The 144179-nt window shown below is 45.2% G+C and overlaps 3 protein-coding genes and 1 non-coding gene across 4 annotated transcripts; 1 reads left to right on the top strand and 3 right to left on the bottom strand.

Annotated features, from left to right (window-relative positions):
• The first annotated feature begins 9595 nt into the window (after nt 1-9595).
• On the top strand, nt 9596-9651 carry LOC135514449 (U7 small nuclear RNA). Its single transcript, XR_010451678.1, has one exon. It is a non-coding gene; the product is annotated as a U7 small nuclear RNA (small nuclear RNA).
• A 2708-nt stretch (nt 9652-12359) lies between these two features.
• LOC135513946 (proliferating cell nuclear antigen-like) lies at nt 12360-15444 on the bottom strand. The gene is made up of 6 exons (XM_064936981.1): nt 14496-15444; nt 13663-13760; nt 13379-13446; nt 13091-13285; nt 12722-12845; nt 12360-12614 (listed from the first exon to the last, which is right to left on the bottom strand). Exons 1-6 carry the CDS (start codon nt 14714-14716, stop codon nt 12538-12540), a joined length of 783 nt encoding a protein of 260 aa, XP_064793053.1. The 5' UTR covers nt 14717-15444; the 3' UTR covers nt 12360-12537.
• Nucleotides 15445-15532: 88 nt separating this feature from the next.
• zgc:152830 (uncharacterized protein LOC767682 homolog) lies at nt 15533-25927 on the bottom strand. Its single transcript, XM_064936980.1, has 16 exons — nt 25854-25927; nt 24216-24257; nt 24046-24136; nt 23790-23938; nt 23565-23673; nt 23180-23307; nt 22948-23047; nt 22538-22613; nt 22112-22197; nt 21895-21999; nt 21699-21774; nt 21384-21502; nt 20974-21057; nt 20808-20865; nt 16206-16387; nt 15533-16102 (listed from the first exon to the last, which is right to left on the bottom strand). Exons 1-16 carry the CDS (start codon nt 25862-25864, stop codon nt 15968-15970), a joined length of 1551 nt encoding a protein of 516 aa, XP_064793052.1. The 5' UTR covers nt 25865-25927; the 3' UTR covers nt 15533-15967.
• A 6881-nt stretch (nt 25928-32808) lies between these two features.
• On the bottom strand, nt 32809-99895 carry gpat2 (glycerol-3-phosphate acyltransferase 2, mitochondrial). The gene is made up of 22 exons (XM_064936979.1): nt 99792-99895; nt 93966-94076; nt 87564-87637; nt 87350-87460; nt 77935-78057; nt 68065-68164; nt 66988-67121; nt 66761-66860; nt 54323-54502; nt 51419-51520; nt 37918-38000; nt 37308-37426; nt 36874-36944; nt 36444-36607; nt 36170-36273; nt 35882-36066; nt 34751-34828; nt 34522-34629; nt 34332-34452; nt 34035-34103; nt 33809-33864; nt 32809-33721 (listed from the first exon to the last, which is right to left on the bottom strand). The coding sequence occupies exons 1-22, from the start codon at nt 99861-99863 to the stop codon at nt 33605-33607; spliced, it is 2382 nt and encodes a 793-aa protein (XP_064793051.1). The 5' UTR covers nt 99864-99895; the 3' UTR covers nt 32809-33604.
• Between the last annotated feature and the right edge of the window lie 44284 nt (nt 99896-144179).

The raw sequence follows: 144179 nt of genomic DNA, 5'->3' as shown, positions 1-144179 counted from the left end.
TGGACACAGTATCTGACGTATTCTAAATGGACACAGGTGTATCTGACGTATTCTAAATGGACACAGGTGTACGTATTCTAAATGGACAGGTGTATTGACGTATTCTAAATGGAGGTGTATCAGGTCTAAATGGACACAGGTGACGTATTCTAAATGGACACAGGTGTATCTGACGTATTCTAAATAAATGGATTCTAAATGGACACAGGTGTATCTGACGTATTCTAAATGGACACAGGTGTATCTGACGTGTTCTGACGTGTTCTAAATGGACACAGGTGTATCTGACGTATTCTAAATGGACACAGGTGTATCTGACGTATTCTAAATGGATGGACACAGGTGTAACTGACGTATTCTAAATGGATACAGGTGTATCTGACGTATTCTAAATGGACACAGGTGTATCTGACGTATTCTAAATGGACACAGGTGTATCTGACGTATTCTAAATGGACACAGGTGTATCTGACGTATTCTAAATGGACACAGGTGTGACGTAAATGGACACTGTATCAGACGTGTTCTAAATGGACACAGGTGTATCTGACGTATTCTAAATTCGTATTCTAAATGGATACAGGTGTAACTGACGTATTCTAAATGGATATTCTAAATGGATACAGGTGTATCTGACGTATTCTAAATGGATACAGGTGTATCTGACGTATTCTAAATGGATACAGGTGTATCTGACGTATTCTAAATGGACACAGGTGTAACTGACGTATTCTAAATGGACACAGGTGTATCTGTGTGTTCTAAATCTGACGTATTCTAAATGGACACAGGTGTATCTGACGTATTCTAAATGGACACAGGTGTATCTGACGTATTCTAAATGGACACAGGTGTATCTGACGTATTCTAAAAATGGTATTCTAAATGGACACAGGTGTATCTGACGTATTCTAAATGGATACAGGTGTATCTGACGTATTCTAAATGGATACAGGTGTATCTGACGTATTCTAAATGGACACAGGTGTTCTGACGTGTTCTAAATGGACACAGGTGTATCTGACGTATTCTAAATGGAGGTGTACAGGTGTTCTAAATGGACACTGATCGACGTATTCTAAATGGACACAGGTGTATCTGACGTATTCTAAATGGACACAGGTGTATCTGACGTGTTCTAAATATTCTAAATGGACACAGGTGTATCTGACGTATTCTAAATGGACACAGGTGTATCAGTATTCTAAATGGACACAGGTGTATCTGACGTATTCTAAATGGACACAGGTGTATCTGACGTATTCTAAATGGACACAGTGTGTAAATGGACACAGGTGTATCTGACGTATTCTAAATGGACACAGTGTGTATCTGACGTATTCTAAATGGACACAGGTGTATCTGACGTATTCTAAATGGATACAGGTGTATCTGACGTATTCTAAATGGATACAGGTGTATCTGACAGTATTCTAAATGGACACAGGTGTACAGTATTCTAAATGGATACAGGTGTATGACGTATTCTAAATGGATACTGTATCTGACGTATTCTAAATGGATAAATGGATTCTAAATGGATACAGGTGTATCTGACGTATTCTAAATGGATACAGGTGTATCTGACGTATTCTAAATGGATACTAAATGGATACAGGTGTATCTGACGTATTCTAAATGGATACAGGTGTATCTGACGTATTCTAAATGGATACAGGTGTATCTGACGTATTCTAAATGGATACAGGTGTATCTGACGTATTCTAAATGGATTCTAAATGGATACAGGTGTACAGGTGTAACTGACGTATTCTAAATGGATACAGGTGTATCTGACGTATTCTAAATGGACACAGGTGTATCTGACGTATTCTAAATGGACACAGGTGTATCTGACGTATTCTAAATGGACACAGGTGTATCTGACGTATTCTAAATGGACACAGGTGTATCTGACATATTCTAAATGGACACAGGTGTAACTGACGTATTCTAAATGGACACAGGTGTAACTGACGTATCTGAGGTGTATTCTAAATGGACACAGGTGTATCTGACGTATTCTAAATGGACACAGGTGTACGTATTCTAAATGGACACAGGTGTATCTGACGTATTCTAAATGGACACAGGTGTATCTGACGTATTCTAAATGGACACAATCTGGTATTCTAAATGGATACAGGTGTATCTGACGTATTCTAAATGGATACATGTGTATCTGACGTATTCTAAATAAATGGATACTAAATGGATACAGGTGTATCTGACGTATTCTACATGGATACAGGTGTATCTGGATTCTAAATGGATACAGGTGTATCTGACGTATTCTAAATGGATGGATCTGACGTATTCTAAATGGACACAGGTGTATCTGACGTATTCTAAATGGACACAATGGATGGACACAGGTATTCTAAATGGTAACTGACGTATTCTATTCTAAATGGATACAGGTGTGTATCTGACGTATTCTAAATGGATACAGGTGTATCTGACGTATTCTAAATGGATACAGGTGTATCTGACGTATTCTAAATGGATACAGGTGTATCTGACGTATTCTAAATGGATACAGGTGTGTATTCTAAATGGACAGGTGGATCTGACGTATTCTAAATGGATACAGGTGTAACTACGTATTCTAAATGGACACAGGTGTAACTGACGTATTCTAAATGGACACAGTTGTAACTGACGTATTCTAAATGGATACAGGTGTATCTGTATTCTAAATGGATACAGGTGTATTCTAAATGGATACAGGTGTATCTGACGTATTCTAAATGGATACAGGTGTATCTATTCTAAATGGATACAGGTGTATCTGACGTATTCTAAATGGATACAGGTGTGTCTAAATGGACACAGGTGTAACTGACGTATTCTAAATGGACACAGGTGTATCTGACGTATTCTAAATGGACACAGGGTATCTGACGTATTCTAAATGGACACAGGTGTATCTGACGTATTCTAAATGGACACAGGTGTATCTGACGTATTCTAAATGGACACAGGTGTATCTGAACTAAATGGACACAGGTGTATCTGACGTATTCTAAATGGACACAGGTGTATCTGACGTATTCTAAATGGATACAGGTGTATCTATTCTAAATGGACACAGGTGTATCTGTATTCTAAATGGACACAGGTGTATCTGACGTATTCTAAATGGATACAGGTGTATCTGACGTATTCTAAATGGACACAGGTGTAACTGACGTATTCTAAATGGACACAGGTGTATCTGACGTATTCTAAATGGACACAGGTGTATCTGACGTATTCTAAATGGACACAGGTGTATGTATTCTAAATGGACACAGGTGTATCTGACGTATTCTAAATGGAAATGGATTCTAAATGGATACAGGTGTAACTGACGTATTCTAAATGGACACAGGTGTATCTGACGTATTCTAAATGGACACAGGTGTATCTGACGTATTCTAAATGGATACAGGTGTATCTGACGTATTCTAAATGGACACAGGTGTAACTGACGTATTCTAAATGGACACAGGTGTATCTGACGTGTTCTAAATGGACACAGGTGTATCAGACGTGTTCTAAATGGACACAGGTGTATCTGACGTATTCTAAATGGACACAGGTGTATCTGTATTCTAAATGGATACTGTAACTGACGTATTCTAAATGGATACAGGTGTAACTGACGTATTCTAAATGGACACAGGTGTATCTGACGTATTCTAAATGGACAAGGTGTATGACGTATTCTAAATGGATACAGGTGTATCTGACGTATTCTAAATGGACACAGGTGTAACTGACGTATTCTAAATGGACACAGGTGTATCTGACGTGTTCTAAATGGACACAGGTGTATCAGACGTGTTCTAAATGGACACAGGTGGTATTCTAAATGGACACAGGTGTATCTGACGTATTCTAAATGGACACAGGTGTATCTGACGTATTCTAAATGGACACAGGTGTGTATTCTAAATGGACAGGTGTATCTGACGTATTCTAAATGGACACAGGTGTATCTGACGTATTCTAAATGGATACAGGTGTATCTGACGTATTCTAAATGGACAAATGGATGGACACAGGTGTATCTGACGTATTCTAAATAAATGGATGGACACAGGTGTATCTGACGTATTCTAAATGGACACAGGTGGATATTCTAAATGGACACAGGTGTATCTGACGTATTCTAAATGGATACAGGTGTATCTGATTCTAAATGGATACAGGTGTAACTGACGTATTCTAAATGGATACAGGTGTAACTGACGTATTCTAAATGGATACAGGTGTAACTGACGTATTCTAAATGGACACAGGTGTATCTGACGTATTCTAAATGGACACAGGTGTATCTGACGTATTCTAAATGGACACAGGTGTATCTGACGTATTCTAAATGGACACAGGTGTATCTGACGTATTCTAAATGGACACAGGTGTATCTGACGTATTCTAAATGGACACAGGTGTATCTGACGTATTCTAAATGGACACAGGTGTATCTGACGTATTCTAAATGGACACAGGTGTAACTGACGTATTCTAAATGGATACAGGTGTAACTGACGTATTCTAAATGGATACAGGTGTATCTGACGTATTCTAAATGGATACAATCTGACGTATTCTAAATGGATACAGGTGTATCTGACGTATTCTAAATGGATACAGGTGTATCTGACGTATTCTAAATGGACACAGGTGGATATTCTAAATGGACACAGGTGTACTGACGTATTCTAAATGGATACAGGTGTATTCTGGAAACAGGTGTATCTGACGTATTCTAAATGGATACAGGTGTATCTGACGTATTCTAAATGGATACAGGTGTTACTGACGTATTCTAAATGGATACAGGTGTATCTGACGTATTCTAAATGGATACAGGCGTATCTGACGTATTCTAAATGGATACAGGCGTAACTGACGTATTCTAAATGGATACAGGCGTAACTGACGTATTCTAAATGGACACAGGTGTATCTGACGTATTCTAAATGGACACAGGTGTATCTGACGTATTCTAAATGGACACAGGTGTATCTGACGTATTCTAAATGGACACAGGTGTATCTGACGTATTCTAAATGGACACAGGTGTATCTGACGTATTCTAATGGACACAGGTGTAACTGACGTATTCTAAATGGACACAGGTGTATCTGACGTATTCTAAATGGACACAGGTGTATCTGACGTATTCTAAATGGACACAGGTGTATCTGACGTATTCTAAATGGACACAGGTGTATCTGGTATTCTAAATGGACACAGGTGTATCTGACGTATTCTAAATGGACACAGGTGTATCTGACGTATTCTAAATGGATACAGGTGTATCTGACGTATTCTAAATGGATACATGTGTATCTGACGTATTCTAAATGGATACATGTGTATCTGACGTATTCTAAATGGATACAGGTGTATCTGACGTATTCTACATGGATACAGGTGTTACTGACGTATTCTAAATGGATACAGGTGTATCTGACGTATTCTAAATGGATACAGGCGTAACTGACGTATTCTAAATGGATACAGGTGTATCTGACGTATTCTAAATGGATATCTGACGTATTCTAAATGGACACAGGTGGATCTGACGTATTCTAAATGGATACAGGTGTAACTTACATATTCTAAATGGACACAGGTGTAACTGACGTATTCTAAATGGACACAGTTGTATCTGACGTATTCTAAATGGATACAGGTGTATCTGACGTATTCTAAATGGATACAGGTGTATCTGACGTATTCTAAATGGACACAGTGTGTATTCTAAATGGACACAGGTGTAACTGACGTATTCTAAATGGACACAGGTGTATCTGACGTATTCTAAATGGACACAGGTGTATCTGACGTATTCTAAATGGACACAGGTGTATCTGACGTATTCTAAATGGACACAGGTGTATCTGACGTATTCTAAATGGACACAGGTGTATCTGACGTATTCTAAATGGACACAGGTGTATCTGACGTATTCTAAATGGACACAGGTGTATCTGACGTATTCTAAATGGACACAGGTGTAACTGACGTATTCTAAATGGACACAGGTGTAACTGACGTATTCTAAATGGACACAGGTGTATCTGACGTATTCTAAATGGACACAGGTGTATCTGACGTATTCTAAATGGACACAGGTGTATCTGACGTATTCTAATGGACACAGGTGTAACTGACGTATTCTAAATGGACACAGGTGTAACTGATGTATTCTAAATGGATACATGTGTATCTGACGTATTCTAAATGGACACAGGTGTATCTGACGTATTCTACATGGATACAGGTGTGTATTCTAAATGGACACAGGTGTATCTGACGTATTCTAAATGGACACAGGTGTATCTGACGTATCCTAAATGGACACAGGTGTATCTAAATGGATACGTATCTATTCTAAATGGATACAGGTGTATCTGTATTCTAAATGGATACAGGTGTATCTGACGTATTCTACATGGATACAGGTATTCTAAATGGATACAGGCGTAACTGACGTATTCTAAATGGATACAGGCGTATCTGACGTATTCTAAATGGATACAGGCGTATCTGACGTATTCTAAATGGATACAGGTGTTACTGACGTATTCTAAATGGATACAGGTGTATTCTAAATGGATACAGGTGTATCTGACGTATTCTAAATGGATACATGTGTATCTGACGTATTCTAAATGGATACAGGTGTATCTGACGTATTCTACATGGATACAGGTGTTACTGACGTATTCTAAATGGATACAGGTGTATCTGACGTATTCTAAATGGATACAGTTGTAACTGACGTATTCTAAATGGATACAGGTGTAACTATTCTAAATGGATACAGGCGTATCTGACGTATTCTAAATGGATACAGGTGTATTCTACATGGATACAGGTGTTACTGACGTATTCTAAATGGATACAGGTGTATCTGACGTATTCTAAATGGATACAGGTGTAATTCTGGATACAGGCGTATCTATTCTAAATGGATACAGGCGTATCTGACGTATTCTAAATGGATACAGGCGTATCTGACGTATTCTAAATGGATACAGGGTATCTGTATTCTAAATGGATACTGATCGTATTCTAAATGGATACAGGGTGTATCTAAATGGATGACGTATTCTAAATGGATACAGGGTGTATCTGTATCGTATTCTAAATGGACACAGGTGTATCTGACGTATTCTAAATGGACACAGGTGTATCTGACGTATTCTAAATGGACACAGGTGTATCTGACGTATTCTAAATGGACACAGGTGTATCTGACATATTCTAAATGGACACAGGTGTAACTGACTTATTCTAAATGGATACAGGTGTATCTGACGTATTCTAAATGGATACAGGTGTAACTGGTGTGTCCTTGACTTGTGCGACCAGTCTTCCTTGCACACATCAATATATCTATAGGACTAGCTCTGGAGGGAGAACATTTGGCCATCAGAATTCTCTCGATTTGCCTCTTTCTTACTTCTCTTTTTATCTATCTCCCGCTCTCCTTTTCTCTCTCTTGATCTCCCGACTGGTCCCTCTCATTGAAGACACGAAGTTCAAGGCCGACCAGGGATTGTTTGCAGAAAATGGGATCCCCATTATAATGAAGGGGAAATGGCCATCTTTGTGGTCAATCTTCATGTAAATAAATACAAATTTGAAGGAAATCATGGTACCAATATTACTTCTATAACACCAGATGTATGTCCTTGAAGAGATTATTATTAAATCACACAGAAGAAATAAGGATAATTTAGTAGCTAATATCAGCCTGCAGTACCCCAGTCAGTCTTCAGTTTGAGGAGCAGCACTGAGCTACCCTCAAAGGTCACTTGAATGAGTAGCTCAAACTTTGCATGTGAGGTCTACATAAATCTCCCACGAGACGCCATTTGAACCAACTTCCTGGGCTGCATTCCAAACACTTAACAGACACACCCTCTCAAATTAAGTGGACACTTCTGATGACGTATCATGATATCTGACGAGTTTACACTTGCAGGGCAAGGGGCGAGGGAGGAAGGAAGGAATTTTAAATGGACCACACTTGCCCGGATATTCGTCCTCGTTCATCCCACGACGGTTGTGTTTTCAGCCACTGGTAGCTTGTGGGTGCTTTATATGCGCTACAGTCAATTATGATTGCATGTCTACTTATATTAAATATATAATTATTCATATACGCCTGCTGTGTGATAGCTAGCAAATTAATTAGCTAACTAACGTTAACCTGCCTAGCTGGAACTTCTGAAGTAGGAAAATGTTTTTTTTTTTTTTTTTTTACAATTTCCAAAAGTTAACCAAACAAAAACATAATTACTGAAAACGAGGGCTGAGGGGCTTACGTTGCAAACTTCCCTTGTCTTTTATGAATTTGAAACGCAGCCCCGGGCTTCACATGCGCTATTGAGTCTTCAGATAGGGATGAATGGTGTCACGTGATCGATGGCTTTGTCCATTCATAAATGTAGTCTTTGCTCTGTACCCACCTAGGTATACCTCGACCCACAGAGTAAGACCCAAGTGACTTGCTCTCCTCCCTCTCTCCATTAGCGATCCCCTGACTTTTACTATCTCCATGTATCTTCATCTCACTCTGTCGTTTCTCTGTCTCGGTCTGGGTGACCCACACTCATTGAGAAGAGTCTAACGCAGCTCTGTATTAACTCATTTCCCTCTGCCTCAGAGAAAACTATAAAACTTACTATAGAATTCTGTTGTACGCTGTAGTATGCTGTACAACACTAGACTCCACACTGTAGTATCCCTCGTTCATGTGTTGTACTACAGTATACTAGACCGCAAAAACACTACAGTAATTACTATAGTATATACTGCAGTATTTAATTTGCATATACCCTGGCCATTCCCCTCCCTAATATCCCAATTTGTGTCACCTATAAGTGACTGGAGGCTGCTATAACAGCCAGTCTCCAGTCTTCTGGGAAGGCTTTCCACTAGATGTTCGAACATTCCTGCGGGGACTTGCTTCCATTCAGCCATTAGAACATTAATGAGGTCGGGAACTAATGGATGATTAGGCCTGGCTCGCATTTGGCTTTCCAATTACTCCCAAAGGTGTTCGATGGGGTTGAGTTCAGGGCTCTGTGCAGGCCAGTCAAGTTCTTCCACACTGATCTCAACAAATAATTTCTGTATGGACCTCGCTTTGGCCACAGGGGCATTGTCATTCTGAACGATGGAAACACAAAAAACAACCACATCCCACCAGTATCCTGAAAAACAAGTTTCCATCCCCTACTTTCTATTTTTAATAAAGTTATTCACCCCCTCCCCAACCATACCCTAAACTGGGTTTGTATCATATTCCCAACCCTACCTATTAAACCTAACCCCATCTCTATACATTTTTTTATTCATGTTTTTTTAAATCAAATCAAGGAAGACAAAAGGTGAACACCACCCCTCCCCCTTGTAAATTGGCAAACCTGATCTTCAACCAGACAGCTACACTGAGAAGAGGGATAGAAGGCATGATACCCTGAGATGTCCCTACCAGTCCCAAAGTTTGTTATGTCTATCTCCAGGTTATAGAAGAGCAGCTCTTATCTGTACAGACTCCAGTCCTAAATACCTACAGGCTATGGAATATTTGCTCTTTTAGTATTTGTCCAGTAGGTTTCCTCAAGGAGAAAGATCACATGTATATTACAAACAGAACTAAACAAAAACAAGAGTAAATACTACAGTAAATCATGTCCGCAACACTACATTGAATACAGCAAAAACACTAGTGTATACTATCGTATTTATACCGTAATGTACTATAATATTTTTTTCATGTGAGGGGAGAGAGCGATAGAGATGATTGACACGCAAGCCTAAGTATTCTCAGTACTGGATAATCTCCTTTTGCATCTGAGGGGAGGGGGGCACAGAGAGAGGCGTCGTCTCACCCTGTCCCCTTCTCACCCCGTCTCTGGCGCAAATCCCAGTCCTCTCAAAAGCAGTTTACAGACCAGACAGAAAAAGCAGAGGGAACGAGAAAGGAATGGACTAGAGATAAGTGCAGTAGAGTAACAGCAGAAAAGGCTGAATAGACAGAAAGGGCACTCCAGGCCAGATAGAAAAGCTAACTGTATACTAAACATGTAAAGCAGAGAAGGCAAACTCTATAGGCTAAATTTACGATATGTCTGGCTCAAGAGATGTGAATGGGTGAATTGTTAGACTGCGCAGCAGTAATGCTTGTTAATGTATTTTTAAATTATTAGAATGCTTGGGCAGAAATAACCATATAAGACAAATGCAGGGGCTACGCAGACAGACCGGTCACCTGAGGAAGACTGATAAATGGAAGTGTCCAGTTAAACCGTCATAGCTGCCTCAATATTTCATTAACCACTCACATAAAGACAATTACTTTATAGAATTCATCAGAAGTCCACCTAGGTTTGTAACCAGAGAAGGGGGAAGGATGGAAGTATTGCTTGGAGCAACCTGAGACAGTAGTTATTTTTACCTTCAGTAGAAATTGGTCACAGAACCCGTGATGATTTAACTTGAAATGAAGGTTGAGGAAAAAAACAAACAAATTTCTCCCCTGGTTGCTGTGGATACTAACTCAATGCAGCTCAGCAGATTAGTTTTGAGAGAGCCTGTGGTAGCTGGGAAAGGGATAATGTAGAAATGCAATCTACAGTGAGATTATAATCCAGCCCTCCCCTTTGTTGCTTTTGGGCTAGTTGAACCCAGTGAAGTGCTAAAATTGAGTATACATCTGAAGCCAGATGTACCGATGGGATTAGGGTTTTAGAAAACCCAGACTGACAGAGCTGTGTTGGCTAGGCCCATAGAGAGGACATAGCCTATTCACTTATAGCATGAGTGCCAGTGGTTGTGCCATAATGCCAAACAGTTTGGTTTGACAATGATAGTTGTCAAGGGCAAACAGATCTGTGCCCAGGCTACTATTTACAGCAGTCAAAACGGTTTTGATTGTAAAAAAAAAACACTTGGATTTTGATTGCTATAAATAGCCTGGTCCCAGATCTGTGTGCCCTTGACAACTGTCATTGTCAAACCAAAGAAGCATTTTAAGACTAGGTAGAAACCACATATCTGTGATCAACTCATTACCCCAATCGGTATGGGGATTAGAGGATTGAAGAAATACCAGACCCTATATGGTTAGTGGGAACTAGCAGGATCAGTGGGTCCACCAGGGGATGGTTGAGCTAACCTAGGCTAATGTGATTAGCATGAGGTTGTAAGTAACAAGAACATTTCCCAGGACATATCTGATATGGGCAGAAAGCTTAAAATTCTTGTTACTCTAACTGCACTGTACAATTTACAGTAGCTATTACAGTGAAATAACACCATGCTATTGTTTTAGAGTGCACAATTTTGAACATGTTATTAATAAACAAAATTAGGCACATTTGGGCAGTCTTGATACATTTTGAACAGAAATCCAATGTTTCATCGGATCAGTTTAAAACTTGGCACACTTGCCATCTAGTGGCCAAAATCAAAATTGCACCTGGCCTGGAATAATGTTACGGCCTCTTGCATCAGACAATAAAAATTACAGTACTTTCTTTTATCAGATCTAACGCGTTATATTCTACATTAATATCACATTTTCACAAACGTAAGCGTTTCCTTTCAAATGGTATCAAGAATATGCATATTTTTACTTCAATGCCTGTGCTATAGGCAGTTAGATTTGGGTATGTCGTTTTAAGCAAAAAAATTGAAAAGGGCAGATCCTTATTAAAACATGCACCAATTGTCTAAATACATTGGTAAATTAATCTGGATAAAGTTTCCCTTAAAAACAAGAGTATGTTAAGAGGTATATATTATTTCTCAGGGACACAGATCAACCCCAATACTAGAATAAAAATGTGTTCAAACAAGATTCTCCATTGCAAGTAATTTGTCAAACTAGTCCATCTATACCCAGGAAAACTGCAAATTAAATGGCATTGAGAAAGTTGATTATTTTATAGTCATGGGCACCACCTTGTGGTAGCAGATAGAAAATACATATTGTAAATCAGAATCAAATTATTTATTTATTGGGGTTCAAGAATAAAAAGTTGGAGTGGTGAATATGACCACAGAACATATATACAGACATATCTACAAATTGGAATGAGCATTTGTTTTCCAAACAGAAGAGGGAACAAGGGGAGCATGGAGTTCTGTTGATCTTCCTCACAGACAGCTGGCCAGGTAAGTTTTGCAACTAAAAAGTACTTGAGCTAGAATAAGAACCCTAGTCCCAGAAAAGGACATTAGTAGATCCCTACCACCATTGGCTATCCAGTGTAAAAATATATATATAAATATATATATAATATATATATTATAATATATGTATATATAATATAATATATATATAATATATATATATATATAAAAATCAGACTGGTTCAGTCAAACTGCTGATAAACAAACATATCCAGATAAAACTAAAACACCATAGCGATGCCATGATGCAGACAAAGTCAGCCAGCCATCCCTTTCCCACCCACCAACAAGATCCCCCCCCCCATTGGAAGTTTGGACCAGGGAGGTTTAGGAAGCCTCCTCGTCAATCTTGGGCGCCAGGTAGTACTTGACATGGCCCATGTCAGCTATCTTGTACTCGACCACTGTCCAAGAAAAGATCAGTCAGACATCAGAAAACAACGTAGAGTACCTTATAGGCTATGTGTATGGGGTAGAGGTTAGGAATAGAGGGCAGGAGCAGGTTACCTACCTAGGGGGATGTCTGCAGACATGCTGAGGATGACTGTCTTGGAGAGGGGTGTGGCCTTGGTGAAGAAGTTGAGGTAGTTGAGAGCAAAGATCAGCTGGACTGGCTCGTTCATCTCAATACTCACCTAAGAGGAAGGAATGGGAGAGAAAATATTTAATTCAACATCGAAGCTTCCAGTGATCCCAGACAAAACTGCAAATCTGTTGTCCAAGAGAACAACCTTTACCGAGCTGATGGCCATTCTGGCCGACATGTTCACTGTCCATCTGATATGCAGTTTCTCACACTTCACCCCAGGGATCAAATTCTATAGGGCACTATATAGGGAATAATTTGGGATACAGACCCAGGTCTCCTCCCCATACGTACCGCTTCCTCCTCCTTGTCCACGTTGCTGGTTTGGGACAGCTTGACGTTGCCAGTGCCCAGCTCTCCCGTGGCCGAGAACTTAACGCCATCCTTGGCGCAAGAGATCATGACGGCGTCACCAATCTGAGACAGGTCACGGCAGATACGGGCAAACTCCCCCGATGGCATCTTGACCACACAGCTGTACTCCTGCTCCTAGAGAGTTAGAGAGGGGTGAGAACGTGACAACCAACATGGCATGGTCATGGTTCAAATAGCACACTCTAAAGAGAAGTTTAGAACACTTACTGGGATTCCCAACTGTTCTACATCGAGATCCATCAACTTCATCTCATAGTCCGACACCTTCTCCTGGTCTAAGAGAAGCACAGGTTAACACTGACATCTAATTAAACATTAAATACATGACCAAGCATATATGATAGCAGTGGTTTACCATGGGTCCTGGGAATTCAAGTTGTCCTACTACAGGTACAACTCTCGATAGATCTAGCAATCTATCATTCCAGCTGCAAAACGAAATATCCCTACTGTAAAAGTATAGATATGGTTTGATGGATAAAGGTACTCACTGAGTGTCTCGAAGACTAGGGCGAGTGTGTCTGCGTTGTCCTCTGCTCTGAGAGTGATGATATCCTCATTCCCAGCACACTTCAGGATCTTTGACATACTAGGAGGGAGAGTGGTAGACCAGTCATAATTTCACTCAAAACTTGCTGAAGCACAAAATATGAAAGTTGATTTGATATGCTTTGTTTAAAAAGGCAATATTTTTATTAGCATATTTAAACCTGCTCTTTCCATAGGCTGTGTATGTCAATCAAATGCAACTTTGGTTAGGCCGTCATGACATTGCACGGAGCACCATTGTCCTAGAAGCTCTGCTACAAGTTAGTGGTTAAATTATACATAAGCATTTATGAGATAATATACAAGGTGACTTCATATTGCTGGTAAACGTGATCGTATGCTCCATTTAGCAAACAGCCAACTTCAAACAATATTAACTGACGTCACCTGATCTTGGCGGGTTCGCAAAATTCCCGCCAACCAGCGATTTGGCGCTCAAGTGACGTCACTTTCAAAAGGCGGCTTTATTACATGCATGTTACGCTGCAACCGGTCGATATATCAGTTTTCCAGGAAAAACATTGTCTACAAACTTTTAACTTCTGAAAATAACACGAGGCGTTGCACGAGACATGAACGTCTAAAATGTCCTCACCACAGTAAAAAGTAGAATACTAAAGCCACGCCAACAAAATAACATGGTTAACTTAGCTTACTAGCGACAATGAAAAAACTAGTTAAACTAGTTACCTCCCTGCTAAACAACATTATTGTTCTTTAGACAAAGGAACTAACCTTGACAATCATGCTGTCATACTCAATCAGTTCCACTAACCTGCTAAGATTGACTCCCATTGCGAGGTTGCGGTCACAACGGTAGGAGTCGAATCCGTCGCTGCGGAGAGTGAGCTGAACTAGGGAGACGTGGGACGAGTCCATACTCTGAAGAGAGATACCCGACGAGCTCACGTCCCAACAGGCCTCCGTGATCAGGTCCTTCAGAGCCTCCAAAACCTTCTTCAGGATGGATCCCTGTACCAAGCGAGCCTCAAACATTGCCGAGTCTGTTTGTATGTAGTAGTAATACAAAATTAATTCCTGAGACCTTCTCCTTCGGTCCTGCAGTCTAAAAATGCAGGCTTGGATTTAAAAAAAATGTTTAAAAAAAAGAGCTCGCTTCTCAAAATGCGACAAGAGTTCTCTCTTCTCTAGTTGGAGGGGAAACGGTCTGTGGATCACGAACGCGCGCTAACGTGTCGTTTTAAGCGTCATTCGTCATTTCCGTTTAATAATGGGCGACTTCGGCTCCTCCCACTGAAGAAATTGAGGCACAATAATCTGTCTTTGATTTAGTTTTAGGCACTTGTTCATACGCATACGTTGATCCAAAATGGTATATGTTACAAACTATTTTCAAAATAAGGAAGTTCGATTGGCGCCAAATGTTCTCCAGCTTAATTTTCAAAACAGTAAAATGACTCCGATATTTCGACCTTAGCTATGCATACATGTTCTCTGGTTTTACTTTATTTGACTCATATTTATTACTTTAACTCATTTGTTTGAGTGATATGCAACTGTCTGCACTGCTGTATTAGGTTTGTCTGAGCTTTCCCAGCTTGCATTTGTTTTTGGACTTGGTCATAAATTCCTATGTTCTGTTGCAAACAGTCCATGCACCATGACAAATGTAATACATTTGAATCAAGAGAAACTATAGCTTCCATATTCAGCATACAATTGTTTAAAAATGGATTTCCCCAAATAGACAACCATATATATGATTGGTGGCCTACCTCTAACCTATATACCTGCGTTTCCACAATCCCTGGCCCTACAGATGTTAACATTGGTTATTGAAATAAGTAAACATTGAAAATCGATTATTTTATTGAAGCACACAACCATTTGACTTGCCACTCATCTCAAGTTTCACGTGTATAAAATGGATGGATGAACACAGAGCATGTCATTTCTCCCCTGAGAGTATTCAATACAGTGACTCATGTTAGACATGGGGGTAAAACATTTGGGACACTTAAGGTCGGATGGATATATATTAGCATGATCTTAGAAACAGAATCTATCGAACAACAACCTGAGCTCTTGGAATGTTTGAAATTAACTGCCAATATCACACCATTGATGGATGTCTGTGTTCTTATTCTTTGTGTAATATATCAAATTATACTGGCACTACCATATTAGGACGGTTATATGTGATATAACTCAGGACAGAGTAGGGTACATTCTACACATTCTTATATCACAAGGTTGCTAAGCACTGGGCAGGGTGTAGTTGGGTTGCTAGGCGCTGGGCAGGATGTAGTTGGTAGCCATGGCAAGGACTGGCGCTCCGGTGGGTACACCGGGGAAGGGGCCGCTGGAGCCAGCGATGTCAATGTGAGAGTATGGCAGAGGACTGCCAGAGTCCACACCATACTAATGGAGGGAAACAAACAAACGAACACATATTATGTTCAATCCAGGGCTGTGAAAAGAGCTGGAGCATTGTGTGTCTGTGTGGTGTGGGATGTGTGTGTACCTTGTCCAGCCCAGAGGCCATGATGAGGAAGGCAGCGGGGGTCTGATGTCCGCGGGGAGTAGCAGAGGATGGCAGGTTGTTGCTCTGCAGAATCTCCTCGTACTCAGACTTCCCCTTATGGAAGTCATAGTCCTCACGCCTGATACTGGACACCTCAAACAGATCACCCAGCACCTCCCCCGCTACACAGAGGGAGAAAGAAATAGGACGAACAGGTTAAACCATGTCCAACCCAGAAAACCCACATTCAGACCTGTAAACCCTGGTTTGAATGAATAGTATCCTGTATGTACAGTGGGGCAAAAAAGTATTTAGTCAGCCACCAATTGTGCAAGTTCTCCCACTTAAAAAGATGAGGCCTGTAATTTTCATCATAGGTACACTTCAACTATGACACACAAAATGAGAATCCAGAAAATCACATTGTAGGATTTTTAATGAATTTGCAAATTATGGTGGAAAATAAGTATTTGGTCACCTACAAACAAGCAAGATTTCTGGCTCTCACAGACTTGTGACTTCTTCTTTAAGAGGCTCCTCTGTCCTCCACTCGTTACCTGTTTGAACTTGTTGTTATCAGTATAAAAGACACCTGTCCACAACCTCAAACAGTCACACTCCAAACTCCACTATGGCCAAGACCGAAGAGCTGTCAAAGGACACCAGAAACAAAATTGTAGACCTGCACCAGGCTGGGAAGACTGAATCTGCAATAGGTAAGCAGCTTGGTTTGAAGAAATCAACTGTGGGAGCAATTATTAGGAAATGGAAGACATACAAGACCACTGATAATCGCCCTCGATCTGGGGCTCCACACAAGATCTCACCCCGTTGGGTCAAAAAGATCACAAGAACGATGAGCAAAAATTCCAGAACCACACGGGGGGACCTAGTGAATGACCTGCAGAGAGCTGGGACCAAAGTAACAAAGCCTACCATCAGTAACACACTACGCCGCCAGGGACTCAAATCCTGCAGTGCCAGACGTGTCCCCCTGCTTAAGCCAGTACATGTCCAGGCCCGTCTGAAGTTTGCTAGAGAGCATTTGGATGATCCAGAAGAAGATTGGGAGAATGTCATATGGTTATGGTCCCCTTACCCATCTATCTATCGCCTCCTTTGAATTCCATGCTGTCACAGTTACCAGCCCTTTCAAGCTTAACATTCTTATCATTTATCGCCCTCCAGGTTCCCTCGGAGAGTTCATCAATGAGCTTGATGCCTTGATAAGCTCCTTTCCTGAGGACGGCTCACCTCTCACAGTCCTGGGCGACTTTAACCTCCCCACGTCTACCTTTGACTCATTCCTCTCTGCCTCCTTCTTTCCACTCCTCTCCTCTTTTGACCTCACCCTCTCACCTTTCCCCCTACTCACAAGGCAGGCAATACGCCGACCTCATCTTTACTAGATGCTGTTCTTCCACTAACCTCACTGCAACTCCCCTCCAAGTCTCCGACCACTACCTTGTATCCTTTTCCCTCTCGCTCTCATCCAACACTTCCCACACTGCCCCTACTCGGATGGTATCGCGCCGTCCCAACCTTCGCTCTCTCTCCCCGCTACTCTTTCCTCTTCCATCCTTTCATCTCTTCCCTCTGCTCATACCTTCTCCAACCTTTCTCCTGACTCTGCCTCCTCAACCCTCCTCTCTTCCCTTTCTGCATCCTTTGACTCTCTATGTCCCCTATCCTCCAGGCCGGCTCGGTCCTCCCCTCCCGCTCCGTGGCTCGATGACTCATTGCGAGCTCACAGAACAGAGCTCCGGGCAGCCGAGCGGAAATGGAGGAAAACTCGCCTCCCTGCGGACCTGGCATCCTTTCACTCCCTCCTCTCTACATTTTCCTCCTCTGTCTCTGCTGCTAAAGCCACTTTCTACCACTCTAAATTCCAAGCATCTGCCTCTAACCCTAGGAAGCTCTTTGCCACCTTCTCCTCCCTTCTGAATCCTCCTCCCCCCCCCCCCCTCCTCCCTCTCTGCAGATGACTTCGTCAACCATTTTGAAAAGAAGGTCGACGACATCCGATCCTCGTTTGCTAAGTCAAACGACACCGCTGGTTCTGCTCACACTGCCCTACCCTGTGCTCTGACCTCTTTCTCCCCTCTCTCTCCAGATGAAATCTCGCTTCTTGTGACGGCCGGCCGCCCAACAACCTGCCCGCTCGACCCTATCCCCTCCTCTCTCCTCCAGACCATTTCCGGGGACCTTCTCCCTTACCTCACCTCGCTCATCAACTCATCCCTGACCGCCGGCTACGTCCCTTCCGTCTTCAAGAGAGCGAGAGTTGCACCCCTTCTGAAGAAACCTACACTCGATCCCTCCGATGTCAACAACTACAGACCAGTATCCCTTCTTTCTTTTCTCTCCAAAACTCTTGAACGTGCCGTCCTTGGCCAGCTCTCCCTCTATCTCTCTCAGAATGACCTTCTTGATCCAAATCAGTCAGGTTTCAAGACTAGTCATTCAACTGAGACTGCTCTTCTCTGCATCACGGAGGCGCTCCGCACTGCTAAAGCTAACTCTCTCTCCTCTGCTCTCATCCTTCTAGACCTATCGGCTGCCTTCGATACTGTGAACCATCAGATCCTCCTCTCCACCCTCTCCGAGTTGGGCATCTCCGCGCGGCCCACGCTTGGATTGCGTCCTACCTGACAGGTCGCTCCTACCAGGTGGCGTGGCGAGAATCTGTCTCCTCGCCACGCGCTCTCACCACTGGTGTCCCCCAGGGCTCTGTTCTAGGCCCTCTCCTATTCTCGCTATACACCAAGTCACTTGGCTCTGTCATAACCTCACATGGTCTCTCCTATCATTGCTATGCAGACGACACACAATTAATCTTCTCCTTTCCCCTTCTGATGACCAGGTGGCGAATCGCATCTCTGCATGTCTGGCAGACATATCAGTGTGGATGACGGATCACCACCTCAAGCTGAACCTCGGCAAGACGGAGCTGCTCTTCCTCCCGGGGAAGGACTGCCCGTTCCATGACCTCGCCATCACGGTTGACAACTCCATTGTGTCCTCCTCCCAGAGCGCTAAGAACCTTGGCGTGATCCTGGACAACACCCTGTCGTTCTCAACCAACATCATGGCGGTGGCCCGTTCCTGTAGGTTCATGCTCTACAACATCCGCAGAGTACGACCCTGCCTCACACAGGAAGCGGCGCAGGTCCTAATCCAGGCACTTGTCATCTCCCGTCTGGATTACTGCAACTCGCTGTTGGCTGGGCTCCCTGCCTGTGCCATTAAACCCCTACAACTCATCCAGAACGCCGCAGCCCGTCTGGTGTTCAACCTTCCCAAGTTCTCTCACGTCACCCCGCTCCTCCGCTCTCTCCACTGGCTTCCAGTTGAAGCTCGCATCCGCTACAAGACCATGGTGCTTGCCTACGGAGCTGTGAGGGGAACGGCACCGCAGTACCTCCAGGCTCTGATCAGGCCCTACACCCAAGCAAGGGCACTGCGTTCATCCACCTCTGGCCTGCTCGCCTCCCTACCATTGAGGAAGTACAGTTCCCGCTCAGCCCAGTCAAAACTGTTCGCTGCTCTGGCCCCCAATGGTGGAACAAACTCCCTCACGACGCCAGGACAGCGGAGTCAATCACCACCTTCCGGAGACACCTGAAACCCCACCTCTTCAAGGAATACCTAGGATAGGATAAGTAATCCTTCTCACCCCCCCCCTTAATGACTTAGATGCACTATTGTAAAGTGGCTGTTCCACTGGATGTCAGAAGGTGAATTCACCAATTTGTAAGTCGCTCTGGATAAGAGCGTCTGCTAAATGACTTAAATGTAAATGTAAATGTTAGATGAAACCAAAATAGAACTTTGGTAAAAACTCAACTCGTCATGTTTGGAGGACAAATAATGCTGAGTTGCACCCAAAGAACACCATACATACTGTGAAGCATGGGGGTGGAAACATCATGCTTTGGGGCTGTTTTTCTGCAAAGGGACCAGGACGACTGATCCGTGTAAAGGAAAGAATGAATAGGGCCATGTATCGTGACATTTTGAGTGAAAACCTCCATCCATCAGCAAGGGCATTGAAGATGAAACGTGGCTGGGTCTTTCAGCATGACAATGATCCCAAACACACCGCCCGGGCAACGAAGGAGTGACTTCGTAAGAAGCATTTCAAGGTCCTGGAGTGGCCTTGCCAGTCTCCAGATCTCAACCCCATAGAAAATCTTTGGAGGGAGTTGAAAGTCTGTGTTGCCCAGCAACAGCCCCAAAACATCACTGCTCTAGAGATCTGCATGGAGGAATGGGCCAAAATACCAGCAACAGTGTGTGAAAACCTTGTCAAATGTTTTCTGTAAGTCTTCACCTCTGTCATTGCCAACAAGGTATTGAGATAAGTATTTGGTCAATAACAAAGGTTTATTTTCCACCATAATTTGCAAATAAATTTATAAAAAATCCTGCAATGTGATTTTCTGGATTGTTTTCCATCATTTTGTCTGTCATAGTTGAAGTGTACCTATGATGAAAATTACAGGCCTCTCATCTTTTTAAGTGGGAGAACTTGCACAATTGGTGGCTGACTAAATACTTTCTTGCCCCACTGTATATGTATGCATGTGCGGAGCGTCTCACCCTTCTGCCACTGCCGGGCATTGCCAGAGCGTTGGGCAGCTCCGTTGTCCATGATGATCTAAAAGGGGACAAAGTTTAATCAAACAAAATTGTCACCATGGCCAGTGTGTTGTATTGTACTGTGTGTGTATGGTAGAGTACTGTATGTATATGGTCCAGTCCTCACAGAGTAGTTTGGTCCCATGGCTCTGATGGCATGTCCTGTCAGAGTGGCAATGGTAAACAGCTGAGGAGACACCTCACATACTGCCTGGAAAGAGAGGAGATAGAGGGTATTATTACACTTGACGAAACACCCTGCCAAGAAATGAAACTTTAAACCTAATTTTACATTGTCATCAACAGCTATCCCCTAGAATGTCGCATGCAAACATATCCAGTGACACCTGTTTTGGGACTTAAACAGATATACGCACACATTAAAGGTCTTGCCCCTTGACCTGGAAGGCGTATAAAGTCACTGACTGACAGTCAGTTTTTGACAGGAAGAGGTGAGATTAAGGTGACAGAATGGGTTGGACAGGAGAAACAGAGGGAGAGATGGAGAGAAGAGGGAATAGAGTTGTGTATTCTCACTTTCTCCTTCATTTCACAGAGCAGGTCGACCATCACCATGCGTCCCTCAGCGTCCGTGTTCCCCACACGAACTCTGCGACCCGCACGGGACACCACCAACTCATCAGCTACGTAGCAGTCTGAAAGAAGAGAACCACAACACACAACCCTTAAACCCTCATTCAGCCAGAGAGACAACACACAGAGAGAGACAGGAGAGAGGGAAGACGCCAACTGTACACTCATTAGGTGAAACTATAGAAATAGAATAATAAAAATAGATTTTCATATAAGATTCTATTTGTGAAACCCCTACCCCCATGTCATCACACTGACCTGAGCCCACGCTGTTCCTGACCATCGCCATGGCACCGACCACCTTCAGATGCTTGGGCTTGAGTTTGGCCAGGACCTGACAGGACAGAACAGAGCTACATGTTAGCAGGAGTAGCAGACTATTTGAGGGACTATGAAACATCTCTAACTACCATCTAGTAATAACTAAATAGTGTCAAAGTGCTAGTTGTTGAACCTGGAAGAACCCAGCCACGGCAGCAGCACCACACTTGTCTCTGTGCATGCCAGCCATGAAGCCACCAGCCTTGATGTCAGCTCCACCGGTGTCATAGGTGATGCCCTGAGAGAAACACACAAACATGTTACATCCAAAAACATGTTCATGACATGACAACACCCCACCCCCTTTATCGCCACCATCATCTTCCCCTCTTCCACACTCTCCCTCTCACCTTGCCGACCAGCATCAGTGTGTGTTGGACTGGTCCTTCTCCACAGTACTGCAGCTTGATCACTCTGGCCTGGTGACGAGGCACAGCTATAAGAGACAAACACACGGATGAAAAACACAGACACACCAGACCTAGGTTCAAATACATATGAATTTGAGTATCTGGTATTTAAAATACTATTCTCTGTGTATTTGAGTATTTTCAAATAAACAGCCCAAAACAAGTACTTTTATTTGAGTATTTGAATGGTTATTTGTAAAAAAAAAACAGATAGAATATCAAATTGAGAGCATTTTCAAATACATGGGACTGTATGAGTATTTTCAAATATTCAACTACTATTCAAATAAGACATCTGAATACTTACTGTGAATGTATGTAAAAGTAATTGAGATATTTGAACCCAGGTCTGACACACACACTTACCATTGGCACAGCGGTTGACAGCAGCGAGGCAAGGGTACTCCTTCTCCAGCACCTTCAGATCACTCACCACATCTACCTGAGAAAGACAGGGTGGTTCAGCTTCATCACATTAACATATTAGTGAAATACATGAGACAAGTAGAGTTTAGATATGCTGGCACTACTAAAGGCTGGTAAAGAATGGAGAGCTCATCTGGGTAAAGTCATATTTCCAAAAATTAAAGGTGATTGCATCTCCCAAAAAGACTGCAACAAAGCTTTGACAAAGACCGATTGAGGTCGAAACAGATCAGCTTTTTTTAACTAATAAAAAAAGCACTTGAATCACAAAATCACTTTGTTGTTGCTGTCTTTTTGGGAGATAGAAATCACCTTTTCCTTTTTGGATGTATGAGAAAATCATCTCTCACCTGCACTGGGCTGTCCTTAAAGAGGGCCTGGACGTACTCAGCTACACGAGGAGCAGCCATCCTCTCAGGATCGGACCCTCCTATGTCACGGCAAGCCAGCCTGGAGAAAGAGGGAGAGAGAGATGGGGTAGTCGGCGGAAAAAAAATATTGATTTTTCAGATCTAATACATTTAAAAACCTCTCCCCATAAGAGGGATCACTAAGTTGTGAAAATGTGTGTGTGTGACCCACCGTCCACTCTCCAGAGCAGAGGCCAGATCCACCAACTCCTTCCCCTGGGCCTCCTGGTCCACCCACAGCCCCAGGACACACACCTTATACTGGCTAGGCTTCACAGACGCCTCCCTCACTTCCAGAGGCTGACAGAGAGAAGGAGATGGAAAAAGAGAGGGAGAAAAATAGAGAATAAATGTCAGCACCATATTTGGTGCAAGATAATTGATTTTCTAGAGCTCCATATGTGTGCAAAGTTTATTTGAATATGGGTCAAGGGCTTTATGGGCACAGGAGCGCCTGACAATGTCCTTCGGGTCGAAACGTTGCACAATAAAAACAACTATGGGAGCATTAATCAGTGTACTGGTATCTATTCTGTTTTTCATAGGATAGTTCTCACCATGTAGAGGGCGTGCAGGGCACCTAGGGCAGCCACCAGGGTGCTCCTGTCATAGCTGCTATGGCGAGGACAGACCAAAAGGGGGCGCTGCATGCCTGCTTTCATGGCCCTGAAGAAACACCCATACAGTATATGGTAATGAATGTGAGAGCCACACGCACGCACGCGCGCGCACGCACGCACGCACGCCTCTTGATACCATTTGTGTGTGTGGTGTTGACTGACCTCTTGATGCCATTAACAGCTGCGTCACTGAAGCGTCTGACATCATCGTAGTCCCTGTTAACGGGCCCGGTGGACGCAAACACCAAGCGGTTACCAGGCAACCCCGGAACCTTCAACACCACCACCTCATCTCCCAGACCACAGTCCACCTAGAAGAGAAAGGGAGAAAGGAGACAGATGAAGGAGGAAAAATGAGAGGGAAGAAGAAAAAAAGTAGGGCTATATTCATCTATCTATATGCTGTTGTGTGACTCACAGAGCTGTAGTCCAGCAGAGATGCTTTCAGACATTCCAGCTCCTTGGGCAGCGTGTCATAACTCTGCGTCACCAAGACTATTCCATCATAACTGGAGAACACACACAGTTAGATATCTCTCTCTCCCTCTCTCACACACACACACACACACACACACACTTAATACTCACTTCTGGCTCTTACAGTCAGTGGTCCACTCGATTGGCTGGACACTATAGACAGTGGTGGAAAAAGTACCCAATTGTCATACTTGAGTAAAAGTAAACATAACTTAATAGAAAAATGACTCAAGTAATACTAATTGAGTAAAAGTATTGTTTTAAATATACTTAAGTATCAAATGTAAAAATGTAATTTGTAAAATATACTAAAGTACCAAAAGTAAAAATAATTTCACATTCCTTATATTAAGCAAACCAGAAGGCACAATGTTTTTGTTTTATTATTTTAGGGGTAGCCAGGGGACACCCAAACTCAGACATTTACAAACCAAGCATGCGTGTTTAGTGAGTCCACCAGACCAGAGACAGTAGGAATGACCTGGGATGTTCTCTTGATTAAGTCTGAACTGTCCTGCTAAGCATTCAAAATGTAACTAGTACTTTTGCGTTTCAGGGAAAATGTATGGAGTAAAATTACATTATTTTCATTAGGAATGTAGTGGAGTAAAAGTGGTCAAAAATATAAAGTAAAGATGCCCCCAAAAACTACTTAATTAAGTAGTACTTTAAAGTATTTTTTACCTTAGTCAGAAGTGTAAAGTACTATAGCGAGAAACATTAATTACAGCTTAATATTACTGGTCTTGAAGTTCCAACTCACAAACCTGGTCCCAGATTTCTATGTGACCTTGTCAACCCAATTGCTGTCATTGTCAAGCCAAACATTGTTAAGCATGATAATGAATGACAAGGAGTTGGAAATCATTATTGTACACACTGGATCTCTGGTTACCAACTCAGAATAATACAGTGAGCGGTTTTGACTGCAGAGAAAGGTGAGATAATGTATTGCTTTGCTTTCCTGTCTGGTATTCTCTGCTGCAGGGTTAGCGATTTCACTGAGACTGTGTCAAAGTCTGTCTTGCAGAGAAACCTTTGGCCTCTAGATAACCTGCAAGACTCGTATACACTCGGCCTGTTAAGACTCCCTGGTTATCTCTAAAGGCACACATAGTCAAGGGGACATCGCTTTTACCTGCCCAATTCATCCACAACGCACAAGGAACAGAGAGACCTTTGAGATCCACTTTATGTAGAGTTGCAGACCCATACGAGTCCGACTCAGTATTTACGTATTTCGCCATAGAACGAACCATGCCTTCAGATTGAAATGGACGGGGTGTTCTAAAGACCAGTGTTACCTTTCTCTCACCCTCCCTTTCCTGTAATGTGGAGATTCATGCCTTTGTCACAAGAATAACATGTCATAACATGTGGGGAGACTATTATATCTCCAAAAACAAGGAACACGACCTAGGAACAGAAAGTGAAAATGGCAGATATTTTTTGCCATAGGCCAAGACAAACTGGGCTGTAATAAAAAGCTAGTTCGCAGCTACTTGAATGCAAAATTGCAACTATCTTGCTAATCAGCCTGTCTGTAAAAAAAATAGACAGTCCTTGCGAATTGATCAAGTGGATTTAAATATGTATGCAATCCTGTCGAACAAAGCCACGGCTCAATAAGTTAGTTCGCTCATTCATACCAGATAACAATTGATCCTGCACACATGTATTTCACAAAGTACATTTTCTGACCGAATCTTTGCACGGAAAACAACTAAATATATGAATCGGTAGGCTTACCAGGCACACATTGCTGTCCTTCCGACGTCTAGAGGGAAAGAGACAACAAGCTGACAGAACGACGCCTCCCTCTGGTTGATCACCTGATTTATCAACGTTCTTTAAATTTAATCATGGGAATTGTAGTTTATACATAGCAATTACTTATCGTCTCGGTCGCCGAAATGTATGCAGATTATCCATAGAAATTGTTCAGATAATCAATTGTGTTACTTATGATGCACATGCTAGAGAGCATTGACCTTTGATCTCACATACTGTGAGCACTGAGTGACAGTATCCAGTAAACTAAACTACAAACACTGACCAGGAAGTGCACTTCTGTGCATATCTGTTCCGTAGACAAACCAGCAAGGCGAGTTATTGATCTTCGGTCCAAAGTTCAATAATGAGACGATTTACAAGACTTTTGACCTGATTTATGTGATATCGGTAAAAAACCAGCTACTTTTCATTGACTAGATTGTATTAGCAGATTGTGGTTGTGCAACGTAGAGTATATGTTGCTGGCTGCGTAATGTATACACCAGTTCCACAGGATAGGGACAAGGGGTTAATTTGGGATTGGGCACAAGCGTTACAAGTGTTGTCTGTTGTGGTCCTCAGTGCTTGACTTCAGCAGGAACTCACCGGAGTTGACTACTGGCACCTAAAATGTTCTACTGCTTGAGCTCCTGTTCCTCTAATAGAATAGGAACTCATAAGTATTGTGAAGCTCCTGCACCATAATGAAGTGTTCCTGTATATGTGTGTGTTTCAGAGAGGTGACGTGGTTGAGTGTCAGATAGACCAGCTGGGGGTAATAGCAACAATGTTGTGTAACCTCTGACTCCTGAAGCAGCCAGCCCATTGGTCAGCTCTTTTTTTAATCAACCAATCATTATGATTGATAGATTCAGCTCTCTTTTGGACCGAAGTGGCATTATTCTACTGTACTGTAAATCAGGTCACAAATCCAAGCAATGTTTTGTGTGTAAATTCTGTCAAACTAACTCATGTTGCATATATTTTGTGGAATTTTTGTAGATTTGACTAGATTACTTATCAATTCAAGCTCTGTGTGTTTGTTCGGTGATCATTCTTATACAAAACATTTGTTGTCATACTAAAATACCACTCACATGGCTAAATGCATGACGAGTCTTTACAGAAGTCAAGTGTGCTATAACAATGTTTCCATCCCAAATGGCACCCTATTACCTACATGACCACAGACCAAAAGTAGTGCACTATATAGGGAATAGGATGCCATTTGTGATGCAAACAGTGTCATGAAGAATATATTTTTACCTAGACAATTAGATTAAGCAGGACTACCATTAATAATTATGATAAATATTCATGGGGGTCATTATGACTCATATCACTGTTGTATTTCTTTGACAATAGATATACTCAGTGGTCAGTTTATTTAGGTACACCTAGCTATACTGAACAAAATAAAACGCAAAATGCAACAACTTCAAAGATTTTACTGAGTTAAATGAACTTGAAGGAAATTAGTCAATTGAAATACATTCATTAGGCCCTAATCTATGGATTTCATATGACTGGGAATACAGACAGGCAACTGTTGGTCACAGATACAGTGCCTAGCGAAAGTATTCGGCCCCCTTGAACTTTGCGACCTTTTGCCACATTTCAGGCTTCAAACATAAAGATGTAAAACTATTTTTTTTGTGAAGAATCAACAACAAGTGGGACACAATCATGAAGTGGAACGACATTTATTGGATATTTCAAACTTTTTTAACAAATCAAAAACTGAAAAATTGGGCGTGCAAAATTATTCAGCCCCTTTACTTTCAGTGCAGCAAACTCTCTCCAGAGGTTCAGTGAGGATCTCTGAATGATCCAATGTTGACCTAAATGACTAATGATGATAAATACAATCCACCTGTGTGGAAAATCTTTTTCAGGACCCTGTCTTTCAAAGAAAAATGGTAAAAATCCAAATAACTTCACAGATCTTCATTGTAAAGGGTTTATACACCATTTCCCATATTTGTTCAATGAACCATAAAACAATGAATGAACATGCACCTGTGGAACAGTCGTTAAGACACTAACAGCTTGCAGATAATTACCTACTAAGGTCACAGTTCTGGAAACTTAGGACACTAAAGAGGCCTTTCTACTGACTCTGAAAAACACCAAAAGAAAAATGCCCAGAGTCCCTGCTCATCTGCGTGAACGTGCCTTAGGCATGCTGCAAAGAGGCATGAGGACTGCAGATGTGGCCAGGGCAATACATTGCAATGTCTGTACTGTGAGACGCCTAAGACAGCGCTACAGGGAGACAGGACGGACAGCTGATTGTCCTCGCAGTGGCAGACCACGTGTAACAACATCTGCACAGGAACGGTACATCCAAACATCACACCTGCGGGACAGGTACAGGATGGCAACAACAGCTTCCTGAGTTACACCAGGAACGCATAATTTTACATTTACATTACGCATAATCCCTCCATCAGTGCTCAGACTGTCCGCAATAGGCTGAGGAAGGCTGGACTGAGGGCTTGTAGGCCTGTTGTAGGCAGGTCCTCACCAGACATCACCGACAACAACGTCACCTATGGGCACAAACTCACCGTCGCTGGACCAGACAGGACTGGCAAAAAGTGCTCTTAACTGATGAGTTAAGGTTTTGTCTCACCAGGGGTGATGGTCGGATTTGCGTTTATCGTTGAAGCGTTACACCGAGGCCTGTACTCTGGAGCGGGATCGATTTGGAGGTGGAGGATCAGTCATGGTCTGGGGCGGTGTGTCACAGCATCAGACTGAGCTTGTTGTCATTGCAGGAAATCTCAACACTGTGCGTTACAGGGAAGACATCCTTCTCCCTCATGTGGTACCCTTCCTCCAATATATCAATGTCACCAGCCATACTGCTTGTTCTGTGCGTGATTTCCTGCAAGACAGGAATGCCAGTGTTCTGCCATTGGCCAGCGAAGAGCACGGATGTTAATCCCATTGAGCACATCTGGGACCTGTTGGATCGGAGGGTGAGGGCAAGGTCCTTGGTGGAAGAGTGGGGTAACATCTCACAGCAAGAACTGGCAAATCTGGTGCACTCCATGAGGAGGAGATGCATTGCAGTACTTAATGCAGCTGATGGGCACACCAGATACTGACTGTTACTTTTGATTTTGACCCCCCTTTGTTCAGGGACACATTATTCAATCAATTGAAGGTGAGCATTTGCCCACTAAAGTCAGTTATGCCAAACTGTAGTCATGTCAAGACCCTGGTGAGGGCGACAAGTACACAGATGAGCTTACCTGAGAAGGTTTGACAGTTATTTGGCTGCGCAAACCCCCAGTTTCATCAGCTGTTCGGGTGGCTGGTCTCAGATGATACTGCAGGTGAAGAAGCTAGAAGTGGAGGCCCTCGGCTGGCGTGGTAATACGTGGTCTGAGGTTGTGAGGCCTGTTGGACATACTGCCAAATTCTCTAAAACAACGTTAGAGGTGGCTTATGGTATAGAAATGCACATTTCATTTTCTAGAAACAGCACTTGTGGACATTCCTGCAGTTAGCATGCCCCCACAAAACATGAGACATCTGTGGCATTGTGTTGTGTGACTGCACATTTTAGTGGCCTTTTATTGTCCCCAGCACAAGGTGCCCCTGTGTAATGATAATGCTGTTCATTCAGCTTCTTGACATGCCGCACCTATCAGGTGGATGGATAATCTTGGCAAAGGAGAAATGCTCACTAACAGGGAGTGAAACAAATTTGTGCACATGGATAATTTCTGGGATTTTTTATTTCAACTCATGAAACATGGGACCAACATTTTCTTTATGTCACGTTTTATTTATGATCAGTGCAGTACCGGGTTGAACCCCACTTTGCCTCCAGAACAGACAGAATTCTTCAGGGCATGGATTCTACTTTATATAGCAAGCCACAGTCACATGAGTCACTGTCTGTAGGTGTGAACCATTTTCATGAATGGGGTGGTGTACCTAATAAAACAGACAACTGAGTGTATGAGGTTAGATGTGGGCACAGATAAGATTCCAGTGTGTGCAGGAATAGCAGCTGCTTACCATGAGGCAGTGTGGCAGCTGGAAAGGTATTGCTCTGAGTCAGCTGTTGTGGGCAGCTCATCTTCTCTGTATGGAGATGGTGGCTTTGGTCTCCATGATTCAATCAGACATATGTATGACTTTGGAAATATTAAATATCTGGGTCCACTGCAGCTCAATGCTTTACGGTAGATACATATTCTGTATTGGAAACATTACACCTGGTTCGTCTCACCAACAGACAGTGGCCTCTCCTGTGGCACTTACACAAACACAAGTGTTTACTGTGTCAAACACAGCCCAGAGATACCCACTTAATCTAAATGCAAAGTGCGAGACCGAAAGAGAGAGCTGAAGGCCATTGATTGTTCAAGGGCAATAGAGGTAAAATACACAGCCAGCATGTCACATCTTTGATTACAAATGCTATTTGTTCAGACCAACACAAGGTGGTAGTAGTGTGTCGTAAGATGTCTTCTGACATTCAGACAACGGTATCTTTTATTTTTTTTACCTTTATTTTACTAGGCAAGTCAGTTAAGAACAAATTCTTATTTTCAATGACAGCCTAGGAACAGTGGGTTAACTGCCTGTTCAGGGGCAGAACGACAGGAACAGTGGGTTAACTGCCTGTTCAGGGGCAGAACGACAGATTTGTACCTTGTCAGCTCGGGGATTCGATCTTGCAACCTGGTTACTAGTCCAACGCTCTAACCACTAGGCTACCCTGCCACCTCTTCTCTGCCATCTCTTGAAATAGTCTGCATGCTATATTGTTGCCTTACAAGACAACTGATTTTACTTATTTCAATCTGTTCAAATGTTTCTTACACATGTTGTCTTCTACAGTATGTAAGGGTGAATTATTTGACCTCAACTCATTTTCCCATGTTTTTGCTCTGTCCAGCCACTCTTCTCCCAGGTTAAGTATTGATTGCTCTCTCTTTGTTATTCAGTGACCTCCCCCCTCATCCCCTGGTTGTTCATGCTCTCCTGGGCTCTGATTCAGCACATCAAGACAGATATAAATATACTGTCTAGAACAGTGATGTTAGAAACGCACTACCTGGAACAAGCATGCTAGAAATACACTGCCTACAACCAACATAAAGTACACTGCCTAGAACAGGCATGCTAGAAATATAACATTATATATTATTATATATATAATTTGTAAGTCGCTCTGGATAAGAGCGTCTGCTAAATGACTTAAATGTAAATATATATAATATATATATATAATATATATATATATAATATATATATATATATATATATATATATATTTATTATCAGTCAAACTTTTGAACACACTCCATTCAAGGGTTTTTCTTTATTTTTACTATTGTCTACATTGTACAATAATAGTGAAGACATCAAAACTCTGAAATAACATATGGAATCATGTAGAAAACATGTAGTAAAATTTAAATCTATTTTAGATTCTTCAAATAGCCACCCTTTGCCTTGATGATTGCCAAGAGTGTGCAAAGCTTTCGCTTAACCAACTTCACCTGGAACAGTCTTGAAGGAGTTCCCACACATGCTGAGCACTTGTTAGCTGCTTTTTCTTCACTCTGCGGTCCAACTCATCCCAAACCATCTCAATTGTGTTGAGGTCGGGTGATTGTGGAGGCCAGGTCATCTGATGCAGAACTCAATCAATCTCCTTCTTGGTCAAATAGCCCTTACACAACCTGGAGGTGTGTTGGGTCATTGTCTTGTTGAAAAACAAATGGTCCCACTAAGCCCAAACCAGATGGGATGGCGTGTCGCTGCAGAATGTGTGCCTTGAATTCGAAATAAATCACTGACAGTGTTACCAGCAAAGCACCCCCACACCACCTCCTCCATGCTTCACGATGAGAACCACACATGCAGAGATAATCCATTCACATACTCTGAGTCTCACAAAGACACGGCGGTTGGAACCAAAAATCACAAATTTGGAGACTCAGTCCAAAGAACAGATTTCCACCAACCTAATGTCCATTGGTCGTGTTTCTTTGCCCAATTAAGTCTCTTCTTCTTATTGGTATCCTTTAGTAGTGGTTTATTTGCAGCAATTCGACCATGAAGGCCTGAGTCATGCAGTCTCCTCTGAACAGTTGATGTGTCTATTACTTGAACGCTGTGTAGCATTTATTTGGGCTGCAATCTGAGGTGCAGTTAACTCTAATGAACTTATCCTCTGCAGCAGAGATAACTCTGAGTCTTCCTTTCCTGTGAAGTTCCTCAAGAGAGCCAGTTTCATCATAGTGCTTGATGGTTTTTGCGACTGCACTTGAAGAAACTTTCAAAGTTCTTGATATTTTCTGTACTGACTGACCTTCATGTCTTAAAGTAATGATGGACTGTCGTTTCTCATCGCTTATTTGAGCTGTTCTTGACATAATATGGTCTTTTTCCCAAATAGGACTCTCTTCTGTATACCACCCCTACCTTGTCACAACACAACTGACTGGCTCAAATGCATTAAGGAAAGAAATTCCACAAATTAACTTAAGGCACACCTGTTAAATGAAATGCATTCCAGATGACTACCTCATGAAGCTGGTTGAGAATGCCAAGAGTGTGCAAAGCTGTCATCAAGGCAAAGGGTGGCTACTTTTAAGAATCTATAAAATATATTTTGATTTGTTTAACACTTTTTTGGTTACTACATGATTCCATGTGTTATTTCATAGTTGATGTCTTCACTATTATTCTACAATGTAGAAAATAGTAAAAATAAAGAAAAACCCTTGAATTAGTAGGTGTGTCCAAACTTTTGATTGGTACTGTATATGTTCTTAATTTTCATTGGACATAAAAAACATTAACATTTTGGGAAATCTGTTCTAAAGTATTTACATGCATAACAGTGATCATATACAAATGTAAGCAAGGTTTGAAGTTATTTAGTTTCATTTATTATATATGTTTGCTAGTTTAGGGTTGGAGTAAAAACCTATATGAGGGTAGCTCTCCAGAAATAGGGTTGGAGTGCCCTGGCCTAGAACAGTTATAGATATACACTGCCAAGAACAGGAATGATAGAAATATACTGCCTAGACTTGATAAGACTCAAGAGTTCTAATCTAAACTGACCTCTAGTCCATAAACCATTGTTAATTATGTGAACACTTGGCAAACAATAAACTGAATGGCTGCCCACACATTAGTTTTATAGGGATTGTTCTCAATCATTATGACCCTTATCACTTCTAATGGAGTGTGGTGCTTCAGGTTTGTGAGAGCAGAGTAATGATGGATTCAGAAAATAAAAACATTTCTAGGTTTTATAACATAAACGTAACAAATGGCATCATATGAAAAAAATCTTGCTAGACACTTTCCACTGGGCTTTTCTGCATCATTAACACTAGAAATACACATCTTCTCTCAATTTCTCTGGTGTGTCCAAAAATGCAAACTGTTCCAAGCCCAGTTATCACTATACATCTTTGGCCAAAGGCAACATCTAAACTGAAACAAGACCCAATGTTCCGGTCCATTATAGACTCATGCAAAGTCTTTTACTAAACTGAAACACGCATTGAGATTAAACAAAAAAATTGCCTGATGAGAACAGTAAAATGTAAACTTAATTCCAACGACTTGATCATGTAAACACATGAAAGTCAATAAGAGCAGGCTAAACATTATAGAGCTTCACTATATAGACTTTACTCCCATTCACTGCTTGGTCGTTCTCTTGTGGTGTGTGTGTGTTAGTCATAGAGGAACTGGGATACAAAGCTGTGGAGCTTCTGTCTGTTGTCTGTCTGTTGGAAGAGTGGACTGACTCCCAGGAACACACATCCTCTCTGCTGATCCTCAACCAGCACCTGACACACAAACACTATTTAGATACACGTGCAAGGACCAGTGAGTCACTGATAAAAAGTTAATCATATACAGTGACTGCTTCTCACCCCCAGGTCTGTCAGCGTCCTGACTGTCACACGTGCCACCTCCTCTGAGCAGCTCTCTGTGACACACACACACACACAACAAACCAGTGTTTGTGAAAGGTGAGTCATGTGCGTAACCTCCAGACATAAAAGATGGTTATTAAAGAGGAGATTTTCATTAGGCAAATGTTTGAAGTATGGGTATTAAGCATTCTGTGTGTATGTCATTTTGTAATTCCAGTCTCACCATAGTGTCCCCTGTCCCTCTGGGCAGTGTCACACAGGTGGGAGTGTATCTGGCCCAAACAGACAGCCTCTGCAGGGTGAGAGACACACACACACACAGCTACTCAGAGGAGTTCCACACACACACACACACACACACACACACACACACACACACACACACACACACACACACACAGCTCCTCAGAGGAGTTCCACACACACACACACACACACACACACACACACACACACACACACACACACACACACACACACACACACACACACACACACACACACACACACACACACACACCTGGTAGCGGAGTGTCTAGGAGGTCTAAACCCTCTGTAGCCCAGCACAGGGCCCTCAGGTAGCCAGCCATCAGACTGCACAGGAAGAAAAGCAGGTCTGGACACTGGCTGGGCTGGCTCAACTACAAAGAGAATGAGAGAGATAGATTTTAGTCACCGAGTTGTGTTGATTAGTAGTTCTGTGTGTGTACCTTGAAGGAGCGTTCCTCTCCTTCTTCACAGTCAGAATGGTCGTCTGAAGCACTCCAGGTCAGAGCACCCTTCCTCCAGAAATCACAGATCGGCGTATCGCTAGGAACCTACAAACACACACACACACACACACACACACGATATAAATGACATAAGCCCAATCAACACGGTTGAAATGGTGAAAGTGTGTTGTGAGAGATGTACGTTTGTGTGTGATGCACTTTTAACCTCTTCCATCACAAGGATGCCACAGCGCACCAGTGTGTCCACTGCATCCAGAGCAAAGCCATGAGATGACTGACATGGCTATAGAGAAAGAAAGACAGAAAAATGGGGCAAGTCAGAGCATTATCTGTGCATATTTCGTTGCTACTGGTGGACAGACAGGCAGTTATCAGTCAATGTGGAAACACAGATGGGTAGGGGGGGGTTGAGGAAACAGAGAGAGGGGTAGGGGGGTTGAGGAAACACAGATGGGTAGGGGGGGTTGAGGAAACACAGATGGGTAGGGGGGTTGAGGAAACACAGATGGGTAGGGGGGTTGAGGAAACAGAGAGAGGGGTAAGGGGGTTGAGGAAACACAGGAGGGTAGGGGGGTGAGGAAACACAGATTGGTAGGGGGGTGAGGAAACAGATGGGTAGGGGGGTGAGGAAACAGATGGGTAGGGGGGGTGAGGAAACAGATGGGTAGGGGGGTGAGGAAACACAGATGGGTAGGAAGGGGGTGAGGAAACAGATGGGTAGGGGGGTGAGGAAACACAGATGGGTAGGGGGGTGAGGAAACACAGATGGGTAGGGGGGTGAGGAAACACAGATATGGGTAGGGGGGTGAGGAAACACAGATATGGGTGGGGGGGTGAGGAAACACAGATATGGGTAGGGGGGTGAGGAAACACAGATATGGGTGGGGGGGGTGAGGAAACACAGATATGGGTAGGGGGGGTGAGGAAACACAGATGGGTGGGGGGTGAGGAAACACAGATGGGTGGGGGGTGAGGAAACACAGATGGGTGGGGGGGTGAGGAAACAGTGTGAGTCAGATAGAAATAAAAACTGATGCAATCAGAGAGGGAGGGAGCGAGAGAGAGAAAGGCCTAGTATTTATGTCTTTGATTAAAAGCCTTTGAGGACAGAGAGTTCGAGAGCACACACTCCATACACAATCTCTTGCACTCTCAGAGCTAGATGAATGGCTGTGCTGCTCCATTAAACATTCATTGAATAAGACACACACACCCAGCCAGTCCATTGTGTGTCTAGTATAGTATTTCCAGGCACAGTAGGTATGTGTGTGTGAATGTGTACTATTCACAGGTGAGGTATTGTTCACAAGGGGGCATTGTGTGTGTACGTACTCACAGGTATATACCCCGGGGGCAGTAAGTGTGTGAGTTGCAGGGCTCTCTCAGTCAGTTCATCCTGACACAGTGCAACGTCAAACTCCATCTCCCCTCTGACCTCGTCACCTTTAATCTCTTCACCCCTGATCCTGCTGCTGCCCCCGCAGCCTGCCACCTCACACAGCATGGCCGACACCGCACACGCTGCACACACACACAGTCAATTGTAGGAAAAACAAAAGAGTCATAAATAATACAACTAATCAATGAAGATTGTGAATGTGGTAATGAATTTGCACAGACGTACCTCCGACGGCCTCATGGATGAAGGTGTGTGTGAGTATCTGGGAATGGCGGGAAAGAGAGAGAGTGGCAGAGAGAGAGGGGTGGGGAGCGATGAGGGGATCAGACCTAGAAGGGAGAAATGGTTGGTATTCCCTCTCCGTCACACACACACACACACACACACACACACACACACACACACACACACACACACACACACACACACACACACACACACACACACACACACACACACACACACACACACACACACACACACACACACACACACACACCTGTCTTTGGGATGGGCAGCGAGGGTGAGGTGAGGGGTGAGGAGGGTGAGGGAGTGGTAGACCACCCCAACCAGACTCCCCCCAAAGCCCACATCTCTGTTCCTGAACAATATCTCCTCCAGCAGCCAGGCCACGTCACGACACAACACAGACAGACATACACCCTGGATGGAGAGAGAGAAAATGAGGTGAGCAGATGACCTAATGACCAATAAAATGAAAGAACAGGGCATTGCCCCTTTGAGAGTAGAAAGTCAGCATCAGCGACTCTAATAACGTCTATACACACAAACAATAAGAAGCAAAGCAGAAAAACACGGGACTCCAGTACTTAACCCCCCAGGCTGAGTTTATGGTCATAGATGGTGTGTGTTCCCTGTGATATCACCACAGGGCTGGCAGGAGAATAGTTCTCACACATACACACTACCCTGCGGTGTTTGTGCAGTAGAAGACAGGAGACCAGGCTAGTGGACATCACAGCCATGCAGGACACAGTGGCTAAAAAGAGGAAAAACACCAGGTATATTACATGTTAAGACTGGAACTGGCATTATGACATGTCAAAGAGATGGAGACAGAGGGTGTGAGAGAGAGAGAGGGGGGTTGGACAGTGATGTAGTGTCAAAGATATTATGGAAACTCCAGACTAGTACAGTATAGCTGATCTGGTCCTTTCTGATGTACAAGGGGGAAATCAAGAAGAGTCTAGAGGTGAGGACTAGGGGTTGATTTAGGACGGCAATAGACTCACAGTAGATGAAGGGCAGGGTGGGGGTGTGTGCGCGCGCCTATGTATGCATCTCTGTGTGTGTGTGTGTGTGTGTGTGTGTGTGTGTGTGTGTGTGTGTGTGTGTAACTCACAGTAGGTGAGGTGCAGGGTGAGGGCAATGCTGAGGTCTCTCTCCGATTGGCAGAGCTCAGGCAAATAACGAGGGGGCAGGATCCATGACATCGTCCTCTGGCCAAATATCGCATCAGACCTGGAGGAAGGGCAAGGGCGCGCACAAACATATCAGCCTGAAGACCTTTCACCAAATCAGCTCCTTCAAAACAGGAAATTATCTCAATTAGGGATGCCAGATAGACAACAGGAAGCATAAAACCTAGAGAGTAGACTGCAGGGTGTTTGAGCATCAGTTAGGCACTTTGAATGAGTGTTTTTGTGAGTCAGATCAAAAAAGTGTGTGTATATCCCACCAGGTTCCCAGCTTGGTTTGGCCAGCTCTCCTGTTCACTGCTGTGTGTTTACTATTTGAGCTGTGAACAATAGAGACTTTAAACAGACCTAATAAACCAAGTAAAGCCAGACAGATTGACTCAACAAACTCTTTCTCCATCCATCTTCAGTCCCCACTGCTGATACCCCGTTTCAACTCTCTCCTTTTCCCATCGTCCTCCTTTGAATTTCATAAGAAGTGAGGACTGAACAGCAAATATTGAGATAAGATGTGATGGAAGCGCAGGCACACACCTGTTGTGTAGAATGGTAGGGAGCAGGAGATCTTGTAGAGGGCGCCCACCATCCACACGACACTTCCCTGTGTCACACATCTCCTTCGCACGCACACACACACACACAGCAGAGAGAAAAGTCACACGTGCACACTCAGTAACAACTAGGGCTGTTACGGTGACCGCATTACTGCCACAACGGCGGTCACGAGTCATGACGGCAGTCAAATTCCACCTGGGTAATTAGGCTTCTCCCAGCTCTGATGCTGCTAATGGTCATTAGTAGCCCACCAAACTTGCTAACTGCCTGGTACTCGGCACTCCACTGTCCCTCTAATCACTCTGACGTCAATGCAAATGTAATCAAAAATCAAATCAAACACTTTGAGAGCCCATGAGCTCATGTTGAGCAACATTTCTATAGGCTATGCAATTGCGCGAGAAAACAGTGAGGGCCTCTATTAAAAAGAGGACGATCCCATCAGGCTAGGCTTACTTTATTCATCAACTTTCCTCATATTTAGCACATTGCTTCTCTTTACAACAGGAGTAGAGCCTACCTGACTGGTGTGAAAATAAACCAATGGAAAAGTGTCCTCCATTTGCTATTTAAGTGCATAGATGACATGTATTTTTCCCCGATGCCCCGTTTCAAGACAGGTGCATGATAATGGTTCATTTTAAATCTAAACTAATTCCACACATATACAGTGGGGCAAAAAAGTATTTAGTCAGCCACCAATTGTGCAAGTTCTCCCACTTAAAAAGATGAGGCCTGTAATTTTCATCATAGGTACACTTCAACTATGACAGACAAAATGATGGAAAACAATCCAGAAAATCACATTGCAGGATTTTTTATAAATTTATTTGCAAATTATGGTGGAAAATAAGTATTTGGTCAATAACAAAAGTTTCTCAATACTTTGTTATATACCCTTTGTTGGTAATCACAGTGGCCAAATAACTTCTTAAAATGAAGCACATTAATCTGCTTTATAACAGGTGTAGAGCCTAACTGGCAAACATATGCAGTGTGTGAGTGTCAAGTTTGGGGGAAGATAATTTTCACCATAATAATTCACCTTTATAATAAAATTATTTAATGCATCATCGCATCTGTGGTCACTTTTGAGAATGGTGTTTTCCTGCTAATGGAACATTTGCGCTTATAGCCTACTGCCATTTGCGCATTGCTGCGCTTATAATGTGAAGAAATAGCCTAATAGTTTAACAACATTTTAAGCTAAATGTTCTCATCTGTTTTGTCAGGCTCATTGCTTAAAACAGTTTTTGTTGATGCTAGTGGTTGTATTAATTTGGGATCTAGGGCATTCCACAACTGTCCCGGGCTATGTTTGGAATATTTATTTCTCGCACGGTATAGGTGAATGCTTGTACTATGGGGATAGTATATAGACTAGTGCTTTTTCTGTTTGTTACGCCTTCTCATCTTGTTGGTTGACAAAAAGTAAATGTGGACAGTTCTTCCAATATGCGCCTCGGAATTGGATAAGGACGCGCACAGTTCCGTCCCCGATGTGTCTGTCTTCACTTGTAGCCTGTGAGAAAGACATGTACCATGTGACTGAGAGCCATACGAGTGAGATACTTCGGCATGCAGCCGGGAGAAGGGAATCATAATTATTATATTCAGCCCAAGGGCACAGATTTTTTTCGTGGGCATTACGGCCACAAAGGGGATGCAGCCAGGAAATTTGAGGCATTATCAAATGCTTGTCAAATGGTGAATGAGAGACTGATGAAGTGTGTACAGCCTAATCAGAGCTCATGCCTTTTTTCAAAACATCATTAGAATCGCAACATGCAGGCTTAGAAGGTATAAAATCGAAACATTGTCATGACGTTGCCCTGTTGGGTGAGGTTTATGACCCCCCATAAATATATTTCCCCCTTCTCTCCACTCTACAGAATGGACTCTTGGAAAGCCATTTGTTAACAGAGAGAGTATGGCAACATCAAAAGGTTGAGGAATGGAACAATATTTCCCTTTCTCGACCAGTTGAAAGTGTCCGTTGGTACTTAAAGAATATGATATCAGATCAGTTGGTGTCTGGGACATTATATCTGATGAAAGGACGACAAATGTAATCTTGGGACATCTACACATTCTAGTTATAAGATTCACATGGAATGGTTGTGCAATTTAAATGTTTAAATATGAAACTATTTGTGATTTTAGCTAAATGAGAGAAATGTTTGCATAAGTAAACTATGCTCATTCAGTGGACACCCCCAAGTGAACAGACATTGGTTGAGAACTATGAAACACGACCTTCTCTCCCACAGTACAAAAGCCCGTTGACGGATGTCAATTTAGTTCCCGATGACGTGAGGACTGGTGTCCAAATGTTTAAAAGGGCGAATTTCAACGTGGAAGTGACAATCACTACGCTGGAATGGTGAATTTCAACTAGACCAGCCAGAATACAGTGCGAGCTGATTACGGCAACTTGGTATGAACTTTGAACAGTTATTCACTAAAGAAGAAGTGATACTGCAGGAAGGGTACCACATGAGGGAAGAGGATGTCTTTCCTGTAACGCACAGCGTTGAGATTACCTGCAATGACAGCAAGCTCAATGCAAGCACAATTGATATATGTTTGTATTTATCACACTTTTCTTTAACCAGTTATGTTCTTTAATACAGGGCCGAAATACCAGTTCCTTACTTTTTTCCCCTTCTACTTGCCTCTTCCATTTTTGTGGTAGTGCTGCAATTAGTTGGTTATAATTTTGGGTAGAGCAGATATTTCCATGTCTGTGTTAGCTGCATGTGTGACATAACTCCACCAGTCCTATTTATGATATCATTCACTAAAACACCTTTTTAAATAATTTCTTCGAAAAATATATATATTTTTAATCAATTAGTATATTTGAGTTTAACCACAATATTTGTTCTGTCTTTTCAGGTGGATTAAACTGAAATTGCAACCAACTTTCTAAGGCTTGTTTAAAAAAAATAACGATATTTGAGATAATTTCCTTTTCAAACAACCGAAAGTGAGCAGGTGTAATCTGAATAAAGGGAAAAAGGCCATTCTTGAACATAGGATGAGACATTCCTACCAATTTACTAGAGAACCAGTTTGGATTTAAGTATAACTTTTGTATGACTGATGCCTTTAGTGAGAACATTTAATTGGTAAACTACACGGTAATGTAAATTTGCATTTTTTTGTGATCCAATACGTAATAGTACACTTATAATTTGGTTTTAATCCAGAGACGATAGCAAAAGTATCTAGATCCTCTATGAGGCCGTGGAAAGATTCTAATTGTGTTTTTAAAAGAAAACATGAATCAGCGTACAATTACGACACCTTAGTTTTTAAACCATGGATTTCTAATCCCTTAATTCTTAAGGCTAGAGGGCACTATTTTCACATCCGGATGAAAGTGTGCCCAAAGTAAACTGCCTGATACTCAGGCCCAGAAGCTAGGATATGCATATAATTGGTAGATTTGGATAGAAAACTCTAAAGTTTCTAAAACTGTTAAAATTATGTCTGAGTATAAGAGAACTTATTTGGCAGGAGAAACCCCGAGGACAAACCATCCAGGAATTTTGTTGTTGTTGAGGTCACTCTTTTTAATGGGTTTTCTATGTGGACCTAGATTTCTAAGGCACTTGCTTGCCGTTCCTATCGCTTCCACTAGACGTCAGTCTTTAGAAATTGGTTGAGGTTTTTCCTTTGTGTAATGAAGAAGTACGGCCATCTTGAATGAGAGTCACTTGAAGTGGACTGTTGGATAGATGCGCGTGACCAGAAAAGTAGCGTCAGTTTGTTTTCTTTTTGTATTGAACACAGACCATCCCGTCTTCAATTTTATCGATTATTTACTTTAAAAAATACCTAAAGTTGTATTACAAAAGTAGTTTGAAATGTTTTGGCAAAGTTTACAGGTAACTTTTGAGATATTTTGTAGTGATGTTGGGCAAGTTGCAACCTGTGTTTTTCTGGATCAAACACGCCACATAAATGGACATTTTGGATATCCTCTTGAAACTCTGGGGGCGCAATTTCATTTTTGGATGAAAAACGTTCCCGTTTTAAACAAGATATTTTGTCACAAAAAGATGCTATGCATATAGCATATAATTGACAGCTTTGGAAAGAAAACACTTTGAATTTTCCAGAACTGCAAAGATATTGTCTGTGGGTGCCGTAGAACAGGAGCTACAGGCAAAACCAAGATGAAACGGCAACCAGGAAATGAGCAGGATTTTTGATGCTCTGTTTTCCATTGTCTCCTTATATGGCTGTGAATGCGAGAGGAATGAGCCTGCCCTATCTATCGTTTCCCCAAGGTGTCTGCAGCATTGTGACGTATTTGTAGGCATATCATTGGAAGATTGACCATAAGAGACTACATTTTCCAGGTGTCCGCCCGGTGTCCTCCGTCGAAATTGGTGCGTCATTTTCAGCTGCTGGTATTTTTCCATGGGATTCTGAGGGGAAAGCAGGCTTCCACGAACGGCATATCAATGAAGAGATATGTGAAAAAACACCTTGAGGATTGATTCTAAACAACGTTTGCCATGTTTCGGTCGATATTATGGAGTTAATTCGGAAAAAGTTTGACGTTTTGGTGACTGAATTTTCGGTTTGTTTCGGTAGACAAATGTGATATACAAAACGGAGCGATTTCTCCTACACAAAGATTCTTTCAGGAAAAACTGAACATTTGCTATGTAACTGAGAGTCTCCTCATTGAAAACATCCGAAGCTCTTCAAAGGTAAATGATTTTATTTATTTGGTTATCTGGTTTTTGTGAAAATGTTGCGTACTAAATGCTACGCAAAATGCTAAGCTAGCTTGCAATACTCTTACACAAATGCTTGATGGTTCAAAAGCATATTTTGAAAATCTGAGATGACAGTGTTGTTAAGAAAAGGCTAAGCTTGAGAGCAGGCATATTATTTTCATTTCATTTGCGATTTTCAGAAATCGTTAACGTTGCGTTATGCTAATGAGCCTGAGGCTTTATTCACGATCCCGGATCCGGGATGGGTAGTATCAAGAGGTTAAATATGGACGGAATTAATCGAACAAAAAGGACCATTTGTGATGTTTATGGAGTGCAAACAAAAGAAGCTCGTCAAAGGTAAGGCATGATTTTTATTTCTGCTTTTTGTGTCGCTCCTGCAGGGTTGAAATATGTTCTCTTTGTATACGGAGGTGCTACCCTCAGATAATAGCATCGTTTGCTTTCACCGAAAAGCCTTTTTGAAATCTGACATGTTGGCTGGATTCACAACACGTGTAGTGTTAATTTGGTATCTTACATGTGTGATTTCAGGAATGTTTGATTTGTTATAGTATTTTATTTGAATTTGGCGCTCTGCATCTTCCCTGGTTATTGGCCAGGTGGGACGCAATCGTCCTATCCCAGAGTGGTTAACCTGTTGAGTGTATGGGGCAGTATTTTGATGTTTGGATGAAAAATGAATGAAACTGCCTATTTCTCAGGCCCAGAATCTAGAATATGCATATAATTGTCAGATTAGGATAGAAAACTCTAAAGTTTCCAAAACTGTCAAAATATTGTCTGAGTACAACTGAACTGATATTGCAGGCGAAAACCTGAGGAAAATCCAACCTGGAAGGGCTGTTTTTCCTGAAACCTCTGTTCCATTGCCTGCCTTCGCTCCATTTAAAGGGATATCAACCAGATTCCTTTTCCTATGGCTTCCACATGTTGTGAACAGTCTTCAGACATAGTTTCAGGCTTTTATTTTGAAAAATGAGCTAGAAAGATGTTTGTCTGCCCGGTCATGACCGCTCAAGCCTGTAGAATTTCTGAACATAACGCTCCAACCAAACAGATGTATTTTGGATATAAAAATAATCTCTATGGAACAAAAGGAACATTTATTGTGTAACTGGGAATCTCGTGAGTGCAAACATCCGAAGATCAAAGGTAAGTGATTCATTTTATTGCTTTTCTGACTTTCGTGACCAAACATATGGCAGCAGATCCACAAGGTCTGCCACGAGAGGTGACTGTATAGTTCCCTTAAGGAAAAGCACCTTTAGTAAATCCACTTTCTCTGTGAGAGCTTCCCTTGTCTGGAATACACTGCCATCAAACACACATAACTGCACCACATATCACACTTTCACAAAATGTATGAATGCATGGCTAAAGGGCAATCAGATTTGTGATCATAATCCCTAGCTGTGTATTGCCGCTTTCCATGTTGTCTGTAGCTTGTGAGGTGTGGAAACACTGTTGCTCTTATGAATTGTGTCTTGCTGCTTTTTGTTCTATGCCTGTATGCTACGTCTTGCTTGTCCTACTTTGCTCTGCGTGTGCTCACTGCTCAATGATTGTCTATATTGTAATTGTTTTTAATAACCTGCCCAGGGACTGCGGTTGAAAATTAGCCGGCTGGCTAAAACCGGCACTTTTACTGAAACGTTGATTAATGTGCACTGTCCCTGTAAAAATAAAATAAACTCAAACTCAATCTACTTGGCTGCTAGCTGTTTGTAATGTTTCGTCTGCTGAGAGAGATGTCCTTACATAAATGCTTGGTATGCTTTCGCTGAAAAGCTTTTTTGAAATCTGACACGCACAAATCTTAACAAGCTAAGCTGTGTTTTGCTGTATTGAACTTGTGATTTCATGAAAATTAAATATTTTTTAGTAATTTAATTTGAATTTGGCGCTCTGCAATTCAGTGGATGTTCACGAAAATCATCCCGCTAACGGGATGGGTGCATCAAGAAGTTAACGGGATTGATTTGACAACACCCAGTGAAATAGCAGCGCGCCAAATTCAAAACCAGAAATACTCATAATAATAATTCATGACTCATACAAGTGTTATACATCGGTTTAAATATTAACTTCTTGTTAATCCAGACACCGTGTCAGATTTCAAAAGGGCTTTACGGCGAAAGCATACCATGCTATTATCTGAGGACGGCACCACATCAAACAAACACATGAAAATCACATTTCAACCCACCAGGCGCGACACAAAAGTCAGAAATAATGATATAATTTATGCCTTACCATTGAAGAGCTTCTTCTGTTGGCACTCCAATATGTCCATTAAACATCACAAATGGTCCTTTTGTTTGATAAATTCCATCGTTATATCCCCAAAATGTCCATTTATTTGGCGCGTTTGATTCAGAAAATACACCATTTCCAACTCGCGCAACATGACTACAAAGTATCTAATAAGTTACATGTAAACTTGATCCAAACAACTTTCCTAATCCAACTTTAGGTATTTTTAAGCGTAAATAATCGATCAAATTTAAGACGGGATAAACTGTGTTCAATACCGAACAAAAACAAAGTGGAGCGAGCTTTCATGTCGCGCGCCCCAACCACAACAGTACACTAGACTCGACCCTCGTTTTGAACAGCCCTACTACTATATTATCTCCAATGTATCGTCCATGTAAAAAACCTGTCTGATTAGGATGAATAATATCTGACAATACTTTATTAACACTATGCACCAAGCATTTTGCTAGGATTTTTGCATCACAACACTGAAGTGTAAGAGGTCTCCAATTTTTTAAATGAACTGGAACTTTATATATACACACCACTTGTTTCCTGTTTCAGTAATAATGATATCAGACCTTGTTGCGTGTTTGATAATCTACCATTTATATAGGAGTGATTAAAACATTCTAATAATGGTCCTCTTGAGTATATCAAACACGTTTTGTATACTTCCACTGGTATGCCATCCAGCCCTGGAGTTTTCCCAGCCTTAAAGGCTTTAATTGCATAAAGAAGATCCTCCTCTGTAATTTGGCCTTCACATGTCTTTCTGTACAGATGTTAATTTGACATTATTATTATTAGGAAAAATATCCATACAATTAGTTTCAGTTAGTGGAGATGGAGGAGACTGAAACTAAAACATTCTTAAAGTATTTTACTTCCTCTTTCAAAATATAATTTGGTGAATCATGCTTTACTCCATTTGTAACAAGTTTCCATACATTTTTGGTAGCATTTCTATATTGAAGATGAAAAAATAATTTGGTGCATTTTCCCACATATTCCATCCAGTTCGCTCAATTTTTAATAATATATTACATTGGATCTTTCTTGAATAATTTCCTCCATTTCTTTTTGTTTTTCCTCCAACTTATTCTTTGCCTCTATGGTACAGTTTTTGTTGCTATCTAACTGTACTGTTAGTCCTTCAATTTCCTTTGTTAACCTCTCTGTGCATGGAACCCGGTAGCGGGCTGAAATTCCACACCATACGGTGATCGCTACATAAATAGTCATATTAAACATTCATGAAAATACAAGTGTCTCACGTGTATCGAAAGCCTAGAATCTTGCTAATCCAACTGCGTTGTCAGATTTAAAAAAGGATTTACTGCGAAAGAATACGATGCGATTATCCGAGAATAGAGCCCCATAAAAAAACTATTTCAACCAGCACAGGCATAACAAAATCACAAACTGCATTAAAATAAATCGTTTACCTTTGACGATCTTCGTCTGTTTGCAATCCCAATGCTCATTGTTACACAATGAATGATCTTTTGTTTGATAAAATCCGTTTTATAGCCTAAAACAAAACATTTTGTGAACCGCTTGTGTCGTGAATTCCGTCTCATTCCATTTGACTACGACCCATTTGAGGGTAAATACCCACACAAAACGTGACTTTTCCAGTCATGTTTGGTTTCATTGCAATCAACTGGTTTGTTTGTAACACAACCAAACATGATGGGCCATTTTGCGGGACGTATTGACTGAAAGAAACCGATTTGAAGACAACAGGTAATGACATCACTGTGCACCAATGATATGACCACTGTTTCATTGATTGACTGTATTTTAACCCAATGACCACTGATCGTCTTGAAATCTAGCTGGGTAGATAGCCAATGAGCTGAGGTAAACGGCAATATGCAATGGTTATGTGTTGGAAGACCAACCCATGTAGTAAACTCCGGCGTAAAGAGAGTCATTCGCTAATGAAGTTTTAAACCGGAAGGAGCTACGCATATTACGCACAACATTGTTTGGTAAACGCGCAGATTCAGCTGTTTATATCAATCAGTATGGCGACTAAGTCAGGGAAAGCTAAATCTAAGTCTAGATATACAGATGTACACACAATTTTAGAAGAAATTGATTGGAAAAGTGAGACAGAGATTGTTGTAGGACGATTCATTTAGTGATTCCCAAGTGGAGGAATATTTATTTGAACAGAGAGGACATCGTTTTGGACTGGTAAGTTCTTCTCATGCTAATGCCCTTTTTGAAATTAATAATATGAAATATTATTTGTGATTTCTTTTAAATTTAGAAGCAATATCTAAAAATGTAATGAAATGTGAGATGCGTGTGTCTGCCGCCCCACCCCAACCCACATGAAATAGTCTATTTGAGGCTGTTGAGGGGAGGGCAGGCCCACAACAATGGCCAAAGTGAAATGGAGACAGTAGATACAGCTGGTCTGTTGTAATATAATAAAGACAGTAGATCTAGCTGAAATGTCACAATATAAAAGAGACAGTAGATCTAGCATGTCTATAATAATATATATTCAACCTTATGTTCCCTGTACTCTATATATACAGTACCTTGCGAAAGTATTCGGCCCCCTTGAACTTTGCGACCTTTTGCCACATTTCAGGCTTCAAACATAAAGATATAAAACTGTATTTTTTGTGAAGAATCAACAAGTGGGACACAATCATGAAGTGGAACGACATTTATTGGATATTTCAAACTTTTTTAACAAATCAAAAACTGAAAAATTGGGCGTGCAAAATTATTCAGCCCCCTTAAGTTAATACTTTGTAGCGCCACCTTTTGCTGCGATTACAGCTGTAAGTCGCTTGGGGTATGTCTCTATCAGTTTTGCACATCGGGAGACCAATTTTTTCCCATTCCTCCTTGCAAAACAGCTCGAGCTCAGTGAGGTTGGATGGAGAGCATTTGAACAGCAGTTTTCAGTTCTTTCCACAGATTCTCGATTGGATTCAGGTCTGGACTTTGACTTGGCCATTCTAACACCTGGATATGTTTATTTTTGAACCAATCCATTGTAGATTTTGGTTTATGTTTTGGATCATTGTCTTGTTGGAAGACAAATCTCCGTCCCAGTCTCAGGTCTTTTGCAGACTCCATCAGGTTTTCTTCCAGAATGGTCCTGTATTTGGCTCCATCCATCTTCCCATCAATTTTAACCATCTTCCCTGTCCCTGCTGAAGAAAAGCAGGCCCAAACCATGATGCTGCCACCACAATGTTTGACAGTGGGGATGGTGTGGTCAGGTTGATGAGCTGTGTTGCTTTTACGCCAAACATAACGTTACATAACGTCGAAAACCAGACTACAGGCTGATCCAACTTTGATGTAATGTTCTTAAAACAAGTCAAAATGAGGCTCAGTAGTGTGTGTGGCCTCCACGTGCCTGCATGACCTCCCTACAACGCCTGAGCATGCTCCTGATGAGGTGGCGGATCGTCTCCTGAGGGATCTCCTCCCACACCTGGACGAAAGCATCCGCCAACTCCTGGGCAGTCTGTGGTGCAACAAGGGGTCTGAGGATCTCATCTCGGTACATGATGTCCTCAATTGGATTCAGGTCTGGGGAACGGGCGGGCCAGTCCATAGCATCAATGCCTTCCTCTTGTAGGAACTGCTGACACACTCCAGCCACATGAGGTCTAGCATTAGGAGGAACCCAGGGCCAACCACACCAGCATATGGTCTCACAAGGGGTCTGAGGATCTCATCTCGGTACCTAATGGCAGTCAGGCTACCTCTGGCGAGCACATGGAGGGCTGTGCGGCCCCCCAAAGAAATGCCACCCCACACCATGACTGACCCACCGCCAAACCGGTCATGCTGGAGGATGTTGCAGGCAGCAAAACGTTCTCCACGGCGTCTCCAGACTCTGTCACGTCCGTCACATGTGCTCAGTGTGAACCTGCTTTCATCTGTGAAGAGCACAGGGCGCCAGTGGCGAATTTGCCAATCTTGGTGTTCTCTGGCAAATGCCAAACGTCCTGCACGGTGTTGGGCTGTAAGCACAACCCCCACCCGTGGACGTCGGGCCCTCATACCACCCTCATGGAGTCTGTATCTGACCGTTTGAGCAGACACATGCACATTTGTGGCCTGCTGGAGGTCATTTTGCAGGGCTCTGGCAGTGTTCCTCCTTGCACAAAGGCGGAGGTAGCGGTCCTGCTGCTGGGTTGTTGCCCTCCTACGGCCTCCTCCACGTCTCCTGATGTACTGGCCTGTCTCCTGGTAGCGCCTCCATGCTCTGGACACTACGCTGACAGACACAGCAAACCTTCTTGCCACAGCTCGCATTGATGTGCCATCCTGGATGAGCTGCACTACCTGAGCCACTTGTGTGGGTTGTAGACTCCGTCTCATGCTACCACTAGAGTGAAAGCACCGCCAGCATTCAAAAGTGACCAAAACATCAGCCAGGAAGCATAGGAACTGAGAAGTGGTCTGTGATCACCACCTGCAAAACCACTCCTTTATTGGGGGTGTCTTGCTAATTACCTATAATTTCCACCTGTTGTCTATTCCATTTGCACAACAGCATGTGAAATGTATTGTCAATCAGTGTTGCTTCCTAAGTGGACAGTTTGATTTCACAGAAGTGTGATTGACTTGGAGTTACATTGTGTTGTTTAAGTGTTCCCTTTATTTTTTGAGCAGTGTATTTGAAGATATGTTTTATTTTCCTCGTCTATAAGAACTTCGTAATTTTTAAATAGCCTTGGAGTAGTCTTTGTGTCTCTGAACAGCTGGTTATCAATATATAGTTTATCGACGACGAGTGACTCGTTTCCCTTTTAATCTATTTTTCTTGGAAATTGGATACAGAACTTTATGCCATTCTGTAATTTCCTTCGGGAACAGGTCATTCATGCCAATTTTGGTCCCAGCAAGTCTTTTACCCAGGCTTTTAACCATTATTTTATCTTTAAATGTAGCAAATTTGGCAACGATTGGGCGTTCATACCTCTGCTCTCTCTGTCCGAAGTGGTGTACACATTTGAGTTGGATTTTGTCGATAGCTCCGCATGGAATCTGAAGCGCTGTAAGGAGGAACTCTAACTACAGATTCAGGAACTTCTCCTTCTTGGATACCTGTAAGTACCAAATTCTCTCTCATGGATCTAGTCTATGTCAAGTAAGGCTTCTCTCAGAATGGTGTTCACTTCGGTTTCAATCTTATGGATTGTCACTTTTAGCTTATTTGTTTCCTTCTCCAATGGTCGCAGCTTTTTCATCACTCATCTCGAGGCTTGACATCAACTCTTTTATATCCTTACTGATCCTTACTATTTCAAGTATACCCAGTTTGTCATTTATTGATTTTAGCAGATCGGTTTCGACCTTTACCATTCCCGGTGGTGAAAATATTAAATCGTCTGTGTCTGTAGAAGAGTCACGTTTTCGTTCTGAAATCGGTTCCCAGGTCTTACTGTCATATTCTTAATATTTGTCAATACATTTCTCTTGTCTTAAGATTTGTTTTGCGTTATTATCCAGATTGAAGGTTATCACCTACCAGATTGTGTTGTGCTAATATTTAGTCTAACTTGCCGATATTGAATATTACGTTTTCATTTTGAGGTGCTCTACATAACTACGTTCAGTCCACCATTACCTGTCTCAGTCCCGCCCTCTCATCCTTCCTCTATAGCCAAGTACTTATGACAATCAGAATGAGACCGATCGAGCTGACGATTAATAATTGACTGCTATTGATATAAAAGATCTTCAGATCTTTTAAAGAGTGGACTTGGGAGATAACCGCTCTATATAAATGAATGCCTCCGTGGTGCCCCAGGTTATTAGTGGTTTAATTGTTGCATGGTTTAATTCAATCACATAATCAATTAAATGTTAGGTAATCGATTTGATAAAATAGCATATCTTATAATTTAATCAGTCAGAAACACGACAAATCTTGTCTGCTAAATTAAATAGTGTAGCCCACAGCCATATGGCATAGCCTGATCAGGGCCTAACATAAGGACAACTCAGAGTATGCTATTCTGTTCTTCTGAAATATACTACATTTCCTTCATTTCATGTTTCTATAGACATGTCTAAAATAAATAAGGGATTTATTGTGATGGTGTAGGCTGGTGTACATGGATTTATTGTGATGGTGTAGGCTGGTGTACATGGATCTATTAGACGTTTTAAAATGTAGATGTTTCAAAGTTCTGCATCAGTGGCTTGTAGGCTGTGTGTGGAAGATGCTAAATGTGTTTTATGTTAATTAACAGTCAATTACCGTGAGACTGGCAGTTATTTGCTTGACATTCACAGGCTGACTAAATTTCATGACCGCCTCAGCCCGAGTCACAACTAGACTTCAAAAATACTAAGACAAAAGTGTTTCACAATCCCTGTCTGTTGGAGAGTTAGGTTTAAGCTAAGCAGCTCAGTCCTCCATGAAGGAACAACAATGGCATACCCATCAGCTCCTGGTACAAACATACCTTCAGAGAGAAGGGCTGGGCGAAGTGGATCCTCACACTACTTCTCTGTCGGTTGCCGCACAGCAAGGAGAACACACACCTCAGAGTAGGCAGCAGACCAACCTGGGGGATATGGAATACATAAACACATTGTTATCCTCGTGGGGACCTAGAATGAATTTCCATTCAAATTCCTATTTTCCCTAATCCTAATCCCTACCATAACCCTAACCCATATCCCTAGCCCTAATAGTAACCCTAACCCCTAATCTTAAAATAGCCTTTATCCTCATAGGGATGTGGGAAATTCTTTGGATACTTGAGGGAATGATTAGTTAGGAGAATGGAAGTACAGACACAATAGAAGTATAGAATACATGCACATAAGCACACACAGATGAGTTATGATGATACCATAATGGGGCTCTCCCATTAAGAGGAAGATTAGGGGAACAATAACAAAAATGAGAAGGCTCTTTTAATTAAGAATAGGATGACGTGTGTGTGTGTGTGTGTCAGATTAATAATGAACAATAAGATGTTGAGGGAACATTAGCCCACCCACAACGGAACACCATCTAACCAACAAGTACAGAAGCAACACTGTGGGGGGGCTCCGAGGGGCTTTACCGGGATATTTAAGATTAATGTGTGTGTGTGTTATACAGGTAACTGTCAAAAATAATGGGCCATGTCTGTCTCAGTCACCAGATCTCAACCCAACTGACCACTTACGGGAGATTCTGGAGCGGTGCCTGAGACAGCATTTTCCACCACCATCAACAAAACATCTCTCCCACAGTGTTCCAGACACTTGTAGAATGTATACAGTGCCTTTGGGAAGTATTTAGACCCCTTGACTTTTACATATTTTGTTACATTACAGCCTTATTCTAAAATGGACTAAATAAAAATCCTCAGCAATCTACAAGAGTAACCAATAATGACAAAGCAAAAACAGGTTAAGAATGTGTCCAAGGTACATATAAAAAATAAACTGAAATAGCTAATTTACATAAATATTCAGACCCTTTGCTATGACACTCGAAATTGAGCTCAGGTGCATCCTATTTCTATTGATCATCCTTGAGATGTTTCTACAACTTGATTGGCGTCATCTGTGGTCAATTCAATTGATTGGACATGATTTGGAAAGGCACACACCTGTCTATATAAGGTCCCACAGTTGCCAGTGCATGTCAGAGCAAAAACCAAGCCATGAGGTCGAAGGAATTGTCCGTAGATCTCCGGGACAATATTGTGTTGAGGCACATATCTGGGGAAGGGTACCAAAAAAATGTCTGCAGCATTGAAGGTCCCCAAGAACACAGTGGCATCCATCATTCTTAAATGGAAGTTTGGAACCACCAAAACTCTTCCTAGATCTGGCCGCCCGGCCAAACTGAGCAATCGGGGGAGAAGGGCCTTGGTCAGGGAGGTGACAAAGAACCTGATGGTCACTCTGACATAGCTCTAGAGTTCCTCTGTGGAGATGTGAGAACCTTCCAGAAGGACAACCATCTCTGCAGCACTCTACCAATCAGGTCTTTATGGTAGAGTGGCCAGACAGAAGACACTCCTTAGTAAAAGGCACATGACAGCCAGCTTGGAGTTTGCCAAAAGGCACCTAAAGACTCTCAGACCATGATTGATGAAACCAAGATTGAACTCTTTGGCCTGAATGCCAAAAGTCCCGTCTGGAGGAAACCTGGTACCATTGTTACGGTGAAGCATGGGTGGCAGCATCATGCTGCGGGGATGTTTTTCAGTGTCAGGGACCGGTCGACTAGTCAGGATCGAGGCAAAGATGAACGGAGCAAAGTACAGAGAGATTCTTGACGAAAAGCACTCTGGAGCAGGTTAGGACCTCAGACTGGGGCACAGGTTCACCTTTCAACAGGATAACGACCCTAAGCACACAGCCAACGCAGGAGTGGCTTCGGGACAAGTCTCAATGACCTTGAGTGACCAAGCCAGAGCCCGGACTTGAACCCGATCAAACATTTCTGGAGACCTGAAAATAGCTATGCAGCAACGCTTCCCATCCAACCTGACCGAGCTTGAGGGTCTGCAGAGAAGAATGGGAGAAACTCCCCAAATAATGATGTGCCAGGCTTGAGAGTCTGCCAGGCTTGAGAGTCATACCCAAGAAGACTCTAGGCTGTAATCTCTGTCAAAGGTGCTTCAACAAAGTACTGAGTAAAGGGTCCGAGTAGTTATGTAAATATGATATCAGTTTTTTATTTTTCATAAATTAGCAACAATTTCTAAAAATCTGTTTTTGCTTTGTCATTATGGGGTATTGTGTGTCGATTGATGATAATAATTGTTTTAATGTAACATAACAAAATGTGGAAAAGGTCAAGGGGTCAGAATACTTTCCGAAAGGCACTGTACTAAGGTGCATTGAAGTTGTTCTGGCTTGTGGTGCCCAATGCCTTATTAACACACTTTATGTTGGTGCTTCCTTTATTTTGGCAGTTACCTGTAGGCTATACACTGAGTGTACAAAACATTAGCAACACCTGCTCTTTCCATTACAGACTGACCAGGTGAATCCAGGTCACCTGTTAAATCCACTTCAATCACTGTAGATGAAGGGGAGGAGACAGGTTAAAGAAGGATTTTTAAGCTTAGAGACAATTGAGACATGGACTGTGTATGTGTGCCATTCAGATGGTGAAATTGCCAAGACAAAAGATTGAAGGGCCTTTGAACAGGGTATGTTAGTAGGTGCCAGGCACACTGGTTTGAGTGTGTCAAGAACTGCACCGCTGCTGGGTTTATCATGCTCAACAGTTTCCTGTGGGTCAACATGGGCCAGCATCCCTGTGGAATGCGTTTGACACCCTGTAGAGTCCATGCCCCAACAAATTGAAGCTGTTAGGTATTAAGTAGGTGTTCCTATTGTTGTGTATACTGTACCGTTGTGCTGGTGTTGGGAACACAGTCATAGGAGATGCCCACTGGAACCAGGTGGACGTCAGGCACCACTCCCTCTCTCACAGCCAGTCTGATGCGTGCCAACCATTGCCCTCCTCGCCAACTCTCTCCTGACACACACACACTCAGTACCTGGCCTTCACACAGCAACTCACCAACCAACTACACACATAAAGAGAGAGAGGGGGTGGGGAGCAGTTGGAGAAAAACATGTTTTGGAATGCAATAATCTGATAAATTACCCACCATAATGTAATGACAACCTCCAATAAGAGGGGTGGGGGACCAGAGAAGGAGAAGAGAGGATAGAGAAATAGGAGAGCTAGGAGTAGTCGATGCCTCCAGTCCAAAGCATCTGTCCCTACTAAACAACAAGTACAGAATAAAAAACGTTTAAAAAAAGAATAGAAAACAAAGTGATAACTGGCTCAGGCCACAGTGTACTGTGCATTAGTTTGGTCCATTTCAATCTTCAGGCCACTGCTGTTGAAAAGGCAAGGATGATAAGGAAAGAGGGGATGATGAACAGAGAAAGAGAGGTATATAGCAGGACAGACAAGTGAATTATGAATGTGTGAGATATATGTACATACATACACAGTTGAAGTCGTTAGTTTACATACACTCAGTTTCACAATTCATGATATTTAATCCTAGCAAAAATTCCCTGTCTTAGGTCAGTTAGGATCACAACTTGATTTTAAGAATATATTGCCTTTAAATTGTTTAACTTGGGTCAAATGTTTTGGGTAGCCTCCCACAAGCTTCCCACAATAAGTTGGGTCAATTTTGGCTCATTCCTCCAGACAGAGCTGGTGTAACCGAGTCAGGTTTTTAGGTCTCCTTGCTCAAACGCGCTTTTTCAGTTCAGCCCACAAATTCTCTCTAGGATTGAGGTTAAGGCTTTGTGATGGCCACTCCAATACCTTGACTTGTTGTTGTTGTCCTTAAGCCAATTTGCCAGAACTTTGGAAGTATGCTTGGGGTCATTGTCCATTTGGAAGAACCATTTGCGACCAAGTTTTAACTTCCTGACTGATGTCTTGAGATGTTGCTTCAATATATCCACATAATTTCCCTGCCGATTGATGCCATCTATGTTGTGAAGTGCACCAGTCCCACCTGCAGCAAAGCACTGCAACATGATGCTGCCACCCCGTGGTTCACGGTTGGGATGGTGTTGTTCGGCTTGCAAGCATCCCCCTTTTTCCTTCAAACATAGCGATGGTCATTATGGCCAAACAGTTCTTTTTTTTGTTTCATCAAACCAGAGGACATTTCTCCAAAAATTCCGATCTTTCTCCCCATGTGCAGTTGCAAACCGTAGTCTGGCTTTTTTATGGCGGTTTTGGAGCAGTGGCTTCTTCCTTGCTGAGCAGCCTTTCAGGTTATGTCGATATAGGACTCGTTTTACCGTGGATATAGATACTTTTGTACCTGTTTCCTCCAGCATCTTCACACGGTCCTTTCTGTTTTGGGATTGATTTGCACTTTTCGCACCAAAGTACGTTCATCTCTAGGGGATAGAACGTGTCTCCTTCCTGAGCGGTATGACGGCTGCGTGGTCCCATGGTGTTTATACTTGCATACTATTGTTTGTACAGATGAACGTGGTACCTTCAAGCATTTGGAAATTGCTCCCAAGGACCAGACTTGTGGAGGTCTACAATTTTTTTCTGAGGTCTTGGCTGATTTCTTTTGATTTTCCCATATCAAGCGAAGAGGCACTGAGTTTGAAGGTAGGCCTTGAAATACATCCACAGGTACACCTCCAATTTATTCAAATTATGTTAATTAGCCTATCAGAAGCTTCCAAAGCCATGACATCATTTTCTGGTATTTTCTAAGCTGTTTAAAGGCACAGTCAACTGAGTGTATGTAAACTTCTGACCCACTGGAATTATGATACATTGAATTATAAATTAAACTTGTCTGTAAAGAATTGTTGGAAAAATTACTTGCATCATGCACAAAGTAGATGTCCTAGCCGACTTGCCAAAACTATAGTTTGTTAACAAGAAATTTGTGGAGTGGTTGAAAAACAAGTTATAATGACTCCAATCTAAGTGTATGCAAACTTCCGACTTCAACTGTGTGTGTATATATTAGAGGTCGACCGATTTATCGGAATGGCCGATTAATTAGGGCCGATTTCAAGTTTTCATAACAATCGAAAATCGGTATTTTTGGGCGCCAATTTTTTTATTTTTATAAAAAAATATATATATACAGTGGGGCAAAAAAGTATTTAGTCAGCCACCAATTGTGCAAGTTCTCCCACTTAAAAAGATGAGAGAGGCCTGTCATTTTCTTCATAGGTACACTTCAACTATGACAGACAAAATGAAAAAAAAAAAAAATGAAAATCACATTGTAGGATTTTTACAAATTATGGTGGAAAATAAGTATTTGCACGCAGAGTCAGGGTATATGCAACAGTTTGGGCAGCCTGGCTCATTGCGAACTAATTTGACAGATTTATACGTAATTATGACATAACATTGAAGGTTGTGCAATGTAACAAGAATATTTAGACTTAGGGATGCCACCCGTTAGATAAAATACCGAACGGTTCCGTATTTCACTGAAATAATAAACGTTTTGTTCTCGAGATGATAGTTTCTGGGTTCGACCATTTTAATGACCTAAGGCCATTTCTGTGTGTTGTTATAATTAAGTCTATGATTTGATAGAGCAGTCTGACTGTGCGATGGTAGGCAGCAGCACGCTCGTAAGCATTCATTCAAACAGCACTTTCTTGCGTTTTGCCAGCAGCTCTTCGCAAGCACAGCGCTGTTTCTGACTTCAAGCCTATCAGCCTAATGGCTGGTGTAACCGATGTGAAATGGCTAGCTAGTTAGCGGGGTGTGCGCTAATAGCATTTCAAACATTCAAACTCGCTCTGAGACTTGGAGTAGTTATTCCCCTTGATCTGCAAGGGCCGCGGCTTTTGTGGAGCGATGGGTAACGCTGCTTGAAGTGTGGCTGTTGTGTTCCTGGTTCGAGCCCAGGTAGGGGCGAGGAGAGTGACGGAAGCTATACTGTTACACTGGCAATACTATAGTGCCTATAAGAACATCCAATAGTCAAAGGTATATGGAATACAAATGTTATGGGGAGAAATAGTCCTATAAATACTATATTAACTACAACCTAAAACCTCTTACCTTATATTGAATTCTCATGTTAAAAGGAACCATCAACTTTCATATGTTCTGAGCAAGGAACTCAAACGTTAGCTTTTTTACATGGCACATATTGCACTTTTACTTCTCCAACACTTAGTTTTTGCATTATTTAAACCAAATTGAACATGTTTTATTATTTATTTGAGGCTAAATGGATTTTTATTGATGTATTATATTAAGTTAAAATAAGTGTTCATTCAGTATCGCTGTAATTGTCATTATTACAACAACAAAAAAATAAAATGACCGATTGATCGGTATCTGCTTTTTTGGTCCTCCAATAAATCGGTATCGGCGTTGAAAAATCCTAATTGGTCGACCTGTAGTGTGTGTACACACACACACACACACACACACACACACACACACACACACACACACACACACACACACACACACACACACACACACACACAAACGATACTATAGTTTGAGCTGCAGTAGCTAGATGCCGCCAGAGCCTCAAGTTGTGTTTTTGCTTCTCATACAGAGTGAATTAAATTACTATTGACCAGCAGAAGAGCAGCCCTGTGAAATGAACTCAATAAGCTAGCAGGTCTATTAACAATGATGCACAGCCAATAGAACAATACACACAACTGCCTCCCTCCCTTTTTCCCTTACTTCCTCATCCTCTCTCCTCTCTAGCCAACACAGATGCCACAGATTCTCTAGTGAGATTCAGACTTGCTGTTAATGGGAGTAGAACCAGAGTTGGAGTGGGATGGAGCCGGGGCTGACAGTGGGGGATGGAGCCAGAGTGTGGGATGGAGATGGGGCTGACAGTGGGGGATGGAGCCAGAGTGTGGGATGGAGATGGGGCTGACAGTGGGGGATGGAGCCAGAGTGTGGGATGGAGATGGGGCTGACAGTGGGGGATGGAGCCAGAGTGTGGGATGGAGATGGGGCTGACAGTGGGGGATGGAGCCAGAGTGTGGGATGGAGATGGGGCTGACAGTGGGGGATGGAGCCGGAGATGGGGCTGACAGTGGGGTATGGAGCCGGAGTGGGGGATGGAGATGGGGCTGACAGTAGGGGATGGAGCTGGGGCTGACAGTGGGGGATGGAGCCAGAGTGTGGGATGGAGATGGGGCTGACAGTGGGGGATGGAGCCGGAGATGGAGCTGACAGTGGGGTATGGAGCCGGAGTGGTGGATGGAGATGGGGCTGATAGTGGGGGATGGAGCCAGAGTGTGGGATGGAGATGGGGCTGATAGTGGGGGATGGAGCCAGAGTGTGGGATGGAGATGGGGCTGATAGTGGGGGATGGAGCCAGAGTGTGGGATGGAGATGGGGCGATAGTGAAGAATGGAGCCGGAGATGGGGCTGACAGTGGGGGATGGAGCCAGAGTGTGGGATGGAGATGGGGCTGATAGTGGGGGATGGAGCCAGAGTGTGGGATGGAGATGGGGCTGATAGTGGGGGATGGAGCCAGAGTGTGGAATGGAGATGGGGCTGATAGTGGGGGATGGAGCCGGAGATGGGGCTGACAGTGGGGGATGGAGCCAGAGTGTGGAATGGAGATGGGGCTGATAGTGGGGGATGGAGCCGGAGATGGGGCTGATAGTGGGGGATGGAGCCAGAGTGTGGGATGGAGATGGGGCTGATAGTGGGGGATGGAGCCAGAGTGTGGAATGGAGATGGGGCAGACAGTGGGGGATGGAGCCAGAGTGTGGGATGGAGATGGGGCTGACAGTGGGGGATGGAGCCGGAGATGGAGCTGACAGTGGGGTATGGAGCCGGAGTGGTGGATGGAGATGGGGCTGACAGTAGGGGATGGAGATGGGGCTGACAGTGGGGGATGGAGCCAGAGTGTGGGATGGAGATGGGGCTAACAGTGGGGGATGGCGCCGGGGCTGACAGTGGGGTTGGAGCCGGAGTGGTGGATGGAGATGGGGCTGACAGTAGGGGATGGAGCCAGAGTGTGGGATGGAGATGGGGCTGACAGTGGGGGATGGAGCCGGAGATGGAGCTGAAAGTGGGGTATGGAGCCAGAGTGTGGGATGGAGATGGGGCTGATAGTGTGGGATGGAGATGGGGCTGACAGTGGGGGATGGAACTGGAGTGTGAGATGGAGATGGGGCTGACAGTGGGGTATGGAGCCGGAGATGGGGCTGACAGTGGGGTATGGAGCCGGAGATGGGGCTGACAGTGGGGTATGGAGCCGGAGATGGGGCTGACAGTGGGGTATGGAGCCGGAGATGGGGCTGACAGTGGGGTATGGAGCCGGAGATGGGGCTGACAGTGGGGTATGGAGCTGTGGTGGATGGAGATGGGGCTGATAGTGGGGGATGGAGCCAGAGTGTGGGATGGAGATGGGGCTGATAGTGGGGGATGGAGCCAGAGTGTGGGATGGAGATGGGGCTGATAGTGGGGGATGGAGCCAGAGTGTGGGATGGAGATGGGGCTGATAGTGGGGGATGGAGCCAGAGTGTGGGATGGAGATGGGGCTGATAGTGGGGGATGGAGCCAGAGTGTGGAATGGAGCCGGAGATGGGGCAGACAGTGGGGGATGGAGCCAGAGTGTGGGATGGAGATGGGGCTGACAGTGGGGGATGGAGCCGGAGATGGAGCTGACAGTGGGGTATGGAGCCGGAGTGGTGGATGGAGATGGGGCTGACAGCAGGGGATGGAGCCAGAGTGTGGGATGGAGATGGGGCTGACAGTAGGGGATGGAGATGGGGCTGACAGTGGGGGATGGAGCCAGAGTGTGGGATGGAGATGGGGCTGACAGTAGGGGATGGAGATGGGGCTGACAGTGGGGGATGGAGCCAGAGTGTGGGATGGAGATGGGGCTAACAGTGGGGGATGGCGCCGGGGCTGACAGTGGGGTTGGAGCCGGAGTGGTGGATGGAGATGGGGCTGACAGTAGGGGATGGAGCCAGAGTGTGGGATGGAGATGGGGCTGACAGTGGGGGATGGAGCCGGAGATGGAGCTGAAAGTGGGGTATGGAGCCGGAGTGGTGGATGGAGATGGGGCTGACAGCAGGGGATGGAGATGGGGCTGACAGTGGGGGATGGAGCCAGAGTGTGGGATGGAGATGGGGCTGACAGTAGGGGATGGAGATGGGGCTGACAGTGGGGGATGGAGCCAGAGTGTGGGATGGAGATGGGGCTGACAGTGGGGGATGGAGCCAGAGTGTGGGATGGAGATGGGGCTGACAGTGGGGGATGGAGCCGGAGATGGGGCTGACAGTGGGGTATGGAGCCGGAGTGGGGGATGGAGATGGGGCTGACAGTAGGGGATGGAGCTGGGGCTGACAGTGGGGGATGGAGCCAGAGTGTGGGATGGAGATGGGGCTGACAGTGGGGGATGGAGCCGGAGATGGAGCTGACAGTGGGGTATGGAGCCGGAGTGGTGGATGGAGATGGGGCTGATAGTGGGGGATGGAGCCAGAGTGTGGGATGGAGATGGGGCTGATAGTGGGGGATGGAGCCAGAGTGTGGGATGGAGATGGGGCTGATAGTGGGGGATGGAGCCAGAGTGTGGGATGGAGATGGGGCCGATAGTGAAGAATGGAGCCGGAGATGGGGCTGACAGTGGGGGATGGAGCCAGAGTGTGGGATGGAGATGGGGCTGATAGTGGGGGATGGAGCCAGAGTGTGGGATGGAGATGGGGCTGATAGTGGGGGATGGAGCCAGAGTGTGGAATGGAGATGGGGCTGATAGTGGGGGATGGAGCCGGAGATGGGGCTGACAGTGGGGGATGGAGCCAGAGTGTGGAATGGAGATGGGGCTGATAGTGGGGGATGGAGCCGGAGATGGGGCTGATAGTGGGGGATGGAGCCAGAGTGTGGGATGGAGATGGGGCTGATAGTGGGGGATGGAGCCAGAGTGTGGAATGGAGCCGGAGATGGGGCAGACAGTGGGGGATGGAGCCAGAGTGTGGGATGGAGATGGGGCTGACAGTGGGGGATGGAGCCGGAGATGGAGCTGACAGTGGGGTATGGAGCCGGAGTGGTGGATGGAGATGGGGCTGACAGTAGGGGAGGGAGATGGGGCTGACAGTGGGGGATGGAGCCAGAGTGTGGGATGGAGATGGGGCTAACAGTGGGGGATGGCGCCGGGGCTGACAGTGGGGTTGGAGCCGGAGTGGTGGATGGAGATGGGGCTGACAGTAGGGGATGGAGCCAGAGTGTGGGATGGAGATGGGGCTGACAGTGGGGGATGGAGCCGGAGATGGAGCTGAAAGTGGGGTATGGAGCCAGAGTGTGGGATGGAGATGGGGCTGATAGTGTGGGATGGAGATGGGGCTGACAGTGGGGGATGGAACTGGAGTGTGAGATGGAGATGGGGCTGACAGTGGGGTATGGAGCCGGAGATGGGGCTGACAGTGGGGTATGGAGCCGGAGATGGGGCTGACAGTGGGGTATGGAGCCGGAGATGGGGCTGACAGTGGGGTATGGAGCCGGAGATGGGGCTGACAGTGGGGTATGGAGCCGGAGATGGGGCTGACAGTGGGGTATGGAGCTGGAGTGGTGGATGGAGATGGGGCTGATAGTGGGGGATGGAGCCAGAGTGTGGGATGGAGATGGGGCTGATAGTGGGGGATGGAGCCAGAGTGTGGGATGGAGATGGGGCTGATAGTGGGGGATGGAGCCAGAGTGTGGGATGGAGATGGGGCTGATAGTGGGGGATGGAGCCAGAGTGTGGGATGGAGATGGGGCTGATAGTGGGGGATGGAGCCAGAGTGTGGAATGGAGCCGGAGATGGGGCAGACAGTGGGGGATGGAGCCAGAGTGTGGGATGGAGATGGGGCTGACAGTGGGGGATGGAGCCGGAGATGGAGCTGACAGTGGGGTATGGAGCCGGAGTGGTGGATGGAGATGGGGCTGACAGCAGGGGATGGAGATGGGGCTGACAGTGGGGGATGGAGATGGGGCTGACAGTAGGGGATGGAGATGGGGCTGACAGTGGGGGATGGAGCCAGAGTGTGGGATGGAGATGGGGCTGACAGTAGGGGATGGAGATGGGGCTGACAGTGGGGGATGGAGCCAGAGTGTGGGATGGAGATGGGGCTAACAGTGGGGGATGGCGCCGGGGCTGACAGTGGGGTTGGAGCCGGAGTGGTGGATGGAGATGGGGCTGACAGTAGGGGATGGAGCCAGAGTGTGGGATGGAGATGGGGCTGACAGTGGGGGATGGAGCCGGAGATGGAGCTGAAAGTGGGGTATGGAGCCGGAGTGGTGGATGGAGATGGGGCTGACAGCAGGGGATGGAGATGGGGCTGACAGTGGGGGATGGAGCCAGAGTGTGGGATGGAGATGGGGCTGACAGTAGGGGATGGAGATGGGGCTGACAGTGGGGGATGGAGCCAGAGTGTGGGATGGAGATGGGGCTGACATTGGGGGATGGAGCCAGAGTGTGGGATGGAGATGGGGCTGACAGTGGGGGATGGAGCCGGAGATGGGGCTGACAGTGGGGTATGGAGCCGGAGTGGGGGATGGAGATGGGGCTGACAGTAGGGGATGGAGCTGGGGCTGACAGTGGGGGATGGAGCCAGAGTGTGGGATGGAGATGGGGCTGACAGTGGGGGATGGAGCCGGAGATGGAGCTGACAGTGGGGTATGGAGCCGGAGTGGTGGATGGAGATGGGGCTGATAGTGGGGGATGGAGCCAGAGTGTGGGATGGAGATGGGGCTGATAGTGGGGGATGGAGCCAGAGTGTGGGATGGAGATGGGGCTGATAGTGGGGGATGGAGCCAGAGTGTGGGATGGAGATGGGGCCGATAGTGAAGAATGGAGCCAGAGATGGGGCTGACAGTGGGGGATGGAGCCAGAGTGTGGGATGGAGATGGGGCTGATAGTGGGGGATGGAGCCAGAGTGTGGGATGGAGATGGGGCTGATAGTGGGGGATGGAGCCAGAGTGTGGAATGGAGATGGGGCTGATAGTGGGGGATGGAGCCGGAGATGGGGCTGACAGTGGGGGATGGAGCCAGAGTGTGGAATGGAGATGGGGCTGATAGTGGGGGATGGAGCCGGAGATGGGGCTGATAGTGGGGGATGGAGCCAGAGTGTGGGATGGAGATGGGGCTGATAGTGGGGGATGGAGCCAGAGTGTGGAATGGAGCCGGAGATGGGGCAGACAGTGGGGGATGGAGCCAGAGTGTGGGATGGAGATGGGGCTGACAGTGGGGGATGGAGCCGGAGATGGAGCTGACAGTGGGGTATGGAGCCGGAGTGGTGGATGGAGATGGGGCTGACAGTAGGGGAGGGAGATGGGGCTGACAGTGGGGGATGGAGCCAGAGTGTGGGATGGAGATGGGGCTAACAGTGGGGGATGGCGCCGGGGCTGACAGTGGGGTTGGAGCCGGAGTGGTGGATGGAGATGGGGCTGACAGTAGGGGATGGAGCCAGAGTGTGGGATGGAGATGGGGCTGACAGTGGGGGATGGAGCCGGAGATGGAGCTGAAAGTGGGGTATGGAGCCAGAGTGTGGGATGGAGATGGGGCTGATAGTGTGGGATGGAGATGGGGCTGACAGTGGGGGATGGAACTGGAGTGTGAGATGGAGATGGGGCTGACAGTGGGGTATGGAGCCGGAGATGGGGCTGACAGTGGGGTATGGAGCCGGAGATGGGGCTGACAGTGGGGTATGGAGCCGGAGATGGGGCTGACAGTGGGGTATGGAGCCGGAGATGGGGCTGACAGTGGGGTATGGAGCCGGAGATGGGGCTGACAGTGGGGTATGGAGCTGGAGTGGTGGATGGAGATGGGGCTGATAGTGGGGGATGGAGCCAGAGTGTGGGATGGAGATGGGGCTGATAGTGGGGGATGGAGCCAGAGTGTGGGATGGAGATGGGGCTGATAGTGGGGGATGGAGCCAGAGTGTGGGATGGAGATGGGGCTGATAGTGGGGGATGGAGCCAGAGTGTGGGATGGAGATGGGGCTGATAGTGGGGGATGGAGCCAGAGTGTGGAATGGAGCCGGAGATGGGGCAGACAGTGGGGGATGGAGCCAGAGTGTGGGATGGAGATGGGGCTGACAGTGGGGGATGGAGCCGGAGATGAGATGGGAGCTGACAGTGGGGTATGGAGCCGGAGTGGTGGATGGAGATGGGGCTGACAGCAGGGGATGGAGATGGGGCTGACAGTGGGGGATGGAGATGGGGCTGACAGTAGGGGATGGAGATGGGGCTGACAGTGGGGGATGGAGCCAGAGTGTGGGATGGAGATGGGGCTGACAGTAGGGGATGGAGATGGGGCTGACAGTGGGGGATGGAGCCAGAGTGTGGGATGGAGATGGGGCTAACAGTGGGGGATGGCGCCGGGGCTGACAGTGGGGTTGGAGCCGGAGTGGTGGATGGAGATGGGGCTGACAGAAGGGGAAGGAGCCAGAGTGTGGGATGGAGATGGGGCTGACAGTGGGGGATGGAGCCGGAGATGGAGCTGAAAGTGGGGTATGGAGCCGGAGTGGTGGATGGAGATGGGGCTGACAGCAGGGGATGGAGATGGGGCTGACAGTGGGGGATGGAGCCAGAGTGTGGGATGGAGATGGGGCTGACAGTAGGGGATGGAGATGGGGCTGACAGTGGGGGATGGAGCCAGAGTGTGGGATGGAGATGGGGCTGACAGTAGGGGATGGAGATGGGGCTGACAGTGGGGGATGGAGCCAGAGTGTGGGATGGAGATGGGGCTAACAGTGGGGGATGGCGCCGGGGCTGACAGTGGGGTTGGAGCCGGAGTGGTGGATGGAGATGGGGCTGACAGTAGGGGATGGAGCCAGAGTGTGGGATGGAGATGGGGCTGACAGTGGGGGATGGAGCCGGAGATGGAGCTGAAAGTGGGGTATGGAGCCGGAGTGGTGGATGGAGATGGGGCTGACAGCAGGGGATGGAGATGGGGCTGACAGTGGGGGATGGAGATGGGGCTGACAGTGGGGGATGGAGATGGGGCTGACAGCAGGGGATGGAGATGGGGCTGACAGTGTGGGATGGAGATGGGGCTGATAGTGGGGGATGGAGCCAGAGTGTGGGATGGAGATGGGGCTGATAGTGGGGGATGGAGCCAGAGTGTGGAATGGAGCCGGAGATGGGGCTGACAGTGGGGGATGGAGCCAGAGTGTGGGATGGAGATGGGGCTGACAGTGGGGGATGGAGCCGGAGATGGAGCTGAAAGTGGGGTATGGAGCCGGAGTGGTGGATGGAGATGGGGCTGACAGCAGGGGATGGAGATGGAGCTGACAGCAGGGGATGGAGATGGGGCTGACAGTGGGGGATGGAGATGGGGCTGACAGTGGGGGATGGAGCCAGAGTGTGGGATGGAGATGGGGCTGACAGTGGGGGATGGAGATGGGGCTGACAGTGGGGGATGGAGATGGGGCTGACAGTGGGGGATGGAGATGGGGCTGACAGTGGGGGATGGAGCCAGAGTGTGGGATGGAGATGGGCCTGACAGTGGGGGATGGAGATGGGGCTGACAGTGGGGGATGGAGATGGGGCTGACAGTGGGGGATGGAGATGGGGCTGACAGTGGGGGATGGAGCCAGAGTGTGGGATGGAGATGGGGCTGACAGTGGGGGATGGAGCCGGAGATGGGGCTGACAGTGGGGGATGGAGCCAGAGTGTGGGATGGAGATGGGGCTGATAGTGTGGGATGGAGATGGGGCTGACAGTGGGGGATGGAACTGGAGTGTGAGATGGAGATGGGGCTGACAGTGGGGTATGGAGCCGGAGATGGGGCTGACAGTGGGGTATGGAGCCGGAGATGGGGCTGACAGTGGGGTATGGAGCCGGAGATGGGGCTGACAGTGGGGTATGGAGCCGGAGATGGGACTGACAGTGGGGTATGGAGCCGGAGATGGGGCTGACAGTGGGGTATGGAGCCGGAGATGGGGCTGACAGTGGGGTATGGAGCCGGAGATGGGGCTGACAGTGGGGTATGGAGCCGGAGATGGGGCTGACAGTGGGGTATGGAGCCGGAGATGGGGCTGACAGTGGGGTATGGAGCTGGAGATGGGGCTGACAGTGGGGTATGGAGCTGGAGTGTGGGATGGAGATGGGTCTGATAGTGGGGGATAGAGCTGGAGTGTGGGATGTAAATGAGGCTGACAGTGGGGGACGGAGCTGGAGATGGAGCCAGGCTGGGTTCGGGTTGAAGTTCTGCCATCAGCATGCCAAGGAGTGCAATAAAGATGGCGCACGTGTGTGTGTTTTACCCAAATTCCATTTCTCCCCTTCCCCTGAAGTACGAAGGTCTTTCGAATCCACTTGTTGATGGAGACAGACTTACGGAGGTCATGACTGATGAGTAGAGGATGTTGGTCTCTGCTTCCTGTTCTGTGATTGGATCTGGTGGGAGGAGGACAACGCCAAGTCTCTGCAGGACTGACCTATAGGAACAGGTTATACCAGTCAGGTAACAGGAAGAGTAGAGCAGCCAAACTGCCATACCAGGTTGTCTTTTTGTCAATCACTGACTGTGTGTGTGTGTGTGTGTGTGTGTGTGCGCGTGCGTACCTAAACCAGTTGTTGTGTATCTGTAGGTGACAGAGTGTGTATGGCACTCTCAGGTTGTGACAGAAGAGAACCAGTGGGATGAGAGCATAGTCCACGATACTCTGAGGCACACACACATACACCAGTGACGCACCCTGAAAAACAAAACGCATTACACACATTCATTCCTCCAATCGACCTTCTACACACACACACCTACATATCTTCTTACACTCCGATCAAAATGTCTGTGTGTGCGTACGCCAAAATTTCCTAGGGGGATGCAACCTTTATTTGAGGGGTAAAATATCCTTAAATAGCCTATAGGTACACCTAAAATATGTCATGAGTCTTGTCAAAATATGTAGAATTGCAGTAAATTAGCTTCAAAACATTTACTTTACTATGGTTATAGCGTCATTTAATTAATTTTTTATGTTTATTTTAACCTTTATTTAACTAGCCATGTCAGTTAAGAACAAATTCTTATTTATAATGACGGCCTACACCGGTCCAAACCCGGACGACGCTGGGCCAATTGTGTGCCACCCTATGGGACTCCCAATCACGGCCAGTTGTGATACAGCCTGGATTCGAACCAGGGTCTGTAGTGACAGATGTGCCTTAGACCGCTGCGCCACTCGGGAGCCCCATCACTATTGATTTAATATAGAGCCCTAGAACGACCTTGTCTGACAACTCAAACTGAATTATTCCGCTGCTCTATGTTCAACTACATACTTCAGTCAGACTGCCATCGTTGAAGTCGTTTGTGGTGACGTCAAAATGAGGGGTGTTGTACAAAATAAAGTCAGAGTATCAACGGCAATTACGAATTTTCAAAACGCAGCTTTACCCATGTGCGTTCTGGCTCTGGCCCAACGCATCAGTTTCTAGGACCACTAAGAAAGGTTCAAATGTCTTTGAGTTCTAGAAATAGTCGGGGAGGTACTCAGATCCAGCCTCTAACATCCATGGGCGTGGCATAGCATTTGGCCGGAGCAAGGAGTTTGGGTAACCAGGCAAAGAAAGACCCTCATACCTATGGGTACATATGAAAATGTCTGTATGACAGTGTGTGCGTGTGTGAGTGAGTACCTGCTTTGAGGCTCTGTGCAGGGGAGCCATGTGGTTCAGGTTGACCTGAACACTGCAGAACACTGACCCAAACGCCTTCAGCAACACCCAGCCGACCAGCCTGGAGAGAGAGAGACCCCTTTAGCAACACTCAGCCTACCAGCCTGGAGAGAGAGAGAGACCCCTTCAGCAACACTCAGCCTACCAGCCTGGAGAGAGAGAGAAACCCCTTCAGCAACACTCAGCCTGGAGAGAGAGAGAGAGAGAGAAACCCCTTCAGCAACACAGCCTGAAGAGAGAGAGAGAAAACCCCCTTCAGCAACACTCAGCCTGAAGAGAGAGAGAGAAAACCCCCTTCAGCAACACTCAGCCTGGAGAGAGAGAGAAACCCCTTCAGCAACACTCAGCCTGGAGAGAGAGAGAGAAAACCCCCTTCAGCAACACTCAGCCTGAAGAGAGAGAGAAACCCCTTCAGCAACACTCAGCCTGGAGAGAGAGAGAGAAAACCCCCTTCAGCAACACTCAGCCTGGAGAGAGAGAGAGAAAACCCCCTTCAGCAACACTCAGCCTGAAGAGAGAGAGAAAACCCCTTCAGCAACACTCAGCCTGAGAGAGAGAGAGAAACCCCTTCAGCAACACTCAGCCTGAGAGAGAGAAAAACCCCTTCAGCAACACTCAGCCTGGAGAGAGAGAGAAAAACCCCTTCAGCAACACTCAGCCTGAGAGAGAGAGAGAAAAACCCCTTCAGCAACACTCAGCCTGAAGAGAGAGAGAAAACCCCTTCAGCAACACTCAGCCTGGAGAGAGAGAGAAAAACCCCTTCAGCAACACTCAGCCTGAGAGAGAGAGAGAAAACCCCCTTCAGCAACACTCAGCCTGAAGAGAGAGAAAACCCCCTTCAGCAACACTCAGCCTGAAGAGAGAGAAAAACCCCTTCAGCAACACTCAGCCTGAGAGAGAGAGAGAAAAACCCCTTCAGCAACACTCAGCCTGAAGAGAGAGAGAGAAAAACCCCTTCAGCAAAGCCCCCTTCAGCAACACTCAGCCTGAAGAGAGAGAGAGAAAAACCCCTTCAGCAACACTCAGCCTGAGAGAGAGAGAAAACCCCTTCAGCAACACTCAGCCTGAAGAGAGAGAGAAAAACCCCTTCAGCAACACTCAGCCTGGAGAGAGAGACAAACCCCTTCAGCAACACTCAGCCTGAAGAGAGAAAAACCCCTTCAGCAACACTCAGCCTGGAGAGAGAGAGAAAACCCCTTCAGCAACACTCAGCCTGGAGAGAGAGAAAACCCCCTTCAGCAACACTCAGCCTGGAGAGAGAAAAACCCCTTCAGCAACACTCAGCCTGGAGAGAGAGAGAGAAAACCCCCTTCAGCAACACTCAGACTGAAGAGAGAGAGAAAACCCCCTTCAGCAACACTCAGCCTGGAGAGAGAGAGAAACCCCTTCAGCAACACTCAGCCTGGAGAGAGAGAGAGAAAAACCCCTTCAGCAACACTCAGCCTGAAGAGAGAGAAAACCCCTTCAGCAACACTCAGCCTGGAGAGAGAGAGAGAAAACCCCCTTCAGCAACACTCAGCCTGAAGAGAGAGAGAAAAACCCCTTCAGCAACACTCAGCCTGAGAGAGAGAAAACCCCTTCAGCAACACTCAGCCTGGAGAGAGAGAGAAAACCCCTTCAGCAACACTCAGCCTGAGAGAGAGAGAAAACCCCTTCAGCAACACTCAGCCTGAAGAGAGAGAGAAACCCCTTCAGCAACACTCAGCCTGGAGAGAGAGAGAAAACCCCTTCAGCAACACTCAGCCTGAGAGAGAGAAAAACCCCTTCAGCAACACTCAGCCTGAAGAGAGAAAAACCCCTTCAGCAACACTCAGCCTGAGAGAGAGAAAACCCCTTCAGCAACACTCAGCCTGGAGAGAGAGAAAACCCCTTCAGCAACACTCAGCCTGAGAGAGAGAAAAACCCCTTCAGCAACACTCAGCCTGAGAGAGAGAGAAAACCCCTTCAGCAACACTCAGCCTGAGAGAGAGAGAAAACCCCTTCAGCAACACTCAGCCTGAAGAAGAGAAAACCCCTTCAGCAACACTCAGCCTGGAGAGAGAGAGAAAAACCCCTTCAGCAACACTCAGCCTGAAGAGAGAGAAAACCCCTTCAGCAACACTCAGCCTGAGAGAGAGAGAGAAAACCCCTTCAGCAACACTCAGCCTGGAGAGAGAGAAAACCCCTTCAGCAACACTCAGCCTGAGAGAGAGAGAGAAAACCCCTTCAGCAACACTCAGCCTGAAGAGAGAGAAAACCCCTTCAGCAACACTCAGCCTGAGAGAGAGAGAAACCCCTTCAGCAACACTCAGCCTGGAGAGAGAGAAAACCCCTTCAGCAACACTCAGCCTGAAGAGAGAAAACCCCTTCAGCAACACTCAGCCTGAGAGAGAGAAAAACCCCTTCAGCAACACTCAGCCTGGAGAGAGAGAAAACCCCTTCAGCAACACTCAGCCTGAAGAGAGAGAGAAAACCCCTTCAGCAACACTCAGCCTGAGAGAGAGAGAAAACCCCTTCAGCAACACTCAGCCTGAGAGAGAGAGAAAACCCCTTCAGCAACACTCAGCCTGGAGAGAGAGAAACCCCTTCAGCAACACTCAGCCTGGAGAGAGAGAGAAAACCCCCTTCAGCAACACTCAGCCTGAGAGAGAGAGAAAACCCCTTCAGCAACACTCAGCCTGGAAGAGAGAGAGAGAAAACCCCTTCAGCAACACTCAGCCTGGAGAGAGAAAACCCCTTCAGCAACACTCAGCCTGGAGAGAGAGAGAAAACCCCCTTCAGCAACACTCAGCCTGAAGAGAGAGAGAGAAACCCCTTCAGCAACACTCAGCCTGGAGAGAGAGAGAAACCCCTTCAGCAACACTCAGCCTGGGAGAGAGAGAGAAAAACCCCTTCAGCAACACTCAGCCTGAAGAGAGAGAGAGAAAAACCCCTTCAGCAACACTCAGCCTGAAGAGAGAGAGAGAAAACCCCTTCAGCAACACTCAGCCTGGAGAGAGAGAGAAACCCCTTCAGCAACACTCAGCCTGGAGAGAGAGAGAAAACCCCTTCAGCAACACTCAGCCTGAAAGAGAGAGAGAAAAACCCCTTCAGCAACACTCAGCCTGAGAGAGAGAGAAACCCCTTCAGCAACACTCAGCCTGAGAGAGAGAAAAACCCCTTCAGCAACACTCAGCCTGAGAGAGAGAGAAAACCCCTTCAGCAACACTCAGCCTGAAGAGAGAGAAAACCCCTTCAGCAACACTCAGCCTGGAGAGAGAGAGAGAGAAAACCCCCTTCAGCAACACTCAGCCTGAAGAGAGAGAAAACCCCCTTCAGCAACACTCAGCCTGAAGAGAGAGAAAAACCCCTTCAGCAACACTCAGACTGGAGAGAGAGAAAACCCCCTTCAGCAACACTCAGCCTGGAGAGAGAAAAACCCCTTCAGCAACACTCAGCCTGGAGAGAGAGAAAAACCCCTTCAGCAACACTCAGCCTGGAGAGAGAGAGAAAACCCCCTTCAGCAACACTCAGACTGAAGAGAGAGAGAAAACCCCCTTCAGCAACACTCAGACTGAAGAGAGAGAGAAACCCCTTCAGCAACACTCAGCCTGGAGAGAGAGACAAACACCTTCAGCAACACTCAGACTGAAGAGAGAGAGAAAACCCCCTTCAGCAACACTCAGCCTGGAGAGAGAGAGAGAAAACCCCCTTCAGCAACACTCAGACTGAAGAGAGAGAGAAAACCCCCTTCAGCAACACTCAGACTGAAGAGAGAGAGAAACCCCTTCAGCAACACTCAGCCTGGAGAGAGAGAGAGAAAACCCCTTCAGCAACACTCAGCCTGAAGAGAGAGAGAAAACCCCTTCAGCAACACTCAGCCTGAAGAGAGAGAGAAACCCCTTCAGCAACACTCAGCCTGAAGAGAGAGAGAGAGAAAAACCCCTTCAGCAACACTCAGCCTGAAGAGAGAGAGAAAAACCCCTTCAGCAACACTCAGCCTGGAGAGAGAGAGAAACCCCTTCAGCAACACTCAGCCTGGAGAGAGAGAGAGAAAACCCCCTTCAGCAACACTCAGCCTGGAGAGAGAGAGAGAAAACCCCCTTCAGCAACACTCAGCCTGAGAGAGAGAGAGAAAACCCCCTTCAGCAACACTCAGCCTGAAGAGAGAGAGAAAACCCCTTCAGCAACACTCAGCCTGAAGAGAGAGAGAGAAACCCCTTCAGCAACACTCAGCCTGAAGAGAGAGAGAAACCCCTTCAGCAACACTCAGCCTGGAGAGAGAGAGAGAAAAACCCCTTCAGCAACACTCAGCCTGGAGAGAGAGAGAGAAAAACCCCTTCAGCAACACTCAGCCTGGAGAGAGAGAGAAAACCCCTTCAGCAACACTCAGCCTGAGAGAGAGATAAAAACCCCTTCAGCAACACTCAGCCTGTAAAGAGAGAGAGAAAAACCCCTTCAGCAACACTCAGCCTGGAGAGAGAGAGAGAAAAACCCCTTCAGCAACACTCAGCCTGGAGAGAGAGAGAAACCCCTTCAGCAACACTCAGACTGAAGAGAGAGAGAGAAAAACCCCTTCAGCAACACTCAGCCTGAAGAGAGAGAGAGAAAAACCCCTTCAGCAACACTCAGCCTGAAGAGAGAGAGAAAAACCCCTTCAGCAACACTCAGCCTGGAGAGAGAGAGAAAAACCCCTTCAGCAACACTCAGCCTGGAGAGAGAGAGAAAAACCCCTTCAGCAACACTCAGCCTGGAGAGAGAGAGAGAAAAACCCCTTCAGCAACACTCAGCCTGAAGAGAGAGAAAAACCCCTTCAGCAACACTCAGCCTGAAGAGAGAGAGAGAGAAACCCCTTCAGCAACACTCAGCCTGGAGAGAGAGAGAGAAAAACCCCTTCAGCAACACTCAGCCTGGAGAGAGAGAGAGAAACCCCTTCAGCAACACTCAGACTGAAGAGAGAGAGAAACCCCTTCAGCAACACTCAGCCTGGAGAGAGAGAGAAACCCCTTCAGCAACACTCAGCCTGGAGAGAGAGAGAGAGAAACCCCTTCAGCAACACTCAGCCTGGAGAGAGAGAGAAAAACCCCTTCAGCAACACTCAGCCTGGAGAGAGAGAGAAAAACCCCTTCAGCAACACTCAGCCTGGAGAGAGAGAGAAAAACCCCTTCAGCAACACTCAGCCTGGAGAGAGAGAGAGAAAAACCCCTTCAGCAACACTCAGCCTGGACAGAGAGAGAGAGAGAGAGAGAGAGAGAGAGAGAAAAACCCCTTCAGCAACACTCAGCCTGGAGAGAGAGAGAAAAACCCCTTCAGCAACACTCAGCCTGAAGAGAGAGAGAAAAACCCCTTCAGCAACACTCAGCCTGGAGAGAGAGAGAAACCCCTTCAGCAACACTCAGCCTGGAGAGAGAGAAAACCCCCTTCAGCAACACTCAGCCTGAAGAGAGAGAGAGAAAAACCCATTCAGCAACACTCAGCCTAGAGAGGGAGAGAAAAACCCCTTCAGCAACACTCAGCCTGAAGAGAGAGAGAGAAAAACCCCTTCAGCAACACTCAGCCTGAAGAGAGAGAGAGAAAAACCCCTTCAGCAACACTCAGCCTGAGAGAGAGAAAAACCCCTTCAGCAACACTCAGCCTGGAGAGAGAGAGAGAAACCCCTTCAGCAACACTCAGCCTGGAGAGAGAGAGAAACCCCTTCAGCAACACTCAGCCTGGAGAGAGAGAGAAAAACCCCTTCAGCAACACTCAGCCTGAAGAGAGAGAGAAACCCCTTCAGCAACACTCAGCCTGAAGAGAGAGAGAGAGAAACCCCTTCAGCAACACTCAGCCTGGAGAGAGAGAGAAAACCCCCTTCAGCAACACTCAGACTGAAGAGAGAGAGAAAACCCCCTTCAGCAACACTCAGACTGAAGAGAGAGAGAAACCCCTTCAGCAACACTCAGCCTGGAGAGAGAGACAAACACCTTCAGCAACACTCAGACTGAAGAGAGAGAGAAAACCCCCTTCAGCAACACTCAGCCTGGAGAGAGAGAGAAAACCCCTTCAGCAACACTCAGACTGAAGAGAGAGAGAAAACCCCCTTCAGCAACACTCAGACTGAAGAGAGAGAGAAACCCCTTCAGCAACACTCAGCCTGGAGAGAGAGAGAGAAAACCCCCTTCAGCAACACTCAGCCTGAAGAGAGAGAGAGAAAACCCCCTTCAGCAACACTCAGCCTGAAGAGAGAGAGAAACCCCTTCAGCAACACTCAGCCTGAAGAGAGAGAGAGAAAAACCCCTTCAGCAACACTCAGCCTGAAGAGAGAGAGAAAAACCCCTTCAGCAACACTCAGCCTGGAGAGAGAGAGAAACCCCTTCAGCAACACTCAGCCTGAGAGAGAGAGAAAAACCCCTTCAGCAACACTCAGCCTGGAGAGAGAGAGAAAACCCCTTCAGCAACACTCAGCCTGAAGAGAGAGAGAGAAAACCCCCTTCAGCAACACTCAGCCTGAAGAGAGAGAGAGAAAACCCCCTTCAGCAACACTCAGCCTGGAGAGAGAGAGAAACCCCTTCAGCAACACTCAGCCTGAAGAGAGAGAGAGAAACCCCTTCAGCAACACTCAGCCTGGAGAGAGAGAGAGAAAAACCCCTTCAGCAACACTCAGCCTGGAGAGAGAGAGAGAGAAAAACCCCTTCAGCAACACTCAGCCTGGAGAGAGAGAGAGAAAAACCCCTTCAGCAACACTCAGCCTAGAGAGAGAGATAAAAACCCCTTCAGCAACACTCAGCCTGAAGAGAGAGAGAGAAAAACCCCTTCAGCAACACTCAGCCTGGAGAGAGAGAGAAAAACCCCTTCAGCAACACTCAGCCTGGAGAGAGAGAGAAACCCCTTCAGCAACACTCAGCCTGAAGAGAGAGAGAGAAAAACCCCTTCAGCAACACTCAGCCTGAAGAGAGAGAGAGAAAAACCCCTTCAGCAACACTCAGCCTGAAGAGAGAGAGAAAAACCCCTTCAGCAACACTCAGCCTGGAGAGAGAGAGAAAAACCCCTTCAGCAACACTCAGCCTGGAGAGAGAGAGAGAAAAACCCCTTCAGCAACACTCAGCCTGGAGAGAGAGAGAAAAACCCCTTCAGCAACACTCAGCCTGAAGAGAGAGAGAGAAAAACCCCTTCAGCAACACTCAGCCTGAAGAGAGAGAGAGAAACCCCTTCAGCAACACTCAGCCTGGAGAGAGAGAGAGAAAACCCCCTTCAGCAACACTCAGCCTGAAGAGAGAGAGAGAAAACCCCTTCAGCAACACTCAGACTGAAGAGAGAGAGAAACCCCTTCAGCAACACTCAGCCTGGAGAGAGAGAGAAACCCCTTCAGCAACACTCAGCCTGGAGAGAGAGAGAGAGAAACCCCTTCAGCAACACTCAGCCTGGAGAGAGAGAGAAAAACCCCTTCAGCAACACTCAGCCTGGAGAGAGAGAGAAAAACCCCTTCAGCAACACTCAGCCTGGAGAGAGAGACAAACCCCTTCAGCAACACTCAGCCTGAGAGAGAGAGAGAAAAACCCCTTCAGCAACACTCAGCCTGGACAGAGAGAGAGAGAGAGAGAGAGAGAGAGAAAAACCCCTTCAGCAACACTCAGCCTGGAGAGAGAGAGAAAAACCCCTTCAGCAACACTCAGCCTGAAGAGAGAGAGAGAAAAACCCCTTCAGCAACACTCAGCCTGGAGAGAGAGAGAAACCCCTTCAGCAACACTCAGCCTGGAGAGAGAGAAAACCCCTTCAGCAACACTCAGCCTGAAGAGAGAGAGAGAAAAACCCATTCAGCAACACTCAGCCTAGAGAGAGAGAGAAAACCCCTTCAGCAACACTCAGCCTGAAGAGAGAGAGAGAAAAACCCCTTCAGCAACACTCAGCCTGAAGAGAGAGAAAAACCCCTTCAGCAACACTCAGCCTGAGAGAGAGAGAAAAACCCCTTCAGCAACACTCAGCCTGGAGAGAGAGAGAGAAACCCCTTCAGCAACACTCAGCCTGGAGAGAGAGAGAGAAACCCCTTCAGCAACACTCAGCCTGGAGAGAGAGAGAGAAAAACCCCTTCAGCAACACTCAGCCTGGAAGAGAGAGAAAACCCCTTCAGCAACACTCAGCCTGAAGAGAGAGAGAGAGAAAGAAAAACCCCTTCAGCAACACTCAGCCTGGAGAGAGAGAGAAAACCCCTTCAGCAACACTCAGCCTGAAGAGAGAGAGAGAAAAACCCCTTCAGCAACACTCAGCCTGGAGAGAGAGAGAGAGAAAAACCCCTTCAGCAACACTCAGCCTGGAGAGAGAGAGAGAAACCCCTTCAGCAACACTCAGCCTGAAGAGAGACAGCAACACTCAGCCTGGAGAGAGAGAGAGAAACCCCTTCAGCAACACTCAGCCTGGAGAGAGAGAGAAACCCCTTCAGCAACACTCAGCCTGAAGAGAGAGAGAAACCCCTTCAGCAACACTCAGCCTGGAGAGAGAGAAAAACCCCTTCAGCAACACTCAGCCTGAAGAGAGAGAGAAACCCCTTCAGCAACACTCAGCCTGAAGAGAGAGACCCCTTCAGCAACACTCAGCCTGAAGAGAGAGAGAGAGAAAAACCCCTTCAGCAACACTCAGCCTGAAGAGAGAGAGAGAAAACCCCTTCAGCAACACTCAGCCTGAAGAGAGAGAGAGAAAAACCCCTTCAGCAACACTCAGCCTGAAGAGAGAGAGAGAGAAAAACCCCTTCAGCAACACTCAGCCTGGAGAGAGAGAGAAACCCCTTCAGCAACACTCAGCCTGGAGAGAGAGAGAAAAACCCCTTCAGCAACACTCAGCCTGAAGAGAGAGAGAGAGAAAACCCCTTCAGCAACACTCAGCCTGAAGAGAGAGAGAAACCCCTTCAGCAACACTCAGCCTGGAGAGAGAGACAAACACCTTCAGCAACACTCAGCCTGGAGAGAGAGACAAACACCTTCAGCAACACGCAACCTACCAGTCTGGGGGGGAGGGAGAAAGAGAGAGACCCATTCAGCAACACCCAGCCTGGAGAGAAACATACCATAAAAATATAGCTGTATGTGAGCTCTATCAATGAATTATTCATTTAATTTTATAAACCCCTTTCAACCTCAGCAGTTGTCACAAAGTGCTTTACAGAGCTCTCAGGAGTGCTCTAATTCTAAAGATAGTGTTTGTGGGGGAAAGATAGGAGAAACATGACACTGATATGGAGAAAGCACGGGGTAAACCCATTTGAATTTAATCACTTTAATCAGTTCTTTGTAGTTTGACAACCCGTTTGTAAGCTTTTAAATGATATCAAACTTTTAGATTTTCCAGTGATGAAGACATTTATAGCCTGAATGTCCAAAAAGTCACCTTTAGAGCACTTCTACAATGGACAAACATGGAAAGTTGTGTTGAAATCAAAAGGGATGCTATGAAAAAGTAAATGAATTCAAATGGATTTACCCGGAGGGGGAGGGGTAGAAAGAGAGAGGAGATAAAGAGGGTCAGATGACACTGGCTGGAAATTAGATGGAAGTTGTGGGGGGGAGGAGCGCGGGTGGAGAAGTAGACAGATTTTAAAGACAACCACAATAGAATTCCAATGACCGAGTATATCTACTGGGGATGAAATTGAAAAGAGAATTTTCAATTCCATCTAGGACTACATTATATTCCACCATCTACGGAATCTGAAAGGCAGTGAAATTCAGAAGGCAGGTCAAATTAACTCCAAGACAGGATTTCAATGACAATGGTATTCCAAAAACAAATTCCAAGATTTATGGAACAGACAGAGTTAATCCCAAATGGCACCCTATTCCCTACTTTTGATAGGGCTCTTATGGGCCTTTTGGGACGCATCCACTGCCGGACAGACAGACCCACCGTAGAAGCTGTGGAGAGATGCAGGTGTTGATGAGGGGGATGTAGGGGGTAAGGTGGGTGAGTGAACCCCAGGTGTCTCCCCCTGCTGGTGCTATGTCTGGTGAGGAGAGAGCCTTCTGAACCCTGAAACACACACACACGTTGGGATAGGCAACAGGACAAAACAGCCATTTTACTTAACATGTGCACAAACACGTATGCATACACATATCCACTTGGGGTGAGCTTGGGTGAGCTTCCAGCCATAAAGGACGTACATGAAAGGGGGTGTCTGAGAAAGGCCAGAAAATGGCTAAAGACTCCAGCCACCCGAGACATGGACTGTTCGCCATGATGGTACCGGTGCATCAAAGCTCAGAACGACAGACTCTTACAGTTTTTATCCCCTGACCATAAGACTGTTAAAAGGCTAACAACTACTACTCACCCTCACACCTACACTCCTGCTAAAATCCTTAATGATTGTATTTATTATTTCCACTTTGATGCTGTTCATTGATTGCCATTATCTATCCATTTTATCCTGCTATTGGCCACTATTACTCCCGTTCACATTTATACACTCACCGGACAGTTTATAAGGTACACCCATCTAGTACTGGGTCGGACCCCCTCTGCCTCCAGAACAACCTGAATTATTCAGGACAAGGATTCTACAAGGTGTCGGAAATGTTCGTTGCTCAATTGGTATCAAGGGACCTATCGTGTGCCATGAAAACATTCCCCACACAATTCCACTACCAGCCTGTACGAACCAGGATGGGGCCATGGACTAATGCGGCTTACGCCAAATCGTGACTGTCATCCAGCATGATGCACCACAAACCAAGATTCGTCGGACTAGGCAATGTTTTTCCACTCAATTGTCCAGTGTTGGTGATCGTGTGCCTACTGGAGCCGATTCGTCTAGTTTTTAGCTGACAGGAGTGTAACCCGATGTGGTCGTCTGCTGCAATAGATCATCCGTGACGAGGATCGGGACGTTATGCATTACGAGATGCCGTTCTGCCCACAATTGTTGTACTGCACCGTTATTTATCCGTTTGTGGCCCACCTGTTAGCTTGTATGATTTTTGCCATTCTCCTTTGACCTCTCAACAAGCTGTTTTCGCCCACAGGACTGCCGCTGACTGGATGTTTTTTGTTTGTCGCACCCTTCTTAGTAAACCCTACACACGGTCATGAAGAAAGGCCAAGGAGGGCATTCGTTTGAGTTACTGGATCTGGCACGCCTGGCACCGACGATCATACCACGGTCAAAGTCGCTTAAGCCACTCGTTTTGCCTATTCTAACATTGACTCACTGTACGTAGGAGCAAACCATTTTCGTGAACGGGGTGGTGTACCTAAAACTGGCATGTGAGTATCTGCTGGTCCCAGTGGTTTTCAATTAATGTGGTCTTGTTTTTTCCAGAGAGAGAGAGTTTTGATACATAGCGATCCATTTGTTATATGTCTGTAGGAGCGATCCATTTTTGCTATACTATTTTTTTAGTGATAACTGTACTGTTGGGTAGAGCTTGCAAGTTTACGCTTCGAACACACCGACAGCGTCAATGCGCAAAATAGTATGCAGCATCATCTGGATGTGTGCAACAAAAGTTACATTCACCTACAGTAAAATTCACCTTCTGCTACCATATCTGTCAAGCCGTCTACACATGGTTTAACGCATACGTTCCATAAATCCAACATCTGCACCACACCGAAAGCACTGCAACTGCAACACAATGCTGCACAGCAAACTCAGCGTTTCATTGGAAATTAATGTACTTTTTTTTCTCCCCCCCAAACATTTTTTATTAAAACACACACAAGAATGGTGTATAGGTATACAAGACAGGTATACAATTCTTATCTAAACATAAAAGAGCATTCAGGAACAACAAGACCCAGAGCCCTGGGTGCGAAACAAATAATACAAAACACGACATACAAAACAAGGACATGTAGAAAGAAAGACTTATCCCCCCCCCCCCCAACTGCTCGAGTGGCAGGGCCAGCACATGCTGCCCAAAGGTAGATTAAAATATTACAGTTGAGAGTGCGTTAATAAGTACAAATTCACAGCGCCGACTCGTCCAAGTAGGAGAGGAAAGGCTGCCAGATTTGATCAAATGTTGATCATTTATTGTTCAGAATATATCTAATTCTTTCTAAGTGTACAGTGTTTGCCAATTCACTGAGCCATAATTTGGTAGAGGGCGCTTCCCTCCTTTTCCAAAACAACAAGATGAGTTTTTTTGCCGAAATGAGACCGTACGAGATTAGTTGTTTTTGGGGGTTGGTTAATCCGTTTAGGGACTCAGATACTCCCAGGATTATCAGAAGCGGGTCTGGATATATTGAAGTCTCCAAAACTTCAGAGAGGATCCCAAAAATTCCACACCAATAACCATGCAAGCTAGAGCATAGGGCAAAGCAGTGGAGTAGTGTACCCTGCGCAGCCTGACATTTATCACATGTAGGGGATGTATCAGGAAATATCCTGTGCAGTTTAGTTTTGGAATAGTGTAATCTGTGTAAAACCTTGAATTGTATGAGACGATGTCTGGAATTAATGGAGCATGTGTGGATATACTCCAAGCTCTCTTCCCAGTCTGCCACAGAAATGTCAGTCCCTAGTTCTTTCTCCCATTTTGCCTTGATGGCATCTGTAGAAGGTGTGCTAACAGATTGAAAAGCATCATATAGACGCGATATCAGTTTATCTGAGGTGGGGCATAATTTTATGCATCCGTCAAACATGGAAGGTTTAGCATTCCCAAATGTTGGGAGGTGTTTTCTAACGTAGTCTCTAATTTGTAGGTATCTGAAAAAATTACTTCTGGGAAGATTATAAGTTTCCCTCAGCAACTCAAAGGAAGCAAAGGTCCCTTCTATGTATAAATCCCCTATGGCACTTATGCCCAGCTCTCCCCATCGCTCAAAGGTGTTATCAAGGTTAGAAGGGGCAAAGGAGGGATTCTTGGCGACAGGGAGCATGAATGACATTGGTCTAAGCTCAAAGTGGACTTTAATTTGCTTCCAGATTCGGACTGTGTTATGTATAATAGGATTGTTACAATAAAGTGACATCTCCAGATTGACAGGCGACAAAATCAAAAATCAAATCAAATTTTATTTGTCACATACACATGGTTAGCAGATGTTAATGCGAGTGTAGCGAAATGCTTGTGCTTCTAGTTCCGACAATGCAGTAATAACCAACAAGTAATCTAACTAACAATTCCTAAACTACTGTCTTATACACAGTGTAAGGGGATAAAGAATATGTACATAAGGATATATGAATGAGTGATGGTACAGAGCAGCATAGGCAAGATACAGTAGATGGTATCAGATGGATGGAGTACAGTATATACATATGAGATGAGTATGTAAACAAAGTGGCATAGTTAAAGTGGCTAGTGATACATGTATTACATAAGGATGCAGTCGATGATATAGAGTAGAGTATATACGTATGCATATGAGATTAATAATGTAGGGTAAGTAACATTATATAAGGTAGCATTGTTTAAAGTGGCTAGTGATATATTTACAACATTTCCCATCAATTCCCATTATTAAAGTGGCTGGAGTTGAGTCAGTGTCAGTGTGTTGGCAGCAGCCACTCAATGTTAGTGGTGGCTGTGTAACAGTCTGATGGCCTTGAGATAGAAGCTGTTTTTCAGTCTCTCGGTCCCAGCTTTGATGCACCTGTACTGACCTCGCCTTCTGGATGATAGCGGGGTGAACAGGCAGTGGCTCGGGTGGTTGATGTCCTTGATGATCTTTATGGCCTTCCTGTAACGTCGGGTGGTGTAGGTGTCCTGGAGGGCAGGTAGTTTGCCCCCGGTGATGCGTTGTGCAGACCTCACTACCCTCTGGAGAGCCTTACGGTTGAGGACGGAGCAGTTGCCGTACCAGGCGGTGATACAGCCCGCCAGGATGCTCTCGATTGTGCATCTGTAGAAGTTTGTGAGTGCTTTTGGTGACAAGCCGAATTTTTTCAGCCTCCTGAGGTTGAAGAGGCGCTGGAGATTACAGTCCTCCAAAAATGTTTGCATAATTAAGGGGTTAGGATCCGCTTTAGATGTATATAGAGTCTCATAAAACTGCCGGAATCTATCATTGATGTCTTTGGGGGAAGAGAGTAATTCACCACAGCGCCAAAAGAGAAGGGGTGACACTCCTCACGCTCCATACTAAGCCAGCTGGGTGACGGTAGTGCGTCATCCAGCAGAAACGTAACAACGCAGAGGTTAGCGGCCCAGAAATAAAATATAAAATTTGGGAGAGACAGTCCTCCTTCCATCTTGGATTTACAGAGGTGTTTTTTACCTCTCCTGTGTGTTTTATAATCCCAGATGAAAGGATTGATAATTGAGTCCAGTTGTTTATGAAAGGATTTAGGTATGAATACTGGGACGTTCTGATATAGGTAGAGCAGTTGTGGGAGGAAGACCATTTTAATGGCATTAATTCTTCCGAGGAGAGAAATTGGGAGAGTTCTCCAAAATAGTATGTTTGCTTTGAGTTTTTGTATCAGAGAGGGGAAATTCTCTTTAAATAGTAAGGAGTATTGTTTGGTAACTACTATTCCTAGGTAGGTAAATTTTTCTGAAGATAACTTAAATGGGAGATGTTGTAGCCAGGAGGTGTTTTGCGACCGTATGGGCATTAATTCACTCTTGTTCCAATTTATTCTGTATCCCGAGAAGGTACCAAACAAATTGATCACATCAATAATAGCTGGGATATTAGCCTGGGGTTCTGTTACATAGAGGAGGATGTCATCTGCGTATAGGGAAATCTTATTTAGAGTATCTTTAGTATTATAGCCGTGTATTGCTGCATGAGATCTAATCGTCTGAGCGAGTGGTTCGATAATTAGGGCGAAGAGCATAGGCGACAGCGCACAACCCTGCCTTGTCTCCCTGTTAAGGTTAAATCGGGGCGACAATGATTGGTTAGTGAGTATTCTGGCACAGGGGTTCCTATATAAAAGCTGGATCCAATTTATGAACTCATCTCCAATATTAAATTTCTGTAGGACCTTGAATAGATAGGGCCACTCAACTTGGTCAAAGGCCTTTTCGGCGTCAAGAGATATGATGGCAAGGTCCACGTTGGGTAACCTCTGAGAATACATAATATTGAAGAGGCGCCTGAGATTGAAGAATGAGTTTCTGTTAGGGATAAAGCCGGTCTGATCCGAGTGGACCAATTTGCCAATTAAAGTGCTAAGCCTGTTAGCCAGAGTTTTTGCTAAAATCTTTTGGTCTGTATTAAGGAGAGATATTGGTCTGTATGACCCTACCTCTTCTGGATCTTTACCCTTCTTATGTATAACTGTAATGAACGCTTCGTCCAAAGTAGAAGGAAGAGCTCCATCCTCATTGGCCTGAACCAACATTGTGCAGGTAGGGAGAGAGCATGTTGCTGAATGTTTTATAGAATTCACCAGGGTATCCATCTGGGCCCGGGGTCTTACCACTCTTTAGAGATTTAATTGTTTCTCGAATTTCATCAAGAGATATTTCCTTATTCAGGAAGTTAGAATCTTCCTGGCTCAGGGCAGGAAGATTACAGTCCTCCAAAAATGTTTGCATAATTAAGGGGTTAGGATCCGCTTTAGATGTATATAGAGTCTCATAAAACTGCCAGAATCTATCATTGATGTCTTTGGGGGAAGAGAGTAATTCCCCAGATGCAGATTTAACTTTGTGAATCATTCGGTCACTCACATTTTTTCGAAGTTGTCTGGCGAGTAATTTGTGTGGTTTGTCACCAAACTCAAAATATTTTTGCTTGGCATAGAGAAAAGATTTAGCAATTTTAGCTGAGAGAATCTGATTTTATTCAAATTTTAAAGAGGTAATTTTTTTATGTTTCTCCATAGATGGGTGGCTAGCATTCTCCCTATCCAGTAAGTGAATTTGTCCCTCCAGTTCTTCCAGTTTTCCTCTGTTTCGCCTACTCCTGGCAGCCTGAAAGGAGATGATACAGCCTCTCAGATAAGCCTTCAGTGTTTCCCACAATAATGCTGGGGAGGTCTCTGTGTTGTCGTTGGTATCTAAGAAAAATTTAATTTGGTCTTTAAGATATTCACAGAATGTTGGTTCTGTGAGGAGCTGAGGATTCAACCTCCAGACCCTCTCGTTTGGTACAATGTCACCCAATCTCAGGGAGAAGGTGAGTGGACTGTGGTCCGAGATTATAATATCATGATACCTCACATTACAAGTATAGGGGAGTAGTCTAGCATCCAACAAAAAGTAGTCAATTCGAGTGTAAACATTGTGAACATGAGAGTAAAAGGAGTATTCCCTACCTGTAGGGTTAGCGATCCTCCATATATCAAATAAGTTCGAATTTTTTATGTAGGTATTCAAGAATTCGCTTGAATAGGAGGTAGGGGTTCGAAGGGTAGAGGATCTATCCAAATACTGGTCTAGCACACAGTTAAGGTCCCCTCCAATGACCAGGTTAGTATGGGAGATATCTGGAATCAGGTCAAGGACTCTTTTGAAAAAAGAGGGGTTATCAATGTTTGGCCCATAGATATTTAGTAGAGTTACTGAGGTAGAGTGGATTTCTCCTATCACGATCACATACCGACCCTCTTTATCCGCAAGGGTGGTTTTATGTAGAAAGGGAATTCCTTTCCGTACCAGAATCGCTGTGCCTCTCGTTTTAGCAGAGAAGTTAGAGTGATACACTTGCCCCACCCACCTACACTTAAGTCTGCTATGAGAGTTATTCTTCAGATGGGTTTCTTGCAAAAATATAACGACGAGAGTGCTTTCAGGTGGGCCAGGACCTTGCCCCTCTTAATTGGTTTGTTTAAACCCTTGACATTCCAGGAAGTGAATGTAAGCCCCGCCCTCCTCTCGTTTGTAGTTCCTATGGTGGCCTGCATACCATGTAACTTGATAAAAAGTTAAGAAAACGCACCAAACCATCACGATCAGCATATGTAGCACCTACACCCGAGCAGTATCCAACCCACCCCTCCCCCCCTGCAAGCACCTTTACTTCCCACCCTGTCCCCCTAATTTCCCCAACAATTACGGCCCCCATCAACCCATATTTAACAGGCATGCACAAACAGGAGAAAAACAAAAGGAAAAATAAAAATAATAAACACATTGTCTGGCCGATGCCAAAAAAGCACGGCGCGACCTCGAACAAGAGGTAAAACAAAAATAAAATCCCAACTATACGTTCACCTCTCACTATCCTATCCTTCTACTAACATATGAACTGAGGAGGCTCCCGCGAATAAAGTGTTCAGTTGGCATCTAATAAACCTAAACAGAATAAGTTGCAACTTAAACATATTGCGCATTTAAGCGTCACCCTGGGTCAATCCCTGAGATAAGCAAGATATAGCCTCAAGATTATATTGCTAAGCACTGCCGGTCCAAAAATAAACCATCCGCAACCAACATAGTCAGCCGTACCTTTACATACTGTGGGTCAGGAGATCGGAACAAGGATTTGCTAAATTAAACGTTCCCCCTATTTAATTTTTTTTTAAAAATAGAACTTTTTTAAATACATTTTTTTATATATATACATATATACACACACACACACACACACACACACACACACACACACACACACACACACACACACACACACACACACAAAAAATAGTATATAAAAATATATATTTAAAGAATATGTATATACATCCATATGCACATATACACATACAAACATTCATACCCCAGTATAACAATCTACACTGATTTAAAATATACACATACATAATACTAAAATGCTAAGAGAAAATAGTAATAAAGTACAAATAGTAATTATATGTACGCACACCTACACAGCCATAAGCACTAAAGAGGGCTGGTGGGGCTCTAATCGGGAGAGCGGCCCACGGCTAGACAAAGGCAGAACGGCACAAAACATCAACTTGCTAACCAGGTGTCTGCGTCTGCCCCTTCCCAACCATCACCCCCAGTCCCCTGCAAGCAATAAATAAATGGTATGGTAGTAAGAATAATGTAAGGATTGTAAAATAAATAACGAAACAAAACAAAAGTGGGGGAATATAAGTATATCCATCCGAAAGTGTCAGTGATCAAACCTGGAAGTAAAAATATGCATCGCTCTGAGCACAGCCGGGATGAAAGTGAATTTAACGTTAAATGAGAGCTCTGACCGCCATCCTTTGGTTGGCTCAGCGTCTTACATGTTCGGTAGCCCTTGTTGAGCCCGTTTAATACGGTTTCACCCAATATGGTATAGTATGGATTCGAGTCCATGAGCAGACACTAACACGCAATGACAAGGCACTCTAACCTGTACAGGGGATTGGTGTATATCCCCGGATAAACTTCTCTGCGTCCAAAACCGAGGAGAGACAAATCTTCTCATCGGAAGGCGGGGTAATTCTTAGTCTTGCAGGGAAGAGTAAGGCTGGGCGAAGATGGAGTTTGTAGAGTTTGGTCATGACATCTCTGTAGTCGGCGCGATGCTTTGCCACATCGGGCGCATAATCTTCATATACACGGAATGGATGCCCATTATGTGACAGGTTGCCCCTCATTCGAGCTTCACGCAGGATAAGATCCTTGGTCTTGAAACTGTGACAACAGATGATTACTGGGCGAGGACGTTGGCCCGGTCCAGGCACTGGGACAAGGGAGCGATGTGCACGGTCCAGGTGGGGATCCGAATCCAAAACATCCGATCCCATTGCATCCTTCAATAGCTTGGCGAAGAAGTCGGTGGGGCGAGAGCCCGCGTCTACCCCCTCTGCCAGACCAACAACGCGAAGGTTATTACGTCTGGATCGGCCCTCCAGGTCTATCACTTTCACAGAAAGCCTCTGCACACTATCCTGCAATGACGTGCATAGCTTCTCTAACTCGTCGATCCTACCAGCGTTGAATTCAGAAGCTTTCTCAAGGTCCACAATACTCTGGCCATGCGAAGCGACCGTTCGAATGATGCTCTCGATTTTGGTGTCCAGTTCAGCAATAGTGGCCTTAAGATCCTCAGCTATAGCAACACGTGGCTCCCCCAAAGCCCGGGTAAGTTCTGTAAGTGTCACGTTGTTGCAGGTGCCTCCCGCCATGTCTGTCTCGTTGTTTAGTGGGGAGTAGGCCTCCGCTGTGGATTTATTGTCCTTTGGTCGCTTATTACTCGGCATTTTCATATAAAAGTTCCAATCTTGTATTAGAAAGAAACGTTTGTTGTAAAAAGTGCCATAAAGTAGTTTAAATTAGATTATTTCGCAAAAAAGTTGCAGGAGCCTCTCACGCATAACCGTTCACTCCAACATGCTAGCTCCGCCCCCCGAAATTAATGTACTTCTGGTGTACCAAAATGCAATGATGCCGTCGGTGTGTGCGAAGTGTTAACTGTACCTTTGCATGCAACAACACAACACACACACAGGTACCTGTTACTTTGGGAGACTCGCTCCACTCTGTCAGTAGCAGGACTAGGGTAGACCCTGCAGCCTCTGACCAACAGCACACAGCACACTCTCCTCACCAGCCAACCACGATACCTACAACACCCAGGAAACATCACATCATTGTGTGTTTGCATGCGATGTAAGGCCGTGGAGGTCTGTGTGTGTGTGTAATATATGTATATATGTATATGTCTACCTGGTGTGGGTCTCATTGACACTCAGTAGATTATGGAAGCCCAGAGAGGGTATGGTCTGTCCCAGCTTCTTGCCCTGAAACGCAAGTGTACACACACACACACAACCTAGTTGGTTAGACCAGTCCAAAGACTACTGCCAGTACTACACACTGCCAGTACCACACCTCATAATAATGGCTGGAATTGAGTGATGGAATGGTATGAAACATGTTTGATGTGATTGACACCATTCCATTACTATGAACCCATCCTGATTTAAAGTGCCTCCAGCCACCACTGCTGCAGAGATTGACTGATGTGAACAGTGAACGTCCTCTAAGGACTTCATTTAAATGGGGCCTTTTATTAGGACATGACTGGGTTTGCTAAATGTGCTTTGTGTGTCAGGTCAACCCCATCTCTATGGGTACACCTCAATAGCCTCTTTTCCAGTACACGACACACTGACATCACTCTTGGTGGCAGTAAGAAAGCCATCACCATTTGCGGCCATTCAACATTTAGATTTACGATTTTATTACTTTAAACTTAATACGTTTTTTGGGTTCTCATACGCTTACAATGATGTTTTGATTCTAGCTTGAACAGTCGCTAAATTTATATTTTGTATGCAGCAGTTGTTAACTAGAATGCTAACACTCATTATTATAAGCTGTAGCAAAAGCTAGCCAAATAGCAATTTTACTGGTTGAAGTTTGTGTTTAAGTATAACGTAATTGATTTGTAATGATGACAAACAATATATTAAGCTGGACATTCATACATTCGTTGAATTATAATCCAAAAGTAGAGTGAAATAAGCAACATGTAAATAGAGGCGGTTTTTGCGGGTGTGTGTTCTGCCACCCTCATGCGGCAAAGTTTGCAAACACAGAAAGGGCTCTCTGGGCAGCCCCTCCATAGGCTCGCTCTCTGGGCAGCCCCCTCAATAGGCTCGCTCTCTGGGCACACCTCAAAATAGGCTCGCTCTCTGGGCAGCCCCTCCATAGGCTCGCTCTCTGGGCAGCCCCCTCCATAGGCTCGCTCTCTGGGCAGCCCCCTCAATAGGCTCGCTCTCTGGGCAGCCCCCTCAATAGGCTCGCTCTCTGGGCACCTCCTCCATAGGCTCGCTCTCTGGGCACACCTCAAAATAGGCTCGCTCTCTGGGCAGCCCCCTCAATAGGCTCGCTCTCTGGGCAGCCCCCTCAATAGGCTCGCTCTCTGGGCAGCCCCCTCAATAGGCTCGCTCTCTGGGCAGCCCCCTCAATAGGCTCGCTCTCTGGGCAGCCCCCTCAATAGGCTCGCTCTCTGGGCAGCCCCCTCAATAGGCTCGCTCTCTGGGCAGCCCCCTCAATAGGCTCGCTCTCTGGGCAGCCCCCTCAATAGGCTCGCTCTCTGGGCAGCCCCCTCAATAGGCTCGCTCTCTGGGCAGCCCCCTCAGTAGGCTCGCTCTCTGGGCAGCCCCCTCAATAGGCTCGCTCTCTGGGCAGCCCCCTCAATAGGCTCGCTCTCTGGGCAGCCCCTCAATAGGCTCGCTCTCTGGGCAGCCCCCTCAATAGGCTCGCTCTCTGGGCACACCTCAAAATAGGCTCGCTCTCTGGGCAGCCCCTCCATAGGCTCGCTCTCTGGGCAGCCCCCTCCATAGGCTCGCTCTCTGGGCAGCCCCCTCCATAGGCTCGCTCTCTGGGCAGCCCCCTCCATAGGCTCGCTCTCTGGGCAGCCCCCTCCATAGGCTCGCTCTCTGGGCACACCTCAAAATAGGCTCGCTCTCTGGGCAGCCCCCTCAATAGGCTCGCTCTCTGGGCAGCCCCCTCAATAGGCTCGCTCTCTGGGCAGCCCGCTCAATAGGCTCGCTCTCTGGGCAGCCCCCTCAATAGGCTCGCTCTCTGGGCAGCCCCCTCAATAGGCTCGCTCTCTGGGCAGCCCCCTCAATAGGCTCGCTCTCTGGGCAGCCCCCTCCATAGGCTCGCTCTCTGGGCACACCTCAAAATAGGCTCGCTCTCTGGGCAGCCCCCTCAATAGGCTCGCTCTCTGGGCAGCCCCCTCCATAGGCTCGCTCTCTGGGCAGCCCCCTCCATAGGCTCGCTCTCTGGGCAGCCCCCTCAATAGGCTCGCTCTCTGGGCAGCCCCTCAATAGGCTCGCTCTCTGGGCAGCCCCCTCAATAGGCTCGCTCTCTGGGCAGCCCCCTCAATAGGCTCGCTCTCTGGGCAGCCCCCTCAATAGGCTCGCTCTCTGGGCAGCCCCCTCAATAGGCTCGCTCTCTGGGCAGCCCCCTCAATAGGCTCGCTCTCTGGGGCTCGCTCTCTGGGCAGCCCCCTCAATAGGCTCGCTCTCTGGGCAGCCCCCTCAATAGGCTCGCTCTCTGGGCAGCCCCCTCAATAGGCTCGCTCTCTGGGCACCCCCTCAATAGGCTCGCTCTCTGGGCAGCCCCCTCAATAGGCTCGCTCTCTGGGCAGCCCCCTCAATAGGCTCGCTCTCTGGGCAGCCCCCTCAATAGGCTCGCTCTCTGGGCAGCCCCCTCAATAGGCTCGCTCTCTGGGCAGCCCCTCAATAGGCTCGCTCTCTGGGCACCCCCTCAATAGGCTCGCTCTCTGGGCAGCCCCCTCAATAGGCTCGCTCTCTGGGCACACCTCAATAGGCTCGCTCTCTGGGCACACCTCAAAAGTGGCTTTCTCTCTTCCATCTGCATTATTTTTTTTATTTCACCTCTATTTAACCAGGTAGGCCAGCTGAGAACAAGTTCTCATTTACAACTGCGACGTGGCCTAGATAAAGCAAAGCAGTGCGACAAAAACAGAGTTAAACAAATGTACAGTCAATAACACAATAGAAAAATCTGTGTGTGTGCAAATGTAGTAAGATCAGGGAGGTAAAGCAATAAATAAGCCATAGCGGTGAAATAATTACAATTTAGCATTAACACTGGAGTGATAGATGTGCAGATTATGTGCAAGTAGAGATACTGGCGTGCAAAAAGAGCAAAAATAAATACATTTGGGGGATGAGGTAGTTGGATGGGCTATTTCCAGATGGGCTGTGTACAGGTGCAGTGATCGCTAAGCTGCTCTGACAGCTGATGCTTAAAGTTAGGGAGGGAGATATGAGTCTCCAGCTTCAGTGATTTTTGCAATTCGTTCCAGTCATTGGCAGCAGAGAACTGTAAGGAAAGGCCGCCAAAGGAGTTGGCTTTGGGGATGACCAGTGAAATAAACCTGCTGGAGCACGTGCTATGGGTGGATGTTGCTATGGTGACCAGTGAGCTGAAATAAGGCTGGACTTTACCTAGCAAAGACTTATAGATGACCTGGAGCCAGTGGGTTTGGCGACGAATATGAAGCGAGAGCCAGCTGACTAGAGCATACAGGTCGCAGTGGTGGGTAGTATATGTGGCTTTGGTGACAAAACGGATGGCACTGTGATAGACGACATCTAATTTGCTGAGTAGAGTGTTGGAGGCTATTTTGTAAATGACATCGCCGAAGTCAAGGATTGGTAGGACAGTCAGTATTATGAGGGTATGTTTAGCAGCATGAGTGAAAGAGGCTTTGTTGCAAAATAGGAAGCCGATTCTACATTTAATTTGGATTGGAGACGCTTAATGTGAGTCTGGAAGGAGAGTTCAGTCTAGCCAGACACCTAGGTATGTGTAGTTGTCCACATATTCTCAGTTACAACCGTCCAAGGTAGTGATGCTCGTCGGGCGGGCGGGTTCAGGCACAGATTGGATGAAAAGCATGCATTTAGTATTACTAGCATTTTAGAGCAGTTGGAGGCCACGGAAGGAGTGTTGTATGGCATTGAATCTTGTCTGGAGGTTTGTTAACAGTGTCCAAAGAAGGGCCAAAAGTATACAGAATGGTGTTGTCTGCGTAGAAGTGGATCAGAGAATCACCAGGAGCAAGAGCGACTTCATTGATATACAATGCCTTGCGAAAGTATTCGGCCCCCTTGAACTTTGCGACCTTTTGCCACATTTCAGGCTTCAAACATAAAGATATAAAACTGTATTTTTTTGTGAAGAATCAACAACAAGTGGGACACAATCATGAAGTGGAACGACATTTATTGGATATTTCAAACTTTTTTAACAAATCAAAAACTGAAAAATTGGGCGTGCAAAATTATTCAGCCCCTTTACATTCAGTGCATCAAACTCTCTCCAGAAGTTCAGTGAGGATCTCTGAATGATCCAATGTTGACCTAAATGACTAATGATGATAAATACAATCTACCTGTGTGTAATTAAGTCTCCATATAAATGCACCTGCACTGTGAAAGTCTCAAAGGTCCGTTAAAGCACAGAGAGCATCATGAAGAACAAGGAACACACCAGGCAGGTCCGAGATACTGTTGTGAATAAGTTTAAGGCCGGATTTGGATACAAAAAGAGGGAGACTCTGGGAGACTGGGAGACTCTGGACAACAATCAGTCTTATATTGCACAAATCTGGCCTTTATGGAAGAGTGGCAAGAAGAAAGCCATTTCTTAAAGATATCCATAAAAAGTGTTGTTTAAAGTTTGCCACAAGCCACCTGGGAGACACACCAAACATGTGGAAGAAGGTGCTCTGGTCAGATGAAACCAAAATTGAACTTTTTGGCAACAATGCAAAACGTTATGTTTGGCATAAAAGCAACACAGCTCATTACCCTGAACACACCATACCCACTGTCAAACATGGTGGTGGCAGCATCATGGTTTGGGCCTGCTTTTCTTCAGCAGGGACAGGGAAGATGGTTAAAAGTGATGGGAAGATGGATGGAGCCAAATACAGGACCATTCTGTAAGAAAATCTGATGGAGTCTGCAAAAGACCTGAGACTGGGATGGAGATTTGTCTTCCAACAAGACAATGATCCAAAACATAAAGCAAAATCTACAATGGAATGGTTAAAAAAATAAACATATCCAGGTGTTAGAATGGCCAAGTCAAAGTCCAGACCTGAATCCAATCGAGAATCTGTGGAAAGAACTGAAAGCTGCTGTTCACAAATGCTCTCCATCCAACCTCACTGAGCTTGAGCTGTTTTGCAAGGAGGAATGGGAAGAAATTTCAGTCTCTCAATGTGCAAAACTGATAGAGACATACCCCAAGCGACTTACAGCTGTAATCGCAGCAAAAGCTGGCGCTACAAAGTATTAACTTAAGGGGGCTGAATAATTTTGCACGCCCAATTTTTCAGTTTTTGATTTGTTAAAAAAGTTTGAAATATCCAATAAATGTCGTTCCACTTCATGATTGTGTCCCACTTGTTGTTGATTCTTCACAAAAAAATAAAGTTTTATATCTTTATGTTTGAAGCCTGAAATGTGGCAAAAGGTCGCAAAGTTCAAGGGGGCCGAATACTTTCGGGAAGGCACTGTATATACACAAAAGAGTCGGCCCGAGAATTGAACCCTGCGGCATCCCCATAGAGTGGCATAGAGTGGAGTGGCACCCCCATAGGCTGCACAGTACTGTCTTTTATCAATGGCGGTTATGATATGGTTTAGGACCTTGAGTGGCTGAGGTACACCCATGCTCAGCTCGGAAACCAGATTGCATAGCGGAGAAGGTACAGTGCGATACGAAATTATTATTATTTGACCATGCTGGTCATTTATGAACATTTGAACATCTTGACCATGTTCTGTTATAATCTCCACCCGGCACAGCCAGAAGAGGACTGGCCACCCCACATAGTCTGGTTCCTCTAGGTTTCTTCCTAGGTTTTGGCCTTTCTATGGAGTTTTTCCTAGCCACCGTGCTTCTACACCTGTATTGCTTGCTGTTTGGGGTTTTAGGCTGGGTTTCTGTACAGCACTGAGATATCAGCTGATGTACGAAGGGCTATATAAATACTTTTTTGTTTTTTGAAATGGTTGGTGATCTGGCTTTAGACAGGCAGGGCAGGATGGATATAGGTCTATAACAGTTTGGGTCTAGTGTCTCCCCCTTTGAAAAGTGGATGACCGAGGCAGCTTTCCAATCTTTAGTGATCTCAGATGAAACGAGCGAGGTTGAATAGGTTAGTAATAGGGGTTGCAACAATTGTGGCGGATAATTTTAAAAGAGAGGGTACAGATTGTTTAGCCCAGCTGATTTGTAGGGGTCCAGATTTTGCAGCTCTTTCAGAACATCAGCTATCTGGATTTGGATGAAGGAGAAGCGAGGGGGGGGCTTGGGCAAGTTGCTGCGGGGGGTGCAGAGCTGTTGGCTTGGGTCGGGGTAGCCAGGTGGAAAGCAAGACCAGCTGTAGAAAAATGCTTATTGAAATTCCCAGTTATTGTGGATTTATCAGTGGTAACAGTGTTTCCTAGCCTCAGTGCAGTGGGCAGCTGGGAGGAGGTGCTCTTATTCTCCTAGCAACACACTACTACTCCTCCTCGGGCCTTATTGCTTAAGTACCCACCTCGCCTCGCTCTCCATCCCCCTACTTACCAGGCTGTCAGGGGTACACTGGTGGCAACATTGTCCTACAGATGGTCTGAATTTGCCGAGGTAGGGAGCTACAGTCTTCAGCTTCTTCTTGATCTTCGACCCCCATGACAACTAACAGGGAGAGAATGCAGGGATATGGCATTAACATACATACAAAATCACAATGTAAATTGACGACAGCATCAACTCTGAGTCAACATGCTTCATATTTGGTATTGTTCTTATATTGTCCGGCACAAACACATGATCTTATATCAACATGTCATAAACATGTCTAACACAAACCGGATTGTCACTGTATAGGACTTTTGAGCGGTGACTTTCAAACTAGTGGCAGTAGAATGCGTTTCCATGACATCCCTATCAGTGAGACCAAATCCATTATTATTCTGTCCACTCCCAAAACACAAGTATTGTGCTGTGTGAGTGCGCATGTGTAACAGACAAAGGCTTGCTTGAAGTGTAGCGCGGTACCACGGTAATATAACGTTACCAAAATGTCATAATATGAAGATTTTAGAATACCGTAGTACTGTCTCATACAATACTAGCGACTTTTTCAGCCTGACCGATCTAAAGAACCTGCCTGTTCTAAAATGTTTCTCAAGTCAGCTTTGTTTATGAATGCAGTTTAATTTAAGCAACAGCCACTAGTCTCTTGAATCAGCAGGCAATAATATCCACTTCACTTTGTTTAAAAAAATACATCATTTAGCTGTGATGCAAGCGGGGATGCAGACCCAGACGAGTCTTATGTTGTTAGAGTTGTATATTTGTTACATTGGAGCAGCCCGCAAAGTGATACATTGTATAATTTCATCACCTGTTACAACCAAGAGCACAGACCAGTCTGAGTAGACTTTAAATTCCCTGACATGTAGCCTCTGAGTGCCAGAGAGGGAAAATGGAGCAGAAAAAACATCTTGTCTCTAATCTAACCAGTGACAACAATATGACCCATATTACCAGAGACGCCTTTCATTCTACCTATCAGGATTCACACACATTTGCTATAATTTCATAAACCATGTCACGGGCCTTTTACACTAATCCTGGGTCGCTGATTAGGAGTTTGGTAACAGACAACGTTGTTCAGTCATGTTACACAGCTAGCTAACAACCTGGTAACTTGACAGTAGGTTTAGGCAAATTGAATTGGCACAGGAAGAAAGGAAAAGAGTATGCTACTCATGAGGGGTATTTCAAAAGGAATAATTAATTGATGGTGCTCCTTCAATTCTGTTTGGTGCCTATACTGTTAAAAGTTGGGAGTAGTGTGTGTTTGTGGGAGAGAGAGAGTGGTGTGTGTGTGTGTTTTATGAGAGTGAGGGAGACAGAGGGTGTGTGTTAACTGAAAAGACGCTCCCCTTACTGACACAATGACATGCAGATCATTATGCATGTATATCACAGGAGGTTGTTGCCACCTTAATTGGGGAGGACAGGCTAGTGGTAATGGCTGGAGCGGAATGGAATCAAACACATGGTTTCTGTGTGCTTGATGCCATTCCATTTGTGCCGTTCCAGCCATCATTATGAGCCATACTCCTTTCATCAGCCTCCACTGATGTAAATATATTCCTTCCTCTCATTCCTCCAGCCAATCACAGGTAGGCCTTTTCAAATATTAGCAAATTCTCCACAGGCTGAGCAGGGCCAGGGACAATCCACTTTAATAGAGAGCCTGCAGTATGACACTGATAAATGAGCCAGTAAGTTTTCACTACAGTAAGAACACATTGTGAAAAAAATCTAAAGTGCTGACATGTTGAAAGCAACTCTCCAAACCAAATATATATATATATATATATATATATATATATATATATATAAATAATTCTGTTTTGCGTGTCAATTCATAAACCATGTAATCTGTACATCGAAAATCTCTCCAACTATTTTGCAATGTACAATGCCTTGCAAAAGTATTCGGCCCCCTTGAACTTTGCGACCTTCTGCCACATTTCAGGCTTCAAACATAAAGATATAAAACTGTATTTTTTGTGAAGAATCAACAACAAGTGGGACACAATCATGAAGTGGAACGACATTTATTGGATATTTCAAACTTTTTTAACAAATCAAAAACTGAAAAATTGGGCGTGCAAAATTATTCAGCCCCCTTAAGTTAATACTTTGTCGCGTCACCTTTTGCTGCGATTACAGCTGTAAGTCGCTTGGGGTATGTCTCTGTCAGTTTTGCACATCGAGAGACTGAAATTTTTTCCCATTCCTCCTTGCAAAACAGCTCGAGCTCAGTGAGATTGGATGGAGAGCATTTGTGAACAGCAGTTTTCAGTTCTTTCCACAGATTCTCGATTGGATTCAGGTCTGGACTTTGACTTGGCCATTCTAACACCTGGATATGTTAATTTTTTAACCATTCCATTGTAGATTTTGCTTTATTTTTGGATCATTGTCTTGTTGGAAGACAAATCTCCGTCCCAGTCTCAGGTCTTTTGCAGACTCCATCAGGTTTTCTTCCAGAATGGTCCTGTATTTGGCTCCATCCATCTTCCCATCAATTTTAACCATCTTCCCTGTCCCTGCTGAAGAAAAGCAGGCCCAAACCATGATGCTGCCACCACCATGTTTGACAGTGGGGATGGTGTTTAGGGTGATGAGCTGTGTTGCTTTTACGCCAAACATAACGTTTTGCATTGTTGCCAAAAGGTTCAATTTTGGTTTCATCTGACCAGAGCACCTTCTTCCACATGTTTGGTGTGTCTCCCAGGTGGCTTGTGGCAAACTTTAAACAACACTTTTTATGGATATCTTTAAGAAATGGCTTTCTTCTTGCCACTCTTCCATAAAGGCCAGATTTGTGCAATATACGACTGATTGTTGTCCTATGGACAGAGTCTCCCACCTCAGCTGTAGATCTCTGCAGTTCATCCAGAGTGATCATGGGCCTCTTGGCTACATCTCTGATCAGTCTTCTCCTTGTATGAGCTGAAAGTTTAGAGGGGCGGCCAGATCTTGGTAGATTTGCATTGGTCTGATACTCCTTCCATTTCAATATTATCGCTTGCACAGTGCTCCTTGGGATGTTTAAAGCTTGGGAAATCTTTTTGTATCCAAATCCGGCTTTAAACTTCTTCACAACAGTATATCGGACCTGCCTGGTGTGTTCCTTGTTCTTCATGATGCACTCTGCGCTTTTAAAGGACCTCTGAGACTATCACAGTGCAGGTGCATTTATACGGAGACTTGATTACACACAGGTGGATTGTATTTATCATCATTAGTCATTTAGGGCAACATTGGATCATTCAGAGATCCTCACTGAACTTCTGGAGAGAGTTTGCTGCACTGAAAGTAAAGGGGCTGAATAATTTTGCACGTCCCAATTTTTCCGTTTTTGATTTGTTAAAAAAGTTTGAAATATCCAATAAATGTCATTCCACTTCATGATTGTGTCCCACTTGTTGATTCTTCACAAAAAAATACAGTTTTATATCTTTATGTTTGAAGCCTGAAATGTGGCTAAAGGTCGCAAAGTTCAAGGGGGCCGAATACTTTCGCAAGGCACTGTACATGGCACAGCTGTCAATATAAGGTCCCACAGTTGCCAGTGCATGTCAAAGCAAAAACCAAGCCATGAGGTTGAAGTAATTGTCCGTAGAGCTCCAAGACAGAATTGTGTCGAGGCACAGATCTGGGGAAAGGTACCAAAAAATGTCTGCAGCATTGAAGGTCCCAAAAAACACAATGGCCTCCATCATTCTTAAAAATGGAAGAAGTTTGGAACCACCAAGACTCTTCATAGAGTTTGCCGCCCGGGACAAGTCTCTGAATGTCCTTGAATGGCCCAGCTAGAGCCCGGATCTGAACTCGATCATACGTCTCTGGAGATGCCTGAAAATAGCTGTGCAGCGACACTCCCCATCCAACCTGACAGAGCTTGAGATGATCTGCGGAAAAGAATGGGAGAAACTTCCCAAATACAAGTGTGCCAAGCTTGTAGCGTCATACATCTCAAAACAGCAAATGCATTGGCAACGGAAGGCAGGCTTCATCAGCGTGTCACACCACTTTCAATGAGATGGAGGCCGTATACATTTTGAAAACAGCCTACTTAATCGTTTTACTACATTATGAGGCATGTCTTACCTTGCTTTAACCTCTTGGGGCTAGGGGGTAGAATTTTCACTCTTGGATAAACAGCGTGCCCAATTTCAACTTCCTGCTACTCATGCCAAGAATATAAGATATGCATATTATTCATAGATTTGGGTAGAAAACACTGAAGTTCCTAAAACTGTTTGAATCATGTCTGTGAGTATAACAGAACTTATGTAGCAGGCAAAACCCCGAGGACTAACCGTTCAGATTTTTTTTTTTTTTAGGTTTGTCTGTTCATTGAGTTCTCTGGTTTGTTTTCATTCCTGTATTGAACACAGATAGACCCGTCTACAATTTGATCGATTATTAACGTTTAAAAATACCTAAAGTTGTATTACAAAAGTAGTTTGAAATATTTTGGTAAAGTTTATAGGCAACTTTTTAAATATTTTGTAGTGACGTTGCGTTTTTTGGGAAGGTGTTTTTTTCTGGATCAAACGCGCTTTATAAATGGACATTTTGGATATATATGGACGGAATTAATCGAACAAAAGGACCAATTGTGATGTTTATGGGACATATTGGAGTGCCAACAAAAGAAGCTCGTCAAAGGTAATGCGTGTTTTATATTTTATTTCTGCATTTGTGTAGCGCCTGCAGGGTTGAAATATGCTACCCCCTTTGTTTACTGCTGGTGCTATAATCAGATAATAGCTTCTTATGCTTTCGCCGAAAAGCATTTTAAAAATCTGACATGTTGGCTGGATTCACAACGAGTGTAGCTTTAATTGAGTATCTTACATGTGTGATTTAATGAAAGTTTGATTTTAATGTTTTTTTAATTTTTTTTATTATTTGCCGCGCTGCATTTTCCCTGTTTTTTGCCCAAGTGGGACGCAACTGTCCCGCCTTGTCGAAATTCAGACCATATCTGTTGAGGCAATTGTTTTATATTAACTTTTTTTATTGTCCAGTAGCCAAAGGCACAACCCATGCTAGTTGTTGCATATTAGATCACCCCTCTTTCTAAATGTTTAAGGAAATGTTCATCTCTGTTACATGAAACCACTCGCATGTGCATTGCGCTTTTGACAATAGGCGTTTTCCCACTAATTGCATTCTGGAACGAAACATTGCACGTAGCCTACTGCTTTGCTGCGCTTATTATGTGAATAAATAATAGTTTTTCAACATTTTAAGCTAAACGTTCTGATCGGTTTCATCACTCATTGCCTTTTAAAGTATATATTTTATTTTTATGTAGCCTACTGGTTGTATGAATTTGGGATCTATCATCCCACAACTGTCCCAGTCTGTTTGGAATAGGCAAATTCTTTCTCGACAAGCTGACCAATAGAATAGGTAAACGTTTGTACTATGAGGTATAGTAGATTGACATAGGCTAGTGATTTTCTGTTTGTTACTTGTCTTGTTGGCTGAGGAAAAGTACGTGGACAGTTATTCTAACATCTTCGAAGTGCACATCTGAATTCAGTAAGAAGAACCGCACATCGTTGCCACCTGGACTTGCATGTCCATTTAACATTTAATTACCATAAACAAAATGTGATTTGTCATTCTGAGCACTGTGGTTGGATGCCCTAATCAGGCTAAAATACCCAATGCATATGGGGCCAGTAAATTTCTCAAATGTCAGGTAAATTAAAATGTTGCCGGTCAAATGTCCGGCGCCAAATTTTCCTAACGGAACCCCTGGTGGGTAGGTAGGTGGGTGTACTGTAGGCAGAAGGGTGTTCTTACTGCTGGTCTCTTCTGTTGAGTGCCCTGGGAGATGAGGGCTTCAGTAAAGCCATACCCACTCTCCTGCGCCATGGTGGTTCGTTCCACAGGTGTGTCACTCTCTCAGGGACCTATAGGCACAAAGAGGGTGGCAGGGTAAGAGCAGGTTTACTTCACACACATACACTGTAGAGCTCTTCACGGTTCCGTGTGGACACGTTATATCCGAGACCCGAACAGATCGGGTTTGTGTTTGAAATTCAAACTTGTCCCTCGGGTCTGAGCTGGATCCTGTTTGATTGTCATCGGGTCTATGTAACTACAGCTTACAGACCCGAGTGGACCTGACCATGTTCTGCATAGCCCATAGCATACTTATGTTACGCTAATAAGGTGAATTTATTGACGTAGAAGGCCTAGCCAACATATAAAGACCTATTCATTAACCAGAAGAGCAACTTGGTAGTTCACAGGCTGAAACAATGGTGCTCAAACACAAGAGGCTGTTTCTGTTCTTAACTGCCATTACAATTAGACTTTTATTAGAGATGTATGCCTTCCTGTTCATCTGTTATCAATAGAAAAATGGTGTTCTGGTGAAGACATTCAGAGACAGATAACGCAGACTCACTGGCAAACAAGACAACAGTCAAGAGAAACAGTATGAATGAGTGCACTGACGCATCTAACATCTATCAGTATCACTGACATCTCCCCCTGCCTCTCAGTATCACATAATAAGGCCAGACTTCCATAATAGGAGGGAGCTGACAGAGCCAGAGCATGTGGCCAACCCAGTCATCCTCTGTAGCTGATAATACACCTGAAAGCATCGCACGCACATGCGCCCTTTACATACAGACTTTCCCATGGGAATGAGAGTTATTCTAGGGTGAAGCTGTAACCATAGTAACCCTAGAAGCCAATCTAGCTTGACACACAAGCATATGCTTTATTTTGCACAAACACCCATAAGCATGTACGCACGCACACTTTATGAATACATAACAGTAATGTGCTGGACACTGCACAAAACAAACAGAAGAGGATTGTGATTGAAATGCACAGAATGTGCTTTATCACTTCAATTACAGCTAAATCCTTAACACACACACACCTTTCCCCCAAAACAAATTTACTCACCCAGTCCTGGCCAGGGAGTGTTGGCAAAAGTCAACCATCTATCAACCTGAGCCCATAGCTACAATTACTCATCCTCCTTCTGCATCTCTCCACACCACATTTCACTCTCACTTCCTTATTACTAACATCCTGAATCAACTCTCCTTTCTAGCAAGCGTATAGCCTAACAATTATCAGAGAGGGCAAAGAGGGGTGGGCTATCAGCTGATCATAGCGAATGTACACTGAACAAAAATATAAAACCCAACGATTTCAAAGATATTACTGAGTTACAGTTCATAAGGAAATCAGTCAATTGAAATAAATTCATTAGGCCTTAATCTATGGATTTCACATGACTGGGAATACAGATATACATCACTTGGTCACAGATACCTTAAAGAACAAGGTAGGGGCGTGGATCAGAAAACTAGTCAGTATCTGGTGTGACAACCATTTGCATCATGCAGCACAACACATCTCCTTCACATAGAGTTGATCAGACTTGATTGTGGCCTATGGAATGTTGTCCCACTCTTCAATGGCTGTGCGAATAATATAATGTTACTTACCCTACATTATTCATCTCATATGCATACGTATATACTGTACTCTATATTCATCGACTGCATCCTTATGTAATACATGTATCACTAGTCACTTTAACTATGCCACTTTGTTTACATACTCATCTCATATGTATATACTGTACTCGATACCATCAACTGTATCTTGCCTATGCTGCTCTGTACCATCACTCATTCATATATCCTTTTGTACATATTCTTTATCCCCTTACACTGTGTATAAGACAGTAATTTAGGAATTGTTAGTTAGATTACTTGTTGGTTATTACTGCATTGTCGGAACTAGAAGCACAAGCATTTCGCTACACTCGCATTAACATCTGCTAACCATGTGTATGTGACAAATAAAATTTGAAGTTTCTGGATATTGGCGGGAACTGGAACATGCTGTCGTACATCCAGAGCATCCCAAACATGCTCAATGGTGAGTATGCAGGCCACGGAAGAACTGGGACATTTTCAGCTTCCAGGAATTATGTACAGATCCTTGTGACATGGGGCCATGCATTATAATGCTGAAACATGAGGTGACAGCGACGGATGAATGGCACGACAATGGGCCTCAGGATCTCGTCACGGTATCTCTGTGCATTCAAATTGACATCGATAAAATGTATTTTTTTGTTGCCTGTAGCTTATGCCTGCCTGTTCTATAACCGCACCATAACGCACTTTGTTCCCAACATTGACAACAGAAAACTGCTCACCCACGTCTGCCATCTGCCCGGTACAGTTGAAACTGGGATTAATTCATAAAGAGCACACTAAGTGAAGCCAATGGCCATCGAAGGTGAGCATTTGCCACTTAAGTCAGTTACAACACCGAACTGCAGTCAGGTCAAGAACCTGGTGAGGATGACGAGCTTCCCTGAGGCGTTTTCTGACAGTTTGTGCCGAAATTCTTCAGTTATGCAAAGGCACAGATTCATCAGCTGTCTGGGTGGCTGGTCTCAGATGATCCCACCGGTGAAGAAGCTGGATGTGGAGGTCAAGGGCTAGTGTGGTTACACATGTGGTTGTGAGACCAGTTGGATGTACTGCCAAATTCTCAAAAATGACAGCGGCTTATGGTAGAGAAATTAACATTAGATTCTCTGGCAACAGCTCTGGTGGACATTCCTGCAGTCAGCATGTCAATTGCATGCACCCTCAAAAATGTTGACATCTGTGGCATTGTGTTGTGTGACAAAACTGCACATTTTAGAGTGGCCTTTTGTCCCCAGCACAAGGTGCACCTGTGTAATGATCATGTTTAATCAGCTTCTTGATATGCCACACCTGTCAGGTGGATGGATTATCTTGGCAAAGGAGGAATGCTCACTAAACATATTTCTGGACAAAATTTGAGAAATAAGCTTTGTCTGCTTATGGAAAATGTCTCAGATCTTTTAATTCAACTCATGAAACATGGGACCATTACTCTATATGTTGCATTTGTCATTTTGTTCAGTATAGATTATGCTAAGCAGCTAATTATCTTGCTAGGTTGCTATTCTGTTGAAACAATCTAACTAGTCTTTACCTGTGATTGGAGTTATCTGCCTTTTAGGCCTACTGACAGTCGAATTGAAGCCTTCCCTGTTCCTGACCGTGAGATGACAGGCAAATCAAAAGGGAGCCACTAGTAGCCTACACTACCGTTCGGTGATGATAGCTTCTGCCTGCAGGACAAGTAACAAGGAGAAGTACAGTACGCACGGGTTGGTGCGAAGGAGGAGGGAGTTTCAAGATTCAAAAATTAGCAATGAGCTGGTTTGATGGGCAACTCAAATAAGAGAGAAAATGGACTAAGTGAAATAAAAAAAAAGTTAAACGCCACCAATCTGAAAGGGCACTTTTCTTATAGGAGGGCAAAACGGCAGGTGCCCAGAAAGACCATCTATGCACGTGCCTGATTCCTGCTCTCTCAGTCTTTTCCTTTTTCTCCCATTCACCTCCATGGGTACATCTCTGGCTAAGCATCATTAGCTCAACATCAAATGGTACTAAGACAGAGTGGACAGGAATTCGTTTGTAACGTAAACTAGGCAGAGCCCCAACATAAGCCTACCTGTCTTTGCTCTTTCTCTCTTATTAACGCCTTTTCTATTCTCCTCTGAAGTTGTTCAACGCTACTCTATGATACGTATGACCGCTTATCCTGCACAGCTAGCTTATGTAACTAGCTAACAGGCTGGCTAGCTCCAAGTATGGGTAATTGCATACCGTCTGTCTAGAAGTGGGCGTGTCAACAGAAGTAGGAGGATCAACAGACCGTTTTGATTGTGCGTGTTATTTTTAGTTACCACGTTTTAATTGGTCAGTTCGCCACCGTGTGAACCAAGACTGGGTTCTGAAATGCACTCTGTTCTTGATAGAGAATAATACTGTGCCATTTGAATGTTAACAAAACACACAAACAGCTCACTTATTGCCTATATATGAAAATAAAAGTAATTTTAACGTTAAATGCTGAACTAAAATCCACAAATAGCAGTAGAGCATAGATAGGCCTTGGGGTTCTCCAGATGTTGCAGGATGAGATGCACTATACTGAGGATTGCTTAATCTGTGCCACATTTGTATTTGTTAGCCAACTGATACAGGTCCAACAGTGTGTTTAGTCTGACTGAATGATCTTTTCAATACACTTCATTACAATGGAGGTCGGAGCAACAGGTCAACAGTCTTATCTTTGGGAGAAGGCTTCTGAGGAAGAGGGGTGATGATTGCCTTCTTCCACCGAGGTGGAACCGTGTGGGAATGTACAGGTATCTAAAAGACAGTGACCCTGACTGGTGTTGAGCATGTTAACACACTTGGCAGAGAAGTGATGTCAAATTTTATGTAGAAGTCATTAAGTTAATTTGCTATTTTCTTTTAATCTGTTGTGTACAGTGGTTTTCTGGTGGGAGTTATATTAGTGATGGCTTTTATTGTTAACCTTTGTCCTTGAATACTCTTCATTCTAAGCTGGTTTGCTGCACAAGTCTAAGAATAATTATATTATATATATATCCCATTTAGCAGACGCTTTTGTCCAAAGCGACTTACAAGTCGGCTGGGGCCACTACTTTTACATATGGGTGGCCCCAGCGGGAATCGAACCCACGACGCTTGGCGTTGCAAGCGCCATGCTCTACCGACTGAGCCACACAGGACTCATCATCTGATAGTAAAATATATAGATGCCATAAGTTATAATAAAACAGATTTGGAAAAATGGAAATAAATAAAAATGGAAATGGAAAAAAACAGTAGACTGTTTGCTGCCCAATTATACAAGAGTAATTATTATTGGTAATACGTGAAAAACTGGAAGACTAATAACTGACATCAACATTTATTTTCATATACTGTATAAGCTATAAGAGAGGTGTTTGTTATGTGTTTCGTTAACATTCAAATGGCATCGTATGATTTTCTATCAAGAATAAAGCGGCTGTTAGCCCTCCCAGTCTTGTTTCACACTTTCAGGAACTGACCAATAAAAACACGCTCAATCAAAACAGTCTAACCAATTACAGAACGCTGGTGTAACGCCTATCGCTGCTGATCCTCCCACTTCTGTTGACACACCCACTTCCAGACACACTCCACGTATGCATTTACCGAAGGGAGGAAAAGTGACAAGGATAAGGCTAACGTTACTTGCTTGGGTAAAGTGTACATTGCAAATTTGAGTTATTTTGATTAATACATTTTTCAAATGTGCTTGCAAAACAGTATTTGCTACTCACGTTGCAATCTACTGTCTGCTGGCAGTACTTATGATGTTCAATCACTGAGAGTCTAACCTAACATAGAAGGTGTAAAATAAACGCCTGAAACTAGATCCTCTACATCAGTGATTCTCAACTGGTGGGTTGCGACCAGGTTTTGAATGGGTTGCGAGTGTCCAAGTACATTTTTATTAAATTAAAAATACTCCAGTCTGAACTTAAATGACTAAAACCAGGTATAATAATTTAACTTCTAAACAAATTTCTTCAATCACAGTATTTTCAATATAGTTATTAGCAGAGCTATTTGGCAGATTTTGTAGTCTCAAACCAGTGAGCTTAACATTCTTCATCAAGAAAATGGGCAAATTGGAATTATTGACAATGAAAAAGGTGGGACATTTGTTCCCATGTCATATAATTGGTACATTTACTATCAAGTTAATATTAAAAATAGAATTCCATATTGCATTTTGGCAAATGTAGGCCGATTTTCTTCTCTGTATACATCAATGATGACTCTCTTGCTGCTGGTGAGTCTCTGATCCACCTCTACGCAGGCGACACCATTCTGTATACTTCTGGCCCTTCTAGGACACTGTGTTAACAACCCTCCAGACGAGCTTCAATGCAATACAACTATCCTTCCGTGGCCTCCAACTGCACTTAAATACAAGTAAAACTAAATGCATGCTCTTCAAATGATCGCTGCCTGCACCTGCCTGCGCGTCCAGCATCACAACTCTGGACGGTTCTGACTTAGAATATGTGGACAACTACCTAAGTGTCTGGTTCGACTATCAACTCTCCTTCAAGACTCACATCAAACATCTCAAATCCAAAATTACATCTGGAATCAACTTCCTATTTCGCAACAAAGCATCCTTCACTCATGCTGCCAAACATACCCTCGTATAACTGACCATTCTACCAAACCGACGATGTAATTTACAAAATAGCCTCCAATACCCTACTCAATAAATTGGATGCAGTCTATCACAGCGGCATCCATTTTGTCACCAAAGCCCCATATACTACCCACCACTGCAACCTGTACGCTTTCGTTGGCTGGCCCTCGCTTCATACTTGTCGCCAAACCCACTGGCTCCAGGTCATCTACAAGACCCTGCTCGGTAAAGTCCCTGCTTAGCTCAGCTCGCTGGTCACCATAGCAGCACCCACCTGTAGCACGTGTTCCAGCAGGTATATCTCTCTGGTCACCCCCAAAGCCAATTCCTCCTTTGGCCGCCTCTCCTTCCAGTTCTCTGCTGCCAGTGACTGGAACGAACTACAAACATTTCTGAAACTGGAAACACTTATCTCCATCACTAGCTTTTGCACCAGCTGTCAGAGCAGCTCACAAATTACTGCACCTGTACATAGCCCATCTATAATTTAGCCCAAACAACTACCTGTCATGCTCGTCAAAATTATTAGACCAAGGCGCAGCGTGAATAGAGTTCCACATATTTTTAATCAACTGAAACTCACCGAAACATAACACCGACCGACCGACCAGTGTGTACACAGGCACCTAACTGTAGACAAGATCCCACACCAGAAAGTGGGAAACTGTCACGCCCTGGTCGAAATATATTATGTTTGTCTTAATTTATTTGGTCAGGCCAGGGTGTGACATGGGTTTTTGTGGTGTGTTTTGTCTTGGGGGTGTATAGCATAGTCTATGGCTGCCTGAGGCGGTTCTCAATCAGAATCAGGTGATTAAGGTGTTCTCTGATTGGGAACCATATTTAGGCAGCCATATTCTTTGAGTATTTCGTGGGTGATTGTTCCTGTCTCTGTGTTTGTTGTCACCAGATAGGCTGTATAGGTTTTCACGTTCCGTTTGTTGTTTTGTATTTCATGTTTAGTTCAATTTCATTAAAGAACATGAATAACCACCACGCGGCATTTTGGTCCGCTTCTCCTTCAACAGACGAACGCCGTTACAGAATCACCCACCACAACAGGACCAAGTGGCGTGGTAACAGGCAGGAGCAACAAAGAGAGGAATGGACATGGGAGGATGAATTGTTCAGAGAAGGACCCTGGGATCAGCCTGGAGAATATCGCCGCCCCAAAGAAGAACTGGAGTTGGTGAGAGCTGAGAGGCGCTGGTATGAGGAGAAGCAACAGCGGCAGCAGGAGCAACAATATCGGGACTACACTACTTGGGAGGAAATAGACAGGTGGGCGGTCGACCCAGGGAGAGTGCCGGAGCCCGCCTGGGATTCGATGGAGCAGTGTGCAAAGGATTACGAGAGAATGAGGTTGGCGAAGCAAGCACGGCGGCGCGGAAGGTAGCCCGAGAGTCAGCCCCAAAAATTTCTTGGGCGGGGGCTCAGGGAGAGTGTGGCAGAGTCAGGAGTCAGACCTGAGCCAACTCTCCCTGTTTATCGTGAGGAGCCAAGGAGGAGACCAGAACCAGAGCCGGTGTTGGAGGTGAGCGAAGCAGAGACTGTGAAGGAGTTAATGGGGAAATTGGAGGAGAGAGAAATGAGGGAGTTGCTGAGTTGGTGCTTTTTGCATGGAATTCGCCTGACGGAACGTGTCGGGGATTTGATGGCACCTGGGTCAGCGCTCCATACTTGTCCTGAGGTGCGTGTTAGTCGGCTGGTGAAGTTGGTGCCAGCCTCACGCACCAATCCTCCTGTGCACATCCCTGGCCTTGCACGTCCTGTGCCAGCACTGCTCTCAAGATCTCCAGTACGCCTTCACGGTCTAGCCCATCCTGTGCCACCTCCACACACCAGCCCTCCGGTGGCAGCTCCCCGCACCAGGCTTCCTGTGTGTGTTCTCGGCCCAGTACCACCAGTGCCAGGACCACGCATCAGGCCTACAGTGCGCCTCGCCTCTCCAGCGCTGCCCGAGCCTTCCTCCTCTCCTGCGCTGCCAGAGCCTCCCGCCTGTTCAGCGCTGCCGGAGCCTTTCTCCTCTCCTGCGCTGCCGGAGTCTCCCGCCTGTTTAGCGCAGCCAGAGCCTTCCTCCTCTCCTGCGCTGTCGGAGTCTCCCGCCTGTTCAGCACTGCCAGAGCCTTCCTCTAGAGCGCTGCTGGAGTCTCCTGCCTGTTCAGCGCAGCCAGAGCTGCCAGCCTGCATGGAGCAGCCAGAGCCGTCAGTCTGCATGGAGCAGCCTGAGCTGTCAGTCTGCATGGAGCAGCCAGAGCTGTCAGTCTGCAAGGAGCAGCCAGAGCTGTCAGTCTGCATGGAGCAGCCAGAGCTGCCAGTCTGCATGGAGCAGCCAGAGCTGTCAGTCTGCAAGGAGCTGTCAGTCTGCAAGGAGCTGTCAGTCTGCATGGAGCAGCCAGAGCTGCCAGTCTGCATGGAGCAGCCAGAGCTGTCAGTCTGCAAGGAGCCGCCAGAGCTGTCAGTCTACATGGAGCAGCCAGAGCCGCCAGTCAGCATGGAGCAGCCAGATCCGTCAGTCTGCCAGGATCCGCCAGTCAGCCAGACTCTTCCAGATCTGACTCTTCCAGATCAGTCAACCAGACTCTTCCAGATCTGCCAGTCAACCAGACTCTTCCAGATCCGCCAGTCAGCCAGGATCTGCCAGAACCCGCCAGCCAGCCAGGATCTGCTGGATCCAACTACCTGCCTGAGCTTCCTCTCATTGCTGGGCTTCCCCTCAGTGCTGGGCTTCCCCTCAGTCCCGAGCTGCCCCTCAGTCCCGAGCTGCCCCTCAGTCCCGAGCTGCCCCTCAGTCCCGAGCTGCCCCTCAGTCCCGAGCTGCCCCTCAGTCCCGAGCTGCCCATCAGTCCAGTGGGGTGCTGGGTGAGGACTACTAGGCCATGGTCGGCGGCGAGGGTGGACTATCCTAGGACGCGAGGAGGAGGGACTAAGACATTGACAGAGTGGGGTCCACGTCCCGCGCCGGAGCCGCCACCATGGACAGACGCACACCCGGACCCTCCCTATTGTTTTGATGTCGTCCGGGAGTCCGCACGTTCACGCCCTGGTCAAAATATATTATGTTTGTCTTCATTTATTTGGTCAGGCCAGGGTGTGACATGGGTTTTTGTGGTGTGTTTTGTCTTGGGGGTGTATAGCATAGTCTATGGCTGCCTGAGGCGGTTCTCAATCAGAGTCAGGTGATTATCGTTGTCTCTGATTGGGAACCATATTTAGGCAGCCATATTCTTTGAGTATTTCATGGGTGATTGTTCCTGTCTCTGTGTTTGTTGTCACCAGATAGGCTATATAGGTTTTCACTTTACGTTTGTTGTTTTGTATTTCATGTTTAGTTCAATTTCATTAAAGAACATGAATAACCACCACGCTGCATTTTGGTCCGCTTCTCCTTCAACAGACGAACGCCGTTACAGAAACAGGGCTGCCTAAATATGATCCCCAATCAGAGACAACGATAAACAGCTGTCTCTGATTGGGAACCATATCAGGCCAACATAGAATACAAAAACCCCTAGACCGACAACAACCCTAGACATACAAAAGCCTAGACATACAAAACCCTAGACATTCAACACTAGAGTACCCAACCTAGTCACACCCTGACCTAACCAAATTATATAGAAAACAGAGATATCTAAGGTCAGGGTGTGACACTACCTCTTTCCCTACTGTATTTATTGATTTTGCTCCTTTACATCCCATTATGTCTATTTCTACTTTGCACATTCTTCCACTGCAAATCTACCATTCCAGTGTTTTACTTGCTATATTGTATTTACTTCGCCACCATGGCTTTTTTTTGCCTTTACCCCCCTTATCTCACCTCATTTGCTCACATCGTTTATAAACTTATTTTTCTACTGTATTATTGACTGTATGGCCAATGTTGGCCAAAAACATCGCTAAACTGGTTTATTGTTTGGCCTCTAGTGGTCATAGTGCTGTAGTGGGCTGGGATTGGGAGATCATGAGGGACTCTCAGTGAGAAGAGGAGACTGGCGTAACCATGGTTGCATTTGCAACCGCTTAACACTGTCACTCACACTATCATCAACTCTGGTATTCACATCACACCGCAGGGCTGGAAATGCAGTCTCGAGGGGGAGACAGCGATTACATGAGAGAGTGTGAGCCGACAAACCAAAAAGAAAGATGGACAGCGAGAAAGCACCAGAAGCCGAATACCTCTGTTAGTAGGAGACTGTGCTTGTATTGTTCCCTGTATCACTGATCTACAGAAGAGAGTTCTGACTGTCTACCGTCTGTCCTAAATGGCACCATATTCCACATAGTGCACTATATTTAAAAATTAGTGCACAGGTGCGGCCTCCCGGGTGGCGCAGTGGTCTAAGGTTTGGCCACCAGAGGCTCTGGGTTCAAGCCCAGGCTCTGTCGCACCCGGCCACGTCCGGGAGGTCCATGGGGTGACGCACAATTGGCCTAGCATCGTCTGGGTTAGGGAGGGCTTGGCTGGTAGAGATATCCTTGTCTCAACGCGCACTAGCGACTCCTGTTGCGGGCCGGGCACAGTGCACGCTGACCAGGTCGTCAGGTGTACGGTGTTTCCTCTGACACATTGGTGCGGCTGTCTTCCGGGTTAGATGTGCATTGTGTTAAGAAGCAGTGTGGCTTGGTTGGGTTGTGTTTCGGAGGACGCATGGCTCTCGACCTTCGTCTCTCCCGAGCCCATACGGGAGTTGTAGCGTTGAGATAAGACAGTAACTACTAACAATTGCATACCACAAAATTGGGGAGAAGAAGGGGGTAAACATAAATATATATTTTAAAAAGTAGTGCACTGGGGAATAGGGTGCCATTTGAGGCGCATCCTAGGTTGTCCTATTGGCTGTGTGTGATCAGTCAGTAAGACCAGGTAGGTCAGGCCTGGTCTGATTGACCACACACAGCCTCTAGCCTCCCTGTACCTCCCCATGATTGTATGTATTTTCCATGGAGGGCCACATTAGAATATATTTTTGCAATTGCGGGCCAGAATCATATTACATACATAATACTTATTTTACTTTTTTAACTTGCTTGCACAGAAATAAACCATATCCATGTTCTCCTCTTGGTAGTCATTATTAAACATGCAATGAACGACACGGAGGGAAAGTACACTGCACATTCAGCACCACGGACAGAACTCTTGTTAGCGGGTATGCACAAAAACACAAGAAAGAGAGAGCTCAACATTACATTTAAACTACTCAATCAGTGTGAGGAGTGAAGTCTCTGATTGACATTGACGAGAGCAGTGAAGTCAGGTATAGTTTCTGACGTCGCTATGCGCAGGATTGCTAAGACGTGAGAGTCAGTAAGAGATGATCTGTGCCCTTGACTTGTTATATTTCGTCACTGAAAATGTCTGTACACATACATAGGTTGACCCAAACAGTACAAACATCTTCTGAGCATGACTCCTAATCTTTGGAAAGTTTTGTTTATCGAGAGATGCATAGAACCTCGTCAGTGACATTGTTTTGAATAGTTCTCCAATCACTGCATCAGATTGAAGATTGATAAACTCAAGTTGCAGGTAAGTGGGAGCGTTATCCACATTGAAGGTGAAAGGAGAGGAAACCAACAGCATTACATTTTCCAACACTTTCAATGCACTTGCCCGCTGCTCAGAAGACATGTTCCTACAGTTCTCTGTATGCTTCGTTTGGAAGTGTCGGGACAAGTTGAAGTATTTCAAGACTGCGATGATCTCTTTGCACACAGCTTTCCCTGATACCTCAATAAAGACATATTTCAATGTCCACTCTTGCTGGAACATCCTACATTCATTGTCTACTTTCCTTTTCCTTGAAAACTAGTTTTGCGCAATTTCTAGCTAACTATTATTTAGAACTGTGACTTTTGTGTCAGCCTGTCAGTCACTGTCTGTCCTAGTGCAGTTGTTATTTGTAGGCGCCTTCAAAATAAATGTTACACAAGCGTTGGGAGTTAAATCATTACATAAAGGCAAGTATTCAATGGGCTTTTAATTTGAATTAGTGATGGGCATTCCGGCTCTTTTCAATGAGATTTATATGCACTTTGTTTACATACATTAAAAAGTTGTACTTTAAATGCAAATGTTTAATATCATCCTTTTTACATTTACATTTACATTTAAGTCATTTAGCAGACGCTCTTATCCAGAGCGACTTACAAATTGGTGAATTCACCTTCTGACATCATGACAAACCAATGCATTTTTAAAAACATTGTGGTTAAGGTAGAGTATGATTTCATGTAATAATTTAATTATAATTGTTTTAACACCAATCAAAGTCAAAAACTATTGCAGACTGTTTGACTTGAAAAATACAAAACATATTTTTTTTAAAGAACCGTTTGGGAGCCAAAAGAGCCGGCTCTTTTTGGTGAGCTGAGCCCTAGACCTTGCCTCATTAACTTGGTACGCCCAGAGAATTGCCCTAAAGGCGGTTACGCCCACTTCTGACCCAAGGGTATAAAACCTGTGAGTATAGAATTTACGACAGGACTACGTGACCCCAGCTGCAGCAAGTTCTAAAAAAGTCAACGAACCCTGAACGCAACGCAAGTTTGAGGACAAAGAAATCCTTTTCTACCCAAGCTATGGATGAGTAGCTATGTCTAAGCGGGTGAATTCAAGTCGAACCACCTAGCCTCCATCTTCCATCGAATCGTGGTATCTAAAGGGTTTCATTCCTATGCTGTGAGCTCTGAGCTACAGAGCTGTCTGTCCTCAGAAGACCCCATTCCAGAGAAAAGGGTGAGGGAACAGACTCCTAAGCCAAAAAGGACACTGACATCGAGAGGACGAGCAGGGAGGTGCGCAGGAGAAGTGCGTCATTGAACAGCGGAACGGTCCAGCAGAAAATCCTCGGAGATCATCCCCACATAATTACATCATTATATTCTGACCCATAAGAGCGGCAGTTTGGGGCAAGGCTAAGGTTAGTATAAGCATAGCTGACAAATTCACCCAAATGTATATTTCTCTTGTGTACTTTATTTTTTCTCTCTCTTTTGAAATCTTCATTGTGGGTAACACGCGCCATAGTGTGTTGGCCCGTTATACTAAGTTCTAATCAATAGCCTATAATGTGTTTTGTCTATGTGTATCTTTTATCATAATTTTAGCTTTTTAGTAAGTAAATATTCAACTAAGATTGGTGTGGTACGAATTCATTACTGAGACCCGGGTCCGTGTAGATTCACAGACTATACGACGTTCAGAACGAGATTGGTAGAGGTAACTGGTAAATTAGCGGCTGTTGTAAAATCGATATTCTGATATTCTTTGAGTTAATTTGGAAAATAGAAACTCAATTAAAAACTAGTTTTCCTATGGTGCCCCAGGTTAATGAGTTAATAAATTGCTTGATTCAGTTAATCACGCAATTAGAAACTTGTAATCATTCGATGAGCAACAGTCGTCACATTAACTAATACAACGTCACAACACCATGTTATAACCAGAAGCACACAGCAATGCTGACCATATTTTGCTTTTATGGGAGATTTGCATTCAGAAATGCAAGCGGCCTCACTTTTGAGGGGCTGATGCGGTTTATTCTCTCAGTAATTATTTGCTCAGTTTTTGAGAAGACCCTCTCAGAGGGAATGGATGTGGCCACTATACAGAGTCTCCCTGTCATGACTTTAGTAAGCCGTGGGTACACAGAGGCCTTATTATTCCACCAGCTCAGAGGATCTGCAGGAGGGGCTCCTCCAAATAGGATCAGACCTCCATTATAAGATCTGCTGAGGGATTTCTTTGTGCTGCATCCCCAGTTGCTCTCTCGTCGAACAGCATCCCAAAAGAAGACTTTTGTGGCACTACTGCTGGTGCTTCTGCTCCATCAGATCCCTCTTCTTCCTGTTGCCCTGGTGCCTGAGCCAGCTGACTGCTGGGGCTGTCCCTACCTGCTGCTGAGGTTATTCTTTGAAGAGCCTCATCAATCGCTCTGGCATCACTGAAGTCTAACTTCTTAAACCTGGTGTCAAGTGCAGCAGTTTCTGATAGCACGTGATTATATTCCATTCTGTGGAACCTTCTGTCCATTGATGAACATAGGGTGTCCATCAACTCTGTCACATGTCCTGTGGTTACATTTGCTTCTCTGTGGCGGCTGGCTATGATTCGCTGCAGACCTTTACACAGGAGTATCATTTTTGGACCTGTCACATAGCTGAAAAGAGAGAACAGTAACTTATTAGTTCAACAGGTTCATGTTTTGTCTACTGATACTACATTCTCATATACTGCTCATATACAGTTGAAATTGGAAGTTTACATACACTTAGGTTGGAGTCATTAAAACAAACTTTATAGTTAGTACATCTATTTTGTGCATGACACAAGTCATTGTTTACAGACAGATTATTTCACTGTATCACAATTCCATTGGGTCAGAAGTGTACATACACTAAGTTGACTGTGCCTTTGAACAGCTTGGAAAATTCCAGAAAATTATGTCATGGCTTTAGAAGCTTCTGATAGGCTAACTGACATCATTTGAGTCAATTGGAGGTGTAACTGTGGATGTATTTCAAGACCTACCTTCAAACTCAATGCCTCTTTGTTTGACATCATGGGAAACTCAAAAGATATCAGCCAAGACCTCTAAAAAAACTGTAGACCTCCACAAGTCTGGTTCATCCTTGGTAGCAATTTCAAAACATTTGAAGGTACTACGTTCATCTGTACAAACAATAGTACCCAAGTATAAACACTATGGGACCACGCAGCCGTCATACCACTCAGGAAGGAGACGTGTTCTGTCTCCTAGAGATTAACGTACTTTGGTGCGAAAAGTAAAAATCAATCCCAGAACAACAGCAAAGGACCTTGTGAAGATGCTGGAGGAAATAAGTACAAAAGTATCTATATCCACAGTAAAGCGAGTCCTATATTGACATATCCTGAAAGGCCGCTCAGCAAGGAAGAAGCCACTGCTCCAAAACTGCCATAAAAAAAACAGAATACGGTTTGCAACTGCACATGGGGACAAAGATCGTACTTTCTGGACAAATGTCCTCTGGTCTGATGAAACAGAAATAGAACTGTTTGTCCATAATGATCATCGTTATGTTTGGAGGAAAAAGGGGGATGCTTGCAAGCCGAAGAACACCATCCCAACCGTGAAGCACGGGGATGGCAGCATCATGTTGTGGGGGTGCTTTGCTGCAGGAGGGTCTGGTGCACGTCACAAAATAGATGGCATCATGAGGTAGGAAAATTATGTTGAATAATGAAGCAACATCTCAAGACATCAGTCAGGAAGTTAAAGTTTGGTCGCAAATGGGTCTTCCAAATGGACAATGAGCCCAAGCATACTTCCAGAGTTGTGGCAAAATGGCTCAATGATAACAAAGTCAAGTTATTGGAGTGGCCATCACAAAGCCCTGACTTCAATTCTAGAGAAACTTTGTGGGCAGAACTGAAAAAGCATGTGAGAGCAAGGAGGCCTACAAACCGGACTCCAGCTCTGTCAGAAGAAATGGGCCAAAATCCACCCAATTTATTCTGGGAAGCTTGTGGAAGGCTACCTGAAACGTTTGACCCAAGTTAAACAATTTAAAGGCAATGCTACCAAATACTAACTGAGTGTATGTAAACTTCTGACCCAGTGGGAATGTGATGAAAGAAATAAAAAGCTTAAATAAATCATTCTCTCTACTGTTATCTTTACTATTATTCTGACATTTCACATTCTTAAAATAAGTGGTGATTCTAATTGACCTAAGACAGGGAATTTTTACTCAGATTAAATGTCAGGATTGTGAAAAACTGAGTTTAACTGTATTTGGCTAAATTGTATGTAAACGTCCGACTTCAACTGTACATATATAACACTGGATTAAATAATGAGGTAGTAATAACTGCTTAATGTACCTCTCTCCACTGATCTCCACAGGGACCTGCTCAAAGGGTTCCAGGACTCTGCACACCTCCTCAAACACCTCCCATTCCTCTTGGGTCAGAGCATCAACAGTGCATTGACGATGGCCAGGGTAGAGATGATGGCATCCTTTGACTCAAGAAACCACTTCAACATATAAAATGCAGTCTTGTTTAAGCCTCAGCTCAGGCGTCCCCATCTAGCATTGTGTAGACTTTAGTTTTACAGCAACTACTGTGCTCCTGTGGAAGTATTCTACAGCTGCTTTCACTTTGTCCACAGGGGGCTTCATCACCTTCAGAGCATCTCTTAGAATCAGGTTGATTGTGTGGGCAAGACATGGATGATGGGTTCATTTTAAAATTGTCATGGCTTTGGTTATGTTAGCTGCATTGTCAGACCACTTTTCCATCTACTTGCCATTCTCTGGCCACTCTCAACAGTTCCTCTGCCAAGTTCTTTGAGGTGTGTCTGTCGCTGAACTTAACGCAGTCCAGAAGACAGCTAGACATTGAAAAATCTTCATATGGGGCGGCAGTGTAGCCTAGTGGTTAGAGCATTGGACTAGTAACCGAAAGGTTGCAAGTTCAAATCCCCAAGCTGACAAGGTACAAAATCTGTCGTTCTGCCCCTGAACAGGCAGTTAACCCACTGTTCCTAGGCCGTCATTGAAAATAAGAATTTGTTCTTAACTGACTTGCCTAGTAAAAAAAATAAAAAAATGAAGTGACATATAACCAACAAGTGGTTGCTCTTGATGTCCAGTGGTAAGGCAAACTGCAGTAGCTTTTTGGACTCTTTCCCACACTGAAGCCTGTGCGCTCTCATACAGTTGTGGAATAAGTGATTTTGAAAGGGTTTTCCTGCTTGGAATTGTGTACATTGAATTTAAACTATTGCTATAATTTCTAAAACCTCTGTACTCCACGATTGGAAATGGCTGGAAATAGGTGGCAATAATTTTAGCCAATGCAATATCAATTTGGCCTTGTTTTTCTACAGACATAGACTTTTGCATAAACTGGTCCATAGAAGACTGCGTTGCTGTGGGTTGCGGAGTAGGCCTACCTGACTGAGTGGCTGCATCTCCACGTGTGGAGGTGCTGGCTAAACCACTATCACACGCAGGCCCGCTACTTTCTCGAAGCTCCAGCTACAGCTAGCTTCACAGTTGGGTACACAGTTCGCATATGCCGGTGTAGGTTATGGGTAGAACCGGCTTTATATGAGATTTTGTTTTGGCAAATTCTACACTATGCTCTAACATTGTTTACATTATTAAAATGCATCCAAATGCTACTGTACTTCCAACTCATTTTCCAGCTGTTTTCACAGCTGTCCTTCCTCTCTCTCCTCGGCTGCTAAGTGTGTGACTGAGTGAGTTGGCTTGACACTTAGAGCCAACCCGTTTGCGAATAACCCATCACTAATTTGAATAACAAATACGTTTTTCAAAACTTTACTATAGCAAATTCATTGATCTGATTTCGCGGGACGTATTGAATCAGGTCGTGAGCCGCATACGGCCCCTGGCCGGCCTTTGTCCAGGCCCCCTACCTTTCAGACAGAAAGAAAAGGTGGCAAAAAGTTGGCAGCATGTTAAAGTTGCCAGTAAATGTCTTGGTAGGTTTATATGTTTGGTCAGTCAGTGTGGCTGTTAGACCAGTGTGGTGGAGATTGGAGAAGAGACAGAGGGAGACTGGGAGTGCCTGGGAGGCAGCATTATACTAGATGGATTATTTAATGGTTGCAGGCTTCAGGTATTTGACACTGCTTATGCAACCCTGTTCCCCAACACCAACATCAATCTAGGTTGGTTTGAAACTGAATGGCTCACAGCTATATGGGGCCTTAGGAAACATTATTTTACTTCATTTCACACAACTACAGTAGCTGGGGTATTTTTGCCAAATAAATGTTCAGTGTGAGCCAAGGAAAGCTAGTTTTAATGACTGAGTACTGTGTTGTTGCTCGACAAGCAGGTTTCCACAGGCAATTCCTTTGATATATGCTTCTGTAGTAGAGTAGAGTTCACGTACTAGTGAGTTCAATACTAAACCTGCCACAAAGAGACTTAAAGCCTGTATCTCTCTCTCTCTATGTCTCTCTCCATCACTCTCCCTCTCCCTCATCCCACTTTCTCTCCGTCCTGCCCCATTAAAGTTGGCTAATTAAAACCAATCCATTGCCTTCTTTGGGGAGGTGCTCCACTTCAACTGGCTCCGGTTCCCACATTTATTATCTTCCCCGTGGGAATATCAGGCATCAATCAGAGGTTACCAGGGCCCATCGGTTTCCTCCAACAAGGGAGGAGGAAGAAGGGAGAGGGGAGGTAGAGGAGGAGGAAGATGGGAGAGGGAAGGGAAAGAGAGGAAGGGTGTTCATTTGTGGATTAAGGATGTCAGTAATCAGCATGTATCAGAGTGATAGGCTGTAATAGGGTTGTATAAGGGTTGTATAAGATCTCTACAGGGGAAGGCCACACAGAATCAGCATATACACATAGGTAGGTCAGCCCTATACTACAGTATATACTGACGTCATTTCCGGTCACAACTTGCAGACTTGTTTTTGAGTTGCTGTGCTGTGCGTTTTGTTGCCAACCTATTTTGCTACCTGACAACTTTACGGTTTTTACTTTTTAATTACTGTTATATACATATATATATTTTTCCCCCCCCCCCCCCAACTTTTTCACTCCGGGCGCTTTATCTGGACACGATTCGTCAGGACCTCCAACAGACAAAGCTAAGTAGTAACATTAACACGATGCCTTCTAATTGCAGTCGCTGTACTCTCCGGCTTCAGACGCAATCGTTAGGCAAGGGTCATTTCAGTGTAGGAAAGGATGAAACAGCGTCTGTGCCACCAGTAAGTACAGATAGTAGTATAAATCCCCTGGCACAGTCCCCGCAGCCGGACAACTTTCTCACGGTTTCTGGAGGGAAATGCTGTAGGAACGCTCAACCGGTGTCGCTCATTCAGCCGACAGAAACTTTCAACCGGTTTTCCCCATTAAGCAGCGAGTCGGAGTCAGAGGCCGAGCCTTCTCTGGTCTCTACTCCTCCCGTTACGTGGTCTGAGACGCCGAAGCTTCCCACCATTAGCTCTGACAAATTGAAAACTCTAGTCATTGGCGACTCCATTACCTGCAGTATTAGACTTAAAAAACATCCAGCGATCATACACTGTTTACCGGGGGCAGGGCTACCGAGGTTAAGGCTAATCTGAAAATGGTGCTGGCTAAAGCTAAAACTGGCGAGTGTAGAGAGTATAGAGATATTGTTATCCACGTCGGCACCAACGATGTTAGGATGAAACAGTCAGAGATCACCAAGCGCAACATAGCTTCTGCGTGTAAATCAGCTAGAAAGATGTGTCGGCATCGAGTAATTGTCTCTGGCCCCCTCCCAGTTAGGGGGAGTGATGAGCTCTACAGCAGAGTCTCACAACTCAATCGCTGGTTGAAAACTGTTTTCTGCCCCTCCCAAAAGTTAGAATTTGTAGATAATTGGCCCTCTTTCTGGGACTCACCCACAAAGAGGACCAAGCCTGACCTGCTGAGGAGTGACGGACTCCATCCAAGCTGGAGGGGTGCTCTCATCTTATCTACCAACATAGACAGGGCTCTAACTCCTCTAGCTCCACAATGAAATAGGGTGCAGGCCAGGCAGCAGGCTGTTAGCCAGCCTGCCAGCATAGTGGAGTCTGCCACTAGCACAGTCAGTGTAGTCAGCTCAGCTATCACCATTGAGACCGTGTCTGTGCCTCGACCTAGGTTGGGCAAAACTAAACATGGCGGTGTTCGCCTTAGCAATCTCACTAGGATAAAGACCACCTCCATTCCTGTCATTATTGAAAGAGATCATGATACCTCACATCTCAAAATAGGGCTACTTAATGTTAGATCCCTTACTTCAAAGGCAATTATAGTCAATGAACTAATCACTGATCATAATCTTGATGTGATTGGCCTGACTGAAACATGGCTTAAGCCTGATGAATTTACTGTGTTAAATGAGGCCTCACCTCCTGGCTACAGTAGTGACCATATCCCCCGTGCATCCCGCAAAGGCGGAGGTGTTGCTAACATTTACGATAGCAAATTTCAATTTACAAAAAAAAAAAATGACGTTTTCGTCTTTTGAGCTTCTAGTCATGAAATCTGTGCAGCCTACTCAATCACATTTTATAGCTACTGTTTACAGGCCTCCTGGGCCATATACAGCGTTCCTCACTGAGTTACCTGAATTCCTATCGGACCTTGTAGTCATAGCAGATAATATTCTAATCTTTGGTGACTTTAATATGGAAAAGTCCACAGACCCACTCCAAAAGGCTTTCGGAGCCATCATCGACTCAGTGGGTTTTGTCCAACATGTCTCTGGACCCACTCACTGTCACAGTCATACGCTGGACCTAGTTTTGTCGCATGGAATAAATGTTGTGGATCTTAATGTTTTTCCTCATAATCCTGGACTATCGGACCACCATTTTATTACGTTTGCAATTGCAACAAATAATCTGCTCAGACCCCAACCAAGGAACATCAAAAGTTGCGCTATAAATTCACAGACAACACAAAGATTCCTTGATGTCCTTCCAGATTCCCTCTGTCTACCCAATGACACCAGAGGACAAAAATCAGTTAACCACCTAACTGAGGAACTCAATTTAACCTTGCGCAATACCCTAGATGCAGTTGCACCCCTAAAAACTAAAAACATTTCTCATAAGAAACTAGCTCCCTGGTACACAGAATATACCCGAGCTCTGAAGCAAGCATCCAGAAAATTGGAACGGAAATGGCGCCACACCAAACTGGAAGTCTTCCGTCTAGCTTGGAAAGACAGTACCGTGCAGTACCGAAGAGCCCTTACTGCTGCTCGATCATCCTATTTTTCTAACTTAATTGAGGAAAATAAGAACAATCCGAAATTCCTTTTTAATACTGTCGCAAAGCTAACTAAAAAGCAGCATTCCCCAAGAGAAGATAACTTTCACTTTAGCAGTGATAAATTCATGAACTTCTTTGAGGAAAAAATTATGATTATTAGAAAGCAAATTACAGACTCCTCTTTAAATCTGCATATTCATTCAAAGCTCAGTTGTCCTGAGTCTGCACAACTCTGCCTGGACCTAGGATCAAGAGAGACGCTCAAGTATTTTAGTACTATATCTCTTGACACAATGATGAAAATAATCATGGCCTCTAAACCTTCAAGCTGCATACTGGACCCTATTCCAACTAAACTACTGAAAGAGCTGCTTCCTGTGCTTGGCCCTCCTATGTTGAACATAATAAACGGCTCTCTATCCACCGGATTTGTACCAAACTCACTAAAAGTGGCAGTAATAAAGCCTCTCTTGAAAAAGCCAAACCTTGACCCAGAAAATATAAAAAAATATCGGCCTATATCGAATCTTCCATTCCTCTCAAAAATCTTAGAAAAGGCTGTTGCGCAGCAACTCACTGCCTTCCTGAAGACAAACAATGTATACGAAATGCTTCAGTCTGGTTTTAGACCCCATCATAGCACTGAGACTGCACTTGTGAAGGTGGTAAATTACATTTTAATGGCATCGGACCGAGGCTCTGCATCTGTCCTCGTGCTCCTAGACCTTAGTGCAGCTTTTGATACCATCGATCACCACATTCTTTTGGAGAGATTGGAAACCCAAATTGGTCTACACGGACAAGTTCTGGCCTGGTTTAGATCTTATATGTCGGAAAGATATCAGTTTGTCTCTGTGAATGGTTTGTCCTCTGACAAATCAACTGTAAATTTCGGCGTTCCTCAAGGTTCCGTTTTAGGACCACTATTGTTTTCACTATATATTTTACCTCTTGGGGATGTTATTCGAAAACATAATGTTAACTTTCACTGTTATGCGGATGACACACAGCTGTACATTTCAATGAAACATGGTGAAGCCCCAAAATTGCCCTTGCTAGAAGCATGTGTTTCAGACATAAGGAAGTGGATGGCTGCAAACTTTCTACTTTTAAACTCGGACAAAACAGAGATGCTTGTTCTAGGTCCCAAGAAACAAAGAGATCTTCTGTTGAATCTGACAATTAATCTTAATGGTTGTACAGTCGTCTCAAATAAAACTGTGAAGGACCTCGGCGTTACTCTGGACCCTGATCTCTCTTTTGAAGAACATATCAAGACCATTTCAAGGACAGCTTTTTTCCATCTACGTAACATTGCAAAAATCAGAAACTTTCTGTCCAAAAATGATGCATAAAAATTAATCCATGCTTTTGTCACTTCTAGGTTAGACTACTGCAATGCTCTACTTTCCGGCTACCCGGATAAAGCACTAAATAAACTTCAGTTAGTGCTAAATACGGCTGCTAGAATCCTGACTAGAACCAAAAAATTTGATCATATTACTCCAGTGCTAGCCTCCCTACACTGGCTTCCTGTCAAAGCAAGGGCTGATTTCAAGGTTTTACTGCTAACCTACAAAGCATTACATGGCCTTGCTCCTACCTATCTCTCTGATTTGGTCCTGCCGTACATACCTACACGTACGCTACGGTCACAAGACGCAGGCCTCCTAATTGTCCCTAGAATTTCTAAGCAAACAGCTGGAGGCAGGGCTTTCTCCTATAGAGCTCCATTTTTATGGAACGGTCTGCCTACCCATGTCAGAGACGCAAACTCGGTCTCAACCTTTAAGTCTTTACTGAAGACTCATCTCTTCAGTGGGTCATATGATTGAGTGTAGTCTGGCCCAGGAGTGGGAAGGTGAAAGGAAAGGCTCTGGAGCAACGAACCACCCTTGCTGTCTCTGCCCGGCCGGTTCCCCTCTTTCCACTGGGATTCTCTGCCTCTAACCCTATTACAGGGGCTGAGTCACTGGCTTACTGGGGCTCTCTCATGCCGTCCCTGGAGGGGGTGCATCACCTGAGTGGGTTGATTCACTGATGTGGTCATCCTGTCTGGGTTGGCACCCCCTTGGGTTGTGCCATGGCGGAGATCTTTGCGGGCTATACTCAGCTTTGTCTCAGGATGGTAAGTTGGTGGTTGAAGATATCCCTCTAGTGGTGTGGGCTGTGCAATGGCAAAATGGGTGGGGTTATATCCTTCCTGTTTGGCCCTGTCCGGGGTGTCCTCGGATGGGGCCACAGTGTCTCCTGACCCCTCCTGTCTCAGCCTCCAGTATTTATGCTGCAGTAGTTTATGTGTCGGGGGGCTGGGGTCACTGTTATATCTGGAGTACTTCTCCTGTCCAATTCGGTGTCCTGTGTGAATCTAAGTGTGCGTTCTCTAATTCTCTCCTTCTCTCTCTCGGAGGACCTGAGCCCTAGGACCATGCCCCAGGACTACCTGACATGATGACTCCTTGATGTCCCCAGTCCACCTGGCCGTGCTGCTGCTCCAGTTTCAACTGTTCTGTCTTATTATTATTCGACCATGCTGGTCATTTATGAACATTTGAACATCTTGGCCATGTTCTGTTATAATCTCTACCCGGCACAGCCGGAAGAGGACTGGCCACCCCTCATATGCTCTCTCTAATTCTCTTTCTTTCTCTCTCTTGGAGGACCTGAGCCCTAGGACCATGCCCCAGGACTACCTGACATGATGACTCATTGCTGTCCCCAGTCCACCTGGCCATGCTGCTGCTCCAGTTTCAACTGTTCTACCTTATTATTATTCGACCATGCTGGTCATTTATGAACATTTGAACATCTTGGCCATGTTCTGTTATAATCTCCACCCGGCACAGCCGGAAGAGGACTGGCCACCCCACATATGCTCTCTCTAATTCTCTTTCTTTCTCTCTCTCGGAGGACCTGAGCCCTAGGACCATGCCCCAGGACTACCTGACATGATGACTCCTTGCTGTCCCCAGTCCACCTGGCCGTGCTGCTGCTCCAGTTTCAACTGTTCTGTCTTATTATTATTCGACCATGCTGGTCATTTATGAACATTTGAACATCTTGGCCATGTTCTGTTATAATCTCTACCCGGCACAGCCAGAAGAGGACTGGCCACCCCACATAGCCTGGTTCCTCTCTAGGTTTCTTCCTAGGTTTTGGCCTTTCTAGGGAGTTTTTCCTAACCACTGTGATTCTACACCTGCATTGCTTGCTGTTTGGGGTTTTAGGCTGAGTTTCTGTACAGCACTTTGAGATATCAGCTGATGTACGAAGGGCTATATAAATACATTTGATTTGATTTGATTTACAGTGCCTTGCGAAAGTATTCGGCCCCCTTGAACTTTTCGACCTTTTGCCACATTTCAGGCTTCAAACATAAAGATATAAAACTGTATTTTTTTGTGAAGAATCAACTACAAGTGGGACACAATCATGAAGTGGAACGACATTTATTGGATATTTCAAACTTTTTTAACAAATCAAAAACTGAAAAATTGGGCGTGCAAAATTATTCAGCCCCTTAAGTTAATACTTTGTAGCACCACCTTTTGCTGCGATTACAGCTGTAAGTCGCTTGGGGTATGTCTCTATCAGTTTTGCACATCGAGAGACTGAAATTTTTTCCCATTCCTCCTTGCAAAACAGCTCAAGCTCAGTGAGGTTGGATGGAGAGCATTTGTAAACAGCAGTTTTCAGTTCTTCCCACAGATTCTCGATTGGAATCAGGTCTTGACTTTGACTTGGCCATTCTCACACCTGGATATGTTTATTTTTGAACCATTCCATTGTAGATTTTGCTTTATGTTTTGGATCATTGTCTTGTTGGAAGACAAATCTCTGTCCCAGTCTCAGGTCCTTTGCAGACTCCATCAGGTTTTCTTCCAGAATGGTCCTGTATTTGGCTCCATCCATCTTCCCATCAATTTTAACCATCTTCCCTGTCCCTGCTGAAGAAAAGCAGGCCCAAACCATGATGCTGCCACCACCATGTTTGACAGTGGGTATGGTGTGTTCAGGGTGATGAGCTGTGTTGCTTTTACGCCAAACATAAGGTTTTGCATTGTTGCCAAAAAGTTCAATTTTGGTTTCATCTGACCAGAGCACCTTCTTCCACATGTTTGGTGTGTCTCCCAGGTGGCTTGTGGCAAACTTTAAACGACACTTTTTATGGATATCTTTAAGAAATGGCTTTCTTCTTGCCACTCTTCCATAAAGGCCAGATTTGTGCAATATACGACTGATTGTTGTCCTATGGACAGAGTCTCCCACCTCAGCTGTAGATTTCTGCAGTTCATCCAGAGTGATCATGGGCCTCTTGGCTGCATCTCTGATCAGTCTTCTCCTTGTATGAGCTGAAAGTTTAGAGGGACGGCCAGGTCTTGGTAGATTTGCAGTGGTCTGATACTCCTTCCATTTCAATATTATCGCTTGCACAGTGCTCCTTGGGATGTTTAAAGCTTGGGAAATCTTTTTTTATCCAAATCCGGCTTTAAACTTCTTCACAACAGTACCTCCTACCTGCCCGGTGTGTTCCTTGTTCTTCATGATGCTCTCTGCGCTTTTAACGGACCTCTGAGACTATCACAGTGCAGGTGCATTTATACGGAGACTTGATTACACACAGGTGGATTGTATTTATCATCATTAGTCATTTAGGTCAACATTGGATCATTCAGAGATCCTCACTGAACTTCTGGAGAGTTTGCTGCACTGAAAGTAAAGGGGCTGAATAATTTTGCACGCCCAATTTTTCAGTTTTTGATTTGTTAAAAAGTTTGAAATATCCAATAAATGTCGTTCTACTTCATTATTGTGTCCCACTTGTTGATGATTCTTCACAAAAAAATACAGTTTTACATCTTTATGTTTGATGCCTGAAATGTGGCAAAAGGTCACAAAGAGCCTGTGGATTACAAAAGAAAACGCGCTAACAAAACTGAGGTCTTTGGATATAAAGAGATTTCATCGAACAAAAGGAATATTTATTGAGTAAATTAATGTCTTCTTAGTCCACCATATGAAGATCATCAAAGGTAAGGGATTCATTTTATCTCTATTTCTGAGTTTTGTAATGCTTCTGCTTGGCTGGTTACTGTTTGTAATAATTTGTCAACTTGGCTATGTTCTGGGCTAGGTATGTTCTGGGCTTGGTATGCTTTCGCCGAAAATCATTTCATAAATATGACACTGTGGTTGGTTTAACAAGTTAATCTTCAAACCTATGTAAAATATGTTTTCTGAATTTTTACAATGAGCATTTCTGTAATTGAATTTGGCGCTCTGCAACCTCACTGGATGTTGGCCAGGTGGGACGATACTCTAGAGAGGTTAAGCATGTCCCCGTTTAGATCACCTAACAGCACAAGCACTGAAGATAGTTGGGGGGTCAATCAATTTGCATATGGTGTTCAGGGCACAGCTGGGGGCAGTGGGTGGTCTATAGCAAGCTCAAATTGTATGGGCACGGAACTGGATAGTAAGACAGAACTCTGCAGGCTATCCCTGCAGTTGATTGCAACTCCGTCCCCTTTGGCAGTTCTATCTTGTCAGAAAATGTTATAGTCATGAATGTCTCATGATCTCATGAGTAAGTATGGTTGTCCTTGTTCAATAGAGGCATTTTACTCCACTATATTCCTATCTGCTTGAACATTGCAGGATTTTTAGGTTGAGCCATTTTTCTTGGCTTTGTAAAGACTACTGCCTGACGGAAGTAATACTTCCTTGTTCCCATCCTAGAAGGCAGGCTTTTCAAAATGACAGTGGTACTATTTTATTTTATTTAACCTTTATTTAACTTGGCAAGTTAGTTAACTCTTGGAACTACGCATCCCGGATCCGGGAGAATTGTCATCAATTACACTAACTAGCATAGAGCAACAGTCAAAAAATATTACTAGAAAATATTCATATTCATGAAATCACAAGTGAAATATAGTGAAACACAGCTTAGCCTTTTGTTAATCACCCCGTCATCTCAGATTTTGCAATTATGCTTTACAGCCAAAGCAAGACAAGCGTTTGTGTAACTTTATCGATAGCCTAGCATAGCATTATGTCCAGCTAGCAGCAGGAAGCTTGGTCACGAAAATCAGAAAAGCAATCAAATTAACCGTTTACCTTTGATGATCTTCGGATGTTTTCACTGACGAGACTCCCAGTTAGACAGCAAATGTTCTTTTTGTTTCATAAAGATTATTTTTATATCCAAAATACCTCAGTTTGTTTGTCACTTTATGTTCAGAAATCCACCGGAAATAGCGGTCACGACAACGTCGAAAAAAAATTCAAATTATATCCATAATATCGACAGAAACATGTCAAACGTTTTTTATAATCAATCCTCAAGGTGTTTTTCAAATATATATTCGATAATATATCAACCGGGATAATTGGCTTTTCTGTAGGAGCGAGAGGAAAAATGACTACCTCTGTCTTTTACGCAAGAATCACTCTGAGAGCCCTCAGCTGGCCCCTTACGCAATGTAGTCGTTTACCCTCATTCTTCAAATGTAATTTCTCTTTTAACTGAGGCAGTGTTCATTGCAGTACAATTTGGTGATCTATAAAATATTCTGTAATCTAACGTTATAACTAGCTAACTAGCCTAACTTGCCTCAGTGCCTCCAGCAAAACTGGATAAATGTTTTAATGGTAATGGTGGAGTGTAAAGGAATGACTTTGGCTTGACAACTCATATTAGTCTTGGAGTTAGCTAACATGTGTCTCATGTTCTACACCATGCTGCTACTGTACAGTAGGAATAGACAGTACACAATGATTGCCCATGTATGTGTAATAGCATTTTCGCCTTTGTCACAGACAATAGAGTGGATGTGAAATGTCCCGTAACAACAAACACCCCTTGTATCAAAGTGATTCGAACACCTCACGGTATCTCCCACTCTTTGCCATAACTGTTCCTGCATACTGCGGTCTAAACTCACCTCGGTCATTGTCTTGAATACAAGCCATGTCTACTTAGTTGCTATATTGACAGACTAATGTGCTGTTTTATTAAGACATTCTTACTTGCCAACAAATTAGTTTAAATGATACTGTCACGTCCTGGTTGAAGTATATTGTGTTTGTCTTCATTTATTTGGTCAGGCCAGGGTGTGAAATGGGTTTATTGTGGTGTGTTTTGTCTTGGAGTTTTGTTAGGTATTGGGAGGAGGAGTTAGAGGAGGAGTTAGAAGAAAACCGTAACAGAATCACCCACCACAACAGGACCAAGCGGCGTGTCAACAGGCAGCAGCAGCAGGAGCAACAAAATAGAGATTTCTGGACTTGGGAGGAGATCCTAGACGGAGAAGGTCCCTGGGCACAGCCTGGAGAATATCGCCGCCCCAAGGAAGAACTGGAGGCGGTGAAAGCGGAGAGGCGCTGGTATAAGGAGGCAGCACGGCGACGAGGATGGAAGCCCGAGTGTCAGCCCCAAAAATTTATTGGAGCCAAGGAGGAGACCAGAACCAGAGCCGGTGTTGGAGTTGAGCGAAGCAGAGACTGTGAAGGAGTTAATGGGGGAATTGGAGGAGAGAGAAATGAGGGAGTTGCTGTGTTGGTGCTTTAAGCATGGAATTCGCCCGACGGAGCGTGTCGGGATTTGATGGCACCTGGGTCAGCGCTCCATACTCGTCCTGAGGTGCGTGTAAGTCGGCTGGTGAAGATGGTGCCAGCCTCACGCACCAGGCCTCCTGTGCACCTCCCTAGCCTTGCACGTCCTGTGCCAGCCCTGCTCTCAAGATCTCCAGTACGCCTTCACGGTCTAGCCCATCCTGTGCCACCTCCACACACCAGCCCTCCGGTGGCAGCTCCCTGCACCAGGCTGCCTGTGCGTGCCCGTGGCCCAGTACCACAAGTGCCAGCACCACGCATCAGGCCTACAGTGCGCCTCGCTCTCCAGCGCTGCCCGAGCCTTCCTCCTCTCCTGTGCTGCCGGAGTCTCCCGCCTGTTCATCGCTGTCAGAGCCTTCCTCCTCTACAGCGCTGCTGGAGTCTCCTGCCTGTTCAGCGCAGCCAGAGCTGCCAGCCTGCATGGAGCAGCCAGAGCTGTCAGTCTGCAAGGAGCTGTCAGTCTGCATGGAGCAGCCAGAGCTGCCAGCCTGCATGGAACAGCCAGAGGTGCCAGTCAGCAAGGAGCAGCCAGATCCGCCAGTCGGCCAGACTCTTCCAGATCCGCCAGTCAGCCAAGACTCTTCCAGATCCGCCAGTCAGCCAGGATCTGCCAGTCAGCCAGACTCTTCCAGATCTGCCAGTCAGCCAGACTCTTCCAGATCCGCCAGTCAGCCAGGATCTGCCAGAACCGCCAGCCAGGATCTGCCAGATCCAACCACCTGCCTGTGCTTCCTCTCAGTGCTGATCTTCCTCGCAGTGCTGAGCTTCCTCTCAGTGCAGAGCTTCCTCTCAGTGCTGAGCTACCCCTCAGTTCCGAGCTACCCCTCAGTCCCGAGCTGCCCCTCTGTCCTGAGCTGCCCCTCAGTCCCGAGCTGCCCCTCAGTCCAGTGGGGTTCTGGGTGAGGACTACTAGGCCATGGTCTGCGGCGAGGTGGACTATCCAAGGACGCGAGGAGGAGGGACTAAGACTTTGATAGAGTGGGGTCCACGTCCCGCGCCGGAGCCGCCACCATGGACAGACACCCACCTGGACCCTCCCCTATGGTTTTTGGTGTGCATTCGGGAGTCCGCACCTTAGGGGGGTTCTGTCACGCCCTGGTCGAAGTATATTGTGTTTGTCTTAATTTATTTGGTCAGGCCAGGGTGTGACATGGGTTTACTGTGGTGTGTTTTGTCTTGGGGTTTTGTTAGGTATTGTGTTTGTGGCTTAGTGGGGGTATCTAGCATAGTCTATCGCTGTCTGGAGTGGTTCTCAATCAGAGGCAGCTGTTTATCGTTTTCTCTGATTGGGAACCATATTTAGGCAGCCATATTCTTTGAGTGTTTCGTGGGTGATTGTTCCTGTCTCTGTGTTTGTTGTCACGTTACGCTTGTTGTTTTGTATTGTTTGTGTTTATTCGTTCATTAAACATGTATGAAAATTACCACGCCGCATTTTGGTCCGATCCTTGCTACACCTCTTCGTCAGAGGAGGAGTTAGAAGAAAACCGTAACAATTACAAAAACTCCCTGCATAATTTGTTTTAGCAGTAAGACTGAAGCGAGTTATCCAAATACATTTCATGACTATCGAAGTTGAAAAATGTTTTGGTTTCTGATGCAGCTGGAATCATTTAGTCACTTGTCAGTACACTTGTAAAAAATGACAAACACCATTATATACATACAGTACCCGTCAAAAGTTTGGACTCATTCAAGGGACTTTCTTTATTTGTATTATTTTCTACATTGTAGAATATTAGTGAAGACATCAACTATGAAATAACACATGGAATCATGTAGTAACCAAAAATGTGTTAAACAAATCAAAATATATATGATATTATTCAAAGTAGCCACCCTTTTTCTTGACAGCTTTGCACACTCTTTGCATTCTCTCAACCAGTCTGAGGTCACCTGGAATAGATTTCAATTAACAGGTGTGCCTTGTAAAAAGTTGTGTTGTGGAATTTCTTTCCGTCTTAAAGCGTTTGAACCAATCAGTTGTGACAAGGTAGGGGTGGTAAACAGAAGCGAGCCCTATTTGGTAAAAGATTAAGTCCATATTTTGGCAAGAACAGCTCAAATAAGCAAAGAAAACAACAGTACATTAATTTAAGAAATTTCAAGAACTTTGAATGTTTCTTCAAGTGCAGTCGCAAAAACCATCAAGTACTATGATGAAACTGGCTCTCATGAGGACCGCCACAGGAAAGAAAGATGCATTTACCTCTGCTGCAGAGGATAAGTTCATTAGAGTTACCAGCCTCAGAAAATGCAGCCCAAATAAAAGCTTCAGAGTTCAAGTAACAGACACTGCTCAACAAATGAAATCACATCTAATTTTATTGGTCACATACACATGGTGAGCAGATGTTAATGCGAGTGTAGCAAAATGCTTGTGCTTTGAGTTTCGACCATGCAGTAATATAACAAGTAATCTAACAATTTCACAACAACTACCTAATACACACAAGTGTAAAGGAATGAATAAGAATATGTACATATAAATATATGGATGAGCGAAGGCCGAACGGCATAGGCAAGATGCAGTAGAGGGTGTAGAGTACAGTATATACATGAGATGAGTAATATAGGGTATGTAAACACATAAAGGGGCATTTTTAAAGTGACTAGTGATCGGGTGGTGTAGGTGTCCTGGTGTACAGGTAGTTTGCCCCTGGTGATGCGTTGTGCAGGCCTCATTACCCTCTGGAGAGCCTTACGGTTGTGGGCAGAGCAGTTGCCGTACCAGGCGGTGATACAGCCCGACAGGATGCTCTTGATTGTGCATCTGTAAAAGGTTGAGTGTTTTTGGTGACAAGCCAAATTTCTTCCGCCTCCTGAGGTTGAAGAGGCGCTGTTGCTCCTTCTTCCCCACACTGTCTGTGTGGGTGTACTATTTCTGTTTGTGCATGATCTGTATACAGAGGAACTTAACTTTCCACCTTCTCCACTACTGTCCCGTCGATATGGATAGGGGGCTGCTCCGTCTGCTGTTTTTTCCTGAAGTCCACGATCATCTGTTTTGTTGATGTTGACTGTGAGGTTATTTTCCTGACACCACACTCCGAGGGCCCTCACCTCCTCCCTGTAGGCCGTCTCGTCGTTGTTGGTAATCAAGTCTACTACTGTAGTGTCGTCTGCAAACTTGATGACTGAGTTGGAGGCGTGCATGGCCACGCAGTCATGGGTGAACAGGGAGTAAAGGAGAGGGCTGAGAACGCACCCTTGTGGGGCCCCAGTATTGAGGATCAGCGGGGTGGAGATGTTGTTACCTACCCTCACCACCTGGTGGAGGCCCGTCAGAAAGTCCAGGACCCAGTTGCACAGGGCGGGGTCGAGACCCAGGGTCTCGAGCTTAATGCTGAGTTTGGAGGGTACTATTGTGTTAAATGCTGAGCTGTAGTCGATGAACAGCATTCTTACATAGGTTTTCCTCTTGTCCAGATGGGTTAGGGTAGTGTGCAGTGTGATTGTGATTGCGTCGTCTGTGGACCTATTGGGGCAGTAAGCAAATTGGAGTGGGTCTAGAGTGTCGGGTAGGGTGGAGGTGATATGATCCTCTCTCAAAGCACATCATGATGACGGAAGTGAGTGCTATGGGGCGATAGTCGTTTAGCTCAGTTACTTTAGCTTTCTTGGGAACAGGAACAATGGTGGCCCTCTTGAAGCATGTGGGAACAGCAGACTGGCATATGGATTGATTGAATATGTCCGTAAACACACCAGCCAGCTGGTCTGCACATGCTTTGGGGACGTGGCTAGGTATGCCGTCTGGGCCGGCAGCCTTGCGAGGTTTAACCTCTTGTGACGAGCAATCCCATATCCGGTATCCTATTTATAGCCTCAAGCTCATTACCATAACGCAACGTTAACTATTCATAAAAATCGCAAATGAAATGAAATAAATATATTTGCTCTCAAGCTTAGCCTTTTGTTAACAACACTGTCATCTCAGATTTTCAAAATATGCTTTTCAACCATCACTACGCAAGCATTTGTGTAAGAGGTATTGATAGCTAGCATAGCATTAGCCTAGCATTCAGCAGGCAACATTTTCACAAAAACAAGAAAAGCATTCAAATAAAATCATTTACCTTTGAAGAACTTTGGATGTTTTCAATGAGGAGACTCTCAGTTAGATAGCAAAAGTTAAGTTTTTCCAAAAAGATTATTTGTGTAGGAGAAATCGCTCAATTTTGTTCATCACGTTTGGCTAAGAAAAATAAAGAAAATTCAGTCATTACAACGCCAAACTTTTTTCCAAATTAACTCCATAATATCGACAGAAACATGGCAAACGTTGTTTAGAATCAATCCTCAAGGTGTTTTTCACATATCTATTCGATGATAAATCATTCGTGGCAGTTGTTTCTCCTCTGAAGAAAATGGAAAAATGCATGCAGCTGGAGATTACGTAATAATTTCGACGGAGGACCCCAAGTGGGCACCTGGTAAATGTAGTCTTTTATGGTCAATCTTCCAATGATATGCCTACAAATACGTCACAATGCTGCAGACACCTTGGGGAAATGACAGAAAGTGTAGGCTCATTCCTGGCGCATTCACAGCCATATAAGGAGACATTGGAACACAGCGCCTTCAGAATCTGGGCCATTTCCTTTTGAAATTTCATCTTGGTTTCACCTGTAGCATCAGTTCTGTGGCACTCACAGATAATATCTTTGCAGTTTTGGAAACGTCAGAGTGTTTTCTTTCCAAAGCTGTCAATCATATGCATAGTCGAGCATCTTTTCGTGACAAATATATCTTGTTTAAAACGGGAATGGTTTTTTATCCAAAAATTAAAAGAGCGCCCCTATATCGAAGAAGTTAAAACCATAAAGCATTAATTTTGTCAAAATGATTTCATGATCCACTAAATCAAATGCTGGACTAAAATCTAAAAATAATACACCCACAAATCTGTCATTATCCATAGCACTGAGCCACTGGTCAGTCATGTCAGCCAATGCAGTGGTAGTGGAATGTTTTTTGCGATAAGCATGCTGATTGGCTGTCATCAGATCATTCTTTTCCATGTACTCATATTTGTCTACTCACAATACCCTCCAATATCTTCCTTAGTGAAGGGAGTAGACTAATTGGCAGGAGTAATGGGTTCTTTGCTGTCTTTCGGAATAGGACACAGTTTCTCATGGTTCCATACATTTGCAAACATCCCCTTTTCCAGTGACCAATTAAATATATATTTCAGTGGAGCTGCAATCTGGGGAGCAGCATAGTGAAGTAAAACATTGCCCATAAGATCATAACCTGCAGATTTACCATCGGGTAATGACTTCGATAGGTTTAACACCTCCTCTACTGACACCATTTGTAGACTTAAAGAACAGGGCTTGTTGCTCATAATATGATCATCAATCCTTTGGACAATAGCTTGTTTGAAAGAATGTATGTTTGCATTAATGCTCAGTAAATTTGTACCAAGTAGGCCCTTAACTGTATTCCATACCTTTTTAGAATAATTTTTACAATCAATAAAAGCATTTTGGTAAAATAACGTTATTTTTCTTACGATTCAATTTAACTGCATAATTACGTAATGTTCTATAATTCTGTTCATCAATTTCTAGTTCTGATTTGGCTGCTAAGACTTTTGACATATTTCTTTGAGAAAAAGCCTCACCCAGTTCATCATCAATCAATGGAGATGGACAAGCCCCAACAACTCTTTCTTACTGGGACATGGTGGTCCATTACCTCAGTGAGCAAATCAATAAAACATTCTGTAGCGTGATTTAAATCATCCTCTCGATAAATCAGCTCCAATGGGACAGCAGCCAAATCATTTAAAAATAGCTCATGATTAAATGTTTTAAAATGTCTCTTGACCACAATCCTAGGGGTTTCTTTGGAACCTTGGTGTTCATGGATATGGTCACAATATTATGGTCTGTCTAGCCCACTGGCATTGATCTGGCTTTTAAACATTGCAATGGTATATTACAGAAGATCAGATCAATGCATGTGTTTGAACAATGACCAAACTTAGTTGATGATCTAGTAGTATCATTAACCATTTGTTTCAAACCACAGTTCTCGGTATGATGATCCTTCCAATTTATATTAAAATCACCCAAGATAAATTATTCTCTGTTGCTATCTGTGGCCTGGTCAAACCCAGTGCATAAGTCATCCAGATAGGACAGCTTAGAGCTTGGCGGTCTATACACACATCCTACCAGTATGGCTGCCTGGTGAGGCAGATGTACTTGAGCCCATAGTGCCTCTACTTGACATACATTAAGGTCATCCCTCCTCTTAAAAGGTATATGATTCTGAATGTACAGTACTGCACCCCCACCATTCCTATTCCCGTCTCTTCGAAGTAGACTATATCCTTGAATGTTTATTTTCCCATCATTTACAGATGCATCTAAATGCCAAAATATGAATATTATTTACGTTGACCAAGTCAAAAACCTCATGTATTTTGTTAGGAAGGATAGATACATTAACCTGAGCTATATGCAGCCCTTTCCTTGTCAAGTGGAGATCAATAGAGCATGTATTGGTTATAGTTGAAGTTGTCATGATACACTACAACACAAACTCAGATTTGAACATTGAATTAAAATAGCCAGGGAGTTACTCTAGATTCCCGATACAATTGACCGTTGATGTAAAGTTTATCCATCACCATGGAGACTTGTTGATTCAGACAACGCTTTTCCTTAATGATGGGATAAAAAAATGTTTATCCTTTCATTGATCTCGGTGGGGAAGTGATCATTCATTCCAAAATCAGTGTTTCTAAGTTCTCTGCCCCTGCTCTTCGTCATTTCCTTTTGCTTAAATTTGTCAAAACATGCAATGATAGCCCATGGCCTATTTCCAGAAGCCATGGGCTCCAGAGGACTCTGGAGAAAGTGACATTATGCACAACATCAGTGGGCAGTTTCAGTTGAATTGACATAAAGTCTTGGACAGTGTCCTCACAGCCTCTGCTGTTGTCATTCTCCAGTATCCCTGAAAATATTATATTGTCCCGAATTGATCAACACTGTACATCAAGCAAGGTTTCTTTTAGTTGTTTGTTTTCCCTTAGCACCACCTCCACCTTGCCTTGAATAGAGTCTACAGTAACATTCAGCTCCGTGTTCTCTTTCCTGAGATCATCTATCTGACATTGGCTGAATTTTAGACTGGCACATAATGTATTGATGTCCTCTCGTAATATATCTGTCATGTCTTGTTATGTCTGTTCCTGTCCTTTCTCTTCACTCTGTCTCTCTCTACTGGTCTTTTTAGGTTACCTTCTCTGTCTCTCATTCTTCAGCTGTTCTACATCTCCCCTAACTAGCTCATTCACTCTTTCCCACCTGTTCTCTCTTCCCCCTCTGATTAGGTCTCTATTTCTCTCTCTGTTCCTGCTACTTTCAGTGTCTGATTCTTGTTTGTGTTTTTGATGCCAGAAGCAGGCTGTCGTCCCGTTTGCTTCCACCTTGTCCTATCCTGTCGGAGTCTGCCTGGCAGGTGCATCCTGCATTATACTAACGTTCTTTTGTTCCATTGACTACGTTGGAAGAGGATTTACGCCATTCCTGTTTTTCATTAAAGAACTCTGTTTTCTGTTAAAACCGCTTTTGGGTCTTCACTCAAGTACATAACAGAAGAATCAGACCAAGAATGGACCCAGCGGCTCCGGACCCTTTTCACTCCGCCGTCGAGATCCAGGGAGCGATGCTAGGCAGACACGAGGAGGAATTGTCTGCTGCTCGACATGCCGTTGAGACCCTGGCCGTCCAAGTCTCCGACCTCACAAGACAGGTTCACCAACTCCACCTCGATCCACCGCCCACTTCCAGGGTTTCCGAGTCTCCGGAGCCCAGGATCAACAACCCGCCGTGTTACTCTGGGGAGCCCACTGAGTGCCGCTCATTCCTCACTCAGTGTGATGTGGTGTTCTCTCTCCAGCCCAACACTTACTCCAGGAGCGCAGCCCGCATCGCCTACGTCATTTCTCTCCTTACCGGACGGGCGCGTGAGTGGGGCACGGCAATCTGGGAGGCGAGGGCTGAGTGTATTAACCAGTATCAGGACTTTAAGGAGGAAATGATACGGGTTTTTGACCGTTCTGTTTTTGGGGAGGAGGCTTCCAGGGTCCTGTCTTCCCTATGTCAGGGGAATCGATCCATAACGGATTATTCTATTGAGTTTCGCACTCTCGCTGCCTCTAGTGACTGGAACGAGCCGGCTTTGCTCGCTCGTTTTCTGGAGGGTCTCCTCGTCGAGGTTAAGGATGAGATCCTCTCCCGGGAGGTTCCTTCCAGTCTGGACTCCTTAATAGCTCTCGCTATTCGCATAGAGCGACGGTTTGATCTTCGTCGCCGAGCTCGTGGAAAGGAGCTCGCGTTCTCCGTTGCTCCCTCTCCACATCACTGCCACCTGCCGCATCACTGCCACCCTCCTCCGCCGGCTCGGATGCTGAGCCTATGCAGCTGGGGGGTATCCGCATCTCGGCCAAGGAGAAGGAACGGAGAATCACCAATCGCCTCTGTCTCTACTGCGGCTCCGCTGGTCATTTTGTCACCTCATGTCCAGTAAAAGCCAGAGCTCATCAGTAAGAGGAGGGCTACTGGTGAGCGCAACTACTCAGGCCTCTCCTTCTGGATCACGCACTACCTTTCCGGTCCATCTCCGCTGGCCCGGTTCATCTGCTTCCTGCAGTGCCTTGATAGACTCTGGGGCGGAGGGCTGTTTTATGGACGAGACCTGGGCTCGGGAACATGACATTCCTCTCAGACAGTTAGGGAGCCCACGGCCTTGTTCGCTTTAGATGGTAGTTCTCTCCCCAAGATTCAGCGTGAGACGCTGCCTTTAACCCTCACTGTCTCTGGTAATCATAGCGAAACCATTTCTTTTCTAATTTTTCGTTCACCTTTTACACCTGTTGTTTTGGGTCATCCCTGGCTAGTGCGCCATAACCCTTCTATTAATTGGTCTAGTAATACTATCCTATCCTGGAATGTTTCTTGTCATGTGACCTGTTTAATGTCTGCTATCCCTCCTGTTTCCTCTGTCTCTTCTTCACAGGAGGAGCCTGGCGATTTGACAGGGGTGCCGGAGGAGTATCACGATCTGCGCACGGTGTTCAGTCGTTCCAAGGCCACTTCTCTCCCTCCACACCGGTCGTATGACTGTAGTATTGATCTCCTTCCGGGAACTACTCCCCCCGGGGTAGATTATACTCTCTGTCGGCTCCCGAACGTAAGGCTCTCGAGGATTATTTGTCGGTTTCGCTCGACGCCGGTACCATAGTCTCCTCCTCCTCTCCCCGCCGGAGCGGGGTTTTTTTTTGTTCAGAAGAAGGACGGGTCCCTGCGCCCATGCGTGGATTATCGAGGGCTGAATGACATAACAGTTAAGAATCGTTATCCGCTTCCTCTTATGTCTTCAGCCTTCGAGATCCTGCAGGGAGCCAGGTTTTTCACCAAATTGGACCTTCGTAACGCCTACCATCTCGTGCGCATCAGGGAGGGGGACGAGTGGAAGACGGCGTTTAACACTCCGTTAGGGCACTTTGAATACCGGGTTCTTCCTTTCGGCCTCGTTAACGCTCCAGCTGTCTTTCAGGCACTAGTTAACGACGTCCTGAGAGACATGCTGAACATTTTTGTTTTCGTTTACATGGACGATATCCTGATTTTTTTCACCGTCTCTCTCGATTCATGTTCAGCACGTGCGACGCGTCCTCCAGCGCCTTTTGGAGAACTGTCTTTATGTGAAGGCTGAGAAGTGCACTTTTCATGCCGCCTCTGTCCCTTTTCTCGGTTCCGTTATTTCCGCTGAGGGCATTAAGATGGATCCCGCTAAGGTCCAGGCTGTCATTGATTGGCCCGTTCCTAAGTCACGCGTCGAGCTGCAGCGCTTTCTGGGCTTCGCTAATTTCTATCGTCGTTTCATCCGTAATTTCGGTCAGGTGGCAGCTCCCCTCACAGCCCTTACTTCTGTTAAGACGTGCTTTAAGTGGTCCGTTTCCGCCCAGGGAGCTTTTGATCTTCTTAAGAATCGTTTACATCCGCACCTATTCTTGTTACACCTGACATCTCTAGTCAGTTTGTTGTTGAGGTTGACGCGTCAGAGGTGGGCGTGGGAGCCATTCTTTCTCAGCGCTCTCTCTGACGGCAAGGTCCATCCTTGCGCGTTTTTCTCTCATCGCTTATCGCCGTCAGAACGTAACTATGATGTTGGTAATCGCGAACTGCTCGCCATCCGCTTAGCCCTAGGCGAATGGCGACAGTGGTTGGAGGGGGCGACCGTTCCTTTTGTCGTTTGGACTGACCATAGGAACCTTGAGTACATCCGTTCAGCCAAACGACTTAATGCGCGTCAGGCTCGTTGGGCTCTGTTTTTCGCTCGTTTCGAGTTTGTTATTTCTTATCGTCCGGGCTCAAAAACACCAAGCCTGATGCTTTATCTCGTCTCTTCAGTTCTTCTGAGGTCTCCACCGACCCCGAGGGGATTCTCCTGACGGGCGTGTTGTCGGGGTTGACTGTCTGGGGAATTGAGAGGCAGGTAAAGCAAGCACTCGCTCACACTCCGTCGCCGCGAGCTTGTCCTAGGAACCTTCTGTTCGTTCCCGTTCCTACTCGTCCGGCCGTTCTTCAGTGGGCCCACTCTGCCAAGTTAGCCGGCCACCCCGGCGTTCGGGGTACGCTCGCTTCCATTCGCCAGCGTTTCTGGTGGCCCACTCGGGAACGTGACGCGCGTCGATTTGTCGCCGCTTGTTCGGTCTGCGCGCAGACTAAATCTGGGAACTCTCCTCCTGCCGGCCGTCTCAGACCGCTTCCATTCCCTCTCGACCGTGGTCTCACATCGCTTTAGATTTTATCACCGGACTGCCTTCATCAGCGGGGAAGACAGTTATTCTTACGGTTGTCGATAGATTCTCTAAGGCGGCTCATTTCATTCCTCTCGCTAAGCTCCCTTCTGCTAAGGAGACGGCTCAGATCATTATCGAGAATGTTTTCCGAATTCATGGCCTTCCGTCTGACGTCGTTTCCGACAGAGGCCCGCAGTTCACGTCTCAATTTTGGAGGGAGTTTTGCCGTTTGATTGGGGCTTCCGTCAGTCTCTCGTCCGGCTTTCATCCCCAGTCTAACGGTCAAGCCGAACGGGCCAATCAGACTGTTGGTCGCATTTTACGCAGTCTTTCTTTTCGTAACCCTGCGTCTTGGTCAGAACAGCTCCCCTGGGCAGAGTACGCCCACAACTCGCTTCCCTCGTCTGCTACCGGTCTATCTCCTTTTCAGAGTAGCCTCGGGTACCAGCCTCCGCTGTTCTCATCTCAGCTCGCCGAGTCCTGCGTCCCCTCCGCTCAGGCTTTTGTCCAGCGTTGCGAGCGCACCTGGAAGGGGGTCAGGTCGGCACTTTGCCGTAATAGGGCGCAGACTGTGAGGGCCGCTAATAAGCGTAGGACCAAGAGTCCTAGATATTGTTGCGGTCAGAGAGTATGGCTCTCCACTCAGAACCTTCCCCTTAAGACAGCTTCTCGCAAGTTGGCCCCGCGGTTCATTGGTCCGTTCCGTATTTCTCAGGTCATTAATCCTGTCGCAGTGCGACTTCTTCTCCCGCTATCTTCGTCGCGTTCACCCGGTCTTCCATGTCTCCTGTGTTAAGCCCGTTCTTCGCGCCCCGCTCGTCCCTCCCCCCCATCCTTGTCGAGGGCGCACCCATCTACAGGGTTCGTAAGATTTTGGACATGCGCCCTCGGGGCCGTGGTCATCAGTACCTAGTGGATTGGGAGGGGTACGGTCCTGAGGAGAGGAGTTGGGTTCCCTCTCGGGACGTGCTGGACCGTTCGCTGATCGATGATTTCCTCCGTTGCCGCCAGGTTTCCTCCTCGAGTGCGCCAGGAGGCGCTCGGTGAGTGGGGGGGGGTACTGTCATGTCTTGTTATGTCTGTTCCTGTCCTTTCTCTTCACTCTGTCTCTCTCTACTGGTCTTTTTAGGTTACCTTCTCTGTCTCTCATTCTTCAGCTGTTCTACATCTCCCCTAACTAGCTCATTCACTCTTTCCCACCTGTTCTCTCTTCCCCCTCTGATTAGGTCTCTATTTTCTCTCTGTTCCTGCTACTTTCAGTGTCTGATTCTTGTTTGTGTTTTTGATGCCAGAAGCAGGCTGTCGTCCCGTTTGCTTCCACCTTGTCCTATCCTGTCGGAGTCTGCCTGGCAGGTGCATCCTGCATTATACTAACGTTCTTTTTGTTCCATTGACTACGTTGGAAGAGGATTTACGCCATTCCTGTTTTTCATTAAAGAACTCTGTTTTCTGTTAAAACCGCTTTTGGGTCTTCACTCAAGTACATAACAATATCCAAGATATCAAGTTTGGCAAGCCTTTCATTGATGGATTTTAACAAGTCAACATCCATATCAGTAAACCTCTCCCCACTCGCCACGTGCACCTTCCTTGGGGTTGTTTTGGTTTCATCGTTGATACCGCTTGGCCAATTTGACTTTGGTTTGTTTTGTTGATTGTGTTGGTTGTCCTTAACAATGCTTGAATCCTCCGAAACCAGCGACATGTTTCTTTGAGTTCGTAAGTATCTCTTGTCAATAAATCGTTCAAGCTCTTCAATGGATTCTGAATCATCCAGCATGTTTGCAGGCAGAGAAAAACAAAAAGAACAAAACAATGTTAACTTAGCTAGCCAAATAAACAAACAAAAATAGTGTGTAGGTTTTAGCGTCTGCTTAAAACTGTTAGTCCACACGATGAATGGATGTTCCACCCCCTCCAACCAGTACCTCCATTCCTCCAACATCCTCACAGTGAGAAGCTCACAATTCCCCACATCGTAGTTCCATTCTGTGGCGTTGAAGCGATGAAAGAAGAAGGTGCACGGATGTAGCTTGAGGTTAAGGGCAGAACGTTGGGACAGGACAGCCCCCACTCCGACATCCGAAGTATCGGACTCCACCATGAACTGACGAGATGGGTCAGGATGAACCAGGATGGGAGCTGTTGTGAAGCGGTGTTTAAGGTTTCGGGGAAATGCCCGGTCAGCAGCCTCACTGAGCTAGAGCTGTTTTGCAAGGAGGAATGGGAAAAAATTTCAGTCTCTCAATGTGCAAAACTGATAGAGACATACCCCAAGCGACTTACAGCTGTAATCACAGCAAAAGATGGCGCTACAAAGTATTAACTTAAGGGGCTGAATAATTTTGCACGCCCAATTTTTCAGTTTTTGATTTGTTAAAAAAGTTTGAAATATCCAATAAATGTCGGTCCACTTCATGATTGTGTCCCACTTGTCGTTGATTCTTCACAAAAAATACAGTTTTATATCTTTATGTTTGAAGCCAGAAATGTGGCAAAAGGTCGCAAAGTTCAAGGGGCCGAATACTTTCGCAAGGCACTGTAAATCCAGCAGCTAGGAGTCCCCAATATAGGTATCCATAGCCTTGGTCTCCGGTCCCGACAGGAGTATAGCGGCATGGCGCTAGGGAGAAGGTCAATCCCACAGTCATAGGGTCGGTGCGGCGGAAGATACGTGGCCCGGGCCTTTCTGAACACCTCCTGGAGGCAGGTTGTGCTGACTTCAGGCAATGGGCATGGCAGAACAGGGTCCAGCCCATGATGGCACCAGTAGATCAGTTAATGAGGGGATTGTGTTGTTGGAGTCAGGAGAATCCCAATACCACGGGAATCAGAGGGGATTAAATGAGCAGGAACTGGATATTCTCGCTGTGGTTCCATGACACCTGTAGGTTGATGGGAGTGGTGTTGTGGGTGCCTCGGCCTATAGAGCGCCCATCCAGTGCTCTACCATCCATGGGAATGGAGAAGGGCTGAGTGGGGATGTTCAGCTCTGATGCCAAGGTAGCGTCCAAAAAGCTCTTGTCAGTTCCAAAGTCAACCCGGAGAGATTTGGACAGGTCTCCTCACAGCAGAATGGCATGAAAAGGGGTGCGATGAGGGGAAGCAGGAACGTTCTCCAAATGGCCCACCAGGGTCCTTGCTCCTACCAGTGGGCCTGGTTTCTTTAATGGACAAGAGGACACGAAATGACTAAGAGTCCCGCAATACAGACAACTCTTTGTGTCGATCCTGTATTGCCGTTCCGCTGGCGACAACCCAGCTCTGCCTAGAGGCATAGGCTCAGGAAGCGGTGACTCGGCAGTCTTCAGGCAGCCATCGCGGCAGGTCAGGATGCCTCGGATTCTCCTGGCAACGAGACCATCGGGAATTTCCACTCCCTCCGTCGTTTACGTAATCGTCCATCGATACAGATGGTCAAAGTGATGAGGGAATCGAGCTCCGTAGGTAACTCCCGGGCTGCAAGCTCGTCCTTGACCTCCTCCGAGATGCCGTGCAGGAACATATCAAACAGTGCCTCTTGATTCCAAGCACTCTCCGATGCCAACGTGAGGAAATCCACCGCATCATCAGCTACACTGAGGAGTCCTGCCGAAGCTGGATGAGCTTTCGGGTGGCCTCTCGCCCGGAGAACGTGGCATCACAGACCTTCCTCACTTCTCCCACGAACCGCTCCAGACTAGGGTATATGGCCGGCTGTTGTTCCCACATGGCAGTAGCCCAGGCAAGAGCCCTCCCGGACATCAGCGTGATAAGGTAGGCTATCTTGGAGCTATCCGAGGGGAAGGAGGAGGGCTGAAGCTCGAAGACGAAGGCACACTGAGCAAGGAACGCCCGACAGGTTCTCGTTCTCGACTCTCCATTGAAGCGTTCCCCGGAGGAGGTAAGTGTGGCTCCCGAGAAGGTAGAGTGACTGATGACACGGCGCTGTGGGGTTTCCACCGTGGTTGGCGGCCTCCCAGACAACCTGTGGAATTGCTCCAGTAAACCGTACAACACCTGGTCATGGCGTTCAGCCAATGTTTGGACCCCTCCAAGGCCACGAAGCAATTCCTTGTGCATACCGATGGTGGCTCCCTGGGTGGAGATGGCATTGCGCAGCTGGCCCGGGTGTGCTGGGTCAGTCATGGCCAATTCGTACTATCAGGTATCAAGGTAAGACCCAGATGCAGACCGTGTTGAAGTAACAATGTTTATTACAGCAACAGGGGCAAAGGTACAGGACTGCAGGCAGGCTCAGGGTCAGGCCTGCAGAGGTCTGTAATCCAGGGGTGGGGCAAAGGTACAGGAAAACAGACAGGCTCAGCGTCAGGTCAGGGGCAGGCAGAGTGGTCAGGTGGGCAGGGACAGGACAGGCAAGTGTCAAAAACCAGGAGAATGAGAAAAGCGAGACTGGGGAAAAGCAGGCGCTGACACAAAAACGCTGGTTGACTTGACAAACAAGATGAACTGGCACAGACAAACAGAGAACACAGGTATACATACACAGGGGATAATTGGGAACATGGGCGATACCTGGAGGGGGGTCGAGACAATCACAAAGACAGGTGAAACAGACCAGGGTGTGACATGATGGGCATTTTCACAAACTTTAAAGCGTTCACTCTCTCTCTCTCTCTCTGACACGCACACACTAGGGGTGCAATGGTTCACCAAACCCACGGTTCGGTATGTGTTGTGATTTTGCGGTCACACAAAGGGTTGCTTGAATGCAGAGGGGAGACGAAGTTGTGTTTGAAATTTTTGGGCATTTCTGTTGGTCGTAGGAATACTGGGATGATGTCGGCATAAATATGTCAACATGTTTGAGGTGTTGGCAGTTGCATCGGCTATTATTATTGAGTAGGGGCGACATACTCTCT

Source organism: Oncorhynchus masou, chromosome 25, assembly GCF_036934945.1.
Source record: "Oncorhynchus masou masou isolate Uvic2021 chromosome 25, UVic_Omas_1.1, whole genome shotgun sequence".
Taxonomy (NCBI): domain Eukaryota; kingdom Metazoa; phylum Chordata; class Actinopteri; order Salmoniformes; family Salmonidae; genus Oncorhynchus; species Oncorhynchus masou.
This window is presented reverse-complemented; position numbering and strand designations above follow the sequence as displayed.

What these genes read in the sequence shown, in the direction of transcription:
- LOC135513946 (XM_064936981.1), bottom strand. Translation starts at nt 14,716, where the DNA reads ATGTTTGAGGCTCGCTTGGTACAGGGATCCATCCTGAAGAAGGTTTTG. An exon ending in ATGGGAGTCAATCTTAGCAG is followed by an intron (nt 13,761 to 14,495) that starts GTTAGTGGAACT and finishes TCTCCCTCCTAG; the next exon opens with TATGTCAAAGATCCTGAAGT. An exon ending in TAGAACAGTTGGGAATCCCA is followed by an intron (nt 13,286 to 13,378) that starts GTAAGTGTTCTA and finishes CTAACTCTCTAG; the next exon opens with GAGCAGGAGTACAGCTGTGT.
- zgc:152830 (XM_064936980.1), bottom strand. An exon ending in ACTGACTGTAAGAGCCAGAA is followed by an intron (nt 24,137 to 24,215) that starts GTGAGTATTAAG and finishes TGTGTTCTCCAG; the next exon opens with TTATGATGGAATAGTCTTGG. An exon ending in CTCTGCTGGACTACAGCTCT is followed by an intron (nt 23,939 to 24,045) that starts GTGAGTCACACA and finishes TTTCTCTTCTAG; the next exon opens with GTGGACTGTGGTCTGGGAGA.
- gpat2 (XM_064936979.1), bottom strand. Translation starts at nt 99,863, where the DNA reads ATGGCGCAGGAGAGTGGGTATGGCTTTACTGAAGCCCTCATCTCCCAG. An exon ending in TACTGCACAAACACCGCAGG is followed by an intron (nt 36,608 to 36,873) that starts GTAGTGTGTATG and finishes CTCTCCATCCAG; the next exon opens with GGTGTATGTCTGTCTGTGTT. An exon ending in GCATCCTTGTGATGGAAGAG is followed by an intron (nt 34,630 to 34,750) that starts GTTAAAAGTGCA and finishes GTGTGTTTGTAG; the next exon opens with GTTCCTAGCGATACGCCGAT.